The sequence below is a fragment of the Panthera onca genome, chromosome E2, assembly GCF_046562875.1.
Source record: "Panthera onca isolate mPanOnc1 chromosome E2, mPanOnc1 haplotype 2, whole genome shotgun sequence".
Classification (NCBI taxonomy): Eukaryota; Metazoa; Chordata; class Mammalia; order Carnivora; family Felidae; genus Panthera; species Panthera onca.
Genome location: NC_138353.1, coordinates 4987212 through 5131390, shown reverse-complemented (window position 1 = coordinate 5131390; position 144179 = coordinate 4987212). Strand labels below are relative to the sequence as shown.

Genomic DNA, 144179 nt, shown 5'->3' with positions numbered 1-144179 from the left:
GTGTGTGTGTGTGTGTGTGTGTGTGTGTGTGTGTGCAATGTATATAATTTTAATTTTTTTAAATGTTTATTTTTGAGACAGACAGTGACATAGCACAAGCGGGGGACAATTACAGAGAGAGACACACACACACACAGAATCTGGGGCAGCCTCCAGGCTCTGAGCTGTCAGAGAGCTTGAGTCACAAAGCACAGAGCCCTCCAACTCAGGAACCCTGATATCATGACCTGAGCTGAAGTTGACGCTTAACCAACTGAGCCACCCAAGCACCCTGTAGCTGTAATTGTAAACTGTGACAGTGTACCCATGAAAAAAGGAACATTTTGAATTATTGGCATGTCTTCATGGGCATAAAATTATAAAGAATATTCATAAAATCAACCATGGGAAGCTCTAATGAAAACTTTTATGGATGACTAAATGTATTATGTTAATAGATCCCTCCTATTACACAGAATTTAAGGGTATAATCCATTCTTTAATATTAAGGAAAGAAAAACTTTTCATTTCTTTCTTTATTTTTTTTTAGTTTTTTTTTTTAAGTTTATTTTGAGAGAGACAGAGAGAGAGTGGAGGAGGGTAAGAGAGAGGGAGAGAATTCCAAGCTAGCTCAGTGCTCTCAGTGCAGAGTAGGATGCGGGGCTGGAACTCACAAACCACAAGGTGACGTCGTGAGCTGAAGTGAAGACTTTGATACTCAACCCTCTGAGCCACTGAGATGCCCCAAAACCTTTCATTTCTAAATAAACAAACACCACCAAAGTTGTAAAATAGGCCAACAATCACTTTATAAAAAGAATCCTTGGGTTAAATTCAGATACATCTTGAAAAGTAGAAAAACTAATGATTTATTTTTCCAAAAGTCGAAGTTGTCCAATTTTAGTCTTGTGTGTAAGAAATTTTAACTGTATTCATCTGATAGTAGAAAGTAGAATGATTTTACTTTCATTTGTTACCTTCCAGCTGTATCTTCACACGATACCCAGAGGCTCTTTCCAAAGATGTGCATAGGAACTATTTTCGAAAGGGTGTCAGTGGATAAATATAAAAATAGTGCCCTTGAGAATGGACACTTGGTGATAGAGTGGAACTGTGTTGGGGAGAGACAAGGGCATCAAAGATCTCATGAAACACATATGCAAATAGAGACAACTGCCCATTATAAGAATCTCACTGCCCAAAACAGTGAAGGATATAAAACATTTTGGAAACCCCCCCTCTCTAACACTGTTAATTCTGCAAGGCAGTGTGTTTCTATAATCAAAGGCTCAAATCAAGTGGTCAAACACACATATTTGCAGAACAAAAATTTGGAGAATCTGGAAAGTGACCTAGCCCATGCTGAAAATACTTCTTTGCACCATTTTGACAATAGGATTGCATTACCCTTTCAGTCAAATATTTCTGAAAGTCAGAGATTGAAAAAGGAAGACAAAAATGGTAAGTGGTATCCATTTGAGGGGTCCTTCCTTGAGCAGTCGACCTTACAACAAAACCACAGCATTTTCAATGAAAACAGAATTGCTCATTGCAGTGAATCTGAGAAAATACTGAACCAGGATTCAAATGTTAATAAATATCTACGGACTCCTTTGCCAGGGAACCATTGTGACTGTACTACATGTAGGGAAGTCTTTTATCAAAGCTCAAACCTTATTAGACAGAAGAGAATACATTTGGGAGAGAATCCTTCTGAATATACTGAGTGTGGGAAAATTCTTAACCAGTCCTCCAATGTTGGTGATCATCCGAGGAGTCCTGTGGGAAAAAACCCGTACACATGCAATGAACCTGGGAACGTGTTTAGTGAGTCATCAAGACTTAATATCAATAAGACAATCCATGCTGGACAGAAAGGTTACATTTGTAAGGAATGTGGCAAAGCCTTCAACTGGCACTCAACACTAATTCAACATCAGCAAAAGCATACTGGAGAGAGACCTTACAAATGTGAAGAATGTGGTAAAACTTATAAGTACAGCTCATCACTAAATGAACATAGGATAATCCATACTGGAGAGAAAATTTACAAATGTCAAGAATGTGGCAAGACCTTTAACTGGCAGTCAGGCCTTATTGGACACCGGAAACTTCATGCTGAGGAGAAACCTTACCAATGTAAAGAATGTGGCAAGGCCTTTAAAAGGTACTCAAGCCTTACTGTACATCACAGAATTCACACTGGAGAGAAACCTTACCAATGTAAAGAATGTGGCAAGGTCTTTACCCACCAGACAAGCATTATCAGACATCACAGAATCCACACTGGAGAGAAACCTTACCAATGTAGAGAATGTGGCAAGGCCTTTACCCAGAAACCAACCCTTTTTGTACATCAGAGAATTCATACAGGAGAGAAACCTTACCAATGTGAAAAATGTGGCAAGGCCTTTACCCAGACCTCAAACCTTATGGCACACCGCAGAATTCACACTGAAGAGAAACATTACCCATGTAAAGAATGTGGCAAGGCCTTTATTTGAGGTTAAGCTTCATTATACATCAAAGAATTCATATTGGAAAAGAAACTTAAAATGTATAGAATGTGGTAAAATTTTTAGGACTGCTCAACCCTTACTCAGCATCACAGAGTTTAGACTCAGGAGAAACATACAAAGGGAAAGAATGTGTCAAGCATGTAGCTGGAACTCACAACTTGATCAATATTATTTTCTTACAGAATAGAAACCATAAAATATAGAGAAAGTTGCAGTGCCTTTAACTGGAATTCGTTCCTTAGTATTTCAATGTGCATACTAGATGTAAACCCTACAAACATAATGAGGAAAGTCTTCATATTAAATGTACACATTAGGATACACCAGAGAGTACATAAAAGTAACTTGAAAGCTATAAATATTTATAAAAGCATTTAATTGAACATCAAATGTCAATATCCCAGAATTTACAGAGAAAGCAGTTGTTACTATTAATATATTACATCAAAATATTCATTATAAGGAATAATACAAAGTTAAACCTGTTCAAAATGTATGTGCTATTATGCTTCAAAAGGTTATTTGGATGAATTGTTGCATAAATATAGCTAATTTCATTCTCAGTTTTTTGGGGGCACCTGGGTGGCTCAGTCAGTTAAGCATCCGAATTTGGCTCAGGTCATGATCTCCCAGTTTGTGAGTTCAATCCCCTCATCAGGTTCTGTGCTGGCAGCTTATAACTTGGAGCCTGCTTCAGATTGTCTCCTTCTCTCCCTGCCCCTCCCCACTAGCGCTCAAAAATAAACATTTGTAAAAAAAATAAAAAATGAGTTTTCCCCCCTCAAATCTATCCTGACATTTATGACTACCAAGTATCAATGCATTTCTACTCTCAGTTTCCTTCTGAAATTTATTCATTCCTTGGAAACTTACGTGGCTCATTGTTGTTGAAGCAAAGATATGATGTTTTTTTTTTTTATTTTTTTTTTAACGTTTATTTTTGAGACCGAGAGAGACAGAGCATGAACGGGGGAGGGGCAGAAAGAGAGGGAGACACAGAACCGGAAGCAGGCTCCAGACTCTGACCCATCAGCCCAGAGCCCGACGCAGGGCTCGAACTCACGCTCTGTGAGATCGTGACCTGAGCTAAAGTCGGACGCTTAACGACTGAGCCACCCAGGCGCCCCTACGTGTTCTTCTTAGGTGGGACTCATGCGTAATTTTCCATGGAAGACAAAGGACAACATTACACACAATATTTAAGAAAATCTAATTCAGATGCTGTTTGTGGTTATAACATTGATGTAAGTTACCATGATAAGTGTTCTGAACATCATTCTTCTCCCTGTATTAAAACAAAATATTCTTGAATGTTACCAATAAAATAATTTGCCAACTGGTCTTTAGGGAAAAAGGTCGCAGTGCAGTAAAACATATTGGTGTGTATTCATCATAGCAATAGTTAGAAGGAGAAAATGCCAGTTGTTGTGGTTTTAATGAAGAAATCCTCACAGATATCAGAAAGAGGATAGCCAACTCTTCCCCCAAATGGGGTAAAATTGTACATACGCATTTTTAAAGAATGATATCAGGCCTGAAAATTATGGAAATCTGTATTCTCGCATCATACTATCAACAAATAATTTTGGAAGGTGTATAGTCTGCATTTTGAACAATGACAATTGGGTGGGTTGGAAATGCATGACTTGGTCTGTGTGTGAACTTAACACATTTTAAGAAGACATAATGGTTTTTGACATGTTGACATGGCTGTGTACAGACTGAAATGTTATCCCACCACCAGTGATAACCTATCTCATTTTATTAAAGGTGGGGAAAGTATGGAAAGGAAAAAGATGTGAAGAGCTCTTTGCAGTGGAGGGAGGGAACCCAAAGTGGCTCCCTTTTCTAACTTCAAAGTCACAGGCAGCTCTTTGGTGGCATCATCTGATAAATGTCACAGAATTAAGAAATTGGCAAACGTGGTGGGTTCCTGAAGATTAAAAGATTAAGTCATGAAGACCACCTTCATGATTTAATTTGAATTCCTGTATCCTACTGAGGACCAGATGCCATTGGATGACGATGATTCCAGTGATTGTCCAGACCTTGATCACTGGCAGTTCAGGAGGGCATGTTGGACAATGCAATCACAGTGTTCTAAAATGTGTTTTTCCTCACCCAAGGTCTTCAGGTCTTAATCTTTCCCTCTCTGCATACAGAATCCTATCTTTTCCTACCATAATTCTCAGTGAGACCCAGAGTTAAGCAGGAAATCTTCCCATTAATTTATGAGAGTTGGGTGCAGGCTTTGGCTCAAGGAGAGGTAACAAGGGTCTCCTCCACAGGAGTTGGGGAGGGTCAGGTCCATGTAGCACACTGTTGCTATGATCCAGCAGAATTTGTGGGCTTCTGTGGGGGCGGGGGGAGGCCCCCTGAAAGCAGGGAAGGGAAATTCAGAGATTGGTTTCCAGGTGGGAGCTCCTGGTTTCTGAATAGCTCCTGACACAAAGGACTAGGAAGTTGGGCCTTTTCTGCATTGAAAAAAAATTTTTTTAATGTTCATTTATTATTGAAAGAGAGAGCGCATAAGCAGGGTAGGAGCAAAGGGTGAGGGAGGCACAGAATCCGAAGCAGGCTCCAGGCTCTGAGCTGTCAGCACAGAGCCCGACGTGGGACTCGAACCCACAAACCGCGAGATCATGACCTGAGCCGAAGTTGGAAGCCCAACCAACTGAGCCACCCAGGTGCCCCTGCATTTTAAAGTCCTGCCTGCAAGTGATCAGTTTACAGGTGAAGAGGTTGTGTTGGTGGCTTTATAGGCATTTTCTTCTAATTCAGCTGTGATTTCTCCACAAAGATCTTCTGAGAAAGAAATCTAGAGGATAAGGTGAAAGGTGAAAGAAGAAATGGCCAGTTCTCAGGTAAGCCTTGCATCCAAGGCCAGAGGCTCTGTTGTCTGTTCCTTGGGAAATTTCATGCCTGTAGAAATTGCAGGGCACATGGGTAGCTCAACTCACCTCAAATTTAGAGAATATACTAGAGCCTAATACTGTGTTACCAATTCTCTTACTGCAGAAAGGAGGAAATTCACCTAAGCCAGAAACAGTTCTCCTAATATAACTGAAGTAACATGAGTTCACTCCTTGGTGAATCATAAACTACATGGAGCGGGGGGGGTGGGGGGGAGGAATGTCAGACCAAGGAAAATTGATTTACAAGAAATAAGAAGATAGGGGCCTGGGTGGCTCAGTTGGTTAAGCGTCTGACTTCAGCTCAGATCATGATCTCATGCCTTGTGGGTTCGAGCCCTAGGGGTAGGGCTCTGTGCTGACAGCTCAGAGCATGGAGCCTACTTTGGATTCTGTCTCCTTCTCTCTCTCTGCTCCTCCCCCACTCACACTCTGTGTCTCTCTTTGTCAAAAATAGGCATTAAAAAAAAATAAGATCACAGGGAATAACATCCAAAGCAGAGACTCAGAGGAAGTGGGAATGGTTTCCTTTTATTTCGGGTTAGGGTGGATATTTAAAAAGGAGAGGTCATCTATATAGAGGTCAGGATAAGGTTGCACATGAGCCTTAAAAAAAACAGTTCTATACATACTTTGTACGTTACATAGTAAATGGATTTGTGCTCCTCCTTGGGTGGAGATTTTAGTATTATAATGAGGTAAAAGGGGTCGTCTGGGTGGCTGAGGCAGCTGAGCATCTGACTTTTGATTTATGCTCAGGTCAGTATCTCACTCCTGAGTTCAAGCCCCAAGTCCAGCTCCACGTTGAGGATGGAGCCTGGTTGGAATTGTTTCTCTGTCTCCCTGCCCCACCCCGACTTGTGCTCTCTCTCTCAAGGAAATAAACATTTATTATTTTTTTAATAGGAGATAAAGGTAACTGTCCTCACTCCATGGTTTACTCTCTTGTTCAGCTGCTTAGAAGTACGTCAGGGATTAAGCTCAAATTGGGCCAATCCAAGCTCTTCCTCAGGGTAGTCATGTCCTTTTGTGGGATACTTTTTGTTTCCACCACAGGACACAATGGCATGGAGTGTTTTGTCTTAAGTAAAAGATAAGATAGAAAAAAGAGGTTAGGTAAAGTGTGGGTTTAAGGTCAGTGGGTATAAGCAGGCAAGCAGTGAAGGTCAGGTCTGGGGTTCTAGCTAGTGACATTAACTCCCTCTTGCATCTTAGGTACCATTATGACCTCAGCCTATGGCCACTAGGTAACTATGGTATTTATTGCAGGGGTTGCTGACATTCAGGGATGTGGCCATAGAATTCTCAGGAGGAACAGGGATGCCTGAACCATAGTCAGCGGGAATTGTACAGGGATGTGATGTTAAAGAACTATGGACACCTCCTCTTCTTGGGTGAGGATAACTCCTTCCAGACTTCCCAAACAACACTTGGAGTTTTGTTCCTTCTTTTGAAGACTGTCTCTTGGAAGCTTCCTCTTTGCATGAGTGGGATTCAGATGCCTGCAGTCAGAGAAAAAAGTAGGGGTTTGTAGATGTAGAGAAAAATCTTCATGTTTCCTTTTCAGCTTTAGCTTCCCCTTCCTTAGGGTAACATCATCATTTCTGTAGATTAATGGCAATTCTTTTTTTTTTATATGAAATTTATTGTCAAATTGGTTTCCATACAACACCCAGTGCTCATACCAAAAGGGATACCCTCAATACCCATCACCCACCCTCCCCTCCCTCCCACCCCCATCAACCCTCAGTTTGTTCTCAGTTTTTAACAGTCTCTTATGCTTTGGCTCTCTCCCACTCTAACCTCTTTTTTTTTTTTTTTTCCTTCCCCTCCCCCATGGGTTTCTGTTAAGTTTCTCAGGATCCACATAAGAGTGAAACCATATGGTATCTGTCTTTCTCTGTATGGCTTATTTCACTTAGCATCACCCTCTCCAGTTCCATCCACGTTGCTACAAAAGGCCATATTTCATTCTTTCTCATTGCCACGTAGTATTCCATTGTGTATATAAACCACAATTTCTTTATCCATTCATCAGTTGATGGACATTTAGGCTCTTTCCATAATTTGGCTATTGTTGAGAGTGCTGCTATAAACATTGGGGTACAAGTGCCCCTATGCATCAGTACTCCTGTATCCCTTGGGTAAATTCCTAGCAGTGCTATTGCTGGGTCATAGGGTAGGTCTATTTTCAATTTTCTGAGGAACCTCCACACTGTTTTCCAGAGCGGCTGCACCAATTTGCATTGCCACCAACAGTGCAAGAGGGTTCCCGTTTCTCCACATCCTCGCCAGCATCTATAGTCTCCTGATTTGTTCATTTTGGCCACTCTGACTGGCGTGAGGTGATATCTGAGTGTGGTTTTGATTTGTATTTCCCTGATAAGGAGCTACGTTGAACATCTTTTCGTGTGCCTGTTGGCCATCCGGATGTCTTCTTTAAAGAAGAGTCTATTCATGTTTTCTGCCCATTTCTTCACTGGGTTATTTGTTTTTCGGGTGTGGAGTTTGGTGAGCTCTTTATAGATTTTGGATACTAGCCCTTTGTCTGATATGTCATTTGCAAATATCTTTTCCCATTCCATTGGGTGCCTTTTAGTTTTGTGGGTTGTTTCCTTTGCTGTGCAGAAGATTTTTATCTTCATAAGTTCCCAGTAATTCACTTTTGCTTTTAATTCCCTTGCCTTTGGGGATGTGTCGAGTAAGAGATTGCTACGGCTGAGGTCAGAGAGGTCTTTTCCTGCTTTCTCCTCTAGGGTTTTGATGGTTTCCTGTCTCACATTCAGGTTCTTTATCCATTGTGAGTTTATTTTTGTGAATGGTGTGAGAAAGTGGTCTAGTTTCAACCTTCTGCATGTTGCTGTCCAGTTCTCCCAGCACCATTTGTTAAAGAGACTGTCTTTTTTCCATTGGATGTTCTTTCCTGCTTTGTCAAAGATGAGTTGGCCATACGTTTGTGGGTCTAGTTCTGGGGTTTCTATTCTATTCCATTGGTCTATGTGTCTGTTTTTGTGCCAATACCATGCTGTCTTGATGATGACAGCTTTGTAGTAGAGGCTAAGGTCTGGGATTGTGATGCCTCCTGCTTCGGTCTTCTTCAAAATTACTTTGGCTATTCGGGGCCTTTTGTGGTTCCATATGAATTTTAGGATTGCTTGTTCTAGTTTCGAGAAGAATGCTGGTGCAATTTTGATTGGGATTGCATTGAATGTGTAGATAGCTTTGGGTAGTATTGACATTTTGACAATATTTATTCTTCCAATCCATGAGCAGGGAATGTCTTTCCATTTCTTTATATCTTCTTCAATTACCTTCATAAGCTTTCTATAGTTTTCAGCATACAGATCTTTCACATCTTTGGTTAGATTTATTCCTAGGTATTTTATGCTTCTTGGTGCAATTGTGAATGGGATCAGTTTCTTGATTTGTCTTTCTGTTGCTTCATTGTTAGTGTATAAGAATGCAACTGATTTCTGTACATTGATTTTGTATCCTGCAACTTTGCTGAATTCATGTATCAGTTCTAGCAGACTTTTGGTGGAATCTATCGGATTTTTCATGTATAATATCATGTCATCTGCAAAAAGCGAAAGCTTGGCTTCATCTTTGCCAATTTTGATGCCTTTGATTTCCTTTTGTTGTCTGATTGCTGATGCTAGAACTTCCAGCACTATGTTAAACAACAGTAGTGAGAGTGGACATCCCTGTCGTGTTCCTGATCTCAGGGAAAAAGCTCTCAGTTTTTCCCCATTGAGGATGATGTTAGCTGTGGGCTTTTCATAAATGGCTTTTATGATCTTTAAGTATGTTCCTTCTATCCCGACTTTCTCGAGGGTTTTTATTAAGAAAAGGTGCTGGATTTTGTCAAAGGCCTTTTCTGCATCGATTGACAGGATCATATGGTTCTTCTCTTTTTTTTTTTGTTAATGTGATGTATCACGTTGATTGATTTGCGAATGTTGACCCAGCCCTGCATCCCAGGAATGAATCCCACTTGATCATGGTGAATAATTCTTTTTATATGCTGTTGAATTCGATTTGCTAGTATCTTATTGAGAATTTTTGCATCCATATTCATCAGGGATATTGGCCTGTAGTTCTCTTTTTTTACTGGGTCTCTGTCTGGTTTAGGAATCAAAGTAATACTGGCTTCATAGAATGAGTCTGGAAGTTTTCCTTCCCTTTCTAATTTTGGAATAGCTTGAGAAGGATAGGTATTATCTCTGCTTTAAACATCTGGTAGAACTCCCCTGGGAAGCCATCTGGTCCTGGACTCTTATTTGTTGGGAGATTTTTGATAACCAATTCAATTTCTTCGCTGGTTATGGGTCTGTTCAAGCTTTCTGTTTCCTCCTGATTGAGTTCTGGAAGAGTATGGGTGTTTAGGAATTTGTCCATTTCTTCCAGGTTGTCCAATTGGTTGGCATATAATTTTTCATAGTATTCCCTGATAATTGTTTGTATCTCTGAGGGGTTGGTTGTAATAATTCCATTTTCATTCATGATTTTATCTATTTGGGTCATCTCCCTTTTCTTTTTGAGAAGCCTGGCTAGAGGTTTGTCAATTTTGTTTATTTTTTCAAAAAACCAACTCTTGGTTTCGTTGATCTGCTCTACAGTTTTTTTAGATTCTATATTGTTTATATCTGCTCTGATCTTTATTATTTCTCTTCTTCTGCTGGGTTTAGGCTGCCTTTGCTGTTCTGCTTCTATTTCCTTTAGGTGTGCTGTTAGATTTTGTATTTGGGATTTTTCTTGTTTCTTGAGATAGGCCTGGATTGCAATGTATTTTCCTCTCAGGACTGCCTTGCTGCGTCCCAAAGCATTTGGATTGTTGTATTTCCATTTTCGTTTGTTTCCATATATTTTTTAATTTCTTCTCTAATTGCCTGGTTGACCCACTCATTCATTAGTAGGGTGGTCTTTAACCTCCATGCTTTTGGAGGTTTTCCAGACTTTTTCCTGTGGTTGATTTCAAGCTTCATAGCATTGTGGTCTGAAAGTATGCATGGTATAATTTCAATTCTTGTAAACTTATGAAGGCCTGTTTTGTGACCCAGTATGTGATCTATCTTGGAGAATGTTCCATGTGCACTCGAGAAGAAAGTATATTCTGTTGCTTTGGGATGCAGAGTTCTAAATTATCTGTCAAGTCCATCTGATCCAATGTATCATTCAGGGCCCTTGTTTCTTTATTGACCGTGTGTCTAGATGATCTATCCATTTCTGTAAGTGGGGTGTTAAAGTCCCCTGCAATTACCACATTCTTATCAATAAGGTTGCTTATGTTTATGAGTAATTGTTTTATATATTTGGGGGCTCCGGTATTCAACGCATAGACATTTATAATTGTTAGCTCTTCCTGATAGATAGACCCTGTAATTATTAGATAATGCCCTTCTTCATCTCTTGTTACAGCCTTTAATTTAAAGTCTAGTTTGTCTGATATAAGTATGGCTACTCCAGCTTTCTTGTGGCTTCCAGTAGCATGATAAATAGTTCTCCATCCCCACTCTCAATCTGAAGGTGTCCTCCGATCTAAAATGAGTCTCTTGTAGACAGCAAATAGATGGGTCTTGTTTTTTTATCCATTCTGATACCCTATGTCTTTTGGTTGGCGCATTTAATCCATTTACATTCAGTGTTATTATAGAAAGATACGGGTTTAGAGTCATTGTGATGTCTGTATGTTTTATGCTTGTAGTGATGTCTCTGGTACTTTGTCTCACAGGATCCCCCTTAGGATCTCTCTTGTAGGGCTGGTTTAGTGGTGACAAATTCCTTCAGTTTTTGTTTGTTTGGGAAGACCTTTATCTCTGCTTTTATTCTAAATGACAGACTTGCTGGATAAAGGATTCTCGGCTGCATATTTTTTCTGTTTAGCACACTGAAGATATCGTGCCAATCCTTTCTGGCCTGCCAAATTTCAAAAGAGAGATCAGTCACGAGTCTTATAGGTCTCCCTTTATATGTGAGGGCACGTTTATCCCTTGCTGCTTTCAGAATTTTCTCTTTATCCTTGTATTTTGCCAGTTTCACTATGATATGTCGTGCAGAAGATCGATTCAAGTTACGTCTGAAGGGAGTTCTCTGTGCCTCTTGGATTTCAATGCCTTTTTCCTTCCCCAGTTCAGGGAAGTTCTCAGCTATTATTTCTTCAAGTACCCCTTCAGCACCTTTCCCTCTCTCTTCCTCCTCTGGGATACCAATTATGCGTATATTATTTCTTTTTAGTGTATCACTTAGTTCTCTGATTTTCCCCTCATACTCCTGGATTTTTTTATCTCTCTTTCTCTCAGCTTCCTCTTTTTCCATAACTTTATCTTCTAGTTCACCTATTCTCTCCTCTGCCTCTTCAATCTGAGCCGTCGTCGTTTCCATTTTGTTTTGCATTTCGTTTAAAGCGCTTTTCAGCTCCTCATGACTGTTCCTTAGTCCCTTGATCTCTGTAGCAAGAGATTCTCTGCTGTCCTCTATACTGTTTTCAAGCCCAGCGATTAATTTAATGACTATTATTCTAAATTCACTTTCTGTTATATTATTTAAATCCTTTTTGATCAGTTCATTAGCTGTTGTTATTTCCTGGAGATTCTTCTGAGGGGAATTCTTCCGTTTGGTCATTTTGGATAGTCCCTGGAGTGGTGAGGACCTGCAGGGCACTTCCCCTGTGCTGTGGTGTATAACTGGAGTTGGTGGGTGGGGCTGCAGTCCGACCTGTTGTCTGCCCCCAGCCCACCTCTGGGGTCACAGTCAGACTGGTGTGTGCCTTCTCTTCCCCTCTCCTAGGGGCGGGATTCACTGTGGGGTGGCGTGGCCCTCTGGGCTACTTGCACACTGCCAGGCTTGTGGTGCTGGGGATCTGGCATATTAACTGGGGTGGGTAGGCAAGGTGCACAGGGGCAGGAGGGGCAGGCTTAGCTCACTTCTCCTTAGGTGATCCACTTCAGGAGGGGCCCTGTGGCAGGGGGAGGGAGACAGATCCGCTGCCGGAGGTTTGGCTGCACTGCTGGAGGTTTGGCTCCGCAGAAGCACAGAGTTGGGTGTTTGCACGGAGCAAGCAAGTTCCTTGGCAGGAACTGGTTCCCTTTGGGATTTTGGCTGGGGGATGGGCAGGGGAGATGGCGCTGGCGAGCGCCTTTGTTCCCCGCCAAGCTGAGCTCTGTCGTCCGGGGGCTCAGCAACTCTCCCTCCCTTTGTCCTCCAGCCTTCCCGCTTTCTGAGCTGAGTTGTTAACTTATGACCTCCCAGACGCTAAGTCGCACTTGCTGTTGGAACACAGTCCGTCCGGCCCCTCCGCTTTTGCCAGCCAGACTCAGAGGCTCTGTTTGGATTAATGGCAATTCTAAAAAAAAAATGTTTTAAGTTTATTTTGAGAAAGAGCAGAGGAAGAGCAGAGAGAGGGGTAGAGGGAATCCTAGGCAGGCTCCATGCTGTAAGCATAGAGCCCCATGCTGGGCTCAAACTCAGGAACCATGAGATCATGACTTGAACAGAAACCATGTGTCAGATGCATAACCCACCAAACCACCCAGGCGCTGCACTTAGTGGCAATCTAAACACTGAGTGGAATCAAGTGGTATTTCTCACATTTTAAATACCAGTTTCTACTCCTTGATGTAGTGGTAGTACTAGGAAGTGGAGGTCAAGATCTGAACATCAGAAATCCCTCCTGCATGTTCTAAAGGGGTTGTTGGGCAACAGCATTTGGGAAATCACTGTCTAGAATTATACAATGTTCTTTATTTTCTCCTGAACACAATAATGGATTGAAAGTTAGAATCTCCATCAATACTCATATTCCTTTATTAAAAACAAAAATATTTATTTCTTTTGAGAGAGAGCACAAGCAGGAAAGGAGCAGAGAGAAAGAGAATCCCAAACATGCTCCTCACTGTCAGCAAAGAGCCCAACTTGGTCTTGATGAGATCCTGAGATCCTGAGACCAGGAGACCATGACCCAAGCTTAGATCAAGGGTCAGATGCTAAACCGACTGAGCCATTCATTTGTCTCAAATGTTCCTTTTTTTCTAATAAACAGGTCATATTGTGTCAAAACTAGACCTGGTCATCATTTTGGAACAAAAGAAGGAGTCTTGGAATGTGAAGCAAAAAGAGAGAGTAGCCACTCATCTGGGTAGGTGGTAATGAATGAAGCAGATGACAGAGGTGAGATCCAAATGTAAAGTAGGAAGATGGAAGTTAAAATGTCACTTGAGTAGTTCTCCTTGAATGGAAATTAGTAACATAATACTGACATAACACATAATATAATACAAATTTGTAACATAATACATTTTTAATGTATTTTCAGTGTTTATTCATACAATTTTTTTTAATTTTTTTTAATGTTTATTTATTTTTGAGACAGAGAGAGACAGAGCATGAACAGGGGAGGGGCAGAGAAAGAGGGAGACACAGAATCCAAAACAGGCTCCAGGCTCTGAGCCGTCAGCACAGAGCCCGACGCGGGGCTTGAACTCACGGACAGTGAGATCATGACCTGAGCCAAAGTCAGAGTCGGACGCTTAACCGACCGAGCCACCCAGGTCCCCCTATTCATAAAATTTTTAATTAGAGCATTTTATAGTTGATTTTACTGAATATTCTTTACTTTTATTGTCAATGGAAGCATGCCAAGAAATCAAAATGCTTGCTTTTCATGGTTACGCAGTTTAAAATTACAGTAATATAGAAGGTTTCCTTTTAAAAATTCATCTTATGTAGTATTTTGGGGTTAATTGTTATTCTGATTTTATAATCCCATAACAATGTGGTTCCTTTTGGTGGGAACTTTCACAACATTAGTTGTAATTAAATTTCTGCCTGTGAATTTTGTTACAGGCTGACAATTTTCATCTCACTACATTTTAAGACAGGATGAGTTTAACTCAAATGTAAATCAACTTTATGCCCTTCACCCATAAAATTATGCATTTGCCTGAATAAATACCACCCATGCATAATTTGAGACACATGTTTTTCATTTCTTTCCTGGTTAGTGTTCAGTTTACATCATATCATGTCTAGATGAGTTGCATCTAGTTATTGGTGAATTTATGTTTTCTCTGCATGAGAGAAACCCTTTTTGTGAATTGAGAGTAATATTTAAACATTTTATATCACTGTATCAAGTTTAGATATTATATTTTATCCTTAATTCTGGTATTATACCCATGGCATGCTTTGATACCATTCTCATTAGCTTTTGTGTCCTCTGTATATATTTTCATTGTGGTTACCCAAGAGACTACTTAAAACATCTTAAACTAACAAACCAGTGTGAACTGATAGCGTCCATTACATGCAAAATTCTTCTACTTATCATCTCCACCCGTGTACCCACTTGACAAATATGACTAATTCTATTCTTTATGTTGTATACTTTATTACCTAGATTAATGATCTTTATGCTTTTATTAAAAAAAATGCTAGCAGAAATGAAAGTGACATGTGCTACCCAATTACAACACTAAAGATATCTGTAATTGTGTAACTCTTTACATTTAGCAGAGAGCATATGTTGTCATATGGTTTCATTTACCGTTTAGAATCCTTTGATTTCAACTAAAAGGACTTCCTTGAACATTTCTATAGGAGAGGTCTACTGGTAAACCTGGGCATGGTTTCACTTGGAAAAGACTTCATTTCTACATCCATGAAAAATTACTTTTGCCAGGTAGAGTATTCTTTGTGGATATTTTTGATCTTTCAGTACTTGAATACATTGTCCCATGTACTTCCTCCTATCAGGTCTACCGAGAATCCCACTCATAATCTTAAAAGAGCTCTCTTGTAGAAGATGAGCTGCTTTTGTCATGGTGTTTAACAATTCATCATTTATCATCATGACTTTTGATAGGTTAATTAAAGTGTGTCACTGTGTTCATATCTTGACACATATCCTTTGAATTTACTGAGCTTGTTGGTCTCTTCTTTCCACGTACATGGGAACCACAAGCCTTTAGTTCTTCATATGATTTCTTTCTCCTCTCCTCTCCGTATGGGGAATGAGACTTGTTGGTGACCCATGAGTCCCTAGACTCTGTTCTTTTCCACATTTTTCTTTGGTTCTCTTAGTAGTTAATTTAAAACAAGGGGTCTTAAGGTTGTCTGGTTCTTTCTTCTGCTTGATTAAGTCTGTTGCTGTCCCGTTAGTGTATTTTTAAATTCAGTAATTGTATTCCTCAGCTCCTAATTTTGGGTTGTTGTTTTGTCTCTTTGGATTTTCATTTTGGTCATGCATAGTTTTCTGATATTATTTCATTACCTACCTCTTTCTTCTTCTTCCTACATGAGCATCTTTAGGATACATTTTTTTTTTTTGTTTAAGATTTTATTTTTAACTCATCTCTACATGCAATGTGGGGATATAACTCAGAACCCTGAGATCAAGAATCACACCCTGCACTGACTTAACCAGCCAGGTGCCTCATTTATGATTATTTTTTTGACATCTTTGTCAGACAATTAATAGTTCCTTATTAATTTAGGGTCAGTTTTGAAGATGCACTTTATTACTCTGATTGCAATGCATTTTACATTTTCTTTGTATACTTTGTGATCTCTCGATTTGGGAGTTAAAAAAAATCCTCTGGGCATGGGCTTATGAAGTTGCTTTGTAGAGGAAAACACAAATAATAGTAATTCTGGCATCTGCCACACATTTTGGCCATTTGTAATGTCTGAGTTTTTTAAATTTCCAAGTTTGAGAAAATGTAGTTACTTGAGAATGTATGACACCTTCCTTTTTCTGATTGCGTTCACCTCTGTACCTTCTGTTGTTTGAACAGATAGTCACATTTTATCTGAGCAGCTACCATGGTGCATCCAGTGGGTCCTCTCATTCCTTCAGCTTTGTATGTCCTGCATGATAAACAAGTTCTTCACGCAGCTGCAAACAAGCCAGATCATTATTCAGGTCACTTATGGTTTCTCTCCTTAGAGGAGGTAAGAGTTTTCTCACGGTCTTTCCATGGAGTGCCAGAGAGGGTGAACAGCAGTTGTGGGCAAGTTTCACCAATGTTCATTGTCTCTTTGATGTGGCTCTTCTCCATTTTTACTTTTCTGGGTATGCTGTGTTCTCCTAACCAGCTTCTGGGGCATTCCAAAGGTAATTTGGTCCACTTTGATTTCATGGAAGAGCAAAGTGCTGGTATTTCCTATTTCTCCATTCTGCTGATGTCCTGTGATGGGAACTAATTTTTTACATTAGCATTTTAATGTATGTTTGTGTGAGTTTAGTGAGTGGGAAAACTTCTTTTATATCTTGTAGTTGTGTCTCTCCATAACACCCTATGCTTGTTGGCAATGATTGGCAAAACAAGATTCATTCCTTACACCTAATTTGGGTAGATCTGGAGGCTGTGGCTCTGAGTATTTACACTTAGACAGTGGTAAGGGTAGAAAGGATGTTATGATGGTTATAACAAAAGTGGCCAAATCACCACAATGAAATCCTTACTATCAGGAGAGATCAATAATATAAAAACTTGGCGGGGGGGGGGGGGGGGGCAACATTAAGTCAGTTATATTTTCACAACACTGTCTTTGAATGAAAGGATCCAAATCCATTTTTGAAACATCTATATTCTCTGAAAGGACATTTGGAAGTTCTGGAAAGTCACCTAGTCCATGCTAAAAGTAATCATTCAAACCACTTCATATAGAACATTGGTTTAATCATTCACTGAAACATTTCTGAAGGTTAGATATTTAACAATGAAGATAATTCTGAATGGGATGGATTTAACAAGTCTTTTTTGAAGGGTTCTTGATTCCTTCCACCAACACATCATCACTTTTTGTTCCAAAGTCTTTTAATTTTGACAAACATGGTTAGATATTTTAAACATGAGTATTATGTGATACTATTGAACAATTTGAAACAAGTTTTCATGTGTTGATAGGAAAATCTTCAGTGAGTAGTCGATCTTCCATAATTACCAAAGATTTTATAATGGAAACAGAGTTTACCAATTCAACGAATCTGGGAAAAAATGTTAATCCCAACACCAGAGAATCAGTCTTAAATAATAAGGATGGGAAAGTCTTTTATGAAAGTTCAAATATTAGTATACATCATTGTATCCTTGTTGGAAAGAAAACCTAGAAATGTAGTAACTGTGGCAAAACTTTTAACTTGTCTTCAAAATTTGCTCAACAGCAGAGATTTTATAATGGGAAGAATGCTCTTACAAATAAAATGTGGCAAAGATGCTAACTACCACACAAAACTTAACAAACATAAGTTTATAAATAGCTGGGAGAAGGCTACAAATGTAAAATAAAATGTGACAAAGCCTTTAAGCAGAATTATAAAGTTTGTGAACATCAGAGAGTACTGGAGAAAACCTTAAAATGTAAGGACTGTGTGCACCTGGGTGGCTCACTTGGTTGAACTTCTCACATAAGCTCAGGTGACAGTCTCACAATTTGTGAGCTCAAGTCCCACATCAGGCTTTGTGTTGTCAGTGCAGAGCCTACTTCAGATCTTCTGTCTCCCTCCTACCCACCTCTGTCTGTCCATCTCCTGCTCTTGCTCTCACTCTCAAAAATAAACATTTACAAAATAAAATATAAAGAAATGTAATGAATGTGGCATACCATTTAACTCATAATCAAAACTATTCAACAGAAGATAGCAAATCCTGGGGTGGTACCTTACAAAAGTGAAGAATATTGGCAAAGTCTTTATGGAAAGCATACTGGATAGAAACCCTAGAAATGTAAAAAAAAAAAAAAAAAATGATGGCAGACCTTTGTTTTTAAAATACACTTGAGTACAAAATACAGTCTTGCCTTTTCTTGTAGAGAGAGGGAGAGGGGCAGAGGGAGAAAAAGAGAAAATCCTAAGCAGGCTCCATGCTCAATGCAGAGGTCCATGTGGGGTTCAATCCCATGGCCATAGGATCGTGACCAAGCCAAAATCAAGAGTCAGACACTCGACTAACTGAGCACCTCAGGCACCCCCTAAAATAGTCTTTATAAAGGATAAAAACAGAAAGATGTAAACAATCAGCAAACTATGTAGTAGAAAGCTGTATCTATATAAAATCTGAATTCACAGCAGAAAGCATAAGTAAATACTAGTTTTCAGACATGATTCAAAATCAGAGTATTTATTACATAGAAGAATGAAAACTTAAAACACTCAGATCAATTATACGTTAGCCTTGGACAATGCAATTGTTAGGGGCACTAACCCCTTCACAATTAAAAATCTGTGTGTAATGTCTGAGTCTGCAAAACTTAAAACCATACCTACTTTTATATGGAAATAGTATATTGTTGACTAGAAGACTTACCTAGAATATTAAGTCAATTATCACATTCTTTGTATGCTATCTGTATTATATATGATATTTTTATAATAAAATAAGGTTGAGAATAGAAAATACTAAGAAAATCAAACCAAAGAGGAAACATGTTTTCGGTACTGTGTTATATATATATATATATACACACACATACATATTCACATATATATATGTGTGTGAATAAGTGGACCCACAGTGTTCAAACCCATGTTATTCAATGGTCAGCTGTATCTTTTTAATGTTTGTTTATTTTGAGAGGAAGTGATGGGCAGAGAATCCTAAGCCTTCTCTGCACTGTCAGCACAGAGCCTGAAGCATAGCTCAATTTCACAACCTGAGATCATGACCTGAGCTGAAACCGAGAGTCAGACCCTTAAATGACTGAGCCACCCAGGGGCCCTGGCAACTGTGTTTGTTAATATGCATGAAAGTATTAAGGAGGGGATGGATGTCTGGAGAGGGATAGTTATTATCAGTGTGTCTCTCATTTTTTTGTTTTTTTTTTTTACTATAAGAGTATTTGCAATAGGCATATTAATAATTTTACTCTTAAATCATCTCATGCTATGGCTTTATTTGTGTGCATGCAAAGTGATTTGATTGTTGCTGTCTCACACATAGGCTCTTATACGATGTGGCATTCATACCTACTTTTTGATGGAAGATTCAAGAGGCTGTCATGTACAATGTATGAAGAAAGTCTACCTGAAGATGCTGTTTGTTGTTGATGTACAAAAGTGATGTAAGTCGGCATGAAGTAAGTGTTCAGGGCATCATTCTTTGCATTAAAGTAAGACAGAGATACGGTCTAATTTTAAATAGTTTTGCCACTTGCTGTTTGAGAAGACACTAGCAATTCATTAAAATCTGGATGTATTTTCATAATAGCCATTCATAGAAGAACGTTTGTTACAGGGTTGACATAAAGAAATTTTCATAGATACTTGAGGAAAGTACAGCTAACTTTCCCATAAGAGCACAAGATATTGTAAATCCACATTTACTCAATAATTAGCCTCAGTGTGAAAAACATGGGAAGTACAAGTCACAGATCATTATATCAGGAATAAGAATGGTTCTTGAATGCTGGTGATGGGTATTTTGACCAAGGATCCTACAGTGATCTTGCAGTGGTTTGTTTAGTGAGTTTTTGAACTTATTATTTTAATAAATAACAGTGAATGGATTTTACTGTGTGATCAGTGATCTGTAATAGATGAACTATTGTCCTACACCAACCTTAGCTGGCCCCACGTTCATCAAGGCTGCAGGTAAACATAGTAACACAAAACACACTTGACTCTTGAATCTCACGGCCTTGAACTGTGTGTCCACTTACAGTCAGATGTATTTACAGTATAGTATTATATTTTATCTTCCTTCTGATGTTCTTAGCATCTTCTTTTGTTGAGCTTATTTTATTGCAGGAATACCATATTTAACACCTATAAAATAAATTATATATTAATTGACTCTTTGATAAGGTTTCTTGTCAACAATAGACTATTAAAATGAATTGTTAGGGAGTCAAAGTTATACATGGATTTCAACAGCATGGGAGGTGGGTACACCTGGGTATACAGGTGGGTACACAGGGTCACCTGTGCTTGTTAAATCAGTGGAATGAAGCATTAAATGAGTTTTGCCTGTTCCTCTTCTACTTACTAGATCAATAATGTTTTTATAGAAAGATACTGTGCTATAGGCACTATGAGAAAGAGGAACATCATCTTTGAGAGAAAAAAAAAGGGACAGGATATCAATCAGCATGAGGACTAGGGCTTCTATTAAAACTCCCAGTCCATCTGTTTTGCAGTGGAGAAATCCCACAATGTTTCAGGAACGCTGGAGAATATCATTAAATTAGGAAAGGACACCAAAAGGAGATCATAGTTTTCCAAGCATTGTACATCAGGTAATCTCTCATGTCAGGATCTCTGGCCCAAGCTTTTGTGATTGAGCTGATAAGAATTCAAAGAGGAGCTTCTGAAAGTCTCTGATCACTCATGAAAGACAAAGCTCAAATACATTATTATAGTTAAAAGATATGGGTGCTATATTGGGCTCGGTAATTGAATAAAACAGATGCTATCCATTTATTTTATCTTATTTTATTATTTTATTTTACATTTTATTTTGAGAGAGAGAGAAGACACTTGGGAGAGGGCCAGAAAGAGGAAGAGAGAGAATCCCAAGCAGGTTCCATGCTGTCAGTGCAGAGCCTGATGCAGCGCTCAAACACATGAACTGTGAGATCCAGACCTGAGCAGAAATCAAGAGTTGGACACGTAAGTGACTGATTCACTCAGATGCCCCTACGTTTATATTTAGATTACGATTTACATACTTAATCTGGACATTTATTTCAATGCAGTTATTATGCCCTTTTAAAATCATTAGGCACTTGACACCAACGTGATCCATTATAGTAGGTTCAAGAACTTCATTTTCTCTCTGCCACATCCCTCTACCATAAGGTTAATAGTTTTTTTCTCATTTAATATTAAGTACCTTAGGAGGATTTACTACAAGAGGATATTCATTCTAGAAACTCCCTTCCATGTTTTCACTTTGTTTTGAGTCTGCCTTGGAAAATGAGGTCTCTCTCCTGTTTTTGTTGAAGATAGTGGTGTTTGAAGTGGAGATTGTATTTCAGTCAGGGCTCAGTCCTACAAGTTTCCATTTTATTTCACACTCCTATCACAGACACAATCTTCATTATCACTGCTCTCTTGTTTCAGAGAAAGAAAACATGCACCATATATGTTCCACTGCCTTCAAATTGTAAAATATAATTCAGTACAAAAGATATGAGACAAAAACTTTAAGTGTTATAGGAGACTCACAAAAAATAGCTATTTTGGTTAAATAGGGTATGTGCTTGTCTCTGTGGTGTGTTTGCAAGACACTATAACTTTCTTTTACAAATAGATTTCTAAATTTTATGCCCCTGAAAACATTTCTTAGTTTCCATGCCAATGAAAAAAATTTTTACTCTATTACCTCTATTCTTTTTTATTCAATATGTAATTTTTATATTTTATATTGTATATTCACTTCTTTTAGTTGATCAGTTGTGTGGTGTAAATGTGTTTGCATTACCATGTCAGTTTGAAGCCTGCTGTGAACCTTCTTTTAGGGTTGTCTTTGTATAGTAGTCTGTGTGTTCCTCTTAGATGAATTCAAAGTCAGACTTGCTGGGGTAAAACTTAAGCTCTACTATTTCTCAAGTTTTGCCAAGATTTTATTAAAAGATGAAGAACAATTCTGTTCTCATAGGTTAGTGTAGACTCATGGGTGAATTTATGAAAAACTGTTAGAATGGTCTGTAGTGTGTAGTAAATGTTCAGTAAGAATTGTTGTTTCTGTTCTTCATGTTAGAAGTTGTAATTTTTTAATGTTTATTCATTTGTGTGAGAGGGAGAGAGAGAGAGAATGAGAATGAGCAGGGAAGGGGGGGGGGGGAGAGAAAGAGACACAGAATCTGAAGCAGGCTCCAGACTCTGAGCTGTCAGCACAGAGCCTGATATGTGGCTCAAAACCACAAACCCTAGGATCATGACCTGAGCTGAAGTTGGACCCTTAACCAACTGAGCCACCAGGCACTCCTCCATTTTATCACCCATTTTTTTAAAGTATTGATCCTTTTTAATGTTTATTTAGTTTGCAGGTGGCTGAGGGTAGACAGAGAGGGAGAAAGAGAATTCAAGCAGGCTTCATGCTCAGCCCAGAACCTGATTTGGGACTTAATCTCATGACCATGAGATCATGACCTGAGCTGAGATCAAGAGAGGGACACTTAACTGAGTCACACAGGCTCCCCAAAAGTATGGCTTCTGAACTGAAGATGTTGACATCCATTGAAGCTAATGAGAAATGTGAAAAACTCAGACCTCACCCAGAAATCCCAATCAAAATATGAATTTTAACAAGAGTTTTAGTTCATTGCCATACACATTAGCATTAGAGACATACATGTGTAGCTTTCAATGGAAAGAACACTTTCCATTGTTCTATGCCTGTCTTTACGTCTGTAATACATTATTTGATAACTGTGGCTTCCTAGTATGTTTTTTTTTTTTTTTTAATTTTTTTTTAACGTTTATTTTTGAGACAGAGACAGAGCATGAACAGGGGAGGGGCAGAGAGAGAGGGAGACACAGAATCGGAAACAGGCTCCAGGCTCTGAGCCGTCAGCCCAGAGCCCGACGCGGGGCTCGAACTCACGGACCGCGAGATCGTGACCTGAGCCGAAGCCGGACGCTCAACCGACTGAGCCACCCAGGCGCCCCTCCTAGTATGTTTTAAATCAGGAAGTGTGGTGCTACCAATGTACTCTTTTTTTTTTTCATGAATATTCTCATTATGTGATATCCCGTTAATCAATATGAATGTTAGGATGGGTATTGATCTTTCTGCTTAAGATGTCATTGGGATTTTGATAGAGATTGCATTAAATATATAACATTGAGTAGTATTGACAGCTCAGTAGTGATTTTTTTGGAGGGTAGGTGGGGGAGAGACACAGAGTCTGAAGCAGGGTCCAGGCTCTGACGTGTCAACACAGAGTCTCAACAAAGAACCTGAACAGAACTTGAACCCGCAAACCATGAGATCATGACCTGAGGCAAAGTCAGACACTTAACCAAGTAAACCAGCAGGCACTCCAATAGCTCAGTAGTGTTAAGTGTTCCTATGCAGGAACATGGATATGGTTCCACTTATTTTTCTTTCAATCCTGCACAATATTTTATAGTTTTCATCACAGTAGCTGTGACCTCTATCAAGGTGATAAACCATATACACTTTATTCTTTGTAATGCTATTGTAAATCTATCTTTATTTTGGGATTGTTGTTTGTTGCATAGAAACAGTTAATTTTTAAGTCTTGGGTTTGTATTTCCAACTTTGTAAAATTTGTGTGAGTTTTAACAGGTTTTTTAAAGCAAGGATTCTTCAGAAAAGAGGATGATGGAGGTGATATGGGAGGACCCTAGGCTTATCACATCCCAAAACACAACTAGGTGACTGTCAAATCATCATTAATATCCCAAAAAGAAACCTGAAGATTGACAGAGGAACTACCCAACTAATGAGAGAGAAGTAGCACGTCAAAGACTGTAGGCAGTTCAGAGACATGGCTTAGAGAGAAACAGATTGTACTGCTATGGAGGGCAGAGAACTGAGGTTGCAGAGAAAGAGAAGCACAAGGAGGCTATTTCCCCAAAGCCAGTGGCTTGGGAAACAAGAGGAGTTGAACTTTGTGAGTTCTTTGAACCAGCATGGCTTAATGCCTAGAGTTTTAAAGGTGAGCTGTAGATAGGAGGGCACTGCACTACTCCTGGAGAGAAGGCAGGCATACAATCTGTGTATGTGTTTTGGGGGGGGAGGGGCAGATAGGTTAGAAACAGTGATCTGAAGATCACTGGGGGACACACAAGGGTGAGATTATTCACTGTTCTATGAGCACTTCCCTCAATGGCAGCATTCACTGAGATGTCTGAGAACAAAGGAGCTGAGTGGCACCATTTTTCCCCCACCCTTCATCATGAACACAGAGCTACCTGAGTGAAGTAGCTCAATGGGGAGACTGGTTCTCTAAGTTGCTTACACCAAGTCCTACCACCCTGTGCTGTGGTTGCAGTGTCCTTCTCAGTGAAGCTTGCCTCAGGCCCAGCAAGGTCAGCCCCTCTCCAGGAGACTTGCATAAGCCCCTGACCATACCATGTCTCCTGACCAGACAGTTCTGCAGGGCCTCAGTGCTGGTGGAGTTGGTGTCAGGTCTGATTTCACAAAGAGACCTCAGCACACTTAGTGAACACTAACCACATTCAGGCCAGGCACAAAACACTGTCCACAGCAGGCAAGGAGAGCATCTGCAGATCAGTGGTCTGCAGTGAGGAGAAAAATGCAATAAACAAGATTAGAAATTGACTTGATGCAATGAACAGGCTGGAGGAAGCAGAGGAATAAATTAGTGACCTAGAAGACAAAATAGAAAAATTTTGTACCATGAAAATAGACTTAGGAACTCAATGACTCCATCAAAATTAATGACATTCTTATTATAGGAGCTCCAGAGTAAGAAAAGGAACAGAAATTTAAGAAATAATAGAAAACATCCTTATTCTGGTGAAGTAAACAGACATCCACATACAGGAGGCACAGAATAAGCAAAAAGCAGGCTGCCACGGAGACATATTTGAATTAAATTTGCAAAATATGGTGACATAGAAAAAAATCTTAAAAGCAAAAGAAAAGCAGTCTTTACTTGCAAGGGAAGACAAGAACCATATGGCTAGCTAGAGATTTCTCAATAGAAACTTGGGAAGCAAGAAAGGAATGGCATAATATTTTCAATGGGCTAAATGGGAAAAATATGCAGCTGCGAACTCTATCTAACAAGGCCATCATTCAGAATGGAAGGAGAGATAAAGAGATTCCCAGATAAGCAAAATCTAAAGGAATTCATCCCCACTGAAACAGCTCTGCAAGAACTGTTAAAGGGACTTTTTGAGTGCAATGAAAACACCAAAAGTGACAAAGACTAGAGAGGATCAGAAAAAAATCTCCAGAAATATTGACACAAGTAATAAAATGGCAATAAGCCCATATCTATCAATAATTACTTTGAATGAAAAAAGTACTATACATTTCCATCAAAACACATAGGTGTCTGAATGGACTTAAAAAATCCAGACCCATGTATATGCTGCTGAGGAGAGACTCAATTTAGACCTGAAGACACTTACAGATTGAAAAGGTGAGAGAAACATTTATCATGCAAATGGAGGTCAGAAGAAAGAGTAACAATAATTATGATGGACAAACCGGACATTTTTGTTCTTGTGTTTATACTGCTTTGCTATCAGGGTAATGTTGCCCTCATAGAATGATTTTGAACATCTTCCCTCTATTCCAGTACTTGTAAGATTTGGATGAAGATCATTATTTATCTTTGTGTGTGTGTGTTTGTATGTGCGTGTGTTAGGACTGACCAATGAAGGCATGTGGTCTTGGGCTTTTTTGTGCTGGGAGGGTTTTTATTCCAAATTCAACTTTCATTCTTGTGGTCTAAGAAGAGTTCCTGTTTCTTGGGTTTAAGATTCATATTTCAATCTTGGTAACGTAAGCATTTTATCTATTTTTTCCCTAAGTTATCTGATTAGTTTATAGTAATCTGTTATCACATGATATACTGTTGGGGGTATTGTGTCATTTTTTCTTCCATTTTTCATTTGGATTTTTAGTTTTCTTTCCTGTTTTCTTAGTTAACTCATTGCCTATTATGCTTATTTTAAAAACTGGTCATCACTTTCAATGTTATTTGTTTATTTTATTTGTCACTTATTTATTATTTTCCTTGTTATTTCCTTCCTCTACTAAATTTTACCTATAGTTTTTTATTTTCTCTAGTTCGTTGTGATGTAATGTTACAAAAACAAAAGTGAGGGGCTCCTGGGTGGCTCAGTCAGTTTTGTGTCTGACTATTGATTTCAGCTCAGGTTATGATCTCATTGTTCATGAGTTCAAGCCCTAAGTCAGGCTCTGTGCTGCCAGTGTAGAGCCTTCCTGGGATTCTCGGTCTCGCTCTCTCTCTCTCTCTTTCTCTCTGCCCCTCCTCTGCTCTTTCTCTCCACCTCTTACTCTCTCAAACATTGAAACAAAAGAAAAATGTTGAAATTAACAACTTGATTCAAGCATTGATAGAATAAAAATTTGAAAATGGAGTGTTTACTAGATAAAATTAGCAGAAATAGTAATACAAGTGATGACCAAAACAAAGCAAAAACATAAAAAATATAACAATAAGGATTCTGTAGGAGTTCTATAGATCAATCATCTGTAAACAGAAATCATTTTGTTTTTTCTCTTCTGTTTTTGATGCCTTTAATGTATTTTTTTTCTTGCCTAATTGTTCTGAATAGGCTATCCAGTGCTATGTTGAATGGAAGTAGTGAAGTCACTTCATTACCTTGTTTCTGATCATACAGGAGAAGCTTCTAGTGTTTTACTATTGAATATGTGAGATTTCAGCTTTCCAACATTCATGGCCTTTATTAAGTTGCTGTTGTTTCCTTCTATTCCTGCTTTATTGAATGTTTTTAATCACGAAATTGTGTCCAATATGCTCACTTCCTGTTGTGCATCGATTAATACGATCATGCCATTTTTGATCTTCATTCTGTTAAGGCACAGGCTTACACTCATAGTTTTCCATATATTGAAACACCCTTGAATTTCAAGAAGATTTCCTACTTGCTAATGATTTAAAATATTTTTAAAATTTAATTTGCTTTGTTCTATTGTGGACTTTCCATGAATATTTCCCACAGGTAGCAGTTTGTACTCTTCTTTACTTGTGATGTCTTCCTTTGCTTTGATAACCTACTAATGCTGGGGTCACAGACAGTGTGTTCTTAATCTCCCTTCTTTTTCCTTCTTGGAAATGTTTGAAGAGATTTGAAGTACTTTCTCATAATTACTTGTTCAATCTACCTAGTAGTTAAAGATCAGTTGAGATTTTTAAAAATATTTCTTCATGAGAGAGTCTAGGTACGTTCTATATTTTTGACATTTATACCCATTTTTCACTATCTGTTTCTTGGTATGTAATTCTCTATTGTTACCTCTTCTAATTATATTTATTTCTATGATATCAGTTATACTGTGTCTGCCTTCACTTCTGATTGTAATTGGTCTCTCATTATTTAGTTAATGGTTTGCCAATTTTGTTCATTTGTTCTGAAAATGAACTCTATTGTTGATATTTTCCTGGTTTTGCTATATCCAATATTGTTCATTTTCGTTTTTTGTTTAAATTTCCTTCCTTGTGGTGTTTTGGGCTCCTGTTGTATTTTCCTGAGTATTTGAGGTATAAGAAAATGATTTGTGCTATACCACAACAATACCACAGCATTATCTATTAGGCTATGTGGTCACTAAGTTGTGTGCAAGATTATGTGTCTATGGAGGAATAATGTCCTGATGATTGCTTCTCAGCCACCTTGCTGACATTCTGATTTTAAGGTTGTATATTAGAAGTTGTCAGCACATCCTCTGAGAATAAGAAGTAGAATGATTTTACTTTTCTGTTATTTGGTATCTTTCAGCTGTATCTTCACATGGCACCCTGAACTTCCTGCCCTCAAGACTGTCTTATCATCAGTGAATGAATACTGGAGAGAAACCTTACAAATTCAAAGAATGTGGTAAAACTTTATGGCTTATCACTAAACGAACATAGGAGAATCCATACTGGGGGAAAAACTTACCAAACTAAAGAATGTGGCAAGGCTTTTAACAGTCACTCAAACCATATTCAACATAAAAGAATTCATACTAAAGAGAAACCTTATAAATGTAAAGAATGTGGCAAGGCCTTTGTCAACCACTCAAACTTTAATCGACATCACAGAATTCATATGGGAGAGAAACCTTATAAATGTGTACAGTGTGGTAAGTTTTGTTGTTTTTTTTTTAAGTGTACTTATTTTTGCAGAGAGAGAGAGAGAGAGAGAGAAACAGAGCATGAGTGAGGGAGGGGCAGAGAGAGAGGGAGACACAGAATCTGAAACAGGCTCCAGGCTCTGAGCTGTCAGAACAGAGCCCGATATGGGGCTCTAACTGGTGGACAGTGAGATCATGACCTGAGCTGAAGTTGGATGCTCAACTGACTGAGCTACCCAGGTGCCCTGAATGTGGTAAGGTTTTTAGCAATCACTCAAACCATATTTCACATCAAAGAATTCATATTGAAGAGAAACCTTACAAATGTAAAGAATATGGCAAGGCCTTTAAGAGCCACTCACACCTTACTCACTGTCATAGAATTCATACTTTTCCCATGTAAAGAATGTGGCAAGACCTTTAAGAGCCACTCACACCTTACTCAACATCACAGAATTCTTACTATGGAGAAACCCTACAAATGTAAATAATGTAGTAAATCCTTTAAAACCCAAACCTTAAAATAAATTTAAAATTTTTAAATAATTAGTAAATAAATAAATAAATAAACCCAAACCTTATAAAAGTAAAGAATGTGGCAAGGCTTTTACCATAATTTAAACCTTATTAGAAATCAAAGGATTGATACTCAAGAGAAACCTTACAAAGGTAAAGAATGTGACAAGGTCTTGAAGAGGCACTGAACTCTTACTTGACATCACAGAAGTCATACTGAGGTGAAACCAAATACATGTAAAGGATGTTCCAAAACCTTGACCTACCACTCAAGCCTTACTCAACTATCACAAAATTTGTAGTGAAGAGAATTCTTAGCAAAGTGAAGAACTTGAGAAGTCCTTTAATCACAGTTCCATCTTTACTCATTATCCTAGAATTCATATTGGAGCGAACCTTACAAATTTTAAGATTGACAGTATTTGTAAGAACAGCTCAACCCTACTCCAGATTAGAAAATTCATTTTGGAGAATAATGATACACATAAAAACTGTGTTAAGTCTTTAGGCAATGTAAACCCTGATTACTTATCAGAAAATGCATATTGGAGATGGTGTTACAAATATAAAGAATTTGGCAAGCCCTTTAATTTATGTTCAAGTCTCATTCAACACCACAGGATCCATACTCAAATAGAATACTATATATGTGAAAAATGTGGTAAGGCCATGAAATGACATTTTCAATCCATGAAATGAAACAATATCCATATCATAGAAGTTTCAGAAGAAGTAGAGTCAGAGAAAGGCAGGAGATTACCTGAAAAAATAACTGCTGAGAATTTCCCTAATCTGGGGAAGCAAACAGGCATCCAAGTCCAAGAGGCACAGAGAACTCCCTTCAAAATCAACAAAAACAGGTCAACACCACAACATATCATAGTGAAACTGGCAAAATGCAAAGAGAATACTGAAAGCAGCTAGGGACAAACAGGCCTTAACCTACAAGGGTAGACACCTGAGGGAGTATCAGACATGTCCACTGAAACTTGGCAGGTCAGAAGGAAGTGGCAGGAAATACTCAATGTGCTAAATAGGAAAAATATGCAGCCAAGAATCCTTTATCCAGCAAGGTGTTATTTGAATAAGGGAGATTAAGTCTTTTCCAGACAAAAACTAAACAGAAATTCATGACCACTAAACCAGCTGTGCAGGAGATCTAAAGCGTGACTGAGTGGAAAGCAGCCAAGAATATAAAGGACCAGAGATATCATCACAAACATGAAACCTTAGATAACATAACAGACACTAAATCCATATCTTTCAATAATCACTCAATGTAAATGGACTAAATATTCCAATCAAAAGACACAGGGTATCAGAATGGATTAAAAAGAAAAAATAAATCCATATGTATGCTGCCTATAAAAGACTCATTTTAGACCTAAGGACAGCTGCAGATTCAAAGTGAGGGGATGGAGAACCATCTATCCTACTAATGAACATCAAAAGAAATCTGGAGTAGCCATAACTAATCAGACAAACTAGATTACAATTTTTTTTAATATTTATTTTTGAGAGAGAACAAGAGACAAAGCACAAACAAGGGAGGGGCAGAGAGAGAGGGAGACACAGAATCTGAAGAAGGCTCCAGATTCTGAGCTGTCAGCACAGAGCCAAACGTGGGGCTTGAAGTCATAAACCGTGAGATCATGACCTGAGCTAAAGTTGGACACTCAACTGACTGAGCTACCCAGGTGCCCCCAAATTAGATTTTAAAACAAAGAATGTGGGCACCTGGGTGGCTCAGTTGGGCATCCGGCTTCTGCTCAGGTCATGATCTCGCAGTCTGTGAGTTCAAGCCCCGCGTCGGGCTCTGTGCTGACAGCTCAGAGCCTGGAGCCTGTTTCACATTCTGTGTCTCCCTCTCTCTCTGACCCTCCCCTGTTCATGCTCTGTCTCTCCCTGTCTCAAAAATAAATAAAAGTTAAAAAAATGAAAAAAAAAAAAAAAAGAATGTAACAAGAGATAAAGAAGGACATTATATCATCATCAAGGAGTCTATCCATGAAGAGGAGCTATGTGTTACACCCTAATGTGGAAATACCAAAATATATAAATCAATCATAAACATAAATAACTGTATAGATGATAATACTGTGATTGTAGTGGACTTTAATCCTCCAGTTACAACAATGGGCAGATCATCTAGGCAGGAAAACTATAAGGAAACAACAGCTCAGAATGACACATTGGATTTGATGGACTTAACACATATATTTAGAACTTTTCACCCAAAAGCAGAATACACATTCTTCTCAAGTGTACGTGAGACATTCCCCAAAAAAGATCACATAATGCATCAAGTAATTTCTGGAAAGTATATTGTAAGCCCTGGGAAAGTGAATGGGGTAATTGCTGAAGCATCAGCGATGTTCTGGTCTCAAGGCTGTCAGACGTGATAGCACCATGAGAACAGAGCCCCATTATCTCCCAGGGGCCAGTTAGGAGACTGACCCACTGTAACTACCTACCAGTTCTTGAAACTGCACATCTTTCCTGCATGCTTCTCTGTAAACGCCAGATGTGTGTTTGGTCTATGTCTTGAGGCTCTTTGTGTTTTCCTTCCATGCTTTAACATTCTTGGATGTTTATACCTGGTGAACATGAAACAGAGAGTATGTGCAGTTGGCTGCTGCTGTTGCTATTTTGCTGGCAAAGACATCCCTGCACATCCACCCAGTCTAAGTATCTGAGAACTTTTTCTTCAGTACATGGCTACAAGTGGTGTCCAAACAGGGACCAGCAGAATCAAGTAGCTCCCAGCTATGCAGTTCATCTCTCAAGCCCCAAAAAGGGAAAAGGACATCCACTCATTCAGGTAGGAACTACTGGCAGTCACTGCCCCTAACCCTCATTCAGGTAGGATCTACTGACACTTGGTGCCCATAAACCTCATTTAAGTAGGGTCTACCGGCACTCGGTGCCCATGACACGATGAGCAAAATATACCTTGTCTTTCCTTTTCCAATCAGGCATGCAGAACCCCTCAACTTCTTGTCTCTTTTACTTTTATGTTTACTTGTCATGGAAGTTTCACTATCTAAACAGCAAAATATACACAAGGAGCAATCCATATGCTTTTGCACTCATCAGGATGCAAAGTCCCAAAGATTTAACCCAATTGTTTTTTTTATAATTTATCATCAATGCCCATGATACTCCACTAAGGGATCCCTTGAAGTGGCTGATTGAGAGTGCATAGGGTACTACTTAGAAAGAAAGAAAGAAAGAAAGAAAGAAAGAAAAAGGAAAAGCTCTTGGCCCAATAATGATCTCTAGTTTACACACCTTATGCCATATTACTATTCATGCTTTACAAGAAAAATAGGATACAAATAGTTGCCAAGACTTAGTCCCTCTGCCTAATTCAATGCCTCCATCTCCCGTTAGGGCTAAGACCCCAAAACCTGTAGCCTGAGGCACATTGACAAATATGTCTAACCCCAACTCCAATAATATGCAGGACGCTCCTTTTCCTCTATGTCTTCCTCTGTCCTGCCAGTGGATCCTGCATTAATGCCCTCAAGCCCTTCACCTTCTCTAGTAGAACGCATGTTAAAGGAAGGACAAGTATAGGAAGATTTTGCTATGGCCTTCCCTAGTCTATGGGCTCAAGGTCAGGCACTTTGGCACGATCACCTTCCTTTCCAGGTGTGTAAGGAGCTCCATAAAAGCATACATGAAAATGGACTCTACTGCACCTTTACCAGGGGAATTATAGAGGAAGAAGGGGGAGGATATGAGATGACCCCTTGGGATTGGAAAACTTTACTTAAAATCATTCTCAGTACTCCTCAATATTCCCTCTGGTTGCAAGAATTTAAAGATGCCTATAAATTACAGCTATTGAGAATTTATTTATTAAAAAATATTTTTTAATGATTATTTTGAGACAGAGAGAGACAAAGCATGATCAGGGGAAGGGCATAGGTAGAGAGGGAGACACAGAATCCAAAGTAGGCTCCAGGCTCTGTGTTGTCAGCAGAGAGTCTCATGCAGGGCTCAAACTCAGAGACTGAGAGATCATGACCTGAACTGAAGTGGGACATTTAACTGACTGAGCCACCCAGGTGCCCCCAGCTAAGGGGAATTTAAAGAATGGAATTCCTATTGAAATGGACATGCTTTTGGGGGAGGGTCCCTATATGCCTATATAGCCTCAAATAAACATGGACCACAGAACTTTTCCCCAGATCTCAGATGCAGCATCTAAAGCTTGATCCTGTATCCCTGACACTCAGACACCCATGGGTTTCTTTTGCCACCATCCAGCAAGGTGCAAATGAACCCTATATGTCCTTTAATCAAAGATTACAAACAGCTATCTTAAGACAGGTTGATAATGTGGATGCTCAAAATGTCCTAACCCTTCAATTGGCATAGGAAAATGCTAAGCAAGATGGCCAGAAGATCCTTGCTTCCTTAAGGGGACAAAACCTTAATATTGCTGAAATGATTAAAGCCTGTCAAAATGTGGGGACTGAATCCTATAAAGCAGTGTTATTAGCCTCAGCATTAAAACCCCCAAAATATTTTAAATATGGAAAACAAGACCTAAAATGCTCTATTAAAAAATGCCTGAAATGTAAAACAGGATATCCTTGGGACAATCAATGCAGATCAAGAATAGATTCCCAAGGTAACCCTAATTCAGGGAAACTTGAAGGGGGTGCCCATGCCCCAAGACAAATGGAAATCAGGCATCCCAAATTTGGAATGTGAATGCCAAGGAATGGATCCTCAAGTAAACAAACAACCCCTTTGATCAAAACCTAGACAATCTCATATCTCCTGGCTGCCACCTCTGACAATGCAGGACTTGATTTGGCCCTTACATCTAATTTAACCCTTAACATTGTGGGGGAAGTCAAGAAGGGACCTACAGGTATTTTCAGCCTCCTGCTTTCCAGTTACACAGGACTTCTATTAGGGAGGCCTAGCACCATTTTAAAGGGTGTATTTTTTTTACCTGGAGTTACCGATTCTGACTTTATTGCAGAAATTCATATCATGCTTATTTTCTCTGTTTACACAGAGATTCCTGCAAATATCCCTATAGCATAATTTCTTACATTACCTTCTTGGGTGCTGGCAACTGCCAATGCTAAGCGTGGCCCTAAAGGTTTTAGTGTACTAATCCTAAAGATGAAGCATTCTGGGCCATGCTCATACAACATGTAAGACCTACTTTACAAATAAAAATTGCAAACCAAACAATTAATGGTCTAATTGATACTGGGCCAATGTTACAGTTATTAAGACACATGATTGGCCATCTGAAATCCCCCTTGTCTCTACAACACAGATAATTAATGGGATAAGGGGAAAAGGATTTCCGTTAGGAAATAAATTTCCTGTCTGTACTGACACGGAGGGATACCAGACTACCATTGCCCCATTTGTCCTTGACCTCCCACTATCATTATGGGGTCCGGACTTACTTACCCAATTAAACCTGTCCATACAAATTTACCCTAATGGCCATTGTTGGCAAAATCACCCCCCACCCCCACCTCAAACTGTCCTGGAAAGCTGGAGAACCGGTCTGGGTGGAGCAATGATCTTTAAAAGGGTAAAAATTAAAGCGAATTCAAATATTAAGAAAAGAACAACTTAATCTTGGACATGTTGAACCTTCAACCTGCTCCTGGAACACTATTTTTGCATTCCAAACAAGTCAGGTAAATAGAGGCTCCTCCATGAGTTCAGGGATGTTAATGTTCACTTGATTTCAATGGGGCCATTGCAGTTAGTTCTTCCTAACCCAGCTTTAATTCCTTAAGACTATAATATTATAGTTGATTTAAAAGATTTTTTTCACGGATCCTGGGAAGATGGCGGCGTAGGAGGACGCTGGGCTCACCCCGCGCCCTGCTGATCACTTAGATTCCACCTACACGTGCCTAAATAACCCAGAAAACCGCCAGAACACTAGCAGAACAGAGTCTCCAGAGCCAAGCGCAGAGAGGCCAACAAAAGAGGGTGGGAAGGGCAGCTAGGCGGTGCGCGCTACACGGACTGGCGGGAGGGAGCCGGGGCAGAGGGGCAGTCCACCGGCCAAGCAGAGCCCCCGAGTCTGGCTTGCAAAAGTGGAGGGGCTGGAGGGAGTGTGTTCTGACAGCAAGTGGGACTTGACATCTGGAAGGTTATAAGCTAACAGCTCTGCTTGGAGAATGGGAGGACAGGAGGACAATGGGAGAGAGAGTTGTTGAGCCCCGGACGACAGAGCTCAGCTTGGCGGGGAACAAAGGCGCTCGCCAGCGCCATCTCCCTCGCCCATCTCCCAGCCAAAATCCCAAAGGGAACCAGTTCCTGCCAGGGAACTTGCTTGTACCAGACAAACACCCAATGCTGTGCTTCTGTGGATCAATCCCTCCAGTGGGTCTGACTCCCTCCCAGTGCCACAGGGCCCCTCTTGAAGCGGAACTTTGAAGGAAAAGCGAGCTGAGCCTGCCCCTCCTGTCCCTGTGCACCTTGCTGATCCACCCCAGCTAATACGCCAGATCCCCAGCACCACAAGCCTGGCAGTGTGCCAGTAGCCCGGATGGGCCATGCCACCCCACAGTGAATCCTGCCCCCAGGAGAGGGGAAGAGAAGGCACACACCAGTCTGACTGTGGCCCCAGCGGTGGGCTGGGGGCAGACATCAGGTCGGACTGCGGCCCCGCCCACCAATGCAAGTCATTCAAGACAGCACAGGGGAAGTGCCCCGCAGTCCCGCACCACTTCAGGGACTATCCAAAATGATGAAACAGAATAATTCCCCTCAGAAAAACATCCAGGAAATAACAACAGCTAACGAACCGTTCAAAAATGATTTAAACAATATAACAGAAAGTGAATTTAGAATAATAGTCATAAAATTAATCACTGGGCTTGAAAACAGTATAAAGGACAGCAGAGAATCTCTTGCTACAGAGACCAAGGGACTAAGGAACAGCTAGGAGGAGCTAAAAATTGCTATCAATGAACTGCAAAATAAAATAGAGACAACTACGGCTCGGATTGAAGAGGCAGAGGAGAGAATAGGTAAACTAGAAGATAAAATTATGGAAAAAGAAAAATCTGAGAAAAAGATTAAAAAATCCAGGAGTATGAGGGGAAAATCAGAGAACTAAGTGATGCACTAAAGAGAAATAATCTACACATAATTGGTATTCCAGAGGAGGAAGAGAGAGGGAAAGGTGCTGAAGGTGTACTTGAAGAAATAATAGCTGAGAACTTCCCTGATCTTGGGAAGGAAAAAGGCATTGAAATCCAAGAGGAACAGAGAACTCCCTTTAGACGTAACTTGAATCGATCTTCTGCACTACATATCATAGTGAAACTGGCAAAATACAAGGTTAAAGAGAAAATTCTGAAAGCAGCTAGGGATAAACGTGCTCTAACATATAAAGGGAGACCTATAAGACTCGTGACTGATCTCTCTACTGAAACTTGGCAGGCCAGAAAGGAATGGCAGGAAATCTTCAATGTGATGAACAGAAAAAAATATGCAGCCGAGAATCCTTTATCCGGCAAGTCTGTCATTGAGAATAGGAGAGATAAAGGTCTTACCAAACAAACAAAAACTGAAGGAATTCGTCACCACTAAACCAGCCCTACAAGAGATCCTAAGGGGGATCCTGTGAGACAAAGTACCAGAGACATTGCTACAAGCATGAAACCTATGGACATCACAATGACTCTAAACCCATATCTTTCTATAACACTGAATGTAAATGGACTAAATGTGCCAACCAAAAGACATAGGATATCAGAATGGATAAAAAAACAAGACCCATCTATTTGCTGTCTACAAGAGACTCATTTTAGACCTGAGGACACCTTTAGATTGAGAGTGAGGGGATGGAGAACTATTTATCATGCCACTAGCCATACTTATATCAGACAAACTAGACATTAAGTTAAAGGCTGTAACAAGAGATGAAGAAGGGCATTATATAATAATCACAGGGTCTACCCATCAGGAAGAGCTAACAATTATAAATGTCTAAGCGCCGAATACAGGAGCCCCTGTATATATAAAACAATTACAAACATAAGCAACCTTATTGATAAGAATGTGGTAATTGTAGGGGACTTTAACACTCCACTTACAGAAATGAATAGATCATCTAGACACATAGTCAATAAAGAAACAAGGGCCCTGAATGATACATAGGATCAGAGGGACTTGACAGATATATTTAGAACTCTGCATCCCAAAGCAACAGAATATACTTTTTTCTCGAGTGCACATGGAACATTCTCCAAGATAGATCACATACTGGGTCACAAAACAGCCCTTCATAAGTATACAAGAATTGAAATCATACCATGCATACTCTCAGACCCCAATGCTATGAAGCTTGAAATCAACCACAGGAAAAAGTCTGGAAAACCTCCAAAAGCATGGAGGTTAAAGAACACCCTACTAAAGAATGAATGGGTCAACCAGGAAATTAGAGAAGAAATTTAAAAATATATGGAAACATATATGAACATGAAACAAATACATGAGAATGAAACTACAACAATCCAAATGCTTTGGGATGCAGCGAAGGCAGTCCTGAGAGGAAAATACATTGCAATCCAGGCCTATCTCAAGAAACAAGAAAAATCCCAAATACAAAATCTAACAGCACACCTAAAGGAAATAGAAGGAGAACAGCAAAGACAGCCTAAATCCAGCAGAAGAAGAGAAATATTCAAGATCAGAGCAGAAATAAACAATATAGAATCTAAAAAAACTGTAGAGCAGATCAATGAATCCAAGAATTGGTTTTTTGAAAAAATAAACAAAATTGATAAACCTCTAGCCAGGCTTCTCAAAAAGAAAAGGGAGATGACCCAAATAGATAAAATCATGAATGAAAATGGAATTATTACAACCAACCCCTCAGAGATACAAACAATTATCAGGGAATACTATGAAAAATTATATGCCAACAAACTGGACAACCTGGAAGAAATGGACAAATTCCTAAGCACCCACACACTTCCAAAACTCAAACAGGAAGAAATAGAAAGCTTGAACAGACCCATAACCAGCAAAGAAATTGAATCAGTCATCAAAAATCTCCCAACAAGTAAGAGTCCAGGACCAGATGGCTTCCAAGGGGAGTTCTACCAGACGTTTAAAGCAGAGATAATACCTATCCTTCTCAGCTATTCCAAAAAATAGAAAGGGAAGGAAAACTTCCAGACTCATTCTATGAAGCCAGTGTTACTTTGATTCCTAAACCAGACAGAGACCCAGTAAAAAAAGAGAACTACAAACCAATATCCCTGATGAATATGGATGCAAAAATTCTCAATAAGATACTAGCAAATCGAATTCAACATCATATAAAAAGAATTATTCACCATGGTCAAGCCGAATTCATTCCTGGGCTGCAGGGCTGGTTCAACATTCACAAATCAATAAACATGATACATCACATTAATAAAAGAAAAGAACCATATGTTCCTGTCAATAGATGAAGAAAAAGCCTTTGACAAAATTTAGCACCCTTTCTTAATAAAAACCCTCAAGAAAGTCGGGATAGAAGGAACATACTTAAACATCATAAAAGCCATTTATGAAAAGCCCACAGCTAACATCATCCTCAATGGGGAAAAACTGAGAGCTTTCCCCCTGAGATCAGGAACACGACAGGGATGTCCACTCTCACCGCTGTTGTTTAACATAGTGTTGGAAGTTCTAGCATCAGCAATCAGACAACAAAAGGAAATCAAAGGCATCAAAATTGGCAAAGATGAAGTTAACCTTTCACTTTTTGCAGATGACATGATATTATACATGGAAAATCCGATAGACTCCATGAATTTAGCAAAGTTGCAGGATACAAAATCAATGTACAGAAATCAGTTGCATTCTTATACACTAACAATGAAGCAACAGAAAGACAAATCAAGAAACTGATCCCATTCACAATTGCACCAAGAAGCATAAAATACCTAGGAATAAATCTAACCAAAGATGTGAAAGATCTGTATGCTGAAAACTATAGAAAGCTTATGAAGGTAATTGAAGAAGATATAAAGAAATGGAAAGACATTCCCTGCTCATGGATTGGAAGAATAAATATTGTCAAAATGTCAATACTACCCAAAGCTATCTACACATTCAATGCACTCCCAATCAAAATTGCACCAGCATTCTTCTCGAAGCTAGAACAAGCAATCCTAAAATTCATATGGAACCACAAAAGGCCCCAAATAGCCAAAGTAATTTTGAAGAAGAAGACCAAAGCAGGAGGCATCACAATCCCAGACTTTAGCCTCTACTACAAAGCTGTCTTCATCAAGACAGCATGGTATTGGCACAAAAACAGACACATAGACCAATGGAATAGAATAGAAACCCCAGAACTAGACCCACAAACGTATGGCCAACTCATCTTTGACAAAGCAGGAAAGAACATCCAATGGAAAAAAGACAGTCTCTTTAACAAATGGTGCTGGGAGAACTGGACAGCAACATGCAGAAGATTGAAACTAGACCACTTTCTCACACCATTCACAAAAATAAACTCAAAATGGATAAAGGACCTGAATGTGAGACAGGCAACCATCAAAACCCTAGAGGAGAAAGCAGGAAAAGACCTCTCTGACCTCAGCTGTAGCAATTACTTACTTGACACATCCCCAAAGGCAAGGGAATTAAAAGCTAAAATTAACTACTGGGACCTTATGAAGATAAGAAGCTTCTGCATAGCAAAGGAAACAACCAACAAAACTAAAAGGCAACCAACAGAATGGGAAAAGATATTTACAAATGACATATCGGACAAAGGGCTAGTATCCAAAATCTATAAAGTGCTCACCAAACTCCACACCCAAAAAACAAATAATCCAGTGAGTAAATGGGCAGAAAACTTGAATAGACACTTCTCTAAAGAAGACATCCGGATGGCCAACAGGCACATGAAAAGATGCTCAACGTCGCTCCTCATCAGGGAAACACAAATCAAAACCACACAGAGATATCACCTCACACCAGTCAGAGTGGCCAAAATGAACAAATCAGGAGACTATAGATGCTGGAGAGGATGTGGAGAAATGGAAACCCTCTTGCACTGTTGGTGGGAATACAAATTGGTGCAGCCACACTGGAATACAGTGTGGAGTTTCCTAAAAAAATTATAAATAGACCTACCCTATAACCCAGCAATAGCACTGCCTGGAATTTACCCAAGGGATACAGGAGTACTGATGCATAGGGGCACTTGTACCCCAATGTTTATAGCAGCACTCTCAACAATAGCCAAATTATGGAAAGAGCCTAAATGTCCATCAACTGATGAATGGATAAAGAAATTATGGTTTATATACACAATGGAGTACTACGTGGCAGTGAGAAAGAATGAAATATGGCCTTTTGTAGCAATGTGGATGGAACTGGAGAGGGTGATGCTAAGTGAAATAAGCCATACAGAGAAAGACAGATACCATATGGTTTCACTCTTATGTGGATCCTGAGAAACTTAACAGAAGTCCATGGGGGATGGGAAGGAAAAAAAAAAAGAGATTAGAGTGGGAGAGAGCCAAAGCATAAGAGACTCTTAAAAACTGAGAACAAACTGAGAGTTGATGGGGAGTGGTAGGGTGGGTGATGGGTATTGAGGAAGGCATCTTTTGGAATGAGCACTGGGTGTTGTATGGAAACCAATTTGACAATAAACTTTATTTTAAAAAAAAGGTACCTGAAGCAAATGGTAACAAAAGAAAAAAAATAAAAGAAAAAGAACACTGTTAGGTACTACATGTGAAGGAAGTCTACATGGGGATGCTTTTTGGGATTGATATATAACAATGATATCAGTCACCAAGAAGTGTTCAGGGCATTGTTCTTTACATTCAAGTGAGACAGAAACATTCTGAATTTAAATGTTTTGCCAGTCAGTGTATAGAAAAAATACAGTAGCAGCTCATAAATATCTGAGTGTATCTTCATAATAGCGTTTATTATAAATGAAGAATATTAGTTATGTAGTTCAAATAAAGAGATTTTCAGATATCTGAGGAAAGTATAGCTAAGTCTTCTGTAAAGGGATGAAAGATGATTATCAATCTACTTTTACTCAATAATTAGCCTTAATTCGAACATCATGGAAAGTACAACTCACAAATCAATACATATGGGGAAAAAGAATGGTTCTTGAAAGACTTTAATGTGCATTTTGACCAAGGATCATACAGTGATTTTGCAGTGGTTTCTTAAGAGTACATTTGAAATTAATATCTGTTCATTAATAAGCCAGAATGGATTTTAATATGTTAACTCTGATTTATAATGAAAGAAGTGGTGTCCTGCTGCAACCTTAGCCTGCCCCATCTTCATCAAGGTTGCAGGTAAACAGGAACACAAAGTACACTTGACCCTTGTACAACATGGGTCTGAACTGTGTGAGTCCAACTTACAGGAAGATTTATTTATAGTACAGTAGTGTAAATGTATGTACTCTTCCTTTTGATTTCCTTAATATTTTCTTTTGATGAGTTTCCTTGATGGTAGGAATACCATAATGAACACCTATAAAATGTGAAGTATATTTTAATTGACTACTTTTCTTCTCAGTAGTAAGCTATTAAAATTGATGTGTTGGGGAGTCAAACTTGTACACGGATTTTCAACTGCATGGGTGGTGGGTACACTGAACCCCTGCATTATTCAAGAGTCACTGGTACTTGTTTAAGCAGTGGGATGCTATCACTAATGATCTCTTTGCCCAGTGGCCTTAAACCTCAAGTTATTTGAACTTAATTTTCCCAAAGTTTACATATTCTACCTTCCTTTTTGTAAGTGATGGGGCATTAGGAGCTTTTAATAACGATCATATAAGAGTATTATTGAGAATGTAGCTGAACAATTTCCTGATACTTCTGCCTTGCAATCCATTTTGTATAAACAGGCTGGCTGCAGGAGGTGGGTTTGAACTGACTCTAGCTCCACCCAGTAGCAAACTCACTAGATAAGAGCCCCACAGTCACAAGCAAACAGAAGCTCCTGATAGGAATTCTCTAATCATTTGTATGAGTGTCCACTCTGAGTATATTCATTCACCTTGCACATCCTTTGGAGAGGACCCCTGCAGAAAGCATCTGCCATTCTCCACTGATTTTGAGGTTAACTGTACATTCTAGACTTAGCCCAGGAGCTCCACTGTCCTCCAACCATGCACCCCCAAAAAGGCATCTGCCCAGTTCCTGACATTCTCTCTGCCTGCACTCAACCTTAACCTCTACATCTTGCCCCTCATGACATTGTACACATTCACCATGGCCTATGAGTAGTAAATTGTTTCTTTTTTGTTTATTGATCCTTGGCTCACAAAATAATGCTCAGCGGTTCTACTTAACAACTGCTGATTAAACAAATTCACTACAAATCTAAGACCTCTCTACAGATTCTTAGTCACTATTTGAAGTCTTAACCTATGTGTTTTGTTCTGTTTTTTTTTTTTTCAGTGTAGTTTTTGTGAGCATATTGAACCCAGATTTTCACAGTTTTGAAATGCACTGAATGCAATATATTATGTTAAGCTAAAGATGGATTTTGGAATAACAGTACTAATAAGGAAGAAGAATGTGTATGTATGCAAACCAAGATCTTCAGAAGGAATGGGAATATTTGTTGAAATGAGGATTATTTAAATCTCAAAACTGATAATTTCCTGACAACCAAAAATGTTATGGATTTATAAAAACAGGAATACTTCTCTACATTTTTGGTGATGAATTTATGTCTCCTAAATCTCTGCATATCTTGGTTTGAGAATCTCCCCATGCAAATCCTCTCTTGTCTACCTGGTTAATATTCTTGTAGAATGTATTCTATTTCCACGTTCCAATGTTCATGAACTTTTGCTTCTATGAGTAGCTCAGGGATTTTAAGATTCTCTTGCATGAAATGACGTGGTGTTCAAATGTTAACTTGAATATGGAGTAATTCTACAGGGAGTATATTAAATTCCATGTAATTTATTTGATACATTTCCTTCCTACTCAATGGGAGAGGAACACTGAATAAGATTTCTTTAGTTACTATTCCTTTCCCTTCTTGGGAGTGACCTCATCCAAGATATTCACTTTTGTGAAAAAATTTGATGAGGTGAAAACTTGGAGATTCATGAGTCATGGGTTGTGTTCACCTTTATTTGAAGGAAACAAATATGCACAGTGCTGAGGGCTTAGTAGATGTTCTAAATATAGGAAGAAAACAGTATTCTGTTAAGAGTGATGATGCAGCCCAAGATAAGAGGTTAAAAAAAACATCTAGGCTGAAGCATTGGCATAAATTCTTCTTATGGGGAAGGACATCTGACCTAGGCTGCACAAGTGACTTTGAATTATAGAAGGATAAATTTTTCTCATTTTCTTTCCAAATCTGCTCTGGTTTGTCTGTCTCCTCGTCTCCATTCCAATGATGTAGCCATCACAACTTTTCTTTCCTGTGTTAGATAGATTCTCTCCCTGACATGAAATCCATGCAGGCTCTTCTTGTTTCTTAGTAGCTTATAGTTTTCAAAAAAATTTAAGTTTATTTCGTCATCTTAGGGAGACAAAAAGAGAGAATGGAGAAGGGACAGAGTAGGGAAAGAGAGAGAACCCTAAGCAGGATTTTCACTGTCAGCACAGAACCTGATGCAGGGCTCAAACTCACAAACCATGAGATCATGACCTGAGCTGAAGTCAGGTGCTAAACTGACTGAACCACCCAGGCACCTCTAGAATTTTTTAATATAATGGGAAATGGTTGCTAATTGGATCAGTTGACCCATCTCTAATATTTCAGTACAATCTTATCACCACTTAAATGGAAGGAACAGGAAAACAATCAATTGTCTACAGGATTTCTTCAGGCAATTGGTATGGAGAGAGTTATGAGGACAGATTAAACATTAGGATAGTATGCTTTGAGAGGAAGATAGATCCTACAAAAACAAATATGGAAAACCCCTGAAATGTGATGAAAGCTCTGACAAGAAGCTCCCTTTGATCACTGCAAGATCATAGGACAATTCTTGTGATGAACAAATGTGACCTAGAAGGGAACTTGGGAACCAGCCTGGTGGTTTTCTGGGATTGAGGGATGTCAGGTTCTTTACTCATGATTAAACAATTTTCTAGTGGTACTGTGGAGCAGATGCTGTTGGATGCCATAGATAACTGCACTTTCCCAGGCCCAGTTTTGTGGAGGTTGATGGAGAGGGGAACATTGTGGGCATTGTTTGAAGATGTCACATGACAGAGTTGGTGTTAAAGATGCAAAGGCTACTGGACACTAATAGTCAGAACCAGCAAGGCATGTGGGTAGTTCCTCAAAGCACGGGCATCCGAGGTATATAAGCCCAACATAGGTCTCATCCATTGTTGATGGGTGACCTTCCAAGGATCCTGACCCACAGCTGGCAGAGACCTTCCTCACATCCACTCAGCCCTGTGTTGAGTCTAGTCTATGCTCCGAACCATGTTCAGAGCACTGATTCCTAGGGAAGCTGGTTACCAGTCACCGGCACTGAGCATATTTCTGCTCTAAACAGCCTACCCAGTTTTTAGGCTCGATGTCCCTATGATGTTTCACAGCCTGGGCTGTCCTTACACCCATTCGGACCTGAGTAGGAAGAGGATATCTATCAGTTGTAGAAACCAATAAAATAAAGTAGGGTAGCATGTTCTACTCACATTTCGCATTGGTTCAATGGAAGGACAAGAATTCCTTTTCAACACCTGTTATTTTGGGGTATTGAGATTTCCCCAGTGATGTCTAATGTGAATAGTTGGCAGCTGAACTTACTCTGAGAGGTACTGAGTGGGAACTAACTCTGTCACCGTTTTTGTGATGTCACTCCTTTGTGATGAATGTTTTTATGTCTTATGAGCTAAGAAAAGAAAGGTTTCCCTATATACATGTATTTATATTTGTATGCTTAATGCAAATGTATGTGTGTGTATAAATATGCACACATACACGAAAATTGTTTGTTATCCATGTAATAGAATATTGAAAGAGTGTAACTTGATATTGAAAAATAACAGTAATACTACAGGGACAAACTCCTTCCTTTTAAAGATTATTCTATATGATATATTGCCTTGCTGCTTGTTTGATTGGTTATGACTACATGTTTTGTTTTGTTTTTTGTTTATTTTTCCAATTTTATCATCCTCTTTTAGGTATAGTTCTAGGAAATTTTCAATGTAGTATCTTCAAGCAAAGTTTTGTGTTACCAGGAACATATTGTTTATTTATCTTTCATATTCTATTGAAGACATTGGGGTTTGGATTTACCATGTTTGTTTTTTCCTTACACCTTATCTACTTCTTATTATTTGTTGTGTTTTCCTGTATTCATGTTCAGAAAATAGATCTACGTATCATTCTATTTCTGTGGGCATGGTATACTCAGCAACATATTGCTTTAGGTAGAAATAAAAACATCCCTTTTTTGAAGCAAGCTTTTAAAATCTAATCACGGTGTGACATTACTTTCTACATTTAATTTCAATGTGTCACTGTGTGTACATTGATACTTATCTATTGACTTCTATTTTTTGATGAGGAGTTTGTTGTTTTCAATGAAGTCACATGTGCAGATCATAAAGGAACATCTCAATGGAATTTCACAAACTGATCATATATCTGTAAGCCACTGAGATCAAGAAACATAAATGTTGGTCCTCTATAATTCCTTTTGATGGCTAGTGGGTTTTTTTAAATCTTTTTTAGAAATCCTCTCATGTAGAGACCACAGGCACAAATATTTTTCTTTTTCAAAGCATATCATTATCTTTCCAATTTCAATCAGAAATGTATTCAAAATAACCGTGTTAGGTGGTTTGTGTACGGACAGAGATTTTCTATCTTTATTTTGTTTTTCCTCCAACGTGGCTAACAAATTGCAGTGTATTCTGAAAATATTCTAGCGTGCTGTCTTCATTTGCTTGAACAAGTCATTTCTTTACATGGATTAACATCAGTGTCGTCTTGGAAGAGACTTCTGTTAGTTCTCTATCTTTTTCTGCCTCTAGTAGTGATTACAAATCTCACGAGACTACATTCTCAATATCAGTTTTGAACTCAAAAACGTACAAGGTGCCTCCTTGCTGACATGAATGCTTATTTCTCTATTTCCATAGCAGAATGGCCTGCAGGGTCTTGGCAATAGCAATAATTTCATGTTACAGAATATAGCATATGTAAAATGTTGGCAAGCTGATAGCTGTTTCCCATTATCTCTCTCTTTACTGAGTGTAGGTTAAGTTCTACAGACTTTAGTGCCAAACACGAGTATAGACAACTAATTCATCACTGTCTCTAAAGGAATCTAAACCACAGTGATAGCTTTTGGATAAAAAGATGTCTGCCATGATTTTGGATGCACAAATTTTGGTATGTTTATAGAGTGGTTAGGAGTGTATCCCTTGTGCTACAATGTGCATTTTGGGTGATTTCCAGATCATTCAGATTAGCTCTATGGTACCTGGTTAGAAGGAGCTAGATATTCCTTGAAGATACCGGGTTTTCCTATGCCCAGGGTCTCACAAACCCATGGTATGTGCAGCATCTACCTGTAGGAGTTGGGGGTGGGGGGCTGACAGGTGATATTAGAGTGATCAAGATGTTTATGGTGTTTGCTGTCATGAGCCATACAATTCTTAGATCTTGATCTAGGAGTCTCCTATCTTCAGCCAGGATTGGAAAATAGTTACAGACCAGCTTGTTACCTTATGGAATGTGTGGAATCATGCGATTTTTATAGGTCTTGAGAGTATCCATGGTCTTTATCAAACAAAGTAGATATTCATGTGTTGGCTTCTCCTCTTGTTTGTGCATTTGTTTTGTTATTTATTAGTACATTTATGTGATATCACATACTATTCATTCTTTGACTTATGTTTCATAGCAGAATACATTCTAGGTCTATGTACATTGTTACAAATGGCAAGAAAGGACAACAAAAGCAGAAACATCTCGTTACCATGGTGGAACAGGGAGGGAGAATGGGCAAAATGGGTAAATGGGATAGCGAAGGATAGGCTTCCAGTTAGGGAATCAATAAGTCATGGTGATAACAGATACAACACAGGGGATACATTCAGTGGTATTATAACGGCAGTGTATGGTGACAGATGGTAGCTCGCTTGTGGTGAGCATAATTAACCCTGTAGAGTTGTCAAATGACACAGTTGTACATCGAACTGATGTAACATTGTGCGTCAAGTATACTTGAAGAGAAAAAGAGAGAAAAAGTAGATACCAATCCACATGTACATGTATAGGTTAAACCATTTTGTTAAGAAGTTGTCTATAATGAAAGCTAACTTACTCTCCAAATCATGCTCCTCCTAGGTGTTCATGCAGACTTAGGAAGACTAATTTCTCTTTATCAAAATGGAGATAAAGGTAAATTGCTGGAGGACAGGTAGGACATGGGAGAGAGGAGAGTGTGCGTAGCTGAGTGGAAAAGTGAATATGAGCATCTAGAGGAGTCTGGAGTCCTCACTGACTGAGCATCCCAGGAGATAAATGAAGAACAGTAATTTCTGTGAGAGCTTCTCAAACTGCTTGCCCTGCCGGGTGCTCTGTCTCATCTCTCCTCTCCTAAAGTGCCTGTAATAATGGGCACATGTCTTCTGAAGGCTGTTCTGTATAAGTGAATTCTTTTGGGAAAATACCAAAGTGCAACTAAACTTTATGTCCAAGCTCGTTTTAGTCAGATTTTGGGAAGAAACCTGAGTTGAAAACACAAGACATCCTGTAGCATGAAGCTGTGGGAATTATTAAAAGGACAGGGAAAACTTGATATTTTTAAAAGTTATGGAATCGATGGGCTCCAAGCTAAGAAATGCAACATTGCAATCAGAAGCTGTTGTACCTGCACTGCTAGGTAAAAGAGGCAACTATTTCCAAGAATATGTTTGGCATGGTGACTAGAAGGAGGAGAAATAAAAGTGGATGACCAAATTCTCCATGCAAGGGTGGAGGCAGCTTGAATGAAAAGAGGAAAGAGAAGGGCCTTAGGCTCACCTATTTTGTCCTCTTCCCCGTGTTTTTTTTTTAATTTTTTTTTAACATTTTTATTTATTTTTGAGACAGGGAGAGACAGAGCATGAACAGGGGAGGGTCAGAGAGAGGGAGACACAGAATCCGAAACAGGCTCCAGGCTCTGAGCCGTCAGCACAGAGCCCGACGCGGGGCTCGAACTCACAGACCGTGAGATCATGACCTGAGCCGAAGTCGGCTGCTTAACCGACTGAGCCACCCAGGCGCCCCCTCTTCCCCATGTTTAAGCATCCTTTGAAACTGTTCATTTCCTGTGATGCAGGCCTGGAATTTTATCTGGGGCTTACGTTCTACAGCCTAGAAGGGGCAGTGTGCTTCTGATTATAGAAGTACTGTGTGGTTTTGTTTCATTTTGTAAACACACTTAGTGCCCATGAATGAACTCAAGCTGGATTTCGTGGACACTTGATTCAACCTGTTGGTTCCCACTTGAGGTGTGCCTCTTCCCTCTCTTTTTCTACCACCTCGAAAGGATTCACGTTTTTATTGTTCTTTCCTAGAGATAAATGAGGTAGGGGACTCTGCCTGTTCCTCTTCTACCTTACTGGATGAATAACGTTTGTATGGAGAGGTACCTTGCTCTGGGTACTCTCGGGAAGGAATACAAGAACATCATCCTTGAAAGAAAAAAAGTTAGGACGTCAGTCAGCAGGAGGACTAGGGTTCCTGTCAACATGTTTTCATGTTTCCTTTTAGATTGTGATTTACTTACTTGCTGCTCTGGACATGTGTTTTCCAGCAGTTATTATATGTCCTTTCAAGAATGCTAGGTACCTGACACAACTGTGAATCATTATGGGTCTCTGTATTTCATTTTCTCTGTGCTCTCTGCAAGATCCCTCCATGATAGGTTAATATTTTTTTCCCATGTAACGTTAAATTCCTTGGGAGGATTTACTGAAAGATGTGCATAAATCACCTCATTGAAGCTGGAAATTCGCTTCTGTGAGTCATGTTGTTTTTAGTCTCTTTAGAAAATTAAAACTCTCCTGTGTGCTGGAGATCCTAGTGTAGGAAGTGGAAATTGTAAATCAGTCAGGCCTTGCTGCTGAAACTTTCCATTGGATTCTATACTCATGTCACAGATGGACTGCTCCTTATCACCTTTCTGTTGCTCTAGAAAAAAAAATATGCATCATATATACGCAACTGTCTTAAATATGTAAAATATGATTCAGCAGAAAAAATCAATGGGGCAAGAAGTTTGAAAACCCTAGGGAATTCACAAACAATAACTGTGGGTTATATCAATGTGAGTGTTGGTCTCTGTGGTGTGTTGGGGGAACACAAAAAGCTTCCACCACAAATAGATCTGCACGTTTTAAGCCCCTGAAAACATTTTTTGGTTTCAGTGACCAAAACAGTTTAATTATATACATTTGTTTTTTTTTTTATTTGATTTGTAATTTTCATATTTTGTGTTGTATCCTTGCTCTGCTCTTTTGGTTGATGAGGTCTGTGGTTCAGTCGTGTTTGTGTTACCTCTTTCACTTTGAAACCTACTCTGAACCTTCTTTTAGGGTTTCCTCTGTATAGTGGTCTGTGTGTTCCATTAGACAAATTCAAAGTCAGACATTCTGAGCTAAAACTCAAGCTCCACTAGGACTACAGTTTTTCCAACATATTCTTGTGAAAGATGAAAATCACATCTAATGTTCTCATCGGTCACCGTGGATTCATGGGGGAATTTATGAAAAAGTGTTAGAATGGTTTGTACTATGTAAGAAATGTCCAAGAAAAATTGTGGTTATTGTTCCCAAGGTTACAATTTGTACTTTCCACAATAATCTTAAATTTCAAAGTCATCATGATTTGTTCCTTTTTTTTTTCTTTTTTCCCTTTTTGTTTTCTTTTGGAATTAAAATCATGTCTCTTGAAATGACTATGTTAGTGTCACTTGCAATTTGAGTGAAATATGGAAACTCACACCTCAGCCAGAAATCCAAGTCACAATATGAATTTAATGAGATCTTCAGTTCATTGTCATAAACATTAACATTGGAGAAGTCAGGTCTAGCTCACCAACACTTGTCCGTTATTCTATGCCTGTCATTATGTCTGAAGGACGTTATGTTGATAACTATGGCTTCGTAATATGGTTTATTTTTTTAATTTTTATTTTTTAGAAGACCGATCCTTTTATTATTTTATTATTAAATTTATTGTCAAATTCGTTTCCATACAACACTCAGTGCTCGTCCCAAAAGGTGCCTCCTCAATACCCACCACCCCTCAACTCTCAGTTTGTTCTCAGTTTTTAACAGTCTCTTATACCTTGGCTGTCTCCCTAACCTCTTTTTTTTTCTTCCCCTCCCCCATGGACTTCTGTTAATTTTCTCAGGATCCACATACTCATAGATCATCTCATGCTATGGCTTTATTGTTTATGTCATGCAAACTGATTTGACTGTTGTCTCACAGACACGAGGGGCTCTTTTATGATGGGAAATTCATGCTGACCTATACTTACTTGGAAGATTAAGAACACTGTTAGGGACCCGAGAAGATGGCAGCGTAGGAGGATGCTGGGCTCACCGCGCGTCCTGCTGATCACTTAGATTCCACCTACACCTGCCTAAATAACCCAGAAAACTGCCAGAAAACTAGCAGAATGGAGTCTCCGGAGCCAAGCGCAGACAAGAGGCCGAGGGAAGAGGGTAGGAAGGGCGGAAAGGCAGTGCGCGCTCCACAGACTATCAGAACGGAGCCAGGGCGGAGGGGCGGCCCACCGGCCAAGCAGAGCCCCCAAGTCTGGCTTGCAAAAGCGGAGGGGCTGGACGGAGTGTGTTCTGACAGCAAGCGGGACTTGACATCTGGAAGGTTATAAGCTAACAGCTCTGCTGAGAGAACGGGAGGGCTGGAGGACAACGGGAGGGAGAGTTGTTGAGCCCCAGATGACAGAGCTCAGCTTGGTGGGGAACAAAGGCGCTCGCCAGCACCATCTCCCTCGCCCATCCCCCAGCCAAAATCCCCAAGGGAACCAGTTCCTGCCAGGGAACTTGCTTGCACCTCGCAAACACCCAATGCTGTGCTTCTGCAGATCCATCCCTCCACCGGGTCTGACTCCCTTCCGGTGCCACAGGACCCCTCCTGAAGCAGAACTCCGAAGGAAAAGCGAGCTGAGCCTGCCCCTCCCGCCCCTGTGCACCTTGCCGATCCACCCCAGCTAATACGCCAGATCCCCAGCACCACAAGCCTGGCAATGTGCGTACAAGTAGCCCAGACGGGCCATGCCACCCCACAGTGAATCCCACCCCTAGGAGAGGGGAAGAGAAGGCACACACCAGTCTGACTGTGGCCCCAGTGGTGGGCTGGGGGCAGACATCAGGTATGACTGCGGCCCCGCCCACCAACGCAAGTTATTCAAGACAGCACAGGGGAAGTGCCCTGCAGTCCTGCACCACTCCAGGGACTATCCAAAATGACGAAATGGAAGAATTCCCCTCAGAAAAACGTCCAGGAAATAACAACAGCTAACGAACTGATCAAAAATGATTTAAACAATATAACAAAGTGAATTTAGAATAATAGTCATAAAATTAATCACTGGGCTTGAAAACAGTATAAAGGACAGCAGAGAATCTATTGCTACAGAGATCTAGGTACTAAGGAACAGCCAGGAGGAGCTAAAAAATGCTATCAATGAGCTGCAAAATAAAACGGAGACAACTACGGCTCAGATTGAAGAGGCAGAGGAGAGAACAGGTGAACTAGAAGATAAAATTATGGAAAAAGAAGAAGCTGAGAAAAAGAGAGATAAAAAAATCCAGGAGTATGAGGGGAAAATCAGAGAACTAAGTGATGCACTAAAGAGAAATAATATACGCATAATTGGTATTCCAGAGGAGGAAGAGAGAGGGAAAGGTGCTGAAGGTGTACTTGAAGAAATAATAGGTGAGAACAGCCCGGATCTGGGGAAGGAAAAAGGCATTGAAATCCAAGAGGCACAGAGAACTCCCTTCAGACATAACTTGAATCAATCTTTTGCATGACATATCATAGTGAAACTGGCAAAATACAAGGATAAAGAGAAAATTCTGAAAGCAGCTAGGGATAAACGTGCCCTCACATATAAAGGGAGACCGATAAGACTCGTGACGGATCTCTCCACTGAAACTTGGCAGGCCAGAAAGAAATGGCAGGAAATCTTCAATGTGATGAACAAAAAAATATGCAGCCGACAATCCTTTATCCAGCAAGTCTGTCATTTAGAATGGAAGGAGAGATAAAGGTCTTCCCAAACAAACAAAAACTGAAGGAATTCGTCACCACTAAACCAGCCCTACAAGATATCCTAAGGGGGATCCTGTTAGACAAAGTACCAGAGACATCGCTAGAAGCATGAAACCTACGGACATCACAATGACTCTAAACTCATATCTTTCTATAATAACATTGAATGTAAATGGACTAAATGTGCCAACCAAAAGACATAGGGTATCAGAATGGATAAAAAAACAAGACCCATTTATTTGCTGTCTACAAAAGACTCATTTTAGACCCGAGGACACCTTCAGATTGAGAGTGAGGGGATGGAGAACTATTTATTATGCCACTAGAAGTCAAAAGAAAGCTGGAGTAGCCATACTTATATCAGACAAACTAGACTTTAAATTAAAGGCTGTAACAAGAGATGAAGAAGGGCATTTTATAATAATCACAGGGTCTATCCATCAGGAAGAGCTAACATTATAAATGTCTATGTGCCGAATACAGGAGCCCCCATATATATAAAACAATTACTCACAAACATAACCAATCTTATTGATAAGAATGTGGTAATTGCAGGGGACTTTAACACTCCACTTAGAGAAATGGATAGATCATCTAGACACACAGTCAATAAAGAAACAAGGGCCCTGAATGATACATGGATCAGATAGACTTGACAGATCTATTTAGAACTCTGCATCCCAAAGCAACAGAATATACTTTCTTCTCGAGTGCACACGGAACATTCTCCAAGATAGATCACATACTGGGTCACAAAACAGCTCTTCGTAAGTATACAAGAATTGAAATCATACCATGCCTACTTTCAGACCCCAATGCTATGAAGCTTGAAATCAACCACAGGAAAAAGTCTGGAAAACCTCCAACAGCATGGAGGTTAAAGAACACCCTACCAAAGAATGAATGGGTCAACCAGGCAATTAGAGAAGAAATTAAAAAATATATGGAAACAAAGGAAAATGAAAATACAACAATCCAAACGCTTTGGGATGTAGTGAAGGCAGTCCTGAGAGGAAAATACATTGCAATCCAGGCCTATCTCAAGAAACAAGAAAAATCCCAAATACAAAATGTAACAGCACACCTAAAGGAAATAGAAGCAGAACAGCAAAGACAGCCTAAATCCAGCAGAAGAAGAGAAATAATAAAGATCAGAGTAGAAATAAACAATATAGAATCTAAAAAAACAGAAGAGAAGATCAATGAAACCAAGAGTTGGTGTTTTGAAAAAATAAAATTGATAAACCTCTAGCCAGGCTTCTCAAAAAGAAAAGGGAGATGACCCAAATAGATAAAATCATGAATGAAAATGGAATTATTACAACCAATCCCTCAGAGATACAAGCAATTATCAGGGAATACTATGAAAAGTTATATGCCAACAAATTGGACAACCTGGAAGAAATGGACAAATTCCTAAACACCCACACACTTCCAGAACTCAATCAGGAGGAAACAGAAAGCTTGAACAGATCCATAACCAGCAAAGAAATTGAATCGGTTATCAAAAATCTCCCAACAAATAAGAGTCCAGGACCAGATGCCTTCCCAGGGGAGTTCTACCAGATGTTTAAAGCAGAGATAATACCTATCCTTCTCAAGCTATTCCAAAAAATAGAAAGGGAAGGAAAACTTCCAGACTCATTATATGAAGCCAGCATTACTTTGATTCCTAAACCAGACAGAGACCCAGTAAAAAAAAGAGTACTACAGGCCAATATCCCTGATGAATATGGATGCAAAAATTATCAATAAGATACTAGCAAATCGAATTCAACAGCATATAAAAAGAATTATTCACCATGATCAAGTGGGATTCATTCCTGGGCTGCAGGGCTGGTTCAACATTCGCAAATCAATCAATGTGATACATCACATTAATAAAAGAAAAATAAGAACCATATGATCCTGTCAATCGATGCAGAAAAGGTCTTTGATAAAATTCAGCAATGTTTCTTAATAAAAACCCTCGAGAAAGTCAGGATAGAACGAACATACTTAAAGATCATAAAAGCCATTTATGAAAAGCCCACAGCTAACATCATCCTCAATGGGGAAAAACTGAGAGCTTTCTCCCTGAGATCAGGAACAAGACAGGGATGTCCACTCTCCCTGCTGTTGTTTAACATAGTGTTGGAAGTGCTAGCATCAGCAATCAGACAACAACAGGAAATCAAAGGCATCAAAATTGGCAAAGATGAAGTTAAGCTTTCACTTTTTGCAGATGACATGATATTATACATGGAAAATCTGATAGACTCCACCAAAAGTCTGCTAGAACAGATACATGAATTTAGCAAAGTTGCAGGATACAAAATCAATGTACAGAAATCAGTTGCATTCTTATACATTAATAATGAAGCAACAGAAAGACAAATCAAGAAACTGATCCCATTCATAATTGCACCAAGAAGCATAAGATACCTAGGAATAAATCTAACCAAAGATGTAAAAGATCTGTATGCTGAAAACTATAGAAAGCTTATGAAGGTAACTGAAGAAGATTTAAAGAAATGGAAAGACATTCCCTGCTCATGGATTGGAAGAATAAATATTGTCAAAATGTCAATACTACCCAAAGCTATCTACACATTCAATGCAATCCCAATCAAAATTGCACCAGCATTCTTCTCGAAACTAGAACAAGCAATCCTAAAATTCATATGGAACCACAAAAGGCCCCGAATAGCCAAAGTAATTTTGAAGAAGAAGACCAAAGCAGGAGGCATCACAATCCCAGACCTTAGCCTCTACTACAAAGCTGTCATCATCAAGACAGCATGGTATTGGCACAAAAACAGACACATAGACCAATGAAATAGAATGGAAACCCCAGAACTAGACCTCGAAACGTATGGCCAACCAATCTTTGACAAAGCGGGAAAGAATATCCAATGGAAAAAAGACAGTCTCTTTAACAAATTGTGCTGGGAGAACTGGACAGCAACATGGAGAAGATTGAAACTAGACCACTTTCTTACACCATTCACAAAAATAAACTCAAAATGGATAAAGGACCTGAATGTGAGACAGGAAACCATCAAAACCCTAGAGGAGAAAGCAGGAAAAGACCTCTCTGACCTCAGCCGTAGCAGTTTCTTACTTGACACATCCCCAAAGACAAGGGAATTAAAGGCAAAAATGAACTTGGGACCTTATGAAGATAAAAAGCTTCTGCACAGCAAAGGAAACCAACAAAACTAAAAGGCAACCAACGGAATGGGAAAAGATATTTTCAAATGACATATCGGACAAAGGGCTAGTATCCAAAATCTATAAAGAGCTCACCAAACTCCACACCTTGAAAAACAAATAATCCAGTGAGAAATGGGCAGAAAACATGAATAGACACTTCTCTAAAGAAGACATCCAGATGGCCAACAGGCACATGAAAAGATGCTCAACGTTGCTCCTCATCAGGGAAATACAAATCAAAACCACACTCAGATATCACCTCACACCAGTCAGAGTGGCCAAAATGAACAAGAGACTATAGATGCTGGCGAGGATGTGGAGAAATGGGAACCCTCTTGCATTGTTGGTGGGAATGCAAATTGGTGCAGCCACTCTGGAAAACAGTGTGGAGGTTCCTCAGAAAATTAAAAATAGACCTACCCTATGACCCAGCAATAGCACTGCTAGGAATTTACCCAAGGGATACAGGAGTACTGATGCATAGGGGCACTTGTGCCCCAATGTTTATAGCAGCACTCTCAACAATAGCCAAATTATGGAAAGAGCCTAAATGTCCATCAACTGATGAATGGATAAAGAAATTGTGGCTTATATACACAATGGAGTACTACGTGGCAATGAGAAAGAATGAAATATGGCCCTTTGTAGCAACATGGATAGAACTGGAGAGTGTAATGCTAAGTTAAATAAGCCATACAGAGAAAGACAGATACCATATGGTTTCACTCTTATGTGGATCCTGAGAAACTTAACAGAAACCTATGGGGGAAGGGAAGGAAAAAAAAAAGGGGGGGGGGTTAGAGTGGAAGAGAGCCAAAGCATAAGAGACTCTTAGAAACTGAGAAGAAACTGAGGGTTGATGGGGGGTGGGAGGGAGGGGAGGGCGGGTGATGGGTATTGGGGAGGACATCTTTTGAGATGAGCACTGGGTGTTGTATGGAAACCAAATTGACAATCAACTTCATATATTGAAAAAAAATATTTTTTTTCACTATTTCATTGCATCCAGATGACAAGGAAAAATTTGCTTTCTTTGTCCTCTACTAGTAATAATCACCAACATATACAGAGATTTCACTGGAAATTCCTGCCCCCACTCATGATGAACAGCACCATCATGGGTCAGTCATTTGTTACTGCAGGTGTAACACCCACCAGAAGCCCCAAGTTCTCATTTATCATTACATAAATGATACTCTACCAGCAGCATCCACCCCCAAAAAAATACTTGAGACTTGGTTACAGTTTCTTATTCAGTTACTTCAGTCGGCCTCCTCATTGCTCCTGAAAAAATTCAGAGGTCAACTCCATGGAATTATTTAGGATATAAATTTTTGCAAAGTTATGTCATCCCTCAACATATAAAAAATTCATCTTCCTAATCCTTGGACCCTTAGTTCACTACAACAATGCTTAGGACATATCATTTGGCTCAGACCCACATTAGGAATCCTGACTTATCACCTTACTTCATTGTTTCACTTGTTAACAGGGTACCCTAGTTCTGCTTCCCCACAACACATCATACCAAGAGCTCTAGAGCAATTGTCTCATAGCCCATAGGCCTCCATTATCTTTATTAATCGATAGGCATCCCAATTTTCTTTCACTCTTTTAATTGTAAATATAGCCCATTCTCCCACTGGAATTATTTATCAACTTTTGCTTACTAAATATCTGATCACTGAATGGTTATTTTTATCTTCCTTATCTGTCACTCTGACTGCAATTAGTCCGTGAAGGCCACAATCACATCATTCAATTTGTCAGGGCTGACACTGTATCTATTTTCCCAGGAACTAATAAAGATAAGATAGAATACCTTTGGACCCACAATGAACTTTTCCTAATCACTATGGCAGATTACACAGGTGATTTTTTTAATTCTTTCCTGGATGATGAAAGAATCCAAGGACTTCAATTTCTTCATTTCTCTGCTAAACCCCTCATTTCAAAACAACCAATTTCTGATGCTCTGTTTTTATTGATGGCTCAAAAGGGACCTTCCGAGATGTCATTACATGGATAGGAAGCACCACCTGGAAATTTGCCTTTACTGCTCCCACTACTTCTACCCAAAGGGTTGAACTGGTTGCTGCTATATTGGCTCTCAAAACATTTTTGAATCAACCAATTAATTTAATTACCAACTCTCAATATATTGTTCAATTACTTAATGACCTTCTGTGCCACTCTCAATATTAACCTTGATCAATCTTTGTTCAACATGTTTCTAGAAGCCCAAGCACTTTTACAAATGCATCATCATCTCATTTTCACATTCGAAGTCATTCTCGTTTATCTGGATCCCTTATGTACAGAAAGGACTTAGCTGACTCCTTATTAATAGGATCACTTTTCTCATTAATATCACTTCTTATTCCTTTTTTCACCGAGGTGCACACTCTGTATCCAAACAATTTTCTGTTCCTCTTAAGAGAAAAATGTCACTTGTTCTTGCCCAGAAGGTTAACAGTTCTCCCCTATTTACTTGCCCCACGGAATAAATCCTCAGAGCCTAATGGCCAATCAATTATGGCAAATGGATGTTACACATATATCATCTTTTGGTAAGTCTCAATGGGTGCATGTGTCTATAGACACTGTTTCTGTGTATATATGGGCTTCTGACCAGAGGGGAGAGCGCACCTCACTTGTTATCTCTCATTTATTGGAAGGTTTTACTATAATGGAGGTACTCGAAAAAAATCAAAATTGATAATCCCCCGATTTACACCTCACAACAATTAGAACTCTTCTTACAACAAAGGAATATATGCTACTCCACTGGAATTCCTTATAACCCACAAGGTCAAGTTATCATGGAACATGCAAATGTCCTCCTACAACTACTTTTATTAAAACAAAAGGGGTGAAATTCCACCCCTAGGGCCAGATTAATGAGAGCCCTATTCACATTAAATCATTTACAATTAGAAATTCTCATTCTGCAATGTTCAAACATTTCCAAATGGAACAGGGATTCCCAAAACACAAGGTACGGTATAGGTTGTCCAATGAGGGGCCAACCTGGAAGGGTCCAGTACCATTGTTAACCTGGGGGAGGGGTTATGCTGCTGTGCTTTCTCCTCAAGGTCCTGTGTGGGTATGTGCCCGTTAATAAAACCACATCATGAGATGGCATGAGGGACTCAGGAATCCAGTACCAGCCTTCAAATTGATGGCGGTGGCTCCTCCCAATGGGATGTTGAATCCAAAGAAGAGGAAGGTTGACCACTCAGCCAGCCAAGACATCTCCTGGGGTGATGTTAAGAAATTAACCTCCCAGGGGCACCTGGGTGGCTCAGTCAGTTGGACATGCTACTTCAGCTCAGGTAATGATCTCAGTCTGTGAGTTTCAGCCCTGAGTCGGGCTTTGTGCTGACAGCTCAGAGCCTAGAGCCTACTTTGGATTCTGTGTCTCCCTCTCTCTCTGTCCCTCCCCCACTCTTGCTCTCTGTCTCAAAAATAAACATTAATAAAAAATAACCTCCAGCCTGAAGACATTTTAATGAACAAGGGCATGCCCGTGACCCCTGAAAATATGTTTCTATCCTTTCATCTCTTGCCTTACTGCCAACTGAAGTAAGGTAACACTCCTGCTAATGTGTCTGCATTCTTTACCTGTTGCTTCTATTCACCCATACTCTACTTTTACCTCTTCAGCTCACCTTCTTAGCCCTCCTATGTTTGATGTAGTCTCCTGGGAAGATCCTGAAATTCCTATCTCACCTAGTGACTCCTCTATTACCAGAGGACACTGGATTCCTATTAATGCTGATGACTTGTCTATCACATAGAGACTGTCAATAAATTGGACTTTGTCTCACTTGGGCATACCTCTTTGTTTCTATTATAGTCCTAATATTTGCAATACTAACCTAAGCCTCTGTGTCCCTTTTCACAAACAATGGTATGTGAATAACATACTTAAAATACCAGGAGATGAATCTCAGGTAAGTAGTATCAAATATCAACATTTTGTTCTCACAATAGGAATAGGAGGAGACCTATGTGAAGGAAAATGTGTACCAAAAACTCCAGTGCCAGTATGGACCAGGCCCTGGCTGGAGACAGTGTCCTATGATGGCTTCTCATGGCACCTCTGCTGTTCTTGTAATTTTACTCAAATATCATTATTTAACAATACAATCCTTGAAAAGTAAGGACCCCAAAGACTAATGGTGATGGAAATTAATAGAACCTGGGAAGGACGTATCTGGAACTGGTCACTTCCTTTCCGTTATGATACTTTTAACCCCATATGGAATCCTGGATTTGTGGGTCCAATACTTAGACTCAAATACTCCACCAATGCCTAGTCCTCTATTAAAACTTCCTCTTGGAGGATTGACCTACCATTTATTCAAAGAAAATTTAGACAGGGACCTGCTTCATTTATACGTGGTAAATTTAACTGGTCCTACACTGATGAAATCAACAGTACTCTTATATGTACTACCAAGCCACAGGTTTCCTTACTTGCATCTACAACTCCGTATTTTAATGAGATAAACACTGTTTTCACAGGGAACAAAAAGTGGGTGACTCCTGTTTCTCCACTAGAAACATATCACATTTATATATAACCTTTGACTGTACAACCAAACAAAAGGCACAGCTCTGGCTGTGAGTCCAATTAAATCGGCCTTGGCAAGGTGGGGGGTGGGGAGTCCCCACTGCAACAGCTTGCCTGTGCATTAGAAGAAAGAGAACCAAAAATTTTCTAGGCACATTGTTGGTGGCTATTTTGGCCATTGTGGCACTTGCAGCAACAGCTGCCTGGGCAGACACCTATCTCCTTACAGACCGAATATCAGATAAACCAGTATATGCAAAATACCACATTAGATTTAGAATAACAAGTGAGAATTGATCAACAAGTCTTTGCCCAACTTCAGGCATTCAAGGCCACTATTGTCTGGCTAGGGGAACATCAAGGGGCATTATGGACCAGATCACAGCTTATATGACTCCGGTTTCACAACCTACTGTATCACTCCCACTTTATACAATGAGTCCAGAGAGAGACAGAGCATGAGCCTGGAAGGGGCAGAGGGAGGGGAAGACAGAAAGTGGGCTTCAGGTTCTGAGCTGTCAGTCAGCAAAGAGCCCAATGCAGGGCTCGAACCCACAAACTGTGAGATCATGACCTGAGCTGAAATTGGATACGTAATTGACTGAGCCACCCAGGCGCCCCTCAAAAATAAACATTTTAAAAAAATGAATGGGTCAACCAGGAAATTAAAGAGGAAATTTTTAAAAATATGGAAGCAAATGAAAATAAAAGCATGATGGTACAAACCCTTTGGGATCAAGCAAAGTTAGTCCTAAAAGGAAAATAAATGGCAATTCATGCCTATCTCAAGAAGCAAGAAAGGTCCCAAATACACAGTCTAGCCTTACACCTAAACAAGCTAGAAAAGAAGTAGCAAATAAAGACCACAGCCAGCAGAGGAAGGGAAATAATAAAGATCAGACCAGAAATAAATGATAAAGCATCCAAAAAATGTAGAACAGATCAATGAAACTAAGAGGTTTTTTTTTTTTTTAACGTTTATTTATTTTTGAAGGAGAGACAGCACAAGCAGGGGAGGGGCAGTGAGAGAGGGAGACACAGAATCTGAACCAGGCTCCAGGCTCTGAGCTGTCAGCACAAACGTGGGGCTCAAACTCACAAGCTGTGATATCATGACCTGAGTCAAAGTTGTATGCCCAACGACTGAGCCACCCAGGTGCTCCAAGAGCTGTTTTTTTGAAAGAATAAACCAAATTGATAACCCCTTAGCCAAACTTCTCAAAAAGAAAAGCAAGAAGACCCAAATAGATAAAATCGCCAATGAAAGAGGAGACATCACAACCAACACCACAGAAATACAATTATAATAGAATATTGTGAAAAATTATATGCCAACAAACTGCAGAGTCGGAAGAAATGGACAAATTCTTAGACACTCACACACTACCAAAAATCAAACAGGAAGAAATTGAAAATTTGAACAGGTCCAAAACAAGCAAAAACATTTGAATCAGTTATCCAAAATCTTCTGACAAATAAGAGTCCTGGGCCAGGGGAATTCTACCAGACATTTAAAGATTAGTTAAAACCTATTTTCCTCAAAATGTTCCAAAAAATAGAAATGAAAGGAAAGCTTCATTCTATAAAGCCAGCATGACCTTGATTCCAAACCAAAGACCCCTCAAGAAAGAATTGCAGGCCAATATCCTCAATGAACCTGAATGCAAAAATTCTCAACAAGATATTAGCAAATCAAATTCAACAATACGTTAAAAGATTTAGTCACCACGATTAATTGGGACTCATTCCTGGGCTGTAGGGCTGGTTCAATGTTTGCATATCAATCAATGTGATAAACCACATTAATAAAATCAAGGATAAGAACCAGATGATCCTTTTAATATATGCAGAAAAAAAGCATTTGACAAAATACAGGATACTTTCTTGATAAAAAAAAAAAAAAAAACCCTCAAGAAAGTAGTGATAGAACATACCTTAACATCACAAAGCCATCTATGAAAAGCCCACAGCCAATATCATCCTCAGTGTGGAAAAACTGAGCTTTCTCCCTAAGATCAGGATTGTAATGGGGGTGTCCACTCCTCCACTGTTGCTCAACATAGTACTGGAAGTCCTAACCTCAGCAATCAGAAAATAAAAATAAATAAAAGGCATCCAAATTGGCAAGAAAGAAGTCAAGCTTTCACTTTTTGCAGATGACATGATACTTTCCATTGAAAACCCGAAAGACTCCACCAAAATACTGATACATGAATTCATTAAAGTTTCAAGATATAAAATCAATGTACAGAAATAAGTTGCATTTCAATACACTGATATTGAAGCAGCAGGAAAGATACCAAGAAATCAATCCCATTTCCAATGGCACCAAAAACCATAAGATACCTAGGAGTAAACCTAACCAAAGATGTAAAAGATCTGTATGCTGAAAAGTACAGAAAGTTTATGAAAGAAAGGGAACCCAGTCCCATGTGGATGTTCTGCCAATGATTTGTTTGCCCCTGGCTAGTGGAGGCATCTCAAGGTCCCATCCAGCAGCTGACCAGACCTTGTTGGCCTATGGCACTTTTGCTGTTTTTATTTTTGAGGTATCTACTATAATATTTCTTTTCTCTTTCAGTTTCACCTTAGACCACAAGTGCACACCATTTCTATTATTTGTGATAAGCTGAGGACAATACAAGTGTTCAAATTCACCTTATTCTTATAAGACAATGAAGTGCAATGGAGGTCTGAATTCCAACTGTAAATGTTTTTTTTTTTTTGTAACATAACATTTTCTAATCTGCCTAAATCCGGTGAGATTTTTATTACACAATTTGATTTGCACATCAATACAATATTAGACTTGTGATTATATAGATGAAGGAACAAGAATTTAATCTGTAATGAAATAAATATTAGATATATAAAGCACATATAGTGAAAACGGGTAACAGTAAAGGGAGACATCATTTTGCTCAGTCACTAGAGAAAGCCTCTGACACATCCTATTTTAAAGCATCAAATTTATCGTTCTTGCTGATAGAGCAGAACACAAAACAAATATGGATCAGGGCTGACTTTCAGAAGTTCCAGCATAGATAGCTTACTACAGTCACCCAATTTGGAAATCACTAGGGACCAATAAATCACTGCATGAAGGAGTGAATGAGGTCCTTTTTCCTTAGTGTCAGTAAGCTAGGATTGTTGTCTCTTAGATTTTCTGGAAAGGACTTCCCATTTTCTCAAATATTCAAAAGAAATATATTTCAAATCTGAGCCCTACACAAGCATGTATGTGCTTAGCTCTTAAATGCAGAAGAATGATGAGTTTTAAAAATTTATATTATAAATTTATACAGTCTGGACAGTATTGGCCTGAAGAGAAGTCGCTAAACTGTACAATATTTGGTATAAAAAATGGATTCAAGAGAAATTACTAGGAAATGCTGACATACTGAATATACACATTGTTCTTTTAATATATCCCATTATATAGAGAGCAAGAAGTATTGCATTTATAAAGCGAGGAGTTTTTTTAGGGTTGTAGGATTTGTGACCCTTTTACATTTTTTCTGATATAGACACATCACCCATCACCTGTCCAAGACTTTGTGCATTTGGTCTTCACCTACAAATATATATGTAAGGGAAATTCATGTCAAAATCAATTGTTCTATATTAAAGACACAGGATAAAATTTAGAATTAAGCTGTCATGAACACACACACCTACAAGGTTAGTTTATTTTTATTTTTATAATTTTTTAGAGGTTATTTATTTTGAGAGAGACAGAGACAGTGCAAGTTGGGGAGGGGTTGAAAACAAGAGAAAGAATCCCAAGCTACCAGTGCAGAGCCCCTCTGGGGCTCAAACTCATGGAACTGTGAGATCATGACCTGAGTCAAAACCAAGAGTCACAAACTTAACAGAATGTGCCACCCAGGCACCCTACAAAAGGTTAGTTTTAAAAGACTGAGCATATGAAAAAGTTACCTTTAAGAAGATTATGAGGAAAATGTGTAATGACTCTTATTATTTAAAAAAAAAATTTAAACATGTATTTATTATTGAGAGACAGACAGTGAGTAGGGGAGGGGCAGAGAGAGAGGGAGACACAGAATCTGAAGCAGGTTCCAGGCTCTGAGCTGTCAGCACAGAGCCCGACGCAGGGCTCAAACTCACAAACCACAAGATCATGACCTGAGCCGAAGTCAGACACTTAACTGACTGAGCCACCCAGGCGCCCCTGTAATGACTCTTGACTACAGTGCTTTCATTTTGCAGTGAGAGAAATAAGTTATCTAGCTGGGAAGACCTCTCTTGGTAAATAACAGCATGTGATTACACCAGAGAAATTTCTTAATTATTTGGTTGGCTTTCATCATAAACTCTTTTTCCCTAGGACTAGTCCAGTTCTGGTTATAACAGTTTTCAGAACCTGAGATCTTTTCTGGTTCTGGTTCTGTGTGTGTGTTGTTCGTTTCTTGGCTGCCAATGTGGAACTGTTTCTGATCTAGTTCCCCACCTGCAGCCCATTAGGCTGCATGTTACATAATGGACTGGTGTTCAGTTAGGACTCTAATAAAGGATGATCATTTTCCTTTGTAATACTGCATGGCCCAATATACTGTAGAGTCAGGAAAAGCACATATTCCAGGTCTGTGTCAGAAATGACTCTTCCTCTTAGAAACTTAAAATTCTTCATAGTGTTTTCAATGTAAATGCTTGATGCATTCTGTAGATGAGATTCTGAATGAATCCAAAGACAAAGGACATTAGTTCCTTCATTAGACAGGGACAGAGTGAATAGCACCCAGCAGCCATTACCGGAATTCCCATTCACAACACAAATAATTTAGTTGGTCTCTCAGAGGAAGAATTGAAGAATGAGTCCCTTAACATCCTGAGCACTTTGAATTTAGGCAGGTTAAGTCCAGAGAAAACCAAGACACAAAATACAATCAACAAACTCCAGGATGACACCTGAGGGAGCAAGGTCATTCTAAGTAGCACATTCATTCACAGCTAAAACCCCTTAGGTGGTGCTGAGAATTTAAGCCCACTAGGAATCAAAATAAACCATCACAATGGGGAAAAGGATGGAGAACCATCTTCCAACAATCTGGTGGGATTCATGTTTAACACACATGGATGACATATTTGCAAGTATCTAAGTAAATAGGAAATTATACTAAGGATGATTTTAATGCTCAAGTGGCCTTGAAATACTTAATTTGTATATTTATGCATCCACCTCCAGAGAACCATCTATATTAAACCTCGATATTAAATTGAATGGAATACATATTTTGACTGCTACTTAGAAGTTTTTCAAGAAAACACTCACTACATACTATACACATAGGAAATAAATAAGGAACCTTCTGAAATAGTGACAAAAACTGAGTTCAAAAATATCAGCTCCTCTACAAGTACGTCCTATCGCTCTAGCATATTTTTATACTTTTTATACTTGAAATGGGATGCCAAGAAATGAGGCATTTAAGTCAAATTCTCTGTCAGAGAACAATAATTCTTGTTGTCTTGAAGGTCCTTCTAACTGGATTGGAATCAAATTGCCATGAGACAGACTGACAGGAGAAAATCAAATTTAATAGGTGTATGTACAGGAAATCCACATAAACATGCAATTCTAAAGACTGGCCGGAAAGATGATGTACACATATAATGGTGAACTATGGGTAGGAGTCTGGCTCTTTGTAGGAAATTAATGCTTTTCACAGAGGGATAAGAAAAGCACATATTTGGTAAATAGATGTTTGTCCTACCTTACATATGGGTCACTGAGATAAGCTTTGGCTCTGTTAATAACTCTTATTCCGGGAGGACCCCCAATATAGATTCTTCTGTGTGGTTAACAAAGGGGGAAACGTTCTTTCGAACCTGTAGGTTCTCAACTTTCTTCATCTCCAATTATCCACAGGACAAAGTAGTACAATGTGGGGATTAGAGGTGGAAAGACTGTCCTAAACCCATCAGTTCCCCCATAGAAACTTCCTGAGGAGTTTCTGATATTAAAAGTTGATGTGACAGTCTCATGTCATTGATCCAGCAGTTTAGTCCTGACTGATCAGTTTAGTCAAAATCATTTTAGGAGGCAACAACACAAGTATATTGTCAAAGTTAGTTCTGTGGTTCAAGTAATGTTATTAAATGAGGCATTTATATGAAAACAAAGTAAAAACTATGCTTCATATTTAGATCAATTATTAAATCAGTTTCTGACTTCTAAGGGTGGCTAGTGGCACAGACGTCTAGATGTCAGACTTGAATCATCTTCAGATACAGTAGGGCAGGTAGGGACAACCTGACAGATCTTCCTGTATTATAGTGCAAACACTTCTGGCAATCTTTTCAGTGGCCCATAGAACCACAGCACTAAGATTGCCTATATATGAGCTATTATGACAATTTCTTTACATCAAATCACTTATATTAAGTTTGCAGAGCTTCAGGAAAAGAGGCAGTTTTAGTTTTCAAATGATTTCAAGTCAGGAAGGTAGGAGACAAATAAAAATATTACTTTGGGGAGAGTGGCATCTGGGTGGCCAAGCCTATTAAGTGTCTGGCTATTGATTTTGGTTCAGGTCTTCACCTAGCTGTTCCTTGGATTGAGCCCCCTTTTGGACTTTGCCCTGATTGACAGTGAGCAGACTGTATGAGATTCTTCCTTTCTCTCTCTCTCTTTCTCTCTCTCCTCCTCCTCCTCTCTCACTCATGCTCCCTCTCAAAATCAATAAACAAACATTTAATAAATGTGTTACTTGCAGAATTTCTAGCCAGGTATAGGAGGACACTAGAAGAAATCAGGATCTGGTCCAGGTTATGATGAATAGTATTAAAATGAAATACCTACAAAGATGGATTATTGAAAATTTTTTTCACTCTAGTCACCCTCATTTTTTACCAAACAGAGCCAAATTGACACTAATTTGATTGCAAACTAAGTGTATTTTAAGAAAAAAACAAAACAAAACAAAACTCAGCCTGTTTATTTTCATGAGTGCAGCAAGTATAGAGCTTTTATCTATAGATTCTTTAAAATCAGCTTTACTGGAATTTTTCTTGAGGAATCACTAGATTGAACTATTAATAGCCTTTCAAGTGTATAAAACAAGCCAAATACTTGCCATCAGACTTTGTCTGCAATACCTATAGATTTGGGTGAATTCCTGTATTCTTGAGGTCTCCAAAATATCCAAGCATCATTGAAGCTTTTAGGAAATGAAGTTTTTTTTTTTTTTTACATTTATTTATTTTTGAGAAACAGAGTGAGACAAATCATGAGCGGGGGAGGGGCAGAGAGAGAAGGAGACACAATTTGAAGCAGGCTCCAGGCTCTGATCAAGAGCAGTCAGCCTAGAGCCTGATGCAGGGCTCAAACCCACGAATTGTGAGATCATGACCTGAGCCTAAGTCGGATGCTCAACCAACAGAGCCACCCAGGCGCCCCTAGGAAATGAAGTTTTTGATTCACCTGCTAAGGCTGTTGGGAACTCTGTAAGCAAGGTATCATGCTCATACTTCCAAGGGGCTTTATTAAAGTCAATCAGAGATATTTATAGCTGTTTCTACCTTTGTTGTCCTTTCTTGCCATTTGTGACAAAGTAGATAGACCTAGAAAGTATTATGCTATGTGACATAAGTCAAAGATAGACTAATACCATATGATTTAACTTCTATGTACAACTAAACAACAAAACACAGAAACAAGAGGAGAAATATACCCATGAATATTGACTTTGTTTTGAACCAAGTCCACACATAATCTCAAGAACTGTAAAAATTCCAAGGTTGCACACATTCCATGATGTAACAAGTTGGTCTGTAACAATTTTCCAATCCTGGCTGAAGACAGGAAATTCCTAGATCGAAATCTAAGGATCTTATGGGTCACGACACAGCAAACACCTTCAACTTCTTGATCACTTTAATTTCACTTCTCAGCCCCCACCTTCAATTCCTATGGGTAGATGCTGCACATGCAGTGGGTTTGTGTTACATCTGTGAGACCCTGAGCATAGGAAACCCTAGTATCTTAAATGAACATCTAGCATATCTGCTTGAACATTGCTGTGGAAGGAGACATGTGTTTTCATACCCAAGAAACAAATCTGTCCTCCATCCAAGAGCAAGATGCTACCATTATATTCCAAAAATTTACATATATATGTACACACACACACACACACACACACACACACACATAACTGGAATGACATTAAAATAAGAACTTTCGGGGCACCCTGGGTGGCTCAGTTGGTTAAGTGGCCGATTTCGGCTCAGGTCATGATCTTGCAGTCCATGAGTTCGAGCCCCGCGTTGGGCTCTGTGCTGATAGCTCAGAGCCTGGAGCCTGCTTCTGTTTCTTTGTGTCTCTCTCTCTGCCCCTCCCCCATTCACGTTCTCTCTCTGCCTTTCAAAACTGAATGTTAAAAAAAATTAAAATAAGAACTTTCAATGCTTCTATACATAACCCTTAGAGAAGCTTAAACTCATAGAGAAGAATCTCTCAGCAATATCCACCAGTTTGACCTTGCTTTGGCTCCTGCATAATTTTCCCATGTGTACACCACCTCATCAAGCACTAATTCTGTCATTAACCTGACACAGGATCTGGAATAAGACCTATTCAATTTACACCACGAAACATTTTCCAAGACTGTGATCAGCAAGATTCAATGCAGAAAAATCAGGTGACCTGTAGCATTCACTTTTTCAATGTCACCGTGGGTACTACATTCAACCAGGTAAAGATATCCTACTACCCATGATGGTCTACCTTGAATTTCTGTAGTGAACTTTCTAAGGGAGATGGATGAAGAAACACCTGAAATGTGCAAAAGCATAGGACTTACATGTATCTGATAAGATGAGAGAATTTTGTATTCCTTACCCAGGCAGAGCAGGTCCTAGATACCATGAAATCATGGCACATTGCAATAAAAGGGCTGATAGTGCAAAACAGATCAGAATTAGGACATGTGTTCACCAACCATCTATAGGGAATATTGAAAAGTACAACACAAAGATAAAAGGTGGAGGACACTGTGTGAAATCAAACAGAGGGGTGACCACAAGGACAAAAATACTGTGGATGGCTCTGAACCTAGATGAAGATATGGAAGAGACAGTGATCTTATGAATGCACTTGACCTACTGCTTCTACCTGTACTGGATGAAAATCAAAGAAATGCTGGTCCAGTTCATAAGGTCACAACATGATCTCAAGAAATAGTAACAATGCTGTATATAGCAAATATATGATTTTCTTCAGATATTCAGAACAGTACCCAAAATACATTTGCCTTCATGATGTTTTGCTGCTCATTTTGTAGTGACATACAGAGGAAAATTAAAAACTCAATGTATCTGGAAGCTTTTACTTTAAGCTCCTTCCAACCAGGTTGATGGGGCTAATATGAATGGTCTGGAAGTCACCAAAGATGCACATTGTACCACAATGGATACACCCCTGGCCATTCTACAAACATATCAGAAATTGTGCATCAAAAATCATGGCAGAAATCTTTTCACCCAAAAGTTTTCACTGTGGTTCAGACTCCTTTAGAGACAATGACCAATGGGTTGACTACACTCATTTCTTTGGCAAAAAAAAAAAAAAAAAAAAAATCTAGAAATCAATGTACACTCAGTAAAGAGAGAGATAATGGTAAATGAGCAATTGGTTTGCCAGTATTCTACATATGCTAGAGTCTGTGACATGAAATTATTGCTATTGTCAAGACCTTGCAGGTCATTCTGTCATGGATATAGAGGAATAAGCATTGATATAAGCAAAGAGGTTCATTTAAGGCTTTTGACATCAAAATTGACATTGAGTATGTCATCTTGTGAGATTTCTAAACATCACCAGAGGTAGAAAAAGAGAAACAACAAAACTCTGTTCTAAGATCACGCTGATGTCAATCCATGTCAAGAAATGACTTATGCAAGCAAATGAAAAGAAAGCACAATACAACATATTCATTAACATTGTAGTTTGTTAGCCATGTTGGGGGAAAAAGAAAAGAATAGAAAATCTCAGTCAGTACACACACCACACAACACAGGGATTTTTAATACATTTCTTATTGAAATTGTAAAGATAATGGTATTTTTAGAAAAAGAAAAAGGAATGTGACTCTGTGGTCTCAATATAAAGGAAGATTTCTAAAAATGATGAAAAAAAACCCACTAATCATGAAAAGGAAGTATAGAGGACAAACATTTATGTTTCTTGATCTCAGTGGCTTACAGAGATGTGATCAGCTTGTGAAATTCCCTTGAGATGTTCACTTATCAATTGTACATGTGACTTTACTTAAAAAAAAAACTCCATTAAAAAATAGAAGTAAATAGATAAGTATCAATGTGTATATACTGACAAATTGATACTAAATGTAGAAAGTAATTTTACACAGTGACTAGATTTTAAAAGCATACTTCAAAAAAAGCATGCTTTAATTTCTATCTAAAGCAATATGTTACTGAGTACACAATGTCCACAGAAATAGAATGATATGTAGAAGTATTTTCTGAATATGAATACAAGAAAACACAGGTAACAGAAAATTAAAAAAATGTATATAAGATGTAAGAAAAACAAATGTGGTAAATCTAAACCCCAATATCTTCACTGGAATATTAACATAAATAAACACTATGTTCCTGGTAACACTAAACTTTGCTTGAAGATAGTACATTGGAATTTTCCTAGAACTATACCTAAAACAGGATGATAAAATTGAAAAAACAAACAAAAAAGACAAACAAAAACCATGTAGTCATAACCAAACAACCAGCAAGGCAATATATCATATAAAATAATTTTTAACAAACAAGGATTTTGTAATTATAGTGTTATTTTCAATATTAAGTTACATTATTTCAATATTTTACTTCATGGATAACAAGCAATCTGTGTGTATGCATATTTATACATACACACACACAGATATATACCCCCCAAATATAAATAAATAAATAAATAAATACACACACACATATATACTTATGTGTATATATGTATATATGCATATATCTGTGTGCGTGTATGTGTATATATAAATATAAATATATATATAACACATACATATGTGTGTGTGTGTGTATACATGTACAAATATAAACACATGTATATAGGGAAACCTTTCTTTTTTAGCTCATGAGACATAAAAACATTCATCACAGAGAACTGACAGATTGACATCATTAGGATGGTGACATAGGTAGTCCCCACTTCAGTACTTCTCAGAAGAAACTGAATTGGCAACTATTCACATTAGACATCACTGGGCAAATCTCAATGCCCCAACATAACAAGTAGTGAAAATGAATTCTCCTTCCATTGAACAAATGTAAATGGGAGTAGAACATGTTACCCTACTTTATTTTACTGGTTTCTACAACTGATAGACATTCTCTTTCCACTCAGGTCCAAATGGGTGTAAGGACAGCCTAGGCCATGAAACAACATAGGGACATCTAGCCTAAAAACTGGGTAGGCTGTTTAGAGCAGAAATATGCTCAGTATTGGTGACTGGTGACCTGCTTCCAGACTAATCAGTGCTCGGCACACAGTTCAGAGACAGGATTAAACTTGTCACAGGGTCGGGGCGCCTGGGTGGCGCAGTCGGTTAAGCGTCCGACTTCAGCCAGGTCACGATCTCGCGGTCCGTGAGTTCGAGCCCCGCGTCAGGCTCTGGGCTGATGGCTCGGAGCCTGGAGCCTGTTTCTGATTCTGTGTCTCCCTCTCTCTCTGCCCCTCCCCCGTTCATGCTCTGTCTCTCTCTGTTCCAAAAATAAATAAAAGAAAAAAAAAAAAAAAAAAAAACTTGTCACAGGGCCAAGTGGAAGTGAGGGAGGTTTCTGCCAGCTGTGGGTCAGGATCCTTGGAAGGTCTCCCATCAACACCAGGTCAGACCTATGTTGGGCTTATATACCTGCAATGTCAGTGCTTTCGGGAACTACCCACAGGTCTTGCTGGTTCTGACTATTAGTGTCCAGCAGCTTTCTTCTTCGACATCAACTTTGTCATATGACATCTTCAAGCTATGCCCACAATGTTTAAGTCATCCAATATCCCCTCTCCATCAACCCCCATACATCTGGGTCTGTCAAACTAGAGTTACCTATGGCATCCAACAGCATCTAGTCCTTAGTACCACTGGGGAATTCATTAAATCTTAAAAAAATGGATCTGACTTCCCTCAATCCCAGAAAACCACCATGTTGGTTCCCAAGTCCACATCTCTGTCACAAGAAGTTTCCTAAGACCTTACAGTGACCAAAGGGAGCCTCCCACTCTGTCCTTGCCTTTCAGGACTGCTCCATATTTGCTTTTAGTAAGATCTATCTTCCTCTCAAAGTATACTATCCTCATGTTTTATCTGTCCTCATAACTGTCTCAGTACCAAGTGCCTGAAATAATCCTGTGGTCCATTGATGGTGTTTTTTCTGTTCTTCCAGGGAAGTGGTGACAAAATGGTATTTAAATATTAGATGGGGCGCCTGGGTGGCTCAGTCGGTTAAGCGGCCGACTTCGGCTCAGGTCACGATCTCGCGGTCCGTGAGTTCGAGCCCCGCGTCGGGCTCTGGGCTGACAGCTCGGAGCCTGGAGCCTGCTTCTGATTCTGTGTCTCCCGCTCTCTCTGACCCTCCCCCGTTCATGCTCTGTCTCTCTCTGTCTCAAAAATAAATAAATGTTAAAAAAAAAAAAAAATTAAAAAAAAAAAATAAATATTAGAGATGGACTCAAATGATCTAATTACCAACCATTTCCTATTATATTAACAAATTCTAGAGGCACCTGGTAGTTCCATCAGTTTAGCATCGGACTTCAGCTCAGGTCATGATCTCACATTTTGTGAGTTTGAGCTCCGCATCAGGTTCTGTGCTGACAGTGCAGATTCTGCTTGGGATTCTTTCTCTTTCCCTCTGTCTCTCTGTCTCTCTTTCTCAAGATGATTAAATAAACTTAAAAAAATTAAAAATTCCAAGCTACTAAGAATAAACAAGTGCCTACAGGGCTTACATGGGAAGGGAAGATTCTCCTTAACACAGCAAAGAAAAACACTGTGATGGCTACATCAGTGGAATGGGGATGAGGAGACAGAAGAACTGGAGATGATTTGTAAAGAAAATGAGTAAAATTTATCCTTCTATAACTCAGTCTCTCATGCAGCCTAGGACAGATGTCTTTCCCCACAAAAAGAATTTGTGCCAATGCTTCAGCCTAGATGTTTTTTATTTCTTATCTTGGACTGCACCAATCTTAATAGAATATTGTTTTCTTCCTACATTTAGAACATCTACTAAATTCTTAGCACTGTCCATGTCTTTTTCCCTTGAAATAAATGTGAAAGCAACCCATGACTCTCCAAGTTTTCATCTCATCAAATTGTCCTACTTAAGTGAGTAAAATGGATGGTATCATTTCCAAGAAGGGAAAAGAACATTAAAGAAATCTTACTCAGTGTTCTTCTCCAATTGAGAAGGAAGGAAATGTATCGGTTAAACTACATGGAATATGCTCCCTGTAGAATTACTCCTATATTCAAATTAACATTTGATCACCATGTCATTTCATGCAAATAATCTTAAAATCCCTGAGCAAGTCATATAAGCAACAGTTCACGAACATTGGAACATGAAAACAGCGTAGACCCTACATGACTAATAGCCAGGTAGATAAGACAGGATTTGTATGGGGAGATTCTCAAACCAAGATACACAGAGATTTAGGGGATATAAGTTTAATACAAACAATGTAGAGAGAATTATTCCCATTATAAATCTGTAACATTTTTGATTGTCAGGAAATCATCAATTTTGAAATTTGAAATATCCTCATTTGAACTAATATTCCCATTCCTTCTGAAGATACAGGTTTGCATACACACATATACACATGCATACTTCTTCCTAATTAGTACCGTCACTCCAAAATCCATCTTTAGCTTAATATAATATATTGCATTCTGGACATATCAAAATCATAAAACTCTGTTCTGTATGCTCACCAAAACCACACAAGCAAAAACAAAACAAAACTAAAAAACACATAGGATAAGACTAGTGATTGAGAATTCTGTAGATATGTCTTATATTTGTAGTGACTTTGTTGAATTAACAATTGTTAAGTAGAACCCCTGTGTATTATTTTGTGAGCCATGGATCAACAAACAACAACAACAACAAATTGAAATAATTTACTGCTCATAGATAATGGAGAATGTACACAATATGCCATGAGGGTAACATGGAGAGGTCAAGACTGAGTGCAGGCAGAGAGAATGGCAGGGATTGGGGCAGATGCCTTTTTAGGGCACATGGTTGAACTGCTTCAGAATTCCTGAGCTAAGTCTAGAATGCACAATTCAAATAAAAATGAAGGGAGAATTGCAGACTCTGTGGGGCTCTTCTCTAAGGGACGCACAAGGTAAATATACTGAGTGTGGGAACTCTTATACAAATGATGATCGGGGAATTCCTATGAAGAACTTATATTTGCTTGTGACTGTGCGGCTGTTCTCTAGTGTGTTTGCTATTAGGTGGAGCTAGAGTCAGTTCAAGCCCCCTGCAGCCAGCCTGGTTATACATTATGGATTCCAAGTCAGCAGTATCCGGAAATTGTCCAGCTACACTCTCAGTAATAGTCCTATATCATCCTTATTAAAAGCACCTAATGCCCCAGCACTTACAAAAAGGAAGAAAAGATATAATATGTAAACTTTGGGAAAATTAAGTTCAAATAATTTGAGGTTTAAGACCACTGGGAAAAGAGATTATTAGTGATATCACCCCACTGCTTAAAAAGCACCCCTTGAATAATGCAGGTGTTTGGTGTTCCCACCACCCATGCAGCTGAAAATCCGTGTACAAGTTTGACTCCCCAACACGTTATTTTAATAGCTTACTATTGGCAAGAAACCTTATCAAAAATAGTTAACACATATTTGATATGTTATAGTTGCTGTATATGGTATTCCTATAATAAAGGAAGTTCAAGAAAATATTTAAAAAGTCAAAAGGAAGAGAAGTTATATTTACAGTACTGTACTATAAATAAATCTGCCTATAAGTGGACCCACACAGTTCAAAACCATGCTGTACGAGGGTCAAGTGTAATTTGGGTTACTGTCTGTTTACCTGCAACCTTGATGAAGGTGGGGTAAGCTAAGGTTGGTATAGGATAACACTTCTTTCATTACACAGCGTAAAATCCATTCAGGGTTATTAATGGGTATATATTAATTTCAAATACACTCTAAGCAAACTACTGCAAAATCACTGTATGACCTTGGCCAAAATGCACATTACGGTTTTTCAAGAACCATTCTTGTTCTTCTGATATAATGATCTGTGAGTTGTACTTTCCATGCTACCCAAATTAAGGCTAATTATTGAGTAAAAGTAGATTTACAATAATCTTACATCCTTTTATAGAAGACTAGCTATACTAGTCTCAGATATCTGTGAAAATGTCTTTATTTTAACTGCATAAATAATATTCTTGACTTGTAACAATTGCTATTATGAAGATCTACTCAGATTTTTATGAGTTGCTACCGTATTTTTTCTATACACTAATTAGCAAAACATTTAAATTCAGAATTTAACTTAAAAGTTAAATTCTTAAAACTTAAAAGTTTAAATTCTTAAACTCTAACTTAAAACTTTTTTTTAATGTTTATATTTGAAGGAGAGACAGACAGAGCAGGGGACAAAGAGAGACAGACAGGGGAGGGGCTGAAAGAGGGAGACACAGAATCTGAAGAAGGCTCCAGACTCTGAGCTGTCAGCACAGAGCCTCAACAATAGACTATTTCCATGGAAAAGTAGGTATGGTTTTAAGTTCTGGGGACTCAAAAGATACACAGAGATTTTCAATGGTAGAGGGGTTAGTGCCCCTTATCCTACACCGATGTAAGTGATCTCAGTATTTTAACTTTGGATTTTTTTCTGTAATAAACACTCTGATTTAGAATCATGTTTGAAAAGTGGTATTGACTTACTGCTTCCTGCTGTGAATTCTCTGGTTTTGTTTAGATTTGCCTTTTCATTAGATTGCCAAATGTCTACATATTTCAAGTTTTTATCCTTTATAAAGACTCTGGTTTTTACTGATGTGTGTATTAAAATTCAAAGTCTTTCCTTATTCATTACATTTCTAGGGTTTCTATCCAGTATGTTTTCTTTACTTAAGGTTCTGTTCCAGGTAAAGACTTTGCCAGTATTCTTGGTATTTGTAAGTTATCTCCCCAGTATGTTTCATGTTGAATACTTTTACTTACAAACTAAACACTTCACCACATCCTTTACATTTGTAGGGTTTCACTCAGTATGTTTTTCTGATGTTCAGGAGGTTTTTAGTTGTGATTAACAACTTTGCCATTTATTTATTTTTGTGTATGTGTACACCTACATATATACCTACATCAGTCAGCCTTCTCCCCAGTATGTATCTCCTTAGGTTGATAAGTTTTGAGTGGTAAAGACTTTGCCTTGTTTAAATTTGTTAGATTTCTTCCCATTATGAAATCTCTGCTGTTGAGTGAATTTTGAAGAACAGTTAAAAGCTGTCCCAGAGTTATCAAAACCACAATGAGATACCACCTCACAGCTGTCAGAATGGCTCACATTAACAACTCAGGCAACAACAGATGTTGGCAAGGATGCAGAGAAAGAGAATCTCTTTTGCATTGCTGGTGGGAATGTAAACTGGTACAGCCAGTCTGGAAATCAGTATGGAGGTTCCTCAAAAAACTAAAAATAGAACTACCCTACGACCCAGCAATTGCACTACTAGGCATTTATCCAAGGGATACAGGTGTGCTGTTTTGAGGGGACACATGCACCCCAATGGTTATAGCAGCACTATTAACAATAGCCCAAGTATGGAAAGAGTCCATACATATACATACAATGGAGTATTACTCGGCAATTAAAAAGAATGAGATCTTGTCATTTGCAACTACGTGGATGGAACTGGAGGGTATTATGCTAAGTGAAATTAGTCAGAGAAAGAGAAAAATCATATGACTTCACTCATATGAGGACTTTAAGAGACAAAACAGATGAACATAAGGGAAGGGAAACAAAAATAATATAAAAACAAGGAGGGGGAAAAACAAAAGAGACTCATAAATGTGGAGAACAAACTGAGGGTTATGGGAGGGATTGTGAGAGGGGGGGTGGGCTAAATGGGTAAGAGCCACTAAGGAATCTACTCCTGAAATCATGGTTGCACTATAGGCTAACTAATTTGGATGTGAATTAAAAAAATACAATTAATTTTTTTTAATTAAAAAAAAAAAAAAAAACTGTCCCAGAGGTGTTATATTTGCTAGTCTTCTCTACAGTAAGGATATAATGTACGATAAGATTTGAGCTTTCATAGAAGACTTTTCCATAGCTTTTACTTTCACACTGGTTCTCTGGAGATGGAGTTCTCTGATGTTTATTAGGACTTGACCCTCGATTCATATTTTTCCCACATTCATTGCCTTTGTAAATTCTATCTGCATTATTAACACCTCAGTAATCCAAATGATAGCGTCCTCACTAAAGGCCTTCCTAAGAACACAGCACATAAATGCTTGCTCCAAATTTAGTATTATATGATAGCTATTGAACACTGATGTTTGGATAATCTCCACCCCCCACCCCCGTGTTTATCAAAATTAGAGACTTTGAAACAGGGGGAATTATGCGTTGGTGGAAGAATAATGAACTCTCTAAACAGGACTTCTCAAATCAATTGTATTTAGAATTTTTACCTTCCTTTTCAAATGCCAAATTTGCAGAATTAATCCAGTTTTATATTTGAAGTGCTTTCAGCAATTACTTCTGGTATGGACGAGGTGATTTTCCTGCATTTCCAAATGTCCTTCCAGAGAATGTTTAGGTTTAAAAATGGATTTTTGGATTTTACTTCAAAGACATTGTTCTGCAAATATAACTGACTTAAGGAGGGGTTTTCCCCCAAATGTTTTCTATAGTTGATATCTTCTAGCAGTAGGATTTCATTACAAGTAATTGTCTCTTTTTGGTTACATCCAGTATAATATACTTTCTGCATTTCTTATACCCCCTTCATCTTCCTCGTCATTTTCTTAAGTAGAAATACTCAGAGACACAGCTTCTACTTCTTCCCATATCACTGTACCAAATGACTCTCTTTTGGTACAGGAGAGTCTCCCGGTGCCAACAAGCCTAGGGTGTTACAGAAAGATACAACTAAAAGATACAAAAGAAGTCACTGCAGTTACTACACTGACAGGCATATATGTAAAAAGGCTAATATGCAAAATTAATACCCATGATAGGACATCAGCAGAATAGAGAAATAGTAGGCAACAGGACTTTACTCTTTCATGAAGACAAAATATAGACCAAAGAACCTTCTTGAGTGCTCCAGAAGCCAGTTAGCAGAACACAGCACATCCAGACAAGTGTAAAAGAAGATCCACATTGAAAAAACAAAGAACGTGTAGGACAGTTGCCTACAACAGCTGCTCACCCTTCCTGACACTCCATGGCAACACTGTGAGAAAAGTCTTCCTTCTGTTGAGGAGAGAAACAAATGTATGTTCAACGATCTGGTTTCTTTGTTGTCTTGAGGGACTTGTTTCTGTCATGCACGGCATGGAAAACAGAAGAAATGAGAGCATCCTCTGGATACACTGTGGCGGCTGCTCAGACAAAAGGTGAGCATTTGTTCAAACACTGGAGAGACTACAGAGCTGAAGACAGAGAGAGGAAGGTATCACGAGCTCTAAAGAGTAACTACATTTTTTAAACTTTGCAGTTACAGAAATTCAGACATGACAAATGCCCAGAATGTGTCACTGTCCCCAGAATTACTATAATTTGTGTTCTTCTGTACAACAAAAGTCCATAATCCTGAGCCCAGAGGCTGTAGGTTTTTTTGTTTGTTTGTTTTGTTTTGTTTTACCTTTGGTAGGGTTTTTTGTTTGCTTGTTTTTTTTTTTTTTAAATTCACAAATATCAACCAAAGATATAAAGGGATACAAAGAAATAGGAAATTGTGTTCCAACTAGAGCAACAAAATATATCTCCAAAACTGGTATTAAATTAATAAAGTAGTATTAATTGCTTGAAAAGAATTAAAAATAACCATCATAAAGATGCTTATGGAGGAAGAAGAAAAATAGATATGTAACTAAAATATACCAGGAAAACTATTCATGACCAAAATGTAAACCCAAGGAAACAAATTATAACCAACAGTTAACAAGAAATTGGGAGACAAAAAGTATAATTACTGAATTTAAAAATACACTAAGGGGTCAGTGACAGACTTGATCAAGCAGAAAAAAGAATCAGACAACCTAAAGTACTCTTGTATTAAACTATCTACGAAGAATCAAAGGACAGAGTCTAGGGACTCATGCAACACCAACTGGTAATTCAATATGTACATTAAGGGAACTCCTGAAGAGAGGGGAGGGAAAGGGGCAGAGCATTGACATCAAGAAGTCAAGTCTGTATGTGGAAAGAAGAGACAAATGATACAAGCTCAGTCAATTCACAGCAGGATAAATGTCAAGACATGAACACAGTGACATCTTATACTTAACCTATCAAAACTCACAAGTGAAAAGAGAAATTTGAACCAGCATGGAAAAAGCCACTCATCTCTTACAAGAGAGCTCCTGTAAGACTAGTATTGGGGTTCTCAGTAGACCTTATGGAGGCAGTACGTGGGCCAATGTATTCAAGTATTGAAAGGTCAAGACACATCCATTAAGAATACCCTACCTGGCAAAACCGTTTTCCACGAATGTAGAAATAGAGACTTTCCCAATAAAAACCCCTCTAAGTTTACAAGTAGACCTGTCCTACAAGAAATATTAAAGGAGGTCCTTCTGGTTGAAATAATAGGATTGTAAATAGTAACTGAAACCACATGAGAACATAAAACTCTCTGCTAAATATAAAAATTTACACAATTGGGCCACTCAGTTGGCCCACTCAGTTGGGTGGTGACTCAGTTGGTTAAGTGACTGACTTTGGCTCAGATCATGATCTCAAGGCCCATGAGTTCTACCCCCCATCAGGCTCTGTGCTGACAGTCCGAGCCTGGGGTCGGTTTCAGATTCTGTGTCTCTGACTCTCTCTGCCTCTCCACATTTGCGCTCTCTTACTCTCTCTCTCAATAATAAAAACACATTAAGAATTTTTTTTTAAATGCACAATTATGGAAACCTGTCATGTTGTAATGAGGTAGCACAAGTCACTTTAATTTCTGCTACAGTATTTATTTTTCAGTAGGAGTATAAAATATCAGGGACACCTGGGTGTCTCAGTGGATTAAGCATCAGACTTCAGCTCAGGTCATGATCTTACAGTTCAAGAGTCTGAGCCCCACATCAGGCTCCATGCTTACAGCACAGAGCCTGCTTCCAATCCTTTGACCCCCTTGCTCTCTGCCCCTTCCCTGCTCATTCTCCCTATATAAATAAATAAACAAATCTTAAAGAAGTACAAAAATCATAAATCTAGGTAATAAATTACATATTAAAAGATAGAATTTGTGATATCAGTAACTTAAGGTGGGTGCAGGGATGGAGCTTATAAGTAGAATAATTTTGTATGCAATTATCAGTTTAAAATGGGTTTTTATATCTTTAAGATGTTTTAAGTAACCTTTATGTAAACCACAAAGAAAATATTATAGAAGACACAAAAGTTAATGAGAATGGTACCAAAGCATGTCCTGGGTATGACACCCAATTAAAGATAAAAAAAAAATCTAAACTTGATACACAGGTAGAGTATTATTATTATTAGTTATTATTATTATTATTATTATTATTATTATTATTATTATTATTTTGAGAGACAGAGCTGGGGAAGGGCAGGAGGAGAGGGAGAGAGAATCTCAAGCAGGCTCCATTCTCAGCTCATAGCCTGACATATGGCTCAATCTCCTTACTCTAGGGCTCTTACAGCAATGGAGAAGCTCTCAGATTATGGAGGCCCTCACCGTGGATGTGGTGGACCTTCAATGGAGCTGAAGGACAGTCCTTGGAGAATCAAAGAGCATGATGTGTTAGACAGCAGATGTCCCTCTGGGAGAGGGAAAGACATAAAACTTGGCTTTGTAAATGAATTTCCATTCAAGGAGAGCTACCTGAACAACATTTTAAGACCCATCTTCCTCCTTCACATTTGGACCTCACTTGTGTCATCTGCTTCACTTCCACCTACCTGGGTGTAAGGCTACTGTCTCCTTTCTCTTCACACCCCACAGCTCCTTCTCTTGTTCCAAAACAATGACCAGGTCTGTTTTTGACACAACAAGACCTGTTTATCAGAAAGAAGGAATATAATTATCGCTGGAGATTCTATCTTTCAACCCAGTATTGTACTCAGCAAACAAGAAGGGACAAAGGAGAATTCTAAAAAAAATGATTTCCCAAACAGAGCTGCACAAGAAAAAGCCCCTTTAGAACATGCAGGAGGAGTTTCAAATATTCACATCATGACCTGCATTCCAAGTACTACCAATACAATAAGGGATAAAAATTGGAGTTTAAAATTTGGGCAATACCATCTTATGCCACTCAATGTTTAGAATTGACATTAATCTTCAGAAATGGTGAAAAAAAGGGGAGACTAAAGCTGAAAAGGAAACATCATGAAGATATTTCTCTACATCTACAAATCCTTACCTCCTTCTCTTACTGCAGGAATCTCAATTTCAGTCATGCAAAGAGGAAGCTTCCAAGAGAGAGTTGTCAAAGGAAGGAACAAAACTCTGAGGGTGGTGTGGGAAATCTAGAAGGTGTTACCCTTACCCAAGAAAAGGAGGTGTCCATAGGTGTCTAACATCACACCCATGTACAGTTCCCTCTGACTGTGATTCAGGCATCCCCACTCCTCCTGAGAGAATTCTATTGCCACATCCCTGAAGGTCAGCAGTCCCTGCAATAAATACCACAGTTACAAAGAAGTGGCCATTGGCATAGTTCATAATGGTACCTAAGATGAAAGAGGGAATTATTGTCACCAGATAGACTACAAGAACTGACTTTCACCACTTACCTGCATGTACCCACTGACCATATTCCTCATTTTACTTAACCTCTTTTTTCTATTTTAACTTTTATTTCTGGCAAAACACCCTGTGGACACAGTCTCCTGTCATGGAAACAGAAAACATTCAACAAAATATAATGACTGTCCTAAGAAAGAGCTTGGGCAGGCCACTTTGAGCTTAACCCAACTCATATTTATGTATATGGATGATGGAGTTAACACATGGAGTGAGGACAGCTATCTTAACCTCTTGTAATACCAAAATCTCCACCCAAGGAAGAACACAAACCTCACCTACATAACACAAAGTATGCATAGAAGTGTTCTCTTAAGTCACATGTGTGACATTATGTCCAGTTCTACATAAAATGACCAGGTTCCACTTCCTCATTATCCACCCAAATCTAAAATAAGAGGAAATCATCACACACACACACACCCTTGATCTGAGAGTCTCCTTTGGAAGTTATTCCCTCTGATCTTCTTATCGGCTGCAAATCAATTTTCCTTTGTGTGACAACCCCAGCTGCTGCACTTTCTATCTATGACTCTATTATCTTGGAGGATTTTAAGACACACAAATACATCAATTATGTGATTATTGTTTTCATTTTCTCAACATATAAAGCAGTAAATAAAAGGGTATTTCTGTGACCAGAGTGTGGAGTAAAATAAAAATTTATTAGGGCTTTTTTTCTTTTTGTTATTCTATCATGTTTTGCTGTTTTCTCCTTTTTCTCTCCACCTGGTGATGACACTCAGTGGCAGAACATCAAGGGGACAGATGATTCTTTCTCCTCAAGGAAACTCCCACATGTTATCAACTCTAAAGACAGCTGCCTTAGCCTTTCCTAACTCCTACTAAAATTCTCAACTGACCAATCTTCCCTCATAGGTAGGAACATCTCTATGCCCTTATTCATCAGGAAGAAGCTACGGAAGAGGAGACCTTCCACTTTAACAACCTTAAAGATGTAAGGGTCAAAGGTGTTAAAGGAGGAAAATGATGAATGATACAAGGTCAAGAGACACGTAGCTTAAATAAAACTTCCTTGCACCTTGCAGCCCAATGATAGACACCTGAGACAGGCAGAACATGCCCTTCCTGAAGGAAATCATAGCTGCTATTGTGCCTTCATGTTTTTTTTTTTTTTAATTCAATTCTTGAGACAGGCAGAGTATGACATCCTTTATCAATGGGCTGAAAGTTATAAGGAAATTTAATTGAAGCTACATTTCTTTTGCCTTAGTTATCATCAGAAGCTACAAGCAAAGAGAAACTCAGAAGAAAGAAGTTTCCAGTTGAAATGTGATGGTTTCTGCACATCGCTCAGAAAATCTAAGATCTTTAGGAAAGATGGGGGGAAAAGATGAACGTTATAGGGGAGAAATCTGGAATAGAGAACCAGGACAGTTAAAGAAGTGAACAACAACTGTAAGGAAACAAACTGCTATCAGTGCCTAAGAAACACCAAAGGATACATGATCACTGGTGTGTTCTGTTAAATCAGATTATCAGTCTAATTATGAGAGAATACAGTGTATTTATACAAACTTCAATCACATATACTTTCAGTAGAGGCTGCTTTGAGGCAAACGGTTTCAAGCAATGGATTGTAGAGGAGTCCACAGGGCCCACCTGGCTGAAGAGAGGCAGGCCCAGCAGGTGACCTGCCTTAAAATATCTATAGGCCCTAACTAACAAATGGATACTTACAACCAGGCAGAATTACCACATGAGGGCAAATTCCATAAGTCACCATACATACTCATCTTCCCCCTGCAAAATCAGCCCGAAGTCACTGCCTCAAGGCAAGAGCCTCTCCTCTGCTGTCCTGCCCACCACTCCCTTGAGGTGTATTCATAAATCTTATTCTGCCACAGGTGAATTCTTTTCACCACTCATGCCCTCAGCTTCCACAGGATCATTGCCCCATATTTGGGAGCCCCATCTAAATGGGAGAAACACCACATTTAGACGGCTGTTTCCCTGTCCTGTAATGTCTAGTATATTTTAAACAGAGTATCTTTTTCACATTTTACAAACCAAGACTGCTCTCCCCCTGCTTTTTTAACTTTCCAAGTTATTCAGGCCTCATATCCATTCTCTGTTTTTTTGCATTTATTTTTTGGTGCAAAAAGTTCGTTTTATTATAACACAAAAAGAGGACCTGTGGGCACCAAGATCCACAGTGGGGTTGTGAAGAGTGACTATGCAGCCAGGGGAGGGAAAGGCAAAAGGGAGGTCTCCAGAAGGATTCCCATATGCTTAAGAGGACTCCTAAGATACTGGGGGCCTTGTATTTTTCATTTTCTTCATCCTGCTCTACAGAGAGGTACTAAATGGGGGACCTAAAGGGGAACGGTTCTCCTTGACTGAAATCCCACCACCAGACCCCATCAGCAACTGGAATCTTGGACTCAACACCTTCCCCTTTGGATCTGTCCTAAAGGGAATGTTTGCAATACTTGCAGGACTTTACCTCAAAGTGACAAGTGTTGACGTCCTAGTGAAAGCCTGGTTGGAGAGCATAGATTCCTGCATATAGGGGAGAAGAGTTCTAAAGACCCAACCTTGAGTATCGTTCCTGAGAAGGTTGTAAAGCTTTGGTGAAAACATAAGGCAGAAACACCACACACAGAGAAACCAACATTTGCAATTTATAAATGCATGGAATTTTAGGGGGAAAAGATGACACGGACTTCGACCTGGAACACCAGACTTACCTGAGAGCTGGCCATTTCTTCTTCTTTCCCCTTGTCCTCTAGATTTCTTTCTCAGAAGGTATTTGTGGACAAATCACACATGCATCAGGAGAAAATGCCCTTAAAGGCACCAACAGAACGTCTTCAAAAGAAAAATGCTCACTGGCAGGCGGGACTTTGGAATGCAGAAGGACAAAACTTCCTAGTTTTTTGTGTCAGGAGCTTTTCAGAAACGGAGTCTATGTACTTGGAGCCCAATTCTGAGTTTTTCTTCTATACTTTCAGTGGCTTCCACTCCCACAGGCACCTGCAAATTCTGCTACAGCATAGGAACAGTGTGCTGGGTGGACTTAATCCTCCCACACACACGTAGAGGAGTTACCTCTCCTTGAGCAAAAGCCTGCACTCAAATCTCATGAATTAATGGGAAGCCTTGCCAACTGACTCTGGCCTCAGGGAGAATCACCTGGAGCACTTAATTAAGCCAACACTGTTGTTTCAATCCACACAAATTGACAGAATCTGAGGAGAGGGGGCAACAACAAGGGTCGGTTTTGAAACTCCACACGGGATCCCTTTGGGAACCATTTAGGGAAGTAAGGAAGGCTATGGTTATTATCCAGGTTTAAACACATTTCTTCTCCAGTGATCAGAGTCTCTGGACATTGGAAAAAAGAGACTTATAAATTTAAGAGCCAAACACACCTTCAGCTCTTTAGCCGACCTTTTCCATGTCTCCCTAATTCCCAATGACAGGGCTCCAAGGAACCACAGGCATCTTCCTAGTCCTCCCTGTCAACTGGCTTGGAGAAACTACTCTCTGCACTGGGAATAAAACTGTTTCTGTCCTTACAGCTGACCTACACTTTTAGTGCTCAAACCCAGTGCTACCAGCAGCCCCTGCCTCAGAGAGCTAAAACAGTTCGAAAAATATCGGTCTCCCATAAATAACAATGGGTCCCTGTCTATGAATTTATTCCTTTGTGTCTAGGCCTTTTGAGCATTACACACCCATTTCTCCTTAGTTTACCTGCCCCAATTCATTTACTGGACTGAGATTTCTTTGAAAAATGTCATGCAGAAATTCTTTTTCCCGCAAAGGGGAAAATATCTAGATTTTGACAGTAGTAACCACATTTGAAAACAAGAGGAAATAAATGACATTTCAACGTGTTTTCTATGCTCTGTCTCTCATGGCACTTTAGCTGAGGTTAGTGGTACTGATCAAATGATCAGTCCTATTCGATGAGCTACCAACCTTCTTGTGAGGAAAATGTTCAACTGATACTGGCACACTCGACAGTGCATCACTCATCAAGCTTCAAAGAGATCCGTCAAAATCTCTGCCCTGAGTTAATCATTGCCCCATAAATAAGGAAACCCAACAGGGAAGCAAGCACATAATAGAGGAACACAAGGCTTAGGCCCTAGATCAATGGTCATGCTGAAGCCATCTTGGGCCACAGCTGCATCGAAGGCCAGGACTTTGGACCATGGCAGCCATGGGGGGCAGGGGCTGGAGAGCATGGGGTGGAGGTTCCAGGGGATAGGAGGTTCCTGGGAAGGAGAGTCCTAGCAAGAGAAGGGGATACTGGTCCCTGTATGACCCCTATTGTACCTGAGAGAAAACCCAAAGGCTGAGGATGGAAGTTTGATTAGGACCCCTGAGCAAAAATAACATTGCTATCTGTCTTTATCTTTTGTTCCCAACGTTCATCCACTAGTGATGTCGATTCCCACTGAAAACTCATTGTTCCCTGAAACACCCATGCAGTCCTTTTCAAAATAGTCCAGTTGATAAGGATAGCCAGTACTGTTTACCTTCAGTTGGAAGGAATGGCAATACACCTGTTGAGTAACACCTCAGGGTTCCACAGAGGGTCCATTCTATATGTGACAAACTTAAATGTTATACTACATGACAGTAAGTTTTCTGCAGGCTCTCTTTTGTTATAGTATGACATAATTTCATTCTCTGCTCCCCTTCTCAAGGTTCTTTGCATGACACCAGCACACACCTGTGAAAACTTGTGGCTTTAAAGAGACATCAGGTGCCCAAAGAAAAATTGCAGTTTGCTCAAAACCAGCTTAGATATTTAAGTCACCTGCTGTGAGAACAAGGACTAGATTTCAAGACATCCTGGGAATCAAAAACCTGAAACTAAGTACCAATTCTGAGACTCTCTGGGACTGTTTGTTCATTTCTGAAGTTTGATTCCAAACTTCTCTCTTACAGTTGAAAGTGCATATGCTTTACTAAAACAGGACAAACCTTACCCAATTATTTGAAAAGAGGGGGATGACACAGTAATTGAGACTTGAATGAAAAGTCTAAATCTATACAAGCTTCTCAAAGTCAACACCCACAAATCAAGCAACCCAGATAAGAAATGGGCAAAAGACATGAATAGACACTTTTTGAGAGAAGATAGCCAGAATGCTAACAGACACATGTAAAGATGATCAACATCCCTCATCATCATGGCAACACAAATCAAAGCACGGACGAGATACCACTTCCCACCTGCCAAAATGGGTAAAATTAACAACACAAGAAACCATGGGTGTTGGTGAGGATGAAGAGAAGGGGAACCCTGTTGCACTGTAGGTGGGAAAACAAAGTGGTGCATCAGCCATTCAGGAGAACAGTATGAGGTTTTAAAATAACTAAAAATGGAATTAGAGGTGCTTGGGTGCCTCAGTTGGTGGAGGGTCTAACTCTTGATTTTTCTCAGGTCTTGGTCTCATGGGCATGGCTCAAGCCCCACATGGGGCTCCAAAGTGAGCATGGAGCCTCTCTTCCTTTCTCTGCTACTCCCCCATTCACACTTGCTCACAATCTCCCTCAAATAAATAAACATTAAAAGCAACAACTTAGTTTCAATCCACGGTGGCCAAAGTAAGATATTTGTATGATTTAACTCTTTCTACATTTCTTAAGACTTTTTTTTTTTTTTTGCAGGCTTGCACATCATCTATACTAGATGATGATCCTTATACCTCATATATTTTGTGTTTATGACTCATTTATGGTTTTCATGCTTTGTGCATGCACAAGCTGAGGAGCCAACCTATTGATAGGAAGTAATCCCAAGTAGGTAGTGTCCTGAGATAACAGCTACCCCAAATATCCTTGTCCTAGGGAGCATCTTTGCAACTTTCTATACCCTGTTCCATCATTACAATTTTTCTGTTTTTCAGTAGGCCACCTGGAAGGAAGTAAAAACTGGGGCTTAATCAAGGTATTTTTCCCAACTGTCAGGACATTTATCCTGAGTGACAATCACTACGTGTTCACGTTCTTCTCTGTAGCCTGGAGAAATTACAAAACCTCCCATCTCATGAGAAAAATGTAGTCTGTTGTTCTTCCTGTCAACCATTTATATATTCATGCCTCCAAGAGTGTTAAGGTCAATTACACATCAGTGACCTTGTAAGTAAAATTGTGACTAAAGTAATCTATTCTAGGGACGCTTGAGTGGCACAAGTCAGTTAAGCCTCGGACTCTTGATCTTGGCTAAGGTCCTGTTTTCATGGTTTGAGTTCCAGCCCCACATCAGGCTGTGTGCTAAAGGCATGGGATTCTGTCTTCCCTTCCCTGCCTCCTCCCCTTCTTGTGCTCTCTTTCTCACATACACAGACACAAAATAAATTAGTTAATAAGCTAACCAAAATATATCTATTCTAGTAATAAATAATAAATTACAGGCATAAAATGAACCCTTTTATAATTATCATATAAATAGCTGTTCAAATATGTTGTTAATGGCCCCAGCAATCAGGCCAGAATCTCATCAGTAATATAACAGTTTGTCCTGTAATATTGAAGAAATACTTTAAATTATCTTTGAATGTGTATCTTTCAATATGAGAGATTATAGTTGTGCAACATTTATCTGCGCATGAAGTTTGAAGACTGTTGCACAAAGACAGTTCAAAGGTCCTTCAAGAAATAGGGGTAAGGGAAACTGTTTCTGAACTTTAATGTGATTGACCACAGGTGAAGGTGTAGGGAAAGCTAGGTTTTAGGGAATGCAGGCATTCGAGACCAAGTGTTGAACATTGTGCCTTGTGTCCTAGGAGAAATGTTGATGTCTTGATAGATGAAATGCTCAAGGAAATCCATTAGCATATTTAAGTGTTTTCAGTCATAAGTGTAATAGTGAACTGCCTGGGACAGAAGAAAATGCAGGCAGATGAGTCAGCTGATACATATAAAAAGAATGCTTGTAGGTAGTCAATAATGAATAGACATTCCAGGCTGAGGCACTGAAATAGATGTGCTGAAGTTCACTTGGTCTATATTGAGCTTCGATGTCAATTGATTCTTTTGAAAAGAAACAGGTTACAAGGATAGTCTTTGCCAGTCTCGATTTTCTTAAAAATGTTAGTTTATTGATTTTGAGAGAGAGAGAATGGGAGACTGAGAGAGAGAGAGAGCAAGTGAGAACCAGGGAGGGGCAGAGAGAGAGAGAGGGACAAAGAGAATCCCAAACAGGCTCTGCGCTGTCAGAGCAGAGCCTGATGTGGGGCTTGCTCTCACAATCCCTGATCTCACAAACAAAACCAAGAGATGCTCAACCAACTGAGCCACCCAGTCTCATGTCAACTTCTTAGTTCAGCCTGAACAACTGGAAAGAGACAGGAATTCTGGCACCCCCAAAAGGGGATAGGACATTCTTGCTCCATGGGAGTTTCAGGAGCCAACCCATTCATCACCCTGTTTTCCATTTCTGAACATCTAGAGGTCAGTCAAGTGTTAAAAAGTAAATATACATAGACTTTGTGAAATGGAAAGAGGGCCCAGCAGTGCCTTCAACTGTCTCTCTTTTGACCTTCGTCTGTACTTTCTAGCTGATTCCATTCTTCTTTCCAGGTCAGCATTTAGCTCAGGAAGAAGCCCCAGCAGGCAAAGCATCCCAGGATGGGAAAGGAAACTACCCCCTCCAGCAACAGGCACTGCCCTGAGCCAGCAAGACCCCACATGCCTCACAGCAATGCAGTGATTGGCCTGACCTTCACCACCTGCATGTACACCACCCTTCGTCCTTCATTTTCTTTATATAAACCTGGAAGGATTTTCAGCAGGTTGGGGACAGTGTTTGAGATGTTGGTCACCTCTCTTCTCAGTGTTGGCCTCCGTGAAGAAAATCTCCTTCTTGTTTTATCACCATTCATCTCGCCGGTGTTCTTGCCGACTCCGGGGGTCCCACACAGACCGGGTTTGGCCACTTACCACTGACAAAATCCAAAGGCAGAGAGATGAGAGGTGGCGAAACACGAGAGGAAGTTATTTCAGGGAGGCTGACACTGCAAAGATGGCTGAATAACGTCTCAAGGACTGTCTCCAAAGTGCTGGATACACTTCCAGGTTTATGGAAGGGAAAAGGGGAGAGGTGGGTGGAGGGGCAAAAGGAGTCAGGACCTGCAGGTAGACAGTGAAGTCTGTCATCTAGGAGTCAGTCTAGGGTGGGGTCTTTCTGGCTCAGGGCAGTCTTTGAGGCATGCGGGGTAGTTCCAGTTCCCCTGAGGGATACTTTGTCCTCAGGGTCTTCCTCCTGAGCCAGGAGACAAGCTGGAAGGAACCCAGTGAGCAAGTTTGAGGTCAAAATTGAGGCAGCAAAAGTCCTCTGTCTTGCCCTTGGATTTGGTCAGCCATGAGTGGCAGAACTGGGTCTGTCTGGGGCCACTGGAACCAGGTGCTCCTGTACCCTTGGGTCCTGCTTACAAAGTCATTACTACCATCTATCCAATAAACATGTCCCTCATCTCCCATTGTTAATATGTGTGTGTGTATGCGTGTGTCTTGAGAACACTTCCGATAGCCTCTCTTAGCAAATCTCAAGGGTACAACACACTAGTATTAAGCACACTCACCGAGGTGTAAACATTCACTGCTCACACATCCTGCATTAGTAGTGCTTTTTGCCACTTGACCAACATCTAAACATTTCCCCCATCCTCAGCCCCTGGCAACAAACTTGCTAATCTTTAATAATTTTGCCATTTTGAAAGGAACAGCTTTGAATCCAAATGACAGCCCTGCCTTAGTTTAAAGCTAGGTTCTCTTTTCTGCTTATTATGGATGTTTGATAAGAAATACAATTGCTGAGAAGTTTGTTTTGCTTGCTGTTTGCTATGAGCATTGTGAGACCTTTCCTGATTGTAACCCACTGTAGAATGGGCTGTAAAACTTCCTAAATGTAGTCTGATATGTAATGGAATGAGTGATTGTATACAAACTAACCGGCATTTCTCGCTTCTGTAAACCTGCTTGCTTAGCACATTCCTCACCTACCCCCTTCCCCCTTTCTTCCTCTCGCCACAAGTAAAAACCTCCCCTGTGCTATTTGTCTCTGTCTATAAAAACGCTATACCAACCCTAATCGTGGCCTCTTGTGTCACCGGCGACGAGTGCGCAGAGGACCAGGTTCGAACCTGCAATAAACGACCCTTGCCGCTTGGCTTTGACTTACAACTCTGGTGGTCTTTTGTGGGAGATTTTGGAACTTCAGGCATTACAATTTTTAAGATTTGCGTGTATGTGATTTCATACAGTATATATTTTTCTGTATGTGGTTTATTTAACTTAACAAAATATCCTCTAGCAACCTCTAAGTTGCTGGCAATGGAAAAATGTCCTTCTTTCCGGAGGCTGATACATATACCAAGAATAAATTAGATGAGGGACCTCTACTAGGAAGGAGTTAATAGCAGAGATGAACATTTAATTTTTATTTTATTTTTTTATAGTTTATTGATTTATTCCAGAGACACAGAGAGAGAATGACCAGGGTTGGAGCAGATAGGGAGACAGAGGATCTGAAGTGGGCTCTGTGCTGACAGCAGAGAGCCCGATGTGGGGCTCAAACTAACCAACTGCTAGTTCATGACCTAAGCCAAGGAGGGACACTTAACTGACCGAGCCATTCAGGTGTCCCCAGCGATGAACCATTTATAAAGAGTTATCTGCGTGGCAGTGCAAACATGTTTGATAAACATTTGCTCTTTCCTTTTTCATTGCATGTAGATATAGTTCCTCCTTGAGTTGTAAAGCCCCACCCCCTTCTCCTTCATTCCAAATGGCATATAAGCATCGATTGCCTGTCTTTGAGCCTCAAATCTTTGAGGTTCCCATCATCAAGAAATTCTTTTTTTTCTCTTTTGAACCTGCCTGATGTCAGTTTAATCGTTAGACTGGCCAAAGAATAGAGCACAGATGAAGGAAAATGTTTCCTTCTCGTACACATTCATCCTGTTGTTGAAAACTGACCTCTGTTCTTCAGAGCTAAAATATAATGTGAAGACAGAGTTTGGGCAAAAGAGGAATAAGAGCTTTATTGTTTTCCCAGGCAGAAGAGGCTGAAGTAGGTTAAGGCCTTCAACATTGCAAGCCCACCCAGAGGAAGGGGCTGGGGATTTTTATAGGGAAAAACAGGATCCATCTTGTTTTGACAAGAGTTGTTTTTGTGCTACAAACATTGGTCATCATATTTCCAGTTTGGTACTCTTTGGTTAAAAGAAAAGGGGGGGGGTGGTTAAGAAGGAATTATGGGAGGTTTCCCCAAGAGAAAAAAGGTTACTAAGTTTAGTAGGAAGCTTTGTTGATGTTTTAATGCCACCATTTTGAATTGTTCAACTTTATGCTTTTAAGTGGTTTCAATTTCAGGCAGCAGCACAACTGTCTTAGATCACTCTATATTTTACTGTGAGAAACCACTCAATATTTTCTAGAATGGCCAAAATAAGGAAAAGAGGATAACACCAAATTTCAGTGAAAATAATGAGGAATTAGAAATCTCAAATATTCCTGGAAGGAGTTAAAAAATGCATTCAGTTGGGAAAACTGTTTAGCGGTGATTTAGGAAGTAAACTTTGCTACTGAATGGGAGCATTTTACCATTCCAAAAAGTGTCTCTTTGGCATAAGGATTACTTTAAAAGAGCAGACAAAGGAAAAGGTCTGAAACCCTTTTGAAAGAGGCATTTGCATGTATAAGGGAAAGCTCCCTGTGGAAGGGTGTCTCCCACTGCATAGAAGAAAGAGGGGGGATGTGTAAATCTCCAGAAACTCTGATCAGTGGAGAAGGCATGGATTTAAATATGGACAAAAACCATAGCTATGATCATGCTTTTTGTCTGGTCAACTTCCTAAATACTTCCCAATAGGATCACTTGTGGAATTTCAAAAAATGATCATATCGCCCCCCCCCCCCACCAGATTCTGTCAATCAGTGTTTGTTGAAACAATGGTGTTGTTTTAATTAAGTGCTCCAGGTGATTCTAAAGGAATCCAGCATGAAGCACAAAGGTTTCCCAACAATTTAGGAGGGGTGAGTGCAGGCTTTGGCTCTAGGAGAGGTGCCAGGGTCTCCTCTATAGGAGTTGGAGAGGATCAAGGCCGTGTAACAAAGTGTGCCTATGGTGTAGCAGCATTTGTGGGATGTAGTGGCATCTGTGGGAGGAGAAGCATCTGTGGAAAGGAGAAGAGGAAAACTCAGAGGTTGGCATCCAATTAGGAGCTCAAAAGGTTCTGAATAGCTTTTTACACAAAGGAGTAGGAAGTTGGGCCTTTTCTACATTTCAAAGTCTGGCCTGCAGGTGATCGGTTTACAGGTGTAGAGGCTGTGTTAGTGGCTTGGAAGACATTTTCTGCTGATGCAGCTGTGAGATCTCCAGCAAAATCTTCAGAGAAGAAACCCAGGGGACCAGGTGAAAGAAGAAATGGCCAGTTCTCAGGTAAGCTGTGCATCTGAGGGCAGGGACCCTGCCCTGTTTTTCTCTTGAAGGCCCATGCAAACTGAAATCGCAAGTGTTGGTTTTTCTAGTTCTGAGATTTCTGCTTTATTTTTTCACCCAATTTTTAACCTTTTCAGATGATACTCAAGATTAGGTTTGTAGAACACTCTTCCCTTGTATCGCTGAGCCTTCTCCCCCTTCTCCAACTCCAAATTAAAGTTCTGCAAGTATTGAAAATATTCCCTTTGTGAACGATCCACAGGGGAAGGCGTTGAGTCCAAGATTCCTGTTGCTGGTGGAGTCTGGTCCTGCATAGCACTCAAGGAAAACCGTTCCCATTTAGGTCAGATCTGGATGCTTAATCACCTCTCTAGAGACCAGGATGAAGAAAATGCACAAATACACAGGATAGATATGAGGTCCGGATTAACTCCAAAGTTGTCAGATAAAAGGAAGACTCTTGCTGCTTAGAATGTTAAAAAGATACCCCATTTTCAGGTTGTTTCATTACAATTTCATTTCAATTTATTTCATTAGGTAGATTTACCGAGTGATATGCAGAAACCATCCCATTTCAACTGGAACAATCTTTCTTCTGGCCAAGTTTCTCTTTGCCTGTAGTTTCTGATGAAAGGAACAGAGGTAAAAGAAATGTCGATAGGATTAAATTTTCTTACAGTTTGCCATCCATTGATAAACACTAGATATAGGCAGAATATAACATTGCTCAAGGAATTCAGAATTGCCTTCATGTGAATGCTTTGCCAGAGGCAAAAGGGAAGCTCAGCTTGAGGAGAGCCAGACTGCCAGTATCCTGTAAGTCTTCTTGACTATCTGAAAATGCTTTAGAAACTTCTTTTATCTCTATGCCTCCAACTTAAAGCATACCATCAGTGTCTCCTCAAATCCTACTGCAGCCCTTGGCGCCCACAATTCCTCTCCCTGTGCTTTCATGAAAACAGCTTTTTTGACCAAAGAGGTCTCCAGAATCCTTTCTTGACCACTTGCTCCCAACCCACATCCCACCCGTTGCCACTGGACAATGAAGGCTCTCACCTTTGTGTAGTAGAGATAATGACTTCTGGGAGTGGAGGTTCTAAATCACTCGGACCTCCATCCTGTAGACTGTTAGTTTACTCCACATTCTTGATGCAAATCTATTCTTCTATTTAGTTTGTATTTTCAGAACAGGAAAAGAAGAATCCCATAGTTTACATGCTTGCATCTTCGAATCCTGAAACAGAATAGAGCAGAAATGAGGATTGAAACAAAAGCTTTTAATGAAACAGTATATGGTGGGATCATCAAGCACAATGGTCAAGAAACAATTCTGGAGATGTTGGATGATGCAAGATAGATTATTGGAGTAGCACAGAGACTGGACCTGTGGGCAGAGAGAGCCATACGGTGGCTTCATGAAGCTTATATGTCCTGGGGGGAAGGGGAGCTGCACGCAGTATTAGATCACAAATGTTCCTTTTATTTTTTTTAAGTTTATTTACTTATTTTGAGAAGGAGACAGAGCACGTGAGGGGGGGAACGGGGAAAAAATGGGAGAGAAAGAGAATCGCAAGCAGGCTCCACATACTCAGCAGCATGGAGCCCTCCTGGGGGCTCAAACTCATGAACTGTGAGATCATGGCCGAAACCACAACCAAGAGACAGAGGCTTAACCCGCTGAGCAACTGAGGAGGCCCTTCCTTTGAATTTCTGAGTGTAAAACTGCTGCAGGATTTCTCTGGTGATTACCATTCAGTTCAAGGTTACTTATTGAGATGTATAGGCAGTCAGGAGACCCCTTAAGAATGTAGCAACCAGCACTTACTTGATGCTTATTAAAACTCTGCAGGCTCTAGGTCAGGCTTCTCTGGTGGAGGTGCACATTTTCCTGTTTGTATCCCTCATCATACTAGATCCAGAAATAATAGCTGGTTTATGTATATCATTCAATGTGTTTGTGTTGACAGTGTGAATAAAAGACCTAAGCATCATTATCCAAAACTAGATTTATGAGTGTAATGTCATTGAAGATGTTTCTTAGTTTCCACGACCATTTTCTTCTCTTCCCTTGTTTCCTGTAGTTTGTGTGAGAGACGGGGAGATTGAGAGAACAAGTGGAGAAGGCGCAGAGAGAGAGAGGAAGAGAGAGAGACAATTTAAAAGCAGGCTCCCTGTTATCATCGCAGAGCCCAATGTAGGGCACATACACAGGAGCCTGGAGATCACAATCTCAGTCAAAATCAGAAGTCAGATGCTTAACTAAGTGAGCCACCCAGGTGGCCCTCCACTCTATCACTTTTAATATGTATATAACTGCTTTCTAAATGTATGGGTGTGTGCATGAAGTGTAAAACAGGAGATCAATTTGGTGTGGACACTTTCTGGTTTCCATCATTCTTTTCACCTTTCACACGTGTTACTAACGTTGCTTTAGGGTCCCGTCTGGATATTGACCACTGTGTCGTTTTAGATCAACTCTAGGTCAGATAACCCAGGTTAAAACGGAATCTCTTCCATGTACTGGATGCTTGACAAAATATCCACAGAGAAATAGAATAACCTGTTTGCTCTCATAGATGATAATTGTTTATAATTATGATTATTATTCATTTTCCATTAATTTATGAAAAATGAGTAGATGCTATCTACTAAGTAGGAAATGCTCAGAAAGGCGCCTTGTTGCCTTTTTTGCTATTCTAGTAGAACCTGTGGTTGTTATAAAACCCATTTAGTTCCAAGTACTCCATGAGTTCCTGCCTTTGAATTCTTGCTCTTTGTTATTCAAATATCTATTCCCTGGCCAATAGGCTAATGTCTTGTCAGCAATGCAGAATCTGGGGACACTTGGGTGGCTCAGTCAGTTAAGCATCTGACTCTTGATTTCGCTTAGGTCAGTAGCTCATGGTTCCTGAGATGGAGCCCCAAGTCAGGCTCTGCACTGTCAGTGGGGAGCCTCCTTGGGATTCTCTCTCTCTCCCTCTCTCTACCCCTCCCCCATTGCTCTCTCTCCCCCTCTCTCAAAATAAGCATATAAACTTAAAAAAAATAAAGCTCTTCAATGCACCATTGTGAAATTGTAATTCATATTAGAATATGCTACGTACATTGTAACACACCCAGACTTTCCATCTAAGAAATAGACACCAGGTATACTACGTGATGTGAATATAGTATTTAAAAATGTGGATGCCTTTGTTGATGCCTTCATTTTATAAATTCGCTTGAATAAACACAATATTTACACTGGTTCTTACCTCAAAGTAAGAAAATAGATGAAAGCATATCATTGTGTTGAAAAATGTCTTCCTGCGGAAAGCAGGAAACTCCTCAAAGTCAGAACCAGTTTTCCCAATATACCTAAACAAACAAGAATTCACTTCTTGGTGAGTCACAGATAGAATCCATACCAGCTGGGGTTGTCACACAAAGGAAATGTGATTTTCAACAGTTAAGGAGATCACAGGGAATCACTTCCAAAGCAGAGACCCCGGGAAGGGAATGGTTTCATATATAGTCAGTGTGGAGAATTAGAGGGAGAGCCCATCACCTTATGTAAAGGTGCAGATCAGGTTACACTTGGGCCTGAAGAAAACAGTTGTATACAGGGGGGCCTGGGTGGTTCAGTTGGCTGAGCATCCAGCTTCAGCTCAGGTCATGATCATGCAGTCTGTGTGCTCGAAATCTTGCGTTTTGTGAGTTCGAGCCCTGCACTGGGCTCTGTGCTGGCAGCTCAGAGCCTGGAGCCTGCTTCCAATTCTGTCTCCCTCCCTGTCCTTCCCCTGCTCCTGCTCTGTCTCTCTCTCTCAAAGATAAGTAAATACACATTGGAATGTTTACTTTTTGAAAACAAGCAGTTCCATACCTACTCTGGATGTTACATAGTAAATGAGGTTTGTGCTCGCTCTTAGGTGGAGAGTTTAGTATTATAATGAGGTCATGGTTACAATCCTCTCCCCATGGTTGGCACCACTGTCTACCTGCTTAGGAGTGAGTCAGGGGATGAGCTCAGACAGGGTGGGTATAAGCTCTTTCTCAGATGACATACCTTTTGTTGTATACTTTCTGTTTCCATCACAAGAGATGATGGCCCTGGGGTGTTGTTGCCTGAAGTAACAGATAAGGTTGAAAGAACAAGTGAAATAAAATGAGGGACTAAGGGCAGTGGGTATCAACAAGTAAGCAGTGGAGGTCAGGTCTTGGGGTCCAGCTGGTGACATTAACTCCCTCTTGCATCTTAGGTACCATTATGAATGCTGCCTATGGCTACTTGGTAACTGTGGTATTTGTTGCAGGGACTGCTGACCTTCAGGGATGTGGCCATAGAATTCTCTCAGGAGGAATGGGGATGCCTGAACCAGAGTCAGCGAGAACTGTACAGGGATGTGATGTTAGAGACCTATGGACACCTCCTCTTCTTGGGTGAGGATAACTCCTTCCAGACTTCCCAAACCACACTCGCGGGTTTGTTCCTTCCTTGGAAGACTGTCTTTTGGAAGCTTCCTCTTGCATGACTGGGATTCAGATCCCTGCAGTCAGAGAAAGAAGTCGAGTTTGTAGATATAGAGAAATATCTTCATGAGGTTTCCTTTCCAGCTGTAGATTCCCCTTCTTTACGGTGAGGTGAGAGCATCATCATCTGTAGATGAGTGGTAATTGTAAACATTGAGTGGCATAAAATGGTACTGCCCACTGAAGCTCCCAACTGCTACTGATTCCTATAGTGGTAGTACTTGGACGTGAGGTCATGATGTGAACGTTGGAAATTCCTGTCAAGTGTACTAAAGGGGCTTGTGGGCAACAGCATTCAGAAACCATTTTCTGGAATTCTACAATGTCCTCTCTCGTGTACTGAGCACAGTATTGGCGTGACAGAATCTGAGAAACAGGTATGTTCTTTTTTTTTTTTTTCTGATAATCAGGCCTCATTGTGTCAAAACCACACCTGGTCATTTTTTTGGAACAAAAGAGGGAGCTCTGGGATGTGAAGAGAAAGAAGACGGTAGCCTCACCAGCAGGTAGGTGGGCATGAACAAAACAGATGACAGTGGTGATATGCAAATATTTAAAATATGGCTCAAGTAGCTCTCCTTGAATGGAAATTAGTTTGGAAGCCCAGTTTTACGTCTGTCCCACTCATAGCGGGACATCAGCTTTCCAACCCGTCATACTCTTACATTCTCGAGGGATTCTTTGTTCTGCTCCAGTGATGGTCCATCACATCCACAGTGAGTGCCAGGAGACTCCCCTTATGCGTTGAGTATCTCCAAAGTCTGAAAGCTTCTCCTTTGCTTTGAAGGCCCTGGAGAATTCTCCATATTCTGAGAAACTCTATTGTAAGTCATTCCCAGTTTCTGTTTTCGTGAGAAGTGTGTCATAGTAGTGGTGGACAGAGTGGGTTTTGGTGTCCAAATCCCAGGAGCACTGGAGACAGGGATCACGTGATTTCCGGTTTATGCTTTCCAATGTTCCTGAGGCTATAATCTTTTTCTTTTATTTTAATGTTTGTTTTTGAGAGAGAGACAGAGAGAGGCAGACAGACAGAGCAATTGTGGGGGAGGGGCAGAAAGAGACAGAGACATAGAATTTGAAGGAGCCTCCAGGCTTTGAGCAGTCAGCACAGAGCTTGATGTGGGGTTCGAACTCACAGACCACAAGATCATGACCTGAGCTGAAGTTGGATGGTCAACCAACTGAGCCACCCAGGCGCCCCACTGATGCTTTAGGCTTAATCATACAACACTGAGATTCAGTAATTCCCTCAGATAAAAAAGCATTTTCTAAAATGAGAAAATCTCATGCTCTATTTCACTTCAGAAGCTTATTTTTCTTATGAATGATAATAAGAAATTTCCAATTTATGTCTTCCATTCCTCAATGGTGAAATAATTTGTCCATGTGTATTCTAATATTCCTACCAACATTAATGCCACAGGGGAACTAGAACACTGAGAACTTAGAACTCACAGCCTATCATAAAGACTCAATGGGTACGTTATTTCTCAGTAACTTCATAATTTTCATCTTTTTTCTTGTATAATAGAAACTTCCTGTGCCTTTGTCATAAATGTTTGCACTTTCTGCGTGGCTCTTTATGAGATTCATTTCTGACTTATTAGATGAAAATTCTGACATGGCATGTGCATCATGAGGTATGAGGTAGATCATTTGGGTTGACCTGTTGGTCTTGCAGAGTTTTCCTGATATCATTTAGTTACCTGTTCTCTCTTCTTCCTCCATAAGTCTCTCTAAGATGATCATTTGAATTGTTTGCCATGGAATAGTGGCTTGATATTTGAATAAAATGGTTATTTTCCTTTTCGGTGTTAGACTGTGATTTACATATTTGTTCTGGACATTTATTTCACAGCTGTCATTCTGTGTCCTTTGAAGAACATTAGCCACCTGATCCCAGTGTCACCCATTACAGGTTCCTTATTTCCTGTGTGCTCTCTGCTGGATCCCTCCACTAGAAGGTTGATATTTTTTCTCTGTTATCATTAAGTATATTTATGGGAAGATGTGCACTAATCATCTCATTTATTCTGGAAGCTTCCTCCTTCATTTCACCTTGTTTGTTGTCTGCTTTGGAAAATGAAGGTTTCCTCCTATGTTTGCTGTAGGAATTGCTGTTGAAAGTAGAGATTGTGAATGAAAGTTCTGCCCTGTAAACTTCCATTTTATTCTGCCCTCATGTCCCATAGATACTCTTCCTTATCTCTTTTCTGTTGCTGCAAATAAAGAAAATGTGTATCACATTAGTTCAAATGCCTTAAAATTGTGAATGTAATCCAGCACAAAACATAAAGGAGACCTAGATTTTAATGGTATAGAAGACTCAAAAACAATACCTATTGGTATTTCTTTTTTTTTTTTTAATATGAAATTTATTGTCAAATTGGTTTCCATATAACACCCAGTGCTCCTACCAACAGGGGCCCTCCTCAATACCCATCACCCACCCTACCCTCCCTCCCACCGCCCATCAACCCTCAGTTTGTCCTCAGATTTAAGAGTCTCTTATGGTTTGCCTCCCTCCTTCTCTAACCTGTTTTTTATTTTCTTTACCTCCCCCATAGTCCTAAGTTTCTCAGGATCCACATAAGAGTGAAAATACATGGTATCTGTCTTTCTCTGTATGACTTCTTTCACTTAGCATAACACTCTCCAGTTCCATGCACGTTGCAACAAAAGGCCATATTTCATTCTTTCTCATTGCCAAGTAGTAGTCCATTGTGTATATAAGCCACAATTTCTTTATCCATTCGTCAGTTGATGGACATTTAGGCTCTTTCCATAATTTGGCTATTGTTGAGAGTGCTGCTATAAACATTGGGGTACAAGTGCTCCTATGAATTAACACTCCTGTATCCCTTGGGTAAATTCCTAACAGTGCTATCGCTGGGTCATAGGGTAGGTCTATTTTTAATTTTTTCAGGAATCTCCACACTGTTTTCCAGAGCGACTGCACCAGTTTGCATTCCCACCAACAGTGCAAGAAGGTTCCCGTTTCTGCACATCCTCGTCAGCATCTATAGTCTCCCGATGTGTTCATTTTAGCCACTATGACTGGTGTGTGGTGGTATCTGAGTGTGGTTTTGATTTGTATTTCCCTGATGAGGAGCGATGTTGAGCATCTTTTCATGTGCCCGTTGGCCATCTGGATGTTTTCTTTAGAGAAGTGTCTATTCATGTTTTCTGCTCATTTCTTCACTTGATTTTTTGTTTTTCGGGTGTGGAGTTTGGGGAGTTCTTTTTAGATTTTGGATGCTAGCCCTTTGTCTCATATATCATTTGCAAATATCTTTTGCCATTCCGTTGGTTGCCTTTTAGTTTTGTTGATTGTTTCCTTTGCTGTGCAGAAGCTTTTTATCTTCATGAGGTCTCAATAGTTCATTTTTGCTTTTAATTCCCTGGCCTTTGGGGATGTGCCAAGTAAGAAATTGCTGCGGCTGAGGTCAGAGAGGTTTTTCCCTGCTTTCTCCTCTAGGGTTTTGATGGTTGCCTGTCTCACATTCAGGTCCTTCATCCATTTTGAGTTTATTTTTGTGAATGGTGTAAGAAAGTCATCTAGTTTCAACCTTCTGCATGTTGCTGTCCAGTTCTCCCAGCACCCTTTGTTAAAGAGACTGTCTTTTTTTCCATTGGATATTCTTTCCTGCTTTGTCAAAGATTAGCTGGCCATATTTTTGTGGGTCTAGTTCTGGGGTTTCCATTCTATTCCATTGGTCTATGTGTCGGTTTTTGTGCCAATACCATGCTGTCTTGATGATTACAGCTTTGTAGTAGAGGCTAAAGTCTGGGATTGTGATGCCTCCCGCTTTGTTCTTCTTCAACAATATTACTTTGGCTTTCGGGGTCTTTTGTGGTTCCATACAAATGTTAGGATTGCTTGTTCTAGCTTTGAGAAGAATGCTGGTACAATTTTGATTGGGATTGCATTGAATGTGTAGATAGCTCTGGGTAGTATTGACATTTTGACAATATTTATTCTTCCAATCCATGAACGTGGAATGTTTTTCCATTTCTTCATATCTTCTTCATTTTCCTCCATAAGCTTTCTATAGTTTTCAGGATACAGATATTTTACACCTTTGGTTAGGTTAATCCTGGGTATTTTATGCCTCTTGGTGCAATTGTGAATGGGATAAGTTTCTTTATTTGTCTTCCTGTTGCTTCATTATTCGTGTATAAGAATGCAACTGATGTCTGTACATTGATTTTGTATCCTACGACTTTGCTGAATTCATGTATCAGGTCTAGTAGACTTTTGGTGGAGTCTATCACGGGTTTTCCACGTGTAGTATCATGTCATCTGCAAAAAGTGAAAGATTGGCTTCATGTTTGTCAATTTTGATGCCTTTGATTTCCTCTTGTTTTCTGTGTGCTTATGCTAGCACTTCCAACACTATGTTAAACAACAGCGGAGAGAGTGGACATCCCTGTCGTGTTCCTGATCTCAGGGAGAAAGCTCTCAGTTTTTCCCCATTGAGGATGATATTAGCTGTGGGCTTTCATAAATGGCTTTTATGATGTTTAAGTGTGTTCTTTCTATCTTGACTTTCTCAAGGGTTTTTATTAAGAAAGGATGCTGAATTTTGTGTAATGCTTTTTCTGCCTCTATTGACAGGATCATATGGTTCTTATTTTTTCTTTTACTAATGTGATGTATCACGTTGATTGATTTGCGAATGCTGAACCAGCACTGATGCTCAGGAATGAATCCCACTTGATCATGGTAAATAATTCTTTTTATATGCTGTTGTATTCGATTTGCTAGTATCTTATTGAGAATGTTTTCTTTCATATTCATCAGGGATATTGGGCTATAGTTCTCTTTTTTTACTGGGTCTCTGGTTTAGGAATCAATGTAATGCTGGCTTCATAGAATGAGTCTGGAAGTGTTCCTTCCCTTTCTACTTTTTGGAGTAGCTTCAGAAAGATAGGTATTATCTCTGCTTTAAATGTCTGGTAGAATTCCCCTGGGAAGCCATCTGGCCCTGGACTCATATTTGTTGGGAGGTTTTTGATAACTGATTCGATTGCTTCTCTGGTAATGGGTCTGTTCAAGCTTTCAATTTCTTCCTGTTTGAGTTTGGAAGTGTGTGAGTGTTTAGGAATTTGTCCATATCTTCCAGGTTGTCCAGTTTGTTGGCATATAATTTTTCATAGTATTCCCTGATAACTGCTTGTATTTCTGAGGGATTGGTTGTAATAAATCCATTTTCATTCATGATTTTATCTATTTGGGTCATCTCCCTTTTCTTTTTGAGAAGCCTGGTTAGAGGTTTGTCAATTTTGTTTATTTTTTCAAAACACCAACTCTTGGTTTCATTGATCTGCTCTACTGTTTTTTTAGATTCTATATTGTTTATTTCTCTCTGATCTTTATTATTTGTCTTCTTCTGCTGGGTTTGGGTTGTCTTTGCTGTTCTGCTTCTGTTTCCTTTAGGTGTGCTGTTAGATTTTTTATTTGGGAATTTTCTTGTTTCTTGCGATAGGTCTGGATTGCAATGTATTTTCCTCTTAGGACTGCCTTCGCTGTATCCCACAGCGTTTGGATTGTTGTATTTTCATTTTCATTTGTTTCCATATATTTTTTAATTTCTTCTCTAATTGTCTGGTTGGCCCATTCATTCTTTAGTAGGGTGTTCTTTAACCTCCATGCTTTTGGAGGTTTTCCAGACTTTTTCCTGTGGTTGATTTCAAGCTTCATAGCATTGTGGTCTGGAAGTAGGCATGGTATGATCTCAATTCTTGTATACTTATGAAGGGTACAGTCTTTAATTTAAAGTCTAGTTTGTCTGATATAAGTATGGCTACTCCAGCTTTCTTTTGAGTTCCAGTAGCATGACAGATAGTTCTCCATCTCCTCACTTTTAGTCTGAAGGTGTCCTCAGGTCTACAATGAGTCTCTTGTAGATAGCAAATAGATGGGTCTTGTTTTGTTTTGTTTTGTTTTCCATTCTGATACCCTATGTCTTTTGGTTGGAGCATTTAGTTCATTTACATTCAGGGTCCTTATAAAAAGATATGGGTTTAGAGTCACTGTGATGTCTGTAGGTTTCATGCTTGTAGTGATGTCTCTGGTACTTTGTTTCACAGGATCCCCCTTAGGATCTCTTGTCGGGCTGGTTTAGTGGTGATGATTTCCTTCAGTGTTTGGGAAGAACTTTATTTCCTTCTATTCTAAATGACAGAATGGCTGCATAGAGGATTCTCAGCTGCATATTTTTTCTGTTCACCACATTGAAGATTTCCTGCCATTCCTTTCTGGCCTGCCAAGTTTCAGTAGATAGATCCGTCACGAGTCTTATCGGTCTCTCTTTATATGTTAGAGCATGTTTATCCCTAGCTGCTTTCAGAAGTCTCTCTTTATCCTTGTACTTTGCCAGTTTCACTATGATATGTCATGCAGAGGATCGATTTAAGTTACGTCTGAAGGGAGTTCTCTGTGCCTCTTGGATTTCAATGCCATTTTCCTTCCCCAGATCAGGGAAGTTTTCAGCTATGATTTCTTCAAGTACACCTTCAACACTTTTCCCTCTCTTCCTCCTCTGGAATCCCAATTATGCGTATATTATTGCGTTTCTTCATATCACTTAGTTCTCTAATTCTCCCTCATACTCCTGGATTTTTTTTTTATCTTTTTCTCAGCTTCCTCTTTTTCCATAATTTTCTCTTCTAATTCACCTATTCTCTCCTCTGCCTCTTCAATCTGAGCTGTGGTCGCCTCCATTTTAATTTGCACCTCATTTATAGCATATTTTAGCTCCTCCTGTTTCTTAATCCCTTGATCTCTGTAGCAATAGATTCTCTGCTGTCCTCTATACTTTTTTCAAGCCCAATGATTAGTTTTATGGCTTTTATTTTATTTTATTTGTTTGTCAACATTTAGTTAATTTTTGAGACAGGGAGAGACAGCATGCACGGGGGACGGTCAGAGAGAGAGGGAGACACAGAATCTGAAACAGGCTCCAGGCTCTGAGCTGTCAGCACAGAGCCCACGCGGGACTCGAACTCACGGACCCCGAGATCATGCCCTGAGTGAAAGTTGGATGCTTAACCGACTGGGCCATGCAGGCACGCCTATTATTTTAAATTCATTTTCTGTTATATTGCTTATTCGTTTTTGATCAGTTTGTTAGCTGACACTACATCCTGGCATTTCTTTTGAGGAGAATTCTTCCGTTTTGTCATTTTGGATAGTCCCTGGAGTGGCACAGAACTGCAGGGCTCTTCCCCTGTGCTTTCTGGGGTAACTTGTGTTGGTGGGCGGGGTTGCAGTCAGACCCGATGTCTGCCCCCAGCCCACCGCGGGGCCACAGTCAGACTGCTGTGTACCTTATCTTCCCCTCTCCCAGGGGCAGGACTCACTGTGTAGTGGTGTGGCCCCTGTCTGGACTACTTCCACACTGCCAGGCTTGTGGTGCTTCCTCTGTGGGATCTGGCGTATTAACCGGGGTGGATCCGCACGGTGCACAGGGGCGAGAGGGGCAGGTTCAGCTCACTTTGCCTCTGGTGCTCCAAGGTCCGCTGCGGGAGGGACCCTGCAGCACTGGGAGGGAGGCAGACCCTTTGGAGGGATGGTTCCACAGAAGCACAGTGTGGGTGTTCATGCAGTTCAAGCAAGTTCTGTGATGGGAACTGGTTCCCTTGGAATTTTGGCAGGTGGATGGGCGAGGGAGTTGGTGCTGGCCAGCACCTTTGTTCCCTGGTGAGCTGAGCTCTGTCCTCCAGGGTTCAACAACTATTCCTCCCATTATTTCTAGCCCTTCTGCTCTCCGAGAAGAACTGTTGACTTATGACATTCCAGATGTTATGTCCCGCTTGGCTGTCAGAAAACACTCAGTACAGCCCCTCTACATTTGCAAGTCAGACTGGGGGCTCTGCGTTGCAGGGCAGGCTACCCCTCCACTGCCCTGGCTCCCTCCCACCAGTCCATGTAGTGCGCACCGCCTCTCCGCCCTTCCTACCCTCTTCTGTGGGCCTCCTGTCTATGCTTGGCTCCAGAGAGTCCATTCTCCTATTCTTCTGGCAGTTTTCTGGGTTATTTAGGCAGATGTGGGTGGAATCTAAGTGATCAGCAGAACGTGGTGAGCCCAGCATCTCCTACACTGCCATCTTCCCCTCCTTCTGTCCTCCTCTGTATTTCTGAGTTTGTGTGTTTGTGGTGTATTTGCGAGTCACTAAAACCTTTCTCCACAAATAGATGTATAATCTGTATGTCACTGAAAACGTTTCTTAGTTTCAGGGAGAGTAAACATTTTTCATTCTATCACTTTTATTCTTTTGTATTCAATTGGTAATTTTTGTATTTTATGTGGAATATTCACTTTTCTCTTTATGTTACTCAGTTTCATGGTTTTAATATATTTGCATCACCATCACCACGTTGAAACTTTCGGTAAACTTACTTTTAGGATTGTCTCTGTATAATGGTTGGTGTGTTCCTCTTAGATGAATTTAAAGTCGGATAATCTGGATAAAGACACATATTATAGTATTATTGCAATTTTGCCAGATATTCTTTTGAAAGATGAAAAACAACACTATTGTTCTCATAGATTACTGGGATAGATGGGTGAATTCATGCAAAACTGTTAGAATGGTCTGTACTGTGTAGTAAGTGTTTAAGGAGAATGGTTGCTTCTGTTCATGATATGAGGCTTAGTAATTTCCTCATTCTTCAAGTTCAAAGTCCTCCATGATTTCTTCTGTGCTTTTTTTTTTCTTGGAATATAGAAGTGTGGCTCTTGAAGTGAAGATGTTGGCATGAGTTTCAGGTTTGTGAGAAATGTAGAAACTCAGACCCCACATAAAATTGGAAATCAGAATGTGAGTTTTAAGAAGATGCTCTGTTCGTTTTCATACATCACACTGACAGTGTCACATTGACATTGAAGTGCACACGTAGCTCACCATCATTTTTTTTATTATTCTGTGTCTGTTTTCTTCTGTAGTACATTTTGACAACTGATTTTGTGGTATGTTGTAAATTAGGAAGTTTGGTGCCACCAGAATACTCTTTATGTTTCAAGATTATTGTGGGTATATATTATTCCATCCATGTGAATGTTCCATTTGATTGTGATCTTTCTGCCAAAAATGTCATTGGGAATTTGATGGAGGTCACATGAAATCAGTAGATCACTTTGAATATAGCGACAGTTGGATAATTTGAAGTATTCCAATGTAAGAACATGGATGTGTTTTCACTTACTTCTTCTTTCAATTCCTTCAGAATATTTTATAGTTTTCTCTGCACCAGTTTTGACCTCTAGCATTATGTCAAGTCTTAAGTAGTTTATTCTTTGTGATGCTACTGTAACTATAATTATATTTGGGGGGGGATTGTTTTTTGTTGTGTATACACCATGAATTCTTATTTGTTGGGTTTGTGATCTCCAATTTTGTAAAATTTGCTTGAGTTTTAGCAGGTTTTTCGAAATGAGGATTCTTTAGGGGCACTTGGGTGGCTCAGTTGGTGGAATGTCTGACTGTTGTTTTTGGCTCAGGTCATGATCCCAGGGTCATGGGATGAAGACCTGCCTCAGGCTCCACACCTAACATGCAGCTTGCTTGAGAGTCTCTGCCTCCCTGTGCCCCTAACCTACTTGTACACACACTCTGTCTCAAAAGATAATAATTTAAAATTAAAAAAAAATAGGGATTCTTCAGAGAAGAAGATAGTATCGTGACAGACTAGGAGTACCCTACCCTCATCACATCCCACAAACACATCTAGCTAACCACCAAACCGTCCTACGTATCCAAAAAGCAACCTTAAGACTGACAGAGGAATTACCCAGCTGATGAGAGAAGAGGCACATCGAAGATTGTAGGAAGTATAGAGATTTGGCTGGGGGAGCAACAGATTATAGTGCTGCTGAAAGCAGGGAACTGTGGTTGTGGAGAAGGAAGAGAGAGAGTGGAACCCAAGAAAGAATGCACAAGGAGAACATTTCCCTAATGTCATTGTCTTGGAAAAGGAGAAGGCCTGTGTTTTGTGCTTTCTTACAAATAGTGTGGCTTCAAGCCTTGAGTTTGGAAGTCGGCGGAATTAGCTTGGAAAGTCCAGGAGGGTACTGCACTGTCCTGGACAGAAGGTAGGTTCACAACCTGGGGGTAGAGAGCATGGAAACAGCAATGTGAAGAGCATTTGGGGCACAGATGAGTGAGATTATTTGATATTCTAGGGGCCCTTCAATGAGGTGCATGATGGGGAACAAAGGAGCTGACTGGTTCCATTTCCTTCCCATGTTCCTCAGCATGAACACAGAGCACTCTGAGAGAAAGGGCTCAGCGGGGATACTGGCTGCCTCCCTTGCTTACAACAAGCCCCAAGCCCCTATGCTCTGGTGGAACTGCCCTTCTCAGTCAAGCCTGACTCAATCCCAGCAAGGTTGGCCCCTACCTCAGGGGACCTGCATAATCTGCTGCCCACACCACATGTGACCACACAGTTCTGCATGGCCTCAGTTCTGGTGGAGTTGATGTCTGGTCTCATCTCACAAGTAGACCACAGCATAACCAGTCAAAACTCGCCCCATTGAGGACAGGGTCCAAACACTGGCAGGAGAGCTTCTGCAGACCACTGGCGTCAAAGATAGAGCAGGAGACATAACTGGCTATTTTAACATACAGAGGGTGGTGGAGATGTAGACAAAATACCAAGATGGAAGAATTTTTCCAAAATGAAACAACAAGATATGGCCGTGGCCAGAGATTTCAGTGAAACACAGTATCAGTAACATTCCAAATGGAAAATTGAAGGCAACTGTCATAAGGATTCTCACTGAGCTTGTGAAAAGAAGACAGCAGTGAGGCTCTTACTACAGAGATAAGAGGCTTAGCAAAGGAAGAGTGATGTAAAATGCAATAAATGAGATAAGAAATGCACTTGATTCAATGAACAGCATGTTGGAAGAATGAGAGCAGCAAATTGGTGGCCTTAAAGACAAAATAATGGAAAATAGTGAAACTTAAGGAAGAGAGAGACAGAGAGACAGAGTAGAACTATGCAACATGAAATAGCCTTAGGAAATCAGGGACTCCCTCAAAAGTGATGAGATTTATATTACAGGGGTCACAGAAGAAGATGAGCAAGGGGGTCAGAAAAGTTACTTCAGGGAATAATAGAAAAAAGCATCCCTAATCAGTTGAAGGAAACAGACTTGCAGATTCAGGAGGCACAGAACTGCATCGAAATCACCAAAAGGAGGCCAACACCAAGACATCTTGGAATCCAATTAGCAAACTATGGTGATAATGACAAAATCTTAAAAGCAGCAACACAGAGGAAGTATTTCACCCATCCTGAAAAGCATAAGGCCAGCTCAAGATTTCTCAACAGAAACTTGGTAACCCTGAGGGAGGGACATGACAGATTCAAAATGCTGAAAGGGGAAAAATAGGCAGCCAAGAACAGTCTCTCCAGGAAGACTATCATTCAGACTAGAGGAGAGAGAGAGATTTCCAGTCAAACAGAAACTAAAGGAGTTTGTGACCACTGGAACAGCCCTCCAAGACATGTTTAAGGATAGTCTTTGACTTCAGAGGAGAGACCAAAAGTGAGAAAGACAAGAAAGTATCAGAAAACAATCTCCAGAAACAACGCCAAAAGTAATAATAAAATGGCAGCAAATAGGTATCTAGTCAATAATTCCTTTGAAGGGAAATGTACTATGCACTGCAATCAAAACACATAGGGTGTCTGAATGAATTAAAAAAAACCCAAACAGGTTAACCTGCTGCCTACAAAAGACTCAATTTAGACCTGAAGTTGTCTGCCAGTTGAACGTGAGGGGCTAGAGAAACGTTATCATGCAAATGGATGTCAAAAGAAGGCCAGTGTAGCAATATTTATATTCGACAAGCTAGCCTTTTTTTTGTTTTTGTATTGTGGTTATGTCCTCTTGGGTACCAGGGTAATGCCTGCCACCTAGAATGATTTTCAATGGGTTCCCTGTATTCTATTATTTGTAGAATTTTGATGAATTTTATCAGCAATTGCTTTTTTAAAAATATATAATGTTCTCCATTACCTTTTTAATAACTATTTTGAGAGGAGAGATAAGAAGGAAGAGGTAAGGAGAGATAGAGATAGAGAGAATCCCAAGAAGGATGCCCAGTATCAGTGCAGAGCCCAGTGTGGGGCTGGAACTCACAAAGTGAGATCATGACCTGAGCCAAAACCAACAGTTGGATGCTAAACCAACTGAGCCACCGGGGCATCCAAGGAATTACTTGTTTAAAAGTTTGGTCCATTGACCAGTGAAGGCATGTGGTCTTGGTCTTTTCCAAATTGTCTAATATGTTAGTGTATGTTTGCTTTAGGAATCGTTTATCACACTATATGTTTCTGTGTGTAACTGTTGCCTCGTTTTCTTTTCCATTTTTCTTTTTCGTTGGTGGGTTTTTTTTTCACTGTAAATATATTTAAAGTATTGTCAAGTTTGTTTGTTGTATTGGAGAAACGGAATTACTTTCAATGTTATGTTTATTTGGGTCTTCATTTTACTTCTTTCTTATTTTTCTTTAGCATTTCCTTTTACAGAATTTTAGCTAAATTTCTTCATTCTTTTGTTGATTGAGGTGTAATAAAAGAAAAAGGTGAAATACAATAATTAACTCAATCATTTATAGCATAAAAAATTGAAAGTGGAGGGTCTAGTAGAAAAATTAGGAAAAAATGAATAATAATGATTACCAAAAAAAAAAGTTTCCTTGTATTTTGTATAGATAATGTCATCCTCTAACAGCGATAATTTTGCTTTTTCTCTTCCAAGTTGTTTCCATTTTAGAATTGTTTTAAGTTTATTTATTTTGAGAGAGTCAGAGTCGGGAGAAGCAGAGAGAAAGGGAGAGAGAGAGAGACAGAGAGAAACCCAACAGTCTCTGTGCTGTCAGCATGGAGCCTGATGCGGGGCTCAAACTCACATAGTGCCAGGTTGAAAACCAAGAGTCAGACAATTAAGTGAGCCAACCTACCGCCCCCAATTTGGTTTCTTTTTATGTATTTTTTTCCTAATTGTTCTGAATAGTGCCAGTACTGTGTGGAATGGACATGGGAAAGTTGCTTCAATATCTTATTTGTGATCCTATAGGAGGAGCTTTTGGCCTTCTCATCGATTCTGTTGGATTTCAGCTTTTCACACATACATGATCTTTATTTGGATGAAGTAGTTTCCTTGGATTCTTCCTTATTGAGTATCTTTAATCATGAAATGGTGTCCAATATGCTCACTTCCTGTCCCGTATCAATTAAGATAATCCTCTCTTTGTGATCTTTAGTCTGTAATGTGCAGTCCCAACTCGATAGTTTTCCATATGGTGAAACACTCTTGAATTTCAGGAAGAATTCCCAGTTGATTATGTCGTAAAATGGTAAAATGTGCTTTTGATTCAGTTTGTTTTTCATTTGTTTATTTGTTTTGAGAGGGAGAGGAAGGAAGAGGACAATGGGAGGGGCAGAGAGTGAGGAGGAAAGAGGATCCCAAGCAGGTTTTTCAGTTTGTAATGAGCTGGACATGGGGCCTGATCTCACGACTGAGGTCATGACCTGAGCTGAAGTCAAGGGTCGGGTGCTTCACCAACTTAGCCTCCCAGGCTCCCCTATTTGCTTAGTTTTATGGCGGACGTTGCATGAATATTCCCCACAGATGGTAATTCATAGTCTTCTATACTTGTAGCATCTTCCTTCAGCTTTGATAACCTGTTAAGGCTGGTATGGTCAAGGGTTTTCATAATCTCCCTTCTCTTCACTCCCTAGAAATGTCTGGGGCGATTTCAAGTACTTTGTCATGTGTGTTTATGAATTATTCTGTGAATTCATGTGGCATATGAGTTTTCCTTGCTGGGAGTTTATTTTTTTAATTTATTTTTAATTAAAAAACCATTTTTAATGTTTTTATTTATTTTTGAGACAGGGAGAGACAGAAAGAGACAGAGCATGAGCAGGGGAGGGTAGGAGAGAGAGGGAGACACAGAATCCGAAGCAGGCTCAAGGCTCTAACCTGTCAGCACAGAGCCCGATAAGGGGCTTGAACTCATGCACTGTGAGATTATGGCCTGAGCTGAAGTCTGATGCTTACCCAACTGAGCCACCCAGGTGTCCCATTGGGACTTTATTTATTACAGTGTTAAAGTACTTAGTAGTTGTAGATCTGTTGACTTTTTTCTTTTCTTTTCTTTCTTTTTTTTTTTTTTTTTTTTTTTTTGAGTGTGAGAGTCAGTGAGTGGGAGAGAAAGCAGAGGGAGAGATAGAGAGAATCTTAAACAGACTTCGTGCTTAGGGTAGAGCCTGATACGGGTGTCCATCACATGACCCTAAGATCATGACCTGAGCCAAAATCAAGAGTTGGATGCTCAACCGACTAAGCCACCCAGGTTCCTCTTTCATTACATTTTTTTCTCCATGATGATGTCAGGTAGGTTATACCTTATTTGAAATAGGTACTTTTTTTTTTTTTTTTGGATACCTATTTGTTAGCATGTAATTATCCTTTTTCCCAATTATGATTACTTTTATTTCTATGATATCACATGTACTGTGTCTTGTTTTAGTTCTTCACTTCCGATTTTAGGTGAACTTCAATTTTTCTTCCTTACTTGATGGTGTTATAGGTCTGTCCAATTTTTGGGTTACTTCTGAAAACAAACTCGTCCTGTTGTTTTATTCCTACTTTTGCTATATCGTATTTTCATAATTTCTGTTTGACTTTTAAATTAAATGTGCTTCCTTCTAAATTTTGGCTCATAGGGTAATTTCCTGATTCTTTGTGACACAGGAATATGATTTGTGCTACACCATTAAACAAGTACAGAATGACCTATTAGGCTACGTTTTCACATTGTGTGTAATCTTCTGTGTCAAGGAAGAATGAAGTCCCGATGAATCCTTCTCAACCATCTTCCTGACATTCTCAGACTGATTTGAAGGTTGTATATTAGAAGTTGTCAGTACCTTCATGTGAAAGTAGTAATTGGAATGATGTTCCTTTTTTTGTTATTTGCTATCTTTCAGCTATATCTTCACATGGCACCCAGAGCTTCCTGCCAAAGCCATGCATAGAAGCCTCTTCCCAAAATGTGTCACTGGGCACATGGAAACATCATGCCCTTGAGAATTTACACTTAATGATAAACTGGGACAGTGGTAGAAAGAATGAAGCACATCAGAAGTTTCATGAAGGACGTAGTCCAATTGAGATGACTGCCCATAATAAGAACCTCATGGCCCCAAGTGATGAAGGACATAAAACATCTTGGAAAACCGCCCTTTTTACATCCACTATTTGTGCAAAGCAGTGTGCATCTGTAAGCAGAAGTTCCAATCAAACATGCAAACATACATATTTGTGCAAAGAAAATTTGGAACATTTGGAAAATTACCTCATCCACACTGAAAACAATGCTGTGAACCATTGTGAAAGTGGGATTGGATTGACCTTTCAGTCAAATATTTCTAAAACTCAGAGATTCAAAAATGAAGATAAAAGGCCTAGGACGTCTCAGTTTGGGAGGTGCTTCACAGAGGAGGTGACCCCGCAACATTACCAGAGCATTTTCAATGGAGCTACGCTGGCTCAATACAGTGAATCTGATGCACAGTCTAACCAGGGCTCTCATGTTAGCAAACGTCTGAGGACTCTGCAAGAAAACCATTTTGAATCTAATAAAGATGAGGAAGTGTTTTATCCAAACTCCAAATATACCAATAGTAAGAGTACACAGAGGGGAGAAATTACTTCTAAATATGATGAATGTGGGAAAGCTCTGAAGCAGTCCTCCAGTATTGCTGATCATCAGAGGATTCATGGGGGTGGAAACCCATACACATATAATGAATCTGGGAACATGTTTAATCAATCATTAAGCCTAAATACGTATAAGACAAGTGGTACTGGAGAGAAAAGGTACATTGGCAAGGAATGTGGCAAAACCTTTGACAGGCACTCGAAACTATCTCAACATCAGCAAACGCATACTGCAAAGAAAATTGACAACTGTGAAGAAGGTGGTCAAACCTTTAAGGATGGGTCATCACTCCATTCAGACAGGCGAATCCGTACTGCACAGAAACCTCACAAATGTCAGCAATGTGGCAAGGCCTTTAGCCAGCAATCATTGCTTACTCAGCATCAAAGAATCCACACTGGAGAGAAACCTTATGAATGTCAAGAATGTGGCAAGGCCTTTAAATGTCACTCATACCTTATTAAACATCACAGAATGCATACTGGAGAGAAACCTTACAAATGTCAAGAATGTGGAAAGGCCTTTAAGCAGCAATCATCACTTACTAAGCATCACAGAATACATACTGGAGAGAAACCTTACAAATGTCAAGAATGTGGCAAGGCCTTTAGCCACCGATCATCCCTTACTCAGCATCACAGAATACATACTGGAGAGAAACCTTACAAATGTCAAGAATGTGGCAAGGCCTTTAGCCACCGATCATCCCTTCCTCAGCATCACAGAAGACATACTGGAGAGAAACCTTACAAATGTCAAGAATGTGGCAAGGCCTTCAGCCACCAATCATCCCTTCCTCAGCATCACAGAATACATACTGGAGAGAAACCTTACAAATGTCAAGAATGTGGCAAGGCCTTTCCCCAGCAATCATCCCTTAGTCGACATCACAGAATTCATACTGGAGAGAGACCTTACAACTGTCAAGAATGTGGCAAGACCTTTAGCCACCCATCATCCCTTACTCAGCATCACAGAATCCATACTGGGGAGAAACCTTACCAATGTCAAGAATGTGGAAAAGCCTTTAACTGTTCCTCACAACTTACTGAACATCACAGAATTCATACTGGAGAGAAACCCCACAAATGTAAAGAATGTGGCAAGGCCTATAAAGTGTACTCACAGCTTACTCAACATCACATAATTCATACCGGAGAGAAACCTTACAAATGCAAAGAATGTGGTAAGGCCTTTAGCAGATACTCAACCCTTTTTCTACATCGCATAATTCATACCGGACGGAAACCTTACCAATGTAACAAATGCAGCAAAACCTTTAATTTACCTTCAAGGCTTACTCAGCATCACAGAATCCATACTGGAGAGAAACCTTACCAATGTCAAGAATGTGGTAGAGCATTTATGCGGCTATCATCCCTTACTCGGCATCACAGAATGCATACGGGAGAGAAACCTTACAAATGTCAAGAATGTGGAAAGGTCTTTAGCCAGCGAAGAACACTTACTCAGCATCATGTAATTCATACTGGAGAGAAACCTTACAAATGTCAAGTATGTGGCAAGATCTTTAGCCAGCAAGCATCCCTTAGTCAGCATCAGAGAATTCATAGTGGAGAGAAACCTCACAAATGTCAAGAATGTGGCAAGGCCTTTAGGTTGAAGTCAAACCTTAATTACCATCACAGAATTCATACTGGAGAGAAACCTTTCCAATGTCAACAATGTGGAAAAGCCTTTAGGATTAAGTCAAAACTTAAAGTCCATCACAGAATTCATACTGGAGAGAAACCTTACGAATGTCAGATATGTGGCAAGGGCTTTACCAAATGCTCAGAACTTCATCAACATCACAGAATTCATACTTGAGCCAACCTTACCAATGTACCGTGTGCAAAAGGCTTTAATCACCAATCATCCTTTATTCAAGATTACAGAAATCATCTTGGAGCAAATGTTACAGAGTTTAAGACTGTGAAGGAATTTTCCCCCCACTTTTTAAAAAGTTTTTCTTCGACAGAATGAGTGGGAGGGTGCAGAGGCAGACACACACACAGAACGAAAAGCAGGTTCCAGGCTCCAAGGTTTCGGCACAGACAGCTGAGAGCCTGATGCAGGGCTCCAACCCATAAACTGCTATATCATGACATGAGGTGAAGTTGGAGGCTTCACTGACTGAGCCACCCAGGCACCCCAAGAGTGAGAGAACTCTTAAGGAGGGGTCAACGCTACTCCACATCACAGAATCCACATTGAGGATTAACGATACCCAAGTAAACAAGGTGGCAAGACTTTAACCAATGCTGATCCCTGATTTGGTGTCAGAGAATGTGTTATAGAGATGATTTTACACAAAAAAAAAGAATCTGGGAAGCCCTTTAATGGTGCTCAAGCCTCATTCCACACCACCAAATTCATACTTGAGAGACACCTTACAATTGTAGAGAATGTGGTGAAACGGTTCACTTGGCTCAAGCCTTACTCACCATCACATTGTTCATACATAGGAGGAACATTGCAAATGTGATGAATGTGGCACACCCCTAGGTGGAAGTCCTAACTTATTCAACATCATAATTCCCTTATAAGAGGAAATCTCTAAAATGTAAATTGAATGACAAAGCTTTCATCTGGTGTTCAATCCTTATTCAATATCCCTAAATGCATGCTGAGTTGAAACCATACAAACCTAATGCATGAGGAAAGCCCTTCTTCATAAATACACCATTTGGAAAACATCAGAGAGTACCAAAAGGAAAGTAAGTTCAAAGAAAAGTACGTTTAAAAACATATGTAACTGAACATAAAATGTCAACACGTGTCACAGGATTCACAGCAGAAAGCAATAAGTCAGTGTATTCAGACATTACATCAAAATACTTATTAGAAGGAATAATACAAAGTTAAACATTTAGATAATGTATACGCTATTATGCTTTAAATGATAAAAGGGATGGATTTTTGCATAGGTATAATCTCAATGTTTTTACATTAACCTTTTTAAGATTTGTGACTAGTAAACATCAATATACTTCTTATTCTCAAATCACTTCAGAAAATTCATTTATTCCTAGTGGGCATGTGAATGTACACGGCTGAGTGTTGCTACATCAATGATATGAGTTCCCTTCTTTCTTAGGTGGGACTCATACATATGTAATTTTCCATGGAAGGTGAAGAAGAGTTGAATAAAATCTAAATGGAGATAATTTCTGTGCCTCTAACCTTGCTGTAATTATCATGAAAGAGGTGTTCAGGATACCATTGTCCATTTATTTCAACTAAAAGTGTATATCACAAATAAAAAGTTGTACTAAATGGTCTTTAAGGGAAAGAGGGTCAGTCCACGGAAAAACGTGATGCAGGTTCATCTTAGCGATAGTTACAAGTACAGAATATCAACTGATGTGATTGAAAGGAAGAAATGTTCACAGATATCAGAAAGAGAAGAGCAAAACCTTCCTAAGATGGCTAGGATTCTACATTCACATGTTTGAAGAATCACCTCAGGCCTGAAAGAATTTCAGTAGGCAAAATTAAGCTGTACATAATTTAAAATAGACTGTCATGTCTTCTGAGTCCTCATGGTAACCACCAAGCAAAACTGTTAATTGATACCCAAAAGATAAAGAGAGAAGAATCAAGGTTTACTATTCTTGAAAATCATCAGATCACAAAGGTAAAGAGAAAATGGAGAAGAAAGGGAGCAAGAATTCTAAAGTAGCCAGAAAACCATGAGAAGAATGACAACAGTAACTCCATGCCTGGATCAATACTTCCTTTAAATATAAAGGGACTAAATTCCCCAATCAAAAGATAGAGATTGGCTGAATGGAAAGAGATCCAAGACCCAATGCTATGCTGCCTTCATGGGACTCCCATCTGCTTTCAGAACACACTCAGCCTGAAAGTGCAAATATTCAAAACGATATTGCATGCCATTGGAAACCCAAAGAAATGGGGTAGCTATCCTTCAGACAAAATAGACTTGAATGCAAGGACTATAATAAGACGCGGCAAAGGTCAGTATTAAACAAACGGGTCAGTTTGTGCAGAATTTTAGTTAATGTGCTGTTTGGCAAAATGGCAACAAAGTTTGCCCCCATTTTGGTTTTGGAAGACAATAATAGTATGGTTTTTTAACTCACGTACTGACACATTGAAAAGAAACACCTTTTTCCGTAAGTGTGGGTGGTGTTTGTGCAGATGCCTGAATTGTAGTTTGTGTTATGTTTCTGAACATCCGTATCTTATGACTCCTCGAAATGGCTACTTGATATTCAAAAACCGATTGCTACTTTTAGAGGGCTGGGGAAAAAAGAAAAAAAGAACGCTAAATGACAATGTGAGAAAGACTATTGCTTCCAGATTTTGAAGTGTGTGGGAAAATACTGTTGCAATGACAATCTTGGTAATTTACTGCAAAAGCAGCCAATAGTTCATCAAAACCAACTTGTACAGGCTAATACATCTTTCCCAGATTATTCACTTTTCAAACATCATGCTATTATATCTTGCAGTTTTTTTTCACTCACATTGTTATATGATTTTCATTGCTATGTGCTCTTTTAAACCCATCAAGCAAGTTATTTTTTATTTCAACCATAATACCTCTCAGTAAGATTTCTGATATTTCTGGGCAGTTCTGTGTATACATTTGCAATGATGGGTTTTTTATGGGTCACCGTGTCAATATAGCAGATTTATTTCAAGTTGAGTTCTTTCTGAAATGTACATCTTCCCATAAGCTAATCTTACATTCCACTTGGGTCCCACATTTTAGATTACATTACATGTGACTAAGGTTTTTATACATCATATGTCTCTTTACTACATAGAAGACATTCACTCCTTTAATGTAGGAGAAAGGTAGCTATCCCATGGACTTAGGATTTCTTTGTGTTACATTACAGCTGTAGGTTTGTAAATGTGTGTAGCATTTGTATTGAGAAACCATTTAGTTGTGTCTTGCTTTTTGTTCCACGAGTTACATAATAGTCTTATTGTGCATTGAATTGTTGTGTTGATCTGGTCACATTTGGATACATACACATCACTTATTTTTAAATCAATTTTCTTTTATAGATATATACTCAACTTTTATAGTGTTTTGAAATAAATATAAGCTGCTTTTGCTAAGAACAAAACTCCAAAAATAAAGGAATGAATTCCACCAAAGGATAGAACTTGTATAAATATTTATCCCCCACCCCCCGCATAAAAGCACCTGTATATGTATACAGCAGGACTTCAGCACTGCACTTTCAATAATGGATTGAGTATTCAGACACAACATCAAGATGGAAACATCGGACTTCAAGGACATTCAGCAGACGGACCTACAACATTGCATCCAACAGCAACAGAAAACACATTCTTCTCACACGGACACAGAACATTCTCCAGTATAGATTATATGTTGGCACACAAAGCAAGTCTTAATAAACTTATGAGTGAAATCCCATCAAGCAGCTTTTCAACCACAATGGCATGAAACTAGAGTCAGGTAAAACGACAAAACTAGAAAACTCACAAATATGTAAAAACTAAGCAACATGCCCCATTATTCATAATAACCAAGACATGAAAATAACTTGTGTCCATAGTCAGTTGTGTAGATAATATGCTGCATATATACAATATAGGCTGGCTAAAATGAGCAATGCCGCATTGGTCTCTTAGTCTAAGCACACTGAGGAATTACTGTCTCACAGTTCTGGAGTTTCTTGAAGTCTGAAGCGAGCAGCTGGCTGGGCCACACTGTACCTCAAGAAGTGAGACTTGGCTCTTTCTAACTCCTGGGGACTGCCAGCTGTCCCTGGCCTGGCTTGGTTTGTTGATGTATCTCACTCCACCATTGCCTTCATCATCACACCTTGTTCTGTGTGTGTCTTCATTTTTCTTTTCTTATAAGGATACCAGACATTGGAGTAAGATTGACCCATATCTAGCATGACCTCATTTTAATGTAAAGCCAAGAACTTACTGCCCGATAAGGGTATTATTACAGGTACTGAGGGTTAGCACTTGGGCATATTTATTTGACGCACGCTATGTAACTCACACTAAGGCTAAAAGGCACTAGGTTGTGAAATATGACTGAGGGGTTAAGGTGCACTACCAGTTTGAGGTTGGGAGTGGAGTGTAGGCAGGGACAGTAAGGCTGGGCTATATGGGTGGAGAGAATGAGAGGGTAAAGAAATCCTAGGAAGGAGGGGGATAATGGATGACAAATTAATTGGCTAAAGGCAGTGAAGTGGCAAGGTTGGGTTGAGAGCATACAAACGTTTTCTGCCTATGAAGGGTTAAAGAACATAGGGATGGAAAGGAGGTAGTTGCCTGTGAATGGAGTCCGGAGAGAATTCAGTGCTCAACCAGAGAAAGAGTGGAAAGAAAAGATGATGCCTAGGAAACATCATGGGCACAGGGAGTTAGCATGGGTGAATGGGGACCTTGAGAGCTGGGAGAACGGTGGGCATCAGGAGGCTAGAGGGATCATGAGAAAGAGTCAGGAAGTGTAGGGTTGGGGATAATAAGTGCAGGGTCATGAGGAAACTAAGGACTCCTGATAAATGTTGGCTGGCATACGAGAGCTGTGGACATAAAATACACAAGAAGTGGGCTGACGTATTGGAATGGGGAGGGAGGAAAGAATGGAGATGGAGTATTAAGGGGCAGTGGAAGGGGAGGAAATTCGGGATGAGGGCTCTGGGATCACGTGAAACGTGCTTTGTTGGTTTAGAGGTCTAAATACACCTGATGGCATAGGGCTTGCTGCTGTCATGCAGAGCCAGCTTCGGATCCCCTGCCGCTCTCTCCTTTTGCCTGTCCCTTGCTCACGCTTTCTCCAAAGCAAATGAACATGTTATTTTCTTTTTTAAATGAGAAAGAAATATAGGTGCCGGGGTGCCTCAGTAGGTGGAGTGTCCAACATCGGCTCAGGTTTTGATCTAACGGTTCATGGGTTTGAACCCCACGTCAGGGCTGAGCCCACTTCAGATCCTCTGTCCCCCTCACTCTCTGCCCCTCCTCTGCTCAAACTTTCTCAAAATTAAATAAACATAGCCAAATAAAATGCATCTGATGGACTGAGAAGAGCAATGCAGACTAGAAGTGTCATTTGCAGAGAAAAGTCAGGGTTCATGGATATCTATAGGCTCCAGGAGTGGAGAGATTGAGGTCACAATGTGGGACAGAAAGGAGGAGAGGGGTGGAGCTGGGGGAGATGACAATTGCAGGGTCCATTGTATGTCATGAATTCATTCTACCCATTAATTCTCTGATTTCACAATTGTGAACGGTTTTGAATTTCAGCCCATGAGGAAAAAACCTTACTTCTTTAAAACACCCAGTAATCCTTTCAACTGAATAGACAATGAAGGACAACAGTTGAAATCTTGAGTAAACAGTGAGACTCAACACTTTTTCTCTTCTTTGGACATACCACGCACAAGGTGTGCCCATGGAGATCATGTGGAAACCATGGTAACAAAATGGATTCTGGCAACAACCTGAATGGTCCTGGAAGTGACTGCTCTTGTAGACGTTCCCAAGTAGATCCAATGCCTAATGAATCTTGATTTTAACATTAGAGTGTCCTCCACAGAAAGCTCAGCCAAGTCCACTGGATTTCAGGCTTATTAACAACAGAATTATGTTTTTATAGCTCCTCAATGCATGCAATGGATTATGGTAGTTATAGAAATAACTACATATATACATGTCATTAATTGTCAAATGAAAATGATAAACTCATAAAGTATTTAAATCAAGTAAAAATCTCCATTAATTACCTACATCAATAATAGATCGATCTTTTAACAGTTTGTCAGGTTGAGGTGGATCCTGCCTACTATGCAGTTTCACAGTGTATGTAAATTGTATTTGTAATTGTTTAACACAAAGACACTAAAATATTTTGCACTTGGTTCAACGTTTATATAAGTATTGTCACATCGACCTTATCAAATGCTTTCCTTAACCATGCTACATGAAGGTGATATTTTCACACAGGTAGAAACAGATCTACTGCAACACAGAAACACCTCATATCCCAAGGTAATTGTAAGGAAAACCTCCATGTGGAAACACTCTTTTTTATACAACTGCACGGTTGAATGTATCTGTCTTCTGTTATCACACACACGTTGAAATGTGGATCTTTGCTTTGTATACATGTAACTTAATTGGGTGGTTCTGGGACATGGGATTTTGTACCATAAGAACCATTCTTACAATGGGTGGACACTTGGTTAATCACACTGGTAAATGGATTCAAACAAACAAACAAGGTGCCCTAGTGGTTCAGTCAGATGAAAACTAATTGGAATTTGGAGCCCAGCTCATATTCCCAGGGTTGTGGGATCCAGTTGTGAGTTGGGCCCCACTCTGAGCATGGTCCCTGGTAAGACTCTCTCTATCCTCTGCTGCTCTAACCCTGCTTGTCCTCTCTCTCTCTCTCTCTCTCTCTCAAAAAAAAAAAAAAAAAAAAAATAAAACAATGAAATGAAAAGAAAAACAAACAACACAATGACAGCAACAACAATAAAAAATATAAATCTGGTAGTATCCTACCAAATGTGTTTCCACTGTTAAATAAATAGTGAAGCCATAACCTGAGGAGGCTCTAATGCTTTGGTAGCCTCTCTAAGGAAACCACAACTTAATTCTCAGTATTGTACTTGAATGGAAAAAAATATGACCAAATAATTGCAGTCAGTTAGGTCTCCCAAAAAGAAGGGAAATGCTTAAGATATATCCAATCAAACACTGCCCTTGCTTTATTTCCACATCGTCTCTGTAAAAACCTTACCACAACTTCCTACAGATAGACCATGCGTATTTGAATAGACAAATCAAAGAGCCAAGTGAAGTCTTGAAAACTGGAATGTACATCAATTCATCTTTGAACCCTACACAGTACCCCTTTTTATTTTGATCGCTTTTCACACGTGGCTTGAACACCTTGCCCCCTTGCAACTTGGGCAGAAGACTCAGGATGACACCTTTCCCAGCATCTCACCATCCCCTTTGCACAGGCACCTAGGACACCAGAGTGACTCTGCCTCCCTTGCCCAGACTTCACCCTTGGTTTAGGCTCTCCACACCTCCTGCACCGACAGTTTCCCCAACAAATGTTGTACATGTGCACAAAGGATGGGCGGCACCAACAACTCCTCCAGGGCCAAAACCTGCATTCATATGCTCCTTTTCCCACCATCCCAGCTCTCCAGGGCACCAGCCTTGAAACTCATCTCAACCAAGGCCACACACCTGAGTTCACATTTTTGATAAACTGACACCAGAGCCTATGTCCAGACCAGTCCTCCCTCTGAACAATGTTGTAACCACACCCAGTTTTTCTTCTTCTTCTTTTTAATGTTCATTTATTTTTGAGAGAGACAAAGACAGAGTGCACGTGGGTTAGGGGTAGAGAGACAAGGAGACACAGAATCTGAAGCAGGCTCCAGACTCTGGGCTGACAGCACAGAGCCCCAAGCAGCCCCCAAAACCACAAACTGCTAAATCATGACTTGAGTCGAAGATGGACACTCAACTGACTGAGTCACCTAGACACCCTTATCACACCAAGAGTTTTTGATGTCCTCTCCCAATTCAGTCTTTCCTGTTGCCAAAGTTGCCACATGTTCACAAAGAGAATGCAGGTGAAGCCCTCCAGCAGCCGGATGAGGCCCTTCCCACAATGCACAGGACCGCAGAGAAGGATGGGGAGTGGGGTCTGGCTACCCAGGACAACCCTGTGTAGTAGAAACTCATAAGCCAACCATCAGTCCCACCTCTCTAGTGGAACTTCTCACGTTCCCAGTTGCCTGTTTCATACTTCAGACCTAGTATTGTGGGTACACAGCTCAGCTGCCCCACACTATGGATCACCAATAGTACCTCTGCCTACATGGAGCATGAAGAGTCTAACAGAGACTTGTCCCTTCAGATTCTGTCAAAAATTACCTCTTACACCACAAAATTGTTCTCCACAGCTCCACTGCTCGTCTCTGATCTTCCCTTTTGAGAACAGAGTTCCTGACTTTTCTACCTGCTGGGCGGCCCAAGTTGGCATTCATTCTTTCCTGACATTAAGACTCACATAGAGGAGAGAAAGGACTTACAGTTTGGGGAGTCAGTTTCACCATTCTGGTTCAAACTGTGCCTCCAAGGTAATATGTCACATCTCATCTTCCGGTTCTGGGATGTCCATTGACAGTCTACACATTCAAATTGACCAAATACACAAATGCAAATGATTGGCCCATCAAATTTTCCTCAGAGCCTCTATTTCAGCCTTCTTTACTATCTCCCACTCTGCTGTGTATACTTGTGCCCTCACCTCTAATATTCTTAATATTATTATTATTTTTTTTTTTAATTTATTTTTGGGACAGAGAGAGACAGAGCATGAACGGGGGAGGGGCAGAGAGAGAGGGAGACACAGAATCGGAAACAGGCTCCAGGCTCCGAGCCATCAGCCCAGAGCCTGACGCGGGGCTCGAACTCACGGACCGCAAGATCGTGACCTGGCTGAAGTCGGACGCTTAACCGACTGCGCCACCCAGGCGCCCCTTTAATATTATTTTTAAGATAATGCAAAAGAAGAGAAAAAAATCTCTACTCCCAGGAAGGCTCACCCAGCAACCAAACCCTCCTCGATAAATGAACATATCATACTCATTTCCCAGGGTTTTGGAACGAAGAACTCACATAAATAAGATTACCAACCCAAGGTAAAAAAATTTACTTTAAATTAAAAAACCCGTTTGCTACACAAAAAAGAATATAAATTCACCCTAAAGTAGGTGATGACAAGAATACCATATGAGAGGCTACCCAGGGTGAAATAACCTTTGACAAATTACCATGAAAAGAAACAAACAGGATAAGTCATATACCGAAAATGTATGGGTAATATTGACACAACAAATACACATATAATGTTATTGACAATTGACATATGACTGATTCCTATTTGAATTAAAACTAATACAGTCTTCTGGGTGCCTGGGTGGCTCAGTTGGTTGAGCGTCCGAAGTCAGCTCCGGTCATGATCTTATAGTGTGTGTGTTTAAGATCTACGTCTGGATCCATGCTGAGAGCTCAGAGCCTGGATCCTGCTTTGGATTCTGTGTCTCCTTCTCTCTCTCAAAAGTAAATCAACAACAACAAAAACCCTATAGTCTCTTCAAAAGTACTCAGTTGAAAAGTGTTATCCAAAAGTATAAAAAATACGTGAAAATCCAAAAATTCAATTAATTAATATAGTGGCTACTATCATTACAAAGGAAGGTTTATAGAGAGCAGTTGACAAAATATAGCATCTTTTCTTGATAAAAACCCTGAAGAAAGCAGGGATAAATGGAACATACTTCAACAATCAGAAAGGCCATATATGAAAGACCCACAGCTAATATCATTCTTACTGCAGAAAATGTGAAAGCTTTTCCTCTAAGGTCAGGAACACAACAGGGATATCCACTCTCACCACTTGTTCAACATAGTACTGGAAGTCCTAACCTCAGAAATCAGACCACAAAAAAGAAAAACAAGGCATACAAATTGGCGTGAAAGCAGTATAACTATCACTCTTCACAGAAAACATGATATTCTATGTAGAAAACCGCAAAGACTCCACGAAAAACTGTTAGAACAGATACATGAATTCATCAAAGTTATAAGATATAAAGTCAAAACACAGAAATCTTTTGCATAACTAAACACTAGCAATGAAACAGGAGAAGGAGAAACCAAGAAATCGATTCCAGAGCCCAAATGTCCATTGACGGATGAATGGATAAATAAGATGTGAGGTATGTGTACACACGCGCGTGCACACACACACAATGGAGTATTATTCAGCAATCACAAAGAATGAAATCTTGCCATCTGCAACTACAAGGACGGAACTGGAGGGTATTATGCTCAGCAAAATTTGCCAGTCAGAGAAAGGCAAATATCATATGACTTCACTCATAGGAGGCATTTAAGATACGAAACAGATGAACATCAGGGAAGGGAAGCAAAAATATCAAAACAAGGAGAGGGAAAAACATAAGAGACTCTTACATGCAGAAAACAAATTGAGGATTGCTGGAGGGGTTGCAATGTGGGCATGGGCAAAATGGATACTGAGCAAAATGGAGGACACTTGCTGGGAGGAGAACTGGGTTTATCATAGCGGATGAATCACTGGAATCTACTCCTCAAATCATTAGAACACTATATGCTAACTAACCTGGATGTAAATTAAAAAAAGAATTTAAAAATAAAGAAAGAGATCAATTCTATTTATAATTGCCACAAAAACCGCATGAAACCTAGGAATAAAGTTAACCAAAGAGATAAAATATTTGTACTCTAAAAACAATAGAAAGCTTCTGAATGAAGCTGAAAATGACACAAAGAAATGGAAAAGCATTGCATGCTCATGGCTTGGAAGAACAAATATTCTTCAAATGTCTATACTCTGCAAAGCAATGTATGCACTCAATGCAATCCCTACGAAAACAACACTGATATTTTTTTTCAGAGCTGAAAGAAACCATTCTAAATGTGTATGGAACCAGAAGAAAACATAAATAGCCAAAGTGTTGTTGAAAAAGCAAAGAAAAGCAGGAAGACCCACAATTCTGGTCTTCAAGCTATGTTACAAAGCTGTATTCAGCAAGACAGTATGGTATTGGCACAGAAACAGACAAGTAGATCAATGGAACAGAATAGAAAACCCAGAAGGGGACCCACGGCTATATGGTCAACAAATCTTTGACAATGCAGGAAAGAATATTCAAGGAAAGAAGACAATGTCTTCAACAATTGGTATTGGGAAAACGACAGTGACATGCAGAAAAATGAAAGTAGACCATCTTCTGGGGTACCTGATTGGCTCTGTTGGTTGGGCATCTGAGTCTGGATTTCAGCTCAGGTCATGATCTCGTCATTCGTGGGTTGTGGCTTTGTGTCAGGCTCTGTGCTGTTGGCGTGGATGATCCCTTTTGGAATCTTCTCTCTCTCCTTCTCACTTCCCCTCCCTCTCACCGCTCCCCTGCTTATGCTCCCTCTCTCTCAAAATAAACAATTAAACTTAAAAAGCAAAGAAACTGGACCCCTTTCTTATACCATACACAAAAATAAATTCAATACAGATGAAAGACCTAAATGTGACACAGGAAACCATCAAAATCTTACAGGAGGACACAGGGAACAACCTCTTTGACCTTGGCCACAAAAACTTCTTACTAGACATGCTGGCAAAGGCAAGGAAAACAAAAGCAAAAATGAAGTATTATGACCTCATCAAGATAAAAAGCGTCTGCACAGCGAAAGAAATAATGAGCAAAACTGAAAGACAACCTAGAGATTAGAAAAGATATTTGGAAATGACATCTCAGATAGTGGGCTAGTAAACCAAGCCTATACACAGGTTATCAAAACCAACACTCCAAAAATAAATAATGCAGGTAAGAAATGAGAAGACACGAGTAGACATTTTTCCAAAGAACCCATCCAGATGGCCAACAGACATATGAAAAGATGCTCAACATCCCTCATCATCAAGGAAATACAAGTCAAAACCACAGTGAGCTGCCAACTCACACCTGTCAGAATGGCTAAAATTAAGAATTCAGGAAACAACAGATGTTGGTGAAAATGCCAAGAAAGGGGCACCCTCATTCACTGTTGGTATGAATGCATTCTGGTGCAGCCAGTTTAGAAGACAATATGGAGTTTCCTCAAAAAGGGAAAAATAGAACCCCCCTACGACACAGCCATTATACTGCTAGGATGTATCCAAAGAATACAAAAATACAGATTAGAAAAAAAAATACAGATTCGAAGGGGCACATGCACCCCCATATTTATTATAGCAGCCCTATCAACATAGCGAAATTATGGAAAGAGTCCAAATGTCCATGGAGGGTTGGTTGGATAAAGAAGATGTGGTATATATACACAATGGAATATTATGCAGCCATCCAAAAGAAGGACATCTTGCCATCTGCAATGGTGTGGGTGGAACTAGAGTGTATTAGGATAAGTAAATTCAGTCAGCCAGAGAAAGACAAATGAGTTCCCTCATATGTGGAATTTCAGAAACAAAACAGATGAACATAGGGGAAGGAAAAGAAAAGTAAAATACAATAAGAACAGAGAAAGAGGCAAATCTAAAAAGACTCTGAAGTATAGAAAAGAAACTGAGGGGTCCTGGAAGGGAGGTGGTAGCAGGCTGGGCCATATGGATGATATGCATTAAGGAAAGGACCTGTAATGAGCACTGGGTGTGCTTACTGGGTATGTAAGTGAGAAACCACTGAATTCAACGCATGAAACCAATACTATACTATATGTACTGTAACTTTTTAAATAAAAACTTGGAGGATAAAAAAGATATTTTAAAATAAAGCTATTTTCCATTCACAAAAAAAAGAAGCTTTTTTAGTGAAACACAAAACAAGAATAAGAGGAGTTGTAAGAAAAAATATGAATAAAACATATATGATTTTAAAAGGATCCTTTCATATAAGTATAAACTGAGACTGTACACTCAAAAAGCCCATGCATTTGACGCACTAGCATATTTTATGTGACAGGAATTGCTCAGAATGGACAGCCTGGGTGGCTCAGTAGGTAAAGTGTCGAACTCTTGGTTTCTGCTCAGGACATGACTTCGCGGTTCCAGGGATTAATCCCCACAGCAGGCTCCTTGCTGAGAGCCAGGAGTCTCCTTGGGATTCTCTCTCCCCTACTCTGTCTACCCCTCCCTGTCCTCTCTCTTAAAACAAAGAAACATTAAAGAAATAAATTTCTCAGACAATCCATTATTACTGAGCAATGGGTTGTAATAACTGAGACCGAAGTTGGAAGTAAAGAAAAAGGGCAGTAAGAAAAATTTTGTGGTAAGTCTTTAAAGGACATTAGAGAATTTTTTATTAAGAGATAATGTCACTTTTACACACAATGCCAAGGGTGTTATTCATCCTTTGCAAGCAACAGCAACAACAATAAGAAATTTCTGCATAGAGAAACACTAAGATGTTAAATATGCTGAGTAATATATGTAGAACACAGTCAGAGGAACTTCATATAAATAAAACTAGAATATCTTACTTGTTATGAAATATGGTAAGAAGTGACTTCTGTCATGAGAGCAAAATGGAACTTAGAAAATGGCTTAGTGCCGAGTTCCTCAGAAAATTGCACAAATTTCCCCAGACCCCCAAGAGCCATAGAAAAGTAGAGAGATCCTGCAGGCCCTCATTGGTTATGGAAAGTTCTTTGCCCCTCACTTTGAATATGATGGACGAGCAAGGGAGAAGAACGAGAATGTCACAGGATGTAAAAGCTTGGTGAGTGTTAGGATTGTCTGCTGGTTTCAGTAAGATCAATGAACTGAAGCTTCTCGAAATCATTTCCATTCAAACCACATGGCAAGGTGCAGTCTCCTCCTTCACCTTTGGACTGAACCTGTGTCATCTGCTGATTCATTCCCACCTACCTGGATGTAAAACACTTTGTCTTTACATCCCAGGGCTCCTTCTTTGCTCCAAAGTGGTGACCAAGTATGGTTTGGATAGAACAAAATCCATTTATTCTAAAAATAAGATTATGAGTTGTGTTGGAGATTCTCAAATTTCCAGTCCCTCATTGCCCTCAGTAGATAGAGGAGAGAGGACAATTCTCGGAAATTATTTCCAAAAAAACAATTACTCGAGGAACTTGAACCGAAAGTTTTTTATGGCAAGTACAAGTTCTACTGAAATCTGAATTATGACAACAATCCATTTAAACATTAACTAGTCACTAGATAGTCTTGTGACAATTCTTTATAAGTTAATGCAAAACAATAAACACCAAAATAATTTGAGACCAAATATGTAATTCCTTTCACTTTTATGACAGTATGTTGCCAAACAACCAATAAATGGAAAACAAGCTTTTACCAAGGTTATCTGACCTAGAGTTTATCTAACATGATACACAGATCTCTATGCAGAGAATGCCTTAAAGCAACGTTCCCTAGGGGATGAGGATAGGTTGCCCCAAGATGAGTAACTCTGGCATGAAGGTTTTTTGGGCTAAAGGCAACTGATACACTGTAGGCCCAAGAGAATTTGTGTGTGTGTGTGTGTGTGTGTTTAAGTAGAGGCCCAATATGTGGCTTGGACTCACCACCCAGAGACCAGGACCTGAGCAGAGAATGCACACCACAGGTCATATTGCCCCCAGCCACAGCTGTGCCAGTCAAGGATTATGTAGCTTAGGCTCAAAAGATAACAATGTAAACTCCCTAGCTTACAAGCAGTTAATCAGCACTACCCTACAGATTGAGCTACCAATGCACCTATAAAACCTTTCAGAAAAAGAAGACAGATATTTTTGTAACTCAAAGTCTTTTGAGATGGAATACACCTCTGGGGTATCAGGTAAAACGGCAGCAGAAGTTATCAAGTAACATCTGCTAACATGGCCTCACGGGTGTGCAATCTAGGACATCCAGTTTCTCAGTGATCCTCAACCAAACGATGTCCTTGAGCTCTCTAAGCAAAAGAAATTGCTAAGAAACGAAATCAGAGTTTCAGGAAAGTTTGGTTTTTTCCTTAGTGTCAGCAGGCTAGGATTATGCTGTTTCTCAGATGTTCTTGAAAAGACTTCATGTTTTCCCAAATATTCAAGAGAAATGTATTGCACCTCTGAGCTCTACACAAGCATGTATGTGCTTTGCTCTTGAATGGAGAAGAATGGTCAGTTTTGAAGATTTATTTTACAAATTTATACCATCTGGACAGTATTGGCCTGAAGAGAAGTCACCAACCTAAACAACATTTGGTATTAAACATGGACTCAAGAAAACTTACTATGAAATGCCGACACTCTCTATATACATTGTTTTTTAAGTATATCCCGTTTTATCAAGAACCAGAAGTAATGCATTTATAATGCAAGGAGTTTTTAGGACGCTAATATTTGTGACCCTTCTACATTTGTTGTGATATAGACACATCACAAATGTCACCTGTCCCAAACTTTATGCATCTGTTTTCAACCTAAAAATATATACATCAGGAAAATTCATGTCAAAACAATTGTTCTATATTAAAGACACACAAAAATATTTAGGATTAGGTTGTCATGAACACACTAACACACAAACACTCAAAACACAACACACACACACACACACACACACAGAAAGGGTAGTTTGTTTTTATTTTTATCATTTTTTAAGTTTATTTCTTTATTTTGAGAGAGACAGAGACAGTGCAAGTTGGGGAGGGCTTGAGAGGGAGAGAGAGAATCCTAAGCAGGCTCTGTGCTGCCAGTGCCAAGACCAGCTGGGGCTCAAATGCATGAAACTGTGAGATCACGACGAGAGATGAAACCAAGACTCAGACTCTTAACTGACTGAGCCACCCAGCTGCCCCACAAAAGGTTAGCTTAAAATGACTGAGCATATCAAAAAGTTACCTTTGAGAAGACTATGAAGGAAAAAATGAAATGTCTCTTGACTATGGTGCTTTCATTTTGGAGTGAGAAATAAGGGGTCTGGCTGGAAGGACTCTCTTGGTAAAGAACTATCTTAATTACTTGGTTGGTGTTTCATCATCAACTCATTTTCCTCAGTACTGGCCCTCTTCTGTTTATCGCAGGTTTCAGCATCTGAGATGCTCTCTGGTTCTGGTTCTCTGTGTGTGATGTTTCAGTTGCTTCTTGGCTAGCAATGGGCAAGTGTTGCTCATTTGGCTCCCCACGTGCAGCCTGTGAGGCTACATGTTACACAATCAATGGTGTTCAACTGGGACTCTACGAAAAGAAAGACACATTTGCTGGTAATACTGCATGACCACAATAAACTTTATGGTCAGGAAACCAGAGATTGCAGGTCTGTGGCAGAAATGACTCTTCGTCTTAGAAACTTAAACTTCTTCACAGTGTTTCCAATGTAAATGCTTGATACATTCTGTAGATGAGATTCTGAATGAATCCAAAGACAAAGGACATTGGCTCCATCATTAGGGGCAGAGTCAACAGCACCCAAAAGCCATCTCACAAGGATTCCCATTCACAACACAAATAATTTCATTGCACTCTCGCAAGAAGAAGAGATGAATGAGCCCTTGAACATTCGTAACGCTGTGGATTTAGGCAGGCTAAGTCCAGAGAAAACCAAGACACAAAATACAACGAACAAACTCCAGAATGATGCCTGAGGAAGCAAGATCATTTATAGATGAAACTCCTTAAGTAGTGCTGAGCATCTAAACCCACTAGGAATCAGAATAAACCATCACAATGAGGAAAAAGGATGGAGAACCACCTTCCAACAATCTGGTGGGAATCGTGTTTAACACACACCGAGGACATGTTTGCAAAAACCTAAATAAATAGAAAATGATCCTAAGGATGATTTCAATGCTCAAGTGGCCTAAGTGAGGTCCCTTTAAACATTTAATCTGTGTGCTTAATCACCCACCTTCAGAGAGCCATCTAATCGGCCAGACAAATTGAGCGGGACACATATTTTGAGTGCTCCTTAGAAGCTTTTAAGGAAAACACTGACAAGCTAGTGTCCACACTGACAATAAATAAGGAATCTGCTGAAATAGTGACAAAAACTGTGCTCAAAAATATGAACTCCTGTGGAAGTACTTTCTACTGCCCCAGCATCTTTTTATAGGTGAAATGGAATGACAGGAAATGAGGCATTAAAGTCAAACCCTCTGTCAGAGAACAAGAATTCTTGTCTCCCCAAAGGTCCTTCTAGCTGGATGAGAAATCCAATGGACATGAGACAGATTGACAGGCGAAAATCAAATTTAATACACATATGTACAGGAAATCCACACAAACATGGAAATTCCAAAGACTGTCTAGCAACATGAGGTCCAAATATCATGGTGAACTAAGGAAAAAGGGGTGGGGGTCTGAGGATTTAGAGGAAAGCAGTGCACTTCACGGGGTGATCAGAAGAGCACATACTGGGTAATTAGATGTTTGTCCCACCTTACAGATGGGTCACTGAGGTAACTTTGGCTCTGTTAATAACTCTTTTTCTGGGAAGACTCCCCAATTTAGACTCTTCTGAGTGGTTAAGGGGGAAAAGCTTCTCCTGAACCAGCAGGTCCTCAAGTACCTTCATGTCAAAGTATCTGCATGACAAAGTGGCCATCCTGGGGGTGAGGGGACTGGAAAGGCTGTCCTAAACCCCTTCCATTCCCCCATATGAAACTTCCCTGGAAGCTGCACATATTAAAATTGGCCTACATTGTTTTGTGTCACTCATCTAGCATTTTAGTCCTGACGATAGATCTGTTTAGTCAAACTCGTTTTAGGAAGCCACGATGAAGGTGCCTTTTCAAAGTCAGCCCTGTGGTTCATGTAATGTTATTCAATGAGCCATTTCTATGAAAACCAAAGAAGACAACCATGCTTCATGATGAGATCAACTCTTAAGCCAGTTCCTGACTTCTCAGAGTAGCCAGAGGCACAGATGTCTAGATGTCAGACTTGAATCATCTTCAGATACAGTGAGGGCAAGTAGGAGCAACCCAAAGGATCTTCCTGGTTCATAGTTCGAATGCCTCTGGTAATCTTTTCAATGGCCCATACAGCCACAGCACAAAGATTCTCTATACATGAGCTATTATGACGATTTCTTTCCATCAAGTACTTATATGAAGTTTCCAGAGCTTCAGGACAGAAGGAGTCTTGTCCTCAAATGACTCCAAGACAGAAAGGTAGGAGAAAAATCAAAATGTTACTTTAGGGGGGGTGGTGGGCGCATGGGTGTCTGAGTCCACTAAGCGCCCGAATCTTGATTTTGGCTTGGGTCGTCACTGCACAGTTGCTAGGTTGAGCCAGCTTTGGGCTTTGCCCTGACGGACAGCAGGGAGACTGCTTGGGATTCTCCCTCTTGCTCTCTCTCTCTGCCCCTCCCTCACTTGTGCGCCCTTTCTTTCTCTCTCTCTCTCTCTCTCTCTCTCTCTCTCTCTCTCTCTCTCTCTCAAATTCAACACCGATTTAATAAAAACGTTCTTCTCAGGATTTGTAGCCAGGCATTGGAGGACACAAGAAGAGATCAGGATCTGGTACAATTTATGATTAATATTATTAAAGTCTAAATCTACAAAGGTATGTTATTGAAACATTTTTGTCTATAATCATTCTCAGTTTACCAAGTAGAGCCAAATTAACAGTAATGGGATTGCAAACTCAGTGTATTTGGAGAAAAAAAATTGACCTCCTTATTTACATAAGTGCAATCACAATAGAGGTTTGACTGAAAGACTCTTTAAAACCAGCTTTGCTGGAATTTTTCATAAGATGTCAGTAGATTAAACTTTTAATAGCCCCTCAAGGGCAGAGACGAAGCCAAATACTTGCCACCAGGTGTTGCCTGCAACACTTATAGCTTTGGGTGAATTCCTATATTCTTGAGGTCTCCAAAACATCAAAGATTATTGAATCTATTAGGGAATAAAGTTCTTGATTCACCTAGGAAGGCTTCCAGGGACTCTGTAAGCAAGGAATCATGCTCATACTTCCAAGGGGGCTTGATTGGGTCCATGAAGTCCATCAGAGATCCTTATAGCTGTCTCCTCATTTCTGAATTGATTTCGGTCTTTCTCAGCTATGACATTCTAGTCAAAGTCTTGGTTACCTAACAGTGTTTCCAATGTGTCTTGTCATACGGAGGAAAGATTCTTATTGATATTATGCAAACACATGTATTGGAATAAACATATAAGAATAGGCACCGAGAGTTTCTGAGATCTGGAAGAACCAGGTAGGGAGAAAAGATTAATGTTTCCATTCGTTTACCAAGTTATATTCTGTGCACTTGCTGAAGTCAGTTAACCTACGAGGAAAAGGTTCCTCAATCAGTAAACAACAAAACACTTCCCAGAGGTTTTTCTTTAACTTCCAGGTAGTTAACATACAGTGTAACATTAGTTTCCTGTGGACAATATACTGACTCAATAATTCCATAGAACACCCAGGTCTCAACTCACAAGAGACCTCATTATTCCCCATCACTTATTTAACCCATCTGCCTACCCATCTCCACTCTGGTAACCATCAGTTTGCTCTCTATAGTTAAGTGTCTTTTTCTTGGTTAGCTTCTCCCTTTTGTTATTTTTCTTTCCCTTTTCTCACTTGTTTTGTTTCTTGATTTCCACATATGAGTGAAATCATATGGGATTTGTCTTTTCTGACTGTTTTCACTTAGCATAACACTCTCTAACACCACCCATTCATACAAAAGGGAAGATTTCAGGGGTGCCTGGGTGGCTCAGTTGGTTGAGCTTCTGACTTCAGCTCAGGTCATGGTTTCACACTTCATGAGTTCGAGCTCCGTGTTGGGCTCTATGCTAACAAACAGCTCAGAGCCTGGAACTTGCTTTGGATTCTGTCTCTCTCTCTCTCTCCCCCTCCCCTACTCATGTTCTCTGTCTCTCAAAAATAAATATATGTTAAAAAATGGCAAGGTTTCATACCTTTTTATGCCCACTAACATTCACATACACACCAAATCTTCTTTATTCATTCAGGAGTCAGTGAACACTTGTGCTGGACTGTTGGAATCAGAAAGGCTCACTGCCTGTCACAGTTGAACTGCTGCTCCAACAAATCTGGGCCCTGGACAGAGCAAGAGTACAGGACTATACTCATCTTGAGGCTGACTGATGACAAGAATATCCCTCACAACAATGAATTGTCTTTCCTGAAAGGTCACCCATCTACATTGGATCTCACTTTCACTGGAGTTATATCTTGAGATATTAGTGCTTGAACAACCACAGCACACATCCTGCTGATCCCATTACAGTGTCCAGAAGTCTTCTTCATCTCCAAAACCTACTCTGCCATGTGATATTTTAAAGCTATGCCCAAAACGTTTGCATCATCTAATACCCCTCCTCCATCCACTGCCTCTGATCTACACCTAGGCAAACCAGTAATCATTGTCATCTGACAGCTTCTGGGCCTCAGTAAGAGAAAGGAATTCAGTGTCATCATGAAGAATCATAAAGGAGGACATCCCCAATCTTCAGAAACCTAGAATATTTGCCAATTCCTTATCTCCATGACACTTATTCATCCAATGACATCACCAAGAGCTGCCTAGGACCCTGGGTGACTAGAGGGAACCACCTCCAGGTATTTCCCTGCATTAGAAAGAGTCCTTCATATTTTATTTTCATAAGGCTTATCTTTCTCTCTGAGGATGATGGCTTCATCATGTTTTACTTATATTCCCACCCCGCATCCCAGTGCTACAGGTCTGAATACCCACGGTTACATCTCTCATCTCAACTAAGCAGCTAGTGAGGACACTCTCACCACAACACAGGCACAGAAGAATGTTTGTGATGTCCACAAATCTGGCACCAAAAATGAACAAACATAGCACCGGAGATATGGTGGCAACTGGGAAATAAAGCAAGTAGAAGTTATGTTTCTATATGCATTCTCAGTTGTGCAACCTGGGACAGGTGTTTCCTCAACACACAGAATCCACTATGCTAATTCTATACCTTGTATGTTTTCTGTGTCTCATCTGGGCTACATTATCACTGCTATTGGAATTTGTTTCTCCTACTTATGGGGTATCTATTACATACCCAGTACTAGCATATGTACATGTTTACTTCATATGCACATGAAAACAAACCCCCCCCCCCGCCATGACTGGGGGCACATAGCTGTCTTAGCTGCCATGGAGGCATGCTTTAGAGCCCCTCACTAAGCCCAGATTTCACTATTCAGACTAAAACAGGTTTAAGCAACCTCTGTGCCTTCTATAGGGGACACAGAGGGGTAAGCACCGGGAAAATCAGACCCAGTTGCTCACAACAGCAGATAAAAATGTCCTATCAAAAGTTACATTATCTTGTGAGTCTGTAGGGTGTTGTCTAAGGAATGTACTAGTGAGAGGGGCTGGTGTCAGTCAAGACCCTGTAAAACTCCTGGCTAGGGGCACCTGGATGCCTCAGTAGGTTAAACATGTGGCTCTTGATCCCATAGTTAATGGGTCTGAAGGCTGTGTCTGGCTGTGTGCTGACAGCAGAGTTGCTTGGGATTCTCTCCCTACTACTTTGCCCCTCCTATGCTTATGCTCTCTGTCTTTCAGATTAAATAAATAAACTTAAAAACATATGTACTGGCTGTACAAAATGAATGCCACATAGGGTTTCACGGAGTACCTTAGGTAAAAGGTCAACAGTAACCCTGAAGAATCTGTGATATATCCATAATAACATCACAGTATTCACAAAGAGGAGAAAATGGTATAATGGATAAACGAGGGGGAAAATAATGATACATTATGTAAATCCTAAGGCCGTGGAGAAAACGGATTACTGGTTGTGCTATGCCGTTGTGTTAGGAAATGAGTTATAGATTCCATCAGTTACCTACAACCTTAAATACAAGAGGATGGGCTAACATTGCTGGTGGGATCACAGTTCATTCACTACACATCCATGTTAATACATTAAAAACCATTATGTTTTATTAATTATAATATATTAAGTTCACAAGACCAATTTATGCATTTAAAATCCACTCGACTCAACAAATCGTTGTTCAAAATATAGAATACAAGTGGTAAAAAAGCATTTATGTGTTGGTGTAATGAAACGGGAGTAGTGATTTCCCTAAGTGTGGGGCCGAAGGTAATTGTTGAGAGATGTGGATGTACAATTTATGCCATTTGGGGGAAGAGTTAGCTAGGCTCTGGCTGCCATCTGTGAAGATGTCTTCAATGCAGCCACATCAACTCATGTGCTCTGACTATTGCTCTTATAAAGATCTATCAGTTCACTGGACTGCCACCTCTTTGCCTTTAAGATCTTATCATAAAACATTTCCTTTCTAATATGCAGGAAGTGTTTAGAGTTAATAAATGGACAATGGTGTTCTCAACACCTGTCTCAGGACAACTTACATCCATGGTATAACCACAAACAGCATCTCCATTTAGATTTTTTTCAGATGTTGTGCATCATACTGTCCTTTATCATCTGTGGAAAATTAGACATGCCTGGGTCCCGCCTAATGAAGAAGGGTATCTCATACCTTTGATGCAACAACAGTCAGCCACATGGTTTCACACACCCACTAGGAAGAAATGAATATTCTGAAGTGATTTGAGAGTAGGAATACATTAATACTTGCTACTTACAAATCCCAAATAGGGTCAATGTAAAAAAAAAAAAAAAAAAAAGCACATTTTGAAATTAAGTATACCTATGCAAAAACCTATCCCCTAGATCTTTTGAACCAGAATAGCATATATGTTTCCAAGTGTCTAACTCTGTGTTATTCCTTAAGTATTTTGAAGCAATGTCTGAATAGAGTGACTGGTGTACTCCTTTCTACTCGATTTCTGTAACATTGACATTTGATGTTCAATGAAATACTTTTGTAAATCTACCTTTCCAGTGACTTTATTATATGCAGTCTCTTGTGTTTCCTAAAGTGTATATTTAAAATGAGGGTCTTTGTTCATTCATGACATTTCTAGGGTTTGCATGTAGGGTGCATTTTGTGATAGTGAGCAAAGATTGAATTGCAGGTAAGGTGTGGCCACTTTCCATTTCACAGTTTGGCTCCATTGTGATAGCTAGAAGGTGGAGTAAGATGTGACTTGCAGGGAGAGCTTGCACATTCTTTACATATTTATGGCTACTCTCCAATAGGAATTCTCTGATGTCCTGTAAGGGCTGGGCACCACTTATAGGGACTGACTTACATTCTTTTTACATTATCAGGTTTCTCTCCAATGTGAATTCTGTGACGTGGAGTAAGGATTGAGGGCTGGCTAAAGGCCTTGCCACATTCCTTACATTGGTAAGGTTTCTCTCCAATATGAGTTCTGAGATGGTGAGTAAGGATTGAGTGCCTGGTAAAGGCCTTGCCACATTCTGTACATTGGTAAGGTTTCTCTCCAGTATGAATTCTGAGATGTTGAGTAAGGATTGAGTGCCCGTAAAGGTCTTGCCACATTCCTTACATTTGTAAGGTTTGTCTCCAGTATGAATTCTGTGATGTCGAATAAGGTTTGAGTGCTGGCTAAAGGCCTTGCCACATTCCTTACGTTTGTAAAGTTTCTCTTCAGTATGAATTCTGAGATGGCGAATAAGAATTGAGTGCCTGGTAAAGACCTTGCCACGTTGTTGACATTTGTCAAGTCTTTATTATGGATTTGCCTGGTTCTATTTAGTGATGAGCAGTCCTTAAAGGCTTTACCACACTCTTTACATTGTACGATTTTTCTCCAGCATGCACTTCTTGATGTTGAGATCGTGTTGACTGCTAATGAAAGACTATGCCACAGTCCTTACCCGTGTACCTTTTCTCTCCAGTACCAATTGTCTCATGTGTATTTAGTCTTGGTGACTGACTAAACACATTTCCAGATTTATAACATGTGTATGGGTGTTTCCCCTCACCAATCGTCTGATGATCACCATCAGAAGGCTGCTCGAGATCTTTCCCACATTCATTATATTTATAAGGATTTTCTCTCATATGTGTACTCTTCTGTATAACACGTTTAGATCTTTGAGACAAGACTTCCTTACCTCTATTACATTCAAAATGGCTGTCTGGCAAATGAGTACGCAGACATTTGTTAACATTTGAGCCCTGGTTAAATGTTTTCTCAGATTCACTGCAAGGAGCAATTCTATGTCCATTGAAAATACTCTCATAGTTTTGTAGGGTTGACTTCTTTGTGACGTGCCCCTCAAATTGACACCCCTTAACACTTTCTTCTTTATTTTTAAATCTATGGTTTTCAAAAATAGTTGATTGAAAGGTCATTCAAATCCTATTTTCAAATTGGTTCAAATACTTATTTTCCACCTGAATGTGGTAACTTCCCAGATTTTCCAAATTTTGTTTCGACAAATAAATATGAATCTTTGACTTGAGTCTTTCGTGACGGAAACACATTGCTTTGTAGAAGTAGCTAACTTACAAGGGGAGGTTTTGCAAAATGCTTTATATCCTTCACCATATGGGGCAGTGAGATTCTTCTCATGGGCAGATGTCTCCATTTGGAAATGTCCGTCATGATATGTTCGATGTCCTTCACTCTCCCCATTGTTGTCCCAGTCTATCATTAAGTGTAAATTCTCATGGGTGCTATGTTCACCCATTGACACTTTTTGGAGAGAAGGTTCTAAGCACGGCTTTGGCGGGAAATTCTAGGTGCATTGTGAAGATACAGCTGAAAGATATCAAATAATAGAAAAGTAAAATCATCCCACTTACTACTCTCAGATGAATATACTGAAGTCTTCTATTATGCAACCTTAGAATCAATCAGAAAACGACAGCCAAATGTTTGAGAATGAATCATCAGGACTTCATTTCTCCATGGACACATAAACTTGCACAAAAGACACTGACCATATAGCCTAATAGATAATTCTGTAGTATTGTCATGCTATCCTGAAAATCATTTTTCTATACCTTGAATAATCAAGAAAAGTACCACATGAGCCCAAAATCACCACAGAAGGAAACTTAAACATAAAACTGAAATCCTTAAGACAGGATACAGTAAAACTAAGACCATATCAACCATAGGAAGTGTTGGCATTCAGAAAAGATGAACAAAATTGATACACCTTTCAATCAAGTCAGAATGAAAGAGAAAAGACCAACTAAAGGCAGCAGTGAAGTGAAAGCAGACACATTATAACTGATACGACTGAAATAAAAATAATTATGAGTGGCAATAGAGGATACTTATATGCCCACAAATATATACCAAGAGATGAGAATGAATTCAAAAAATGGTAGAAGCACCTGTACTCCATCCTGAAAAAAAAAAATCACTATCACTGACAACTATGTAGACTTAAAGAGTAATAAAAAACATGCAAAACAAACGAAAAACAAAAAAATCAAACTAACTCCAAATAAGGAAAAGTCCTATGTCCGATGAATTCATTGGAGAATTCAAACAAACAGCTCATGAGAAAGTACTTTAAATCTCTTCAAGTATTTCCAAGGAGTGAAAAGAGAAAATATGAAAATACTCTGTGGTACCAGCATTGCCAGGTTACCGAATCAAAGGAATACACTACTCTAAAGAAGGCTAAAAACTCCTAAAAAAAAAAAAAAAAAAAAAAAAAAAAAAAACTCTGTTCACAGATGATATGATCTTTAGAAAACTCTAAAGAATCCTTATTTTTATTTTATATTATTTTGGTCATTGCTTGTTTCATTTCTGGTAATTTTTTCACTACTTTCAATTTTCCTATTTTTTAAGGTTTTAAATTTTAAAAATTTATTTTTTAAATAAATGCTTCAAATAATGAAAACATTGAAGTCAACAACATTACACCAAAAGGATCGAGAAAAGGAAGACTCTTAGCTGAAATTTAGTAGGAGAAGAAATAACAAACGGAAATCTGAAATCATTTTATTTAGAAAGATAAATCAGAACTAAATAAAATAGAGACCAGAATAATCGGGTTAGGTTCCGATACGCCCACACTGATGTAAGTGTTCTCGGTGTTTAAACTTTGGGTTTTCCTCCTAATAAACACTCTGATTTAGAATCATGTGTGAAAAGTGGTATTGACTTATTGCCTCCTGCTGTGAATTCTCTGACTTTCTTAGATTTGCCTTTTCATTCCATAGTTTGCCAAATGTCTACATCTGTAAAGTGTTTACGCTTTATAAAGACACTGGTATTTACTGACGTGTATGTTAAAACCAAAAGTCCTTCCTCATTCATTACAGTTCTAGGGTTTTGTCCAGTATGTTTTCTCTGATGTTAAGTAAGAGTTCAGTTCAGGTCAAGACTGCCAATATTCTTGACATTTGTAAGTCATCTCCCCAGGACGTATTATCTCATGTTGAATAGTTTTGCTTACAAACTAAACGCTTCACCACATCCTTTGTATTTGTAGGGTTTCATTCAGTGTGCTCTCCCTGAGGTTCAGAAAGTTTGTAGTTGGGCTTAACAATTTTGCTCATATTTAAATATTTTTATTTAGCCTTCTCCCCAATATGTATCTCCTTAGGTTGATAAGTTTTGAGTGGTAAGGACTTTGCCTCTTTGTATAAATTTGTTAGATTTCTTCCCATTATGAAATCTCTGTTGAGTGAGTTTTGAAGACTAGTTAAAAGCTGTCCCAGAGATACTACATTTTTAAAAATTCTTTTTGCAGTGTTTTAATCCATGTAGGTATGCAACTATCAAAATTTAAAGGATACTGCTTAGTGCTTAGTAATTAATTATACTCTAAGAAAAAACTCTACCACAAAATTACATCTCTAAGTGATCAGTGTCCTCAGGATCTCTACATTTTTAAGTCTTCTCTCTAGTCAGGATACGATGATGTACAAGAAGATTCGAGCTTACATAGAAGACTTTCTCACATTTCTTACTTTTATACTGGTTCTCTGGAGATGGAGTTCTCTCATGCTTATTAGCATTTCACCCTCAATTCATGTTTTCCCCACACTCATTGCTTTTGTAACTTCTGTCTCCACTATAAACACCTCAGTAATTATGGAAGTTAGAGTCCTCAACTAAAGGCCTTTTTAACAACACACACACAAATAGTTGCTCAAAATCAAGTGTTGTATTGTAACTATTGAACAGTGATGTTTGGATAAAACCCTCCTGTGTTTATCAAAATCAGAGCCTTGGGAACAGGGGGATTACGTGTTGGTGGAAGAATAATGAGACCTCCAAGCAGGACTTCTCAAATCAATCACATTTAGAATTTTTATCTCCCTTTTCAAATGTCTAACTCACAGAATTGTTTCAGTCAGTGGTTAATCCAATTTTATATTTGGAATACTTTCAGTATGGGCTAGGTGACTTTTCAGAATTTCCAAATGTCCTTCCAGAGAATGTGTATCTTTAAAAACTGGATTTTTTACTTTTGCTCCAAAGACATTATTCTCCAAATATAATGAGTTAAGGTGAGGTTTTCCCCAGAAGGTTTTTTATCCTTGATCTCTTCTAGCAGTAGCATTTCATTACCAGTAATTGTGCCTGTTTGGTTATATCCCTCATAATAAACATTCTGCATTTCCCTACACCCCATCACCTTCCCCATCATCCCTTAAGTTTAAATACTCAGGGCCACAGTGTCTACTTTTTCCCATATCACTGTACCAAAGGACTCTTCTTGGTTGTCGACCAACAAGCCTAGGGTGTTATGGGAAGACACAACTAAAAGATACAAAAGAAGTCATCACACTTACTACATTGCATATATGTAAGTATGCTAATGTGCAAAAGTAATATCCATGATAGGACATCAGCAGAATGAAGAAATAGGAAGCACCAGGACTTTGCTCCTCCTTGGAGACACAAATAGACCAAAGGAGTTTTTGAGGGCTCCAGAAGTCCATTAGGAGAATACAGCACACCCAGACAAGTACAAAGGAAGAAGAGTCACAGTGAAAAGACAAAGAACGTTTAGGACACTTGCCTACAACAGCTGCCCACTCTCCATGAGAGCTGCCTGACACTCCATGACAACACAGTGACAAAAGTCTTCCCTCTGTCGAGGAGAGAAACAAATGTATGTTCAACGATCTGGTTTCTTTGCTGTCTTGAGGGACTTGTTTCTGTCATGCATGGCATGGGAAGCAGAAGGAATGAGAGCATCCTCTGGATACACTGTGGTAGCTGCTCAGACAAAAAGTGAACATTTGTTCAAACACTGGAGAGACTAAAGAGCTGAAGAACAAGAGAGGAAAGTATCACGGTCTCCAAAGAGTAACGACACTTTTTAACCTTAGCAGTTACAGAAACTCAGACATGACAAATGCCCAGAACATGTGTCACTGTACCTAGAATTACTGTATTTTGTGTTCCTCTCTACAAACCAAGTCCATAATCCTGGGCCCAGAGGCTGTTATTTTCACTTTTTTGTTTTGTTTTGTTTTCATTGTTTTCGTGGGTTTTTGTTTGTTTGCTTTTTAATTCCCAAATGTCAACCAAAGATATAAAAGGATACAAAGAAATAGGATTTTGTGTTCCAATTGGAGGAACAAAATACATCTCCAAAAGTGGCCCTAAATTAATCAAGTACTATTAATTGACTGACAAGGAATTCAAAATAACCGTCATAAAGATGCTCATGGAGGAAGAAGAAAAATAGGTAGGTATCTAAATGATAGCAGGAAAACTATTCATGACCAAAATGTAAAGCCAAGGAAACAGAACATATCACCAACAATGAACAAGAAATTGGGAGATGAAGAGTACAATTGCTGTATTTAAAAATACACTAAGGGGCCAACAACAGACTTGATCAAGTAGAAGAAAGAATCAGACAACCTAAAGTACTCTTGTGTTCAATTACCTGCTAAGAATCAAAGGACGGGGTCTAGGGACTCATGGGACACCAACAAGTGATCCAATATGTATATTAAAGGAACCCCTGATGAGAGGGGAGGGAAAGGGGGAAGAGCATTGATATGAAGAGCTCAAATCTTGTATGTGGAAAGAAGAGACAAATGTAAGAAGCACAGTAAATTCATAGCAGGATAAATGTCAAGACGTGAACACGGTGACACCTTATAATTAGCCTATCAAAATTCACAGGCGAGAAGAGAAATTTGAACCAGCATGGCAAAAGCCACTCATCTCTTCCAAGAGAGCTCCTGTAAGCTTAGTGGGATGATTAGCAGATCTTATAGGAAGAAGCACACAGGCCCATGTAGTC

The 144179-nt window shown here is 39.6% G+C and overlaps 3 protein-coding genes and 1 pseudogene across 4 annotated transcripts in view; 3 read left to right on the top strand and 1 right to left on the bottom strand.

The window, feature by feature from the left end:
* LOC132691288 (uncharacterized) overlaps positions 1 to 3301 on the top strand; it is a 6976-nt gene extending 3675 nt beyond the window's left edge. The window contains exon 3 of the mRNA XM_060652724.2: positions 964 to 3301. Within this exon, the coding sequence (XP_060508707.2) occupies positions 964 to 2483 (1520 nt within the window). The 3' untranslated portion in view covers positions 2484 to 3301. The remainder of the gene's footprint in view (positions 1 to 963) is intronic.
* A 2046-nt stretch (positions 3302 to 5347) lies between these two features.
* LOC132689966 (KRAB domain-containing protein 5-like) lies at positions 5348 to 27949 on the top strand (annotated as a pseudogene). Its single transcript, XR_014136199.1, has 8 exons — positions 5348 to 5362; positions 6680 to 6804; positions 13449 to 13576; positions 15005 to 15086; positions 16201 to 16357; positions 19348 to 19483; positions 20868 to 21014; positions 27840 to 27949. The product of XR_014136199.1 is annotated as a KRAB domain-containing protein 5-like (transcript).
* A 52999-nt stretch (positions 27950 to 80948) lies between these two features.
* Positions 80949 to 81820, bottom strand: LOC132691231 (KRAB domain-containing protein 5-like). The gene is made up of 3 exons (XM_078439211.1): positions 81800 to 81820; positions 81553 to 81679; positions 80949 to 81058 (listed from the first exon to the last, which is right to left on the bottom strand). The coding sequence occupies exons 1-3, from the start codon at positions 81818 to 81820 to the stop codon at positions 80949 to 80951; spliced, it is 258 nt and encodes an 85-aa protein (XP_078295337.1).
* An 11201-nt stretch (positions 81821 to 93021) lies between these two features.
* On the top strand, positions 93022 to 115326 carry LOC132677199 (uncharacterized). Its single transcript, XM_078439377.2, has 5 exons — positions 93022 to 93237; positions 97530 to 97656; positions 98157 to 98252; positions 112763 to 113710; positions 113963 to 115326. Exons 1-5 carry the CDS (start codon positions 93223 to 93225, stop codon positions 115324 to 115326), a joined length of 2550 nt encoding a protein of 849 aa, XP_078295503.1. The 5' UTR covers positions 93022 to 93222.
* The last annotated feature ends 28853 nt before the right edge of the window (positions 115327 to 144179 follow it).

Coding starts and splice junctions, on each gene's coding strand:
- LOC132677199 (XM_078439377.2), top strand. Junction 98,253..112,762: donor GACGGTAGCCTCACCAGCAG/GTAGGTGGGCAT, acceptor GCTATCTTTCAG/CTATATCTTCACATGGCACC. Junction 113,711..113,962: donor GCACTCGAAACTATCTCAAC/ATCAGCAAACGC, acceptor ACCTTATTAAAC/ATCACAGAATGCATACTGGA.
- LOC132691231 (XM_078439211.1), bottom strand. CDS start 81,820: ATGGTCAGTGGGTACATGCAG. Junction 81,680..81,799: donor TGGTCAGTGGGTACATGCAG/GTAAGTGGTGAA, acceptor TATTTATTGCAG/GGACTGCTGACCTTCAGGGA. Junction 81,059..81,552: donor TGGACACCTCCTTTTCTTGG/GTAAGGGTAACA, acceptor TCTGATAAACAG/GTCTTGTTGTGTCAAAAACA.